The 122,508-nt window shown below is 45.3% G+C and overlaps 4 protein-coding genes across 5 annotated transcripts in view; 2 read left to right on the forward strand and 2 right to left on the reverse strand.

The window, feature by feature from the left end:
- The window catches only part of robo3 (roundabout, axon guidance receptor, homolog 3), a gene marked incomplete at its 5' end in the record, with an annotated part of 152,871 nt that extends 145,403 nt beyond the window's left edge, over positions 1–7,468 (reverse strand). The window contains one exon of the mRNA XM_080014377.1: positions 7,315–7,468. Coding sequence (XP_079870503.1) covers positions 7,315–7,468 — 154 coding nt within the window. The remainder of the gene's footprint in view (positions 1–7,314) is intronic.
- Positions 7,469–31,482: 24,014 nt separating this feature from the next.
- Positions 31,483–38,000, forward strand: msantd2 (Myb/SANT DNA binding domain containing 2; the record flags this gene model as incomplete). Its single annotated transcript, XM_080014434.1, has 4 exons — positions 31,483–31,926; positions 33,539–33,794; positions 36,145–36,214; positions 36,437–38,000. The coding sequence occupies 4 exons, from the start codon at positions 31,483–31,485 to the stop codon at positions 37,266–37,268; spliced, it is 1,602 nt and encodes a 533-aa protein (XP_079870560.1). The 3' UTR covers positions 37,269–38,000.
- Positions 38,001–46,500: 8,500 nt separating this feature from the next.
- On the forward strand, positions 46,501–92,904 carry esama (endothelial cell adhesion molecule a). The gene is made up of 7 exons (XM_080013134.1): positions 46,501–46,729; positions 84,605–84,756; positions 86,972–87,173; positions 87,747–87,902; positions 88,717–88,839; positions 89,284–89,413; positions 90,015–92,904. Exons 1-7 carry the CDS (start codon positions 46,663–46,665, stop codon positions 90,580–90,582), a joined length of 1,398 nt encoding a protein of 465 aa, XP_079869260.1. The 5' UTR covers positions 46,501–46,662; the 3' UTR covers positions 90,583–92,904.
- Positions 92,905–95,738: 2,834 nt separating this feature from the next.
- Positions 95,739–111,097, reverse strand: fez1 (fasciculation and elongation protein zeta 1 (zygin I); the record flags this gene model as incomplete). Of its 2 annotated transcripts, XM_080014295.1 has the most annotated exons (10): positions 110,955–111,097; positions 107,949–108,317; positions 104,087–104,174; positions 102,506–102,586; positions 101,902–102,067; positions 99,942–100,228; positions 99,172–99,252; positions 97,888–97,963; positions 97,649–97,714; positions 95,739–96,856 (listed from the first exon to the last, which is right to left on the reverse strand). In XM_080014295.1, the coding sequence occupies exons 2-10, from the start codon at positions 108,278–108,280 to the stop codon at positions 96,840–96,842; spliced, it is 1,194 nt and encodes a 397-aa protein (XP_079870421.1). In that variant the 5' UTR covers positions 108,281–108,317; positions 110,955–111,097. The 2 variants fall into 2 exon arrangements, with proteins under 2 accessions (XP_079870421.1, XP_079870422.1); XM_080014296.1 differs by lacking the exons at positions 95,739–96,856; positions 97,649–97,714; positions 97,888–97,963; ... (3 more) ...; positions 102,506–102,586; positions 104,087–104,174 and having other exon boundaries at positions 107,945–108,317.
- Between the last annotated feature and the right edge of the window lie 11,411 nt (positions 111,098–122,508).

A 122,508-nucleotide genomic window follows, 5' to 3' on the forward strand; every position in this document is an offset into this window, starting at 1 on the left:
CGCTAATCGGCAGCAGAGCGTCCGCGGAGCTTCCGCCGAACCTCGAGGAAGTAGATCCGAGTGACGGTGAAAGAAATCTAGGAGCAGTGGGCAGCCACGTAGCGGCGTGGCTACAGACCTTGACCCTTGATGCCTTCCTCAGGGGCCGCGGCAGGAGGGTCTAGCCCTGACGTGGAGGTCTCTAGGAGGTGGGAGGAACATGGGGAGACATTCAGACGGTCTGGTTGGGACCTGACAGCCGAAGAAATGGTCTTCGATCCCGGGTCCCTTGGTGATCCCAGCCAAGTTCGTCTATTATGGAGTCACAGCATGGTGGTGGTAACCTGCTGCGACGCCCGTCCCTTCAGACTCAAATCACAACTCCAAAACATGATCAAAAGGGCTGGAAAAACAATTGGCATGCTGCACACATCTTCTGTCCGGGAGATGTTTGAGGAGACTGATGAGGCAGGGCTTTAAAATCAGCCGTGAACCAAACCACATCCTTTCGCAAACTGACGCCTTCGGGCAGAAGGTGCAGGATACCAAACTGTAACTTGAACAGCTCTAAATTCTCTTTGGTTCCACTGTCAATCACACTGCTGAACAGTGGGAGGTGGGGTAGTATGTGAGCTGCGTGTATGTGTGTGTGTGTGTGTGTGTGTGTGTGTGTGTGTGTGTGTGTGTGTGTGTGTGTGTGTGTGTGTGTGTGTGTGCGTGCGTGTGTCTGTGTGTCTGTGTGTGTGTATACTGGTCAACTATAAATGCTTTATTTTCGTGCAATAGAGCAATCTGCAATTAATATACACACGTGCGCACACACACGCGCACACACACACACACACACACACACACACACACACACAGAGCTTAATTACCTCTGCTGTGAAGAGCAACAGCCTGGAGCAACACGGCAATTTATTCAAAATGTGAAAATATATTATATTTTTGCAAATAAATTTTGTTTTTACTTTTTTACTACCTTTTATCTGACCTCAAATGGTTTTATTTTCATACAAGTTTGGCAATAGTTGGTAAAACCAAAAAAAACTAAACTGGGACTCCTTATCATGATGTTGAAAAAGTATTTTTTTGTTATTAATAATAATTATTATTAGAAATTATATTCATGATTTTTAAATATAATAAATTGATTAAATTAATTAATTATTAATCATTCCCATATATTAAGATATATATGTATTTGATTATTTATAGTACTATTTAAGGATATCAGCACTAAATCTTACTGGAGTGACGGAACCATAATGCAGAGTTTTTAAAGTATACCAACACAATCCTAAATATTCAAAATACAAAAATCCATAGCGCTGAATCTTCGAATCTGCCACTTTTTCTAGAAAAAAACAAAAAATCAATGATGGATTCGTGGGACCAATTCAAATCTTGTGGAATAATCTACGATGCAAAGAGGGGAATGACGGAACCCGTTACCTTTTCAAAGACCTCCCCTTGTTTTTGCTCTAGACTGGCACCGGGTGGGGGTGAGGGCGAGGGTGGGTGGGGGGGAGGTTGGGGGTTGTGTTTTATTCCTCTCTCCCATAGTTCATCTGGCCGTCGCCCTCCCACTCATCAGACATTCTCTTTCTAGCCCACTACAAAGCCCCCAGCGGACCGCCAGAAAAAAGGTCACATTTAATGATCCCCGAATCACACCAGGCCAAAAAGATGGCGACCGATCTGTTATTTGCAGGGCGGACACCTTCTTTTTGCATGCGTGCGTGCGTGTGTGTGTCTGTGCGTATGTACCCTCCATTCATTCCTTATGTTGACGCTGCCAGGCAGGTTCCCGAGTCCTTAGCCGCCCTAATGACGGGACATTTTTGGGCACAGCATGGAGTCAAGCAGCGGGGGGAGGGGGACACAACCGGTGGTTCCCAAAGTGCTCGGGCGTGCGCTATGAATAAAGATGTTTGGCTTCCTAAACGCTCCCTGGAATCCCATCAATAATGCATCCCGGTGCCATCTAGTCACACGGCGTTTCAATGCTAAATAAATGAGAAACTCTCTCTCTCTGTCTCTCTCTCTCTCCCTCTCTGGGTCTCATTCACACGCCGAGCAGATTTGTGTTAAATCCTACGTCCGCGCGGTTTGAGCAGAAATTCAGGATCAGACGTACAATATCTTCGTACGTTCATCTGTTCTTACTTTAGAAGGAAATATAGAACTGAGTCCTGGAAAGTGATATTGCCAGACTTGAACTAAATGTAAGTGCCATAGAAGAACCACAAAAAAATTTTAATATTCTATATTATACAATATACAATGTAAAAAAGATTTACTACCAATAACATTTCGACACCTATTATTTATCTTCTCTACATCTATAGAGAAGATCTATGATCTTTGTCTATGATCCTTAAATTTACTCTGAAGTATGTAAAGTTGTTTAACTTTACCCACACAGGACATTAAGCAGTCATATTCATCTGCAAGCAGGTTTGACAATGGCATATCTCTTCACGGATACATTTATGGATTTTGATATGCATCTTGGGAAGAGAACGCATCTTCACTGACGTGCAGTAGAGTCGGCTCCTCCTCTCTCTTTACCTCTGAGGCTCACCAGGAAGTTCTTTATATGGAGAAATCTGGACGTGGATCAAGCCAATTCGCAATCTCAAGCACGCGTCAACACTGTCAGTTTAGAATGTTTCGGATTGAATGAATGAGACCCTCTGTCTTTTTACCTCTCTCTCTCTCTCTCTCTCTCTCTCTCTCTCTCTCTCTCTCCCTCTCTCTCTCTCCCTCTCTGTTTTCCATCCTTCTCCGGTAGGAACAGGGCTCTTGCTGGTGGATTTTCCCCGTCTCCAAAATGACTCTGCAAGTCCCGCTCCGGCACAGGAACCGAGTCGTTCCTTCTTGCCGGAGTTCCTTGTGGTTATCGCTGTGGTTCGAAAAAAAAAGACGTTTTTAATGAAGTCAGTTTGCTAATTGAGCAGCGCTGTATAAAGCGGTCTGTGGGAAATTCTCGACTTTCCCCGGGCTGGTATGCAGCCTGACGCCTTCCACGTGTTCGAAAAATCTCTCTGGGATGCTTTGGGCGGATTACACGCTCGCTGGATTTGCATATTAGAATATTTGAGGTAATTAGCGCGGAAATGCAAGCGAGCAGGCACATACAAGTATACAAACCTGGATACACAAGCACACACACACACACACACACACACACACACACACACAATATTCAGTGTACAATGTTTTCTCGTCATAGGGTCTGCTAATATTGATATCTAACATGTTTGACATTTATTTTATAGATGTAATGCACAGGGGAGCAAGGATTGTTGTATTTTTAGGAGCATTGTTTATTGCTTTTTTTTTTGCCAATTTTTATGTAAATGTTTGACAATTATTATTTGGTTTATTTGTTCATCATCAAATCGTCTTTATTTTCATTTATCTATTGTATTATCTATCGTTCTTAGGTTTATTGCACATTGCAAATGTTAGTACATTGTCAATTTGTCTCACTTATTGATTTGGTCAATTTTAATGTTTTTGTTACTTTTAGGTTGATTTTTATTGTTTATCAGTAGGTGACTAAAATAACTCCCTGTTTTTATTGTGCATTGCTTACATTGCTCACTTAATATCTAACATGAATCACATTTTCCCATTTTTTTAAAACCTCAAACCTGTGTTCATCCACGGCACCAGCGGTCACGGGAAAGTGACGGCAGGTCGACGACATTGTCAAACACTGACAATCGGGGGGGGGGGGCGGGTGGGTAGGACACAGAAAGAGATAAAGCGAGAGAAAGAGAGAGAGAACGTCAGATAAGGAATTAAGAGAAAGGAGCGGAAGAATGAATGGATAAAAGGCTGAGGCTGCGAGTCGTCCGCTGCGGCCGCTGCGTCTGACTTAAATTGGCCATTATTTCAAAGATTGGTTATTGGGCCGCATTGATTTTCCCATTGAGCCGCTGCGGCCTCCGCGGGGTGACCCATGCAGCTGTCCGCCCACTAACCCTGCGGTGAGCCCCTCGCTTGGGTACACACACACACACACACACACACACACACACACACACACACACACACACACACATTCACACACACACACTCACATACACACATCACCCCCCACTGATGAATTGACATATAATAGCTTAGAAAAGTATGTCTCAATTTTGGAGAAAGATGCAGACGATGTTATCTATTACCATCAAGGCACGAATTCCCAACGGAGCCCAATATTATTCAATATTAAATGTTATCGTACAGCGGGAGAGGGCAACGTAGCGAATGTCCACCTGCGTCGCTCAGAAATTCTGTTATCCAACTCCGACTCACCGTACGCCACGGTCATCGGATCAGAGCGTCGGCAGAGTTAGAGAACTTTCTCTCTTTTTCTCCCCGAATAACAAATGAACAAGAGTGGATCCAGAAACTGGGCCCTGAGAAACAAACTCATTGATGAGCTCGATTCCATCGAATCGACGCGAGGGTAAGTGGCGGAATCCCGACACAACGCCACATCGACAGGGGGCCGAAATGTCCCTCATTTGGACTCCTGTGAACATTATTGATGTCCACTATCAATTTAATCTGGGCGTGGGGGGTGAGGGGTGTGGGGGGGTTGTGGAGATTACTCCGGTGTTCTGAGCTGGCGGGAGACGCGGCGGAGAATATGAAGTCGAAGCCGCTAAGGGGCACGTGCGCGGACCAGATAACTCCGGAGAGATTTGTCTCAATAGATTCATTGGACCCCCGGCCCCCCGCTCGCGTGTCCCTCCCTCATCGGGCTCCTATAGATCCGAGGAGGGGAACATGCAATCTGCACTCCATTAGGGCCGATAAGAGACGGATAGAACAGGGAGAGATAGAGACAGAGGTGTGTGTGTGTGTGTGTGTGTGTGTGTGTGTGTGTTGTGTGTGTGAAAGAGAGGGTTATAAACAGATCCTTAGTGAAACAGCCGCTACCACCGTGATAAGACTGGGGGCGGGGGGCTTTAGATTTTTGGAAAACAGCCGTGTTTTTACACAAGGACAAAATACACAACACAAACACATACAGTATGTACACACACACACACACACACACACACACACACACACACACATACACAGGCCGACGTTGTAGATAGATTTGTACATGTTATTTCTTATCTCATTTTTAACTGTCCTGTCTGCAGGTTTTTTTTCCGTCAGTAACACCGGAATTCGCCTCCGGGTATTAATAAAGTGTCATCTTATCTTATTGTACCCTAACTTATTTACCCACACACACTCTTATGTAGCAAATAACACATTCTGACTGTCTGGCTTCCATTTAAAGGGGAAAGAAAATCATTGGAATCACACTTTGGAATGAAAAATGAACAGCGGAAAGAAGGAAAGAAAGAAAGAAAGAAAGAAAGAAAGAAAGAAAGAGAAATGAAGAGGTGTGGGTGGAGGAGAGAGGGGGGGAATATGGAAGGGGAACTATTCAGAGTGCCAGTGACCAGTGTAGGTAGCCTTCAAAATATGTCCTCCCCCGTCCCAGCTCATGTACATATTGACTGTCACAAAAACCTGATTATAGTGCCGTGTGTGTGTGTGTGTGTGTGTGTGTGTGTGTGTGTGTGTGTGTGTGTGTGTGTGTGTGTGCCGACAGGCGTGCACGCGGCCAAGTACAGCTTTCATTGGTATGCACTGACATGCAGACAAAGCTGAGGTGCTCATTAAAGAACACATCAAGGTGATCCCTTGCCTTAACTCCACCCCATAAAAACACACACACGCACACACACACACGCGCGCACACACACACACGCACACACACACACACACACACACACACACACACACACACACACATACAGTATATACACACATATATATATACAGACACACTATATACCATGTCATTGCTGCAGCCACTATAGCAAGGCACAGCAAGTATACCCCATTACAGCATGGTAATAAGCAGGGGAGGCACACACACACACACACACACACACACACACATAAACCTGAAAGTCATAGCTTGACAGAACCTACACTCATGCTCAACGTCCAACGGTACAAACTGCAGCTCACTTCATATACATAATACAAGACACCTCAGTATTATTCCAAAATGTGCAGCAAGCAAGGTGCCCCTCAGCAGCAGCAGACGGAGCTGCAGACCCAAGTGAAGGGACGGGAGAAGTTAAACAGATGTGACAGCGTTGGTCCGTCCTCTCTGACAGTAGACAGCTTCATTTAACCCAGTTAGCAGAGCAGCCGCACCCCAACACTCCCAAGACCCCAACACTCCTCGCATTCCCAAGACCCCAACACTCCAAAGACCCCAACACTCCAAAGACTCCAACACCCCAACACTCCAACACCACAACACTCCCAAGATTACAACACCCCCAACACATCCAACACCCCAACACTCCCAAGACCCCAACACTCCCAAGACTCCAACACTCCTCACATTCCTAAGACCCCAACACTACAAAGATTCCAACATCCCAACACTCCAACACCACAACACTCCCAAGACTCCAACACCCCAACACCCCAATACTCCCAAGACTCCAACACTATCAAGACCCCAATACCCCGACACTATCAAGACCCCAACATCTAAACACTCCAGCAATCCCAAGACCCCAACACTACCAAGACCCGGCTGGTAATTCTCACATCTCACATCTTACTCACAACCACGACTGAAAACACTTTGACAAGCTTGTGAGTGAAAAGAAAATTTACAAAAAGAATTCCTGTTGGCTGTAATCACAGAGGTTTTTTTTTTCCACTTTAGACAGATTCATTGTTTTTCATTTTCTTTTTTCATTTCATTCATTTCTCTTGTCTTATAAATGTTTTAAATGCTGTGGTATTATACAGACGGGTAATCAGGAGTCGCATCGCTCTGACGGTTGTAAGAGCGTTGCTTCGTCGGGTCGCAGAATGTCGCAACCTCGTACGATCAAACAAATACATTTCCACACAGTGCACAAATAAAGATAATAATAAAAGACGTCGGATCCGGTCCCGTGACGTGCCACGGAGATTTTCTTTCTCTTGACAGTTCTATTCCCTCGCTTCTCCGCTCTAAAAGTCCGTCTCCGGCACCCCTGCCACTGCACCGCTTACCATCACAAAAGGCAAACGCTCTCTTTTAAGAGACTCTCGCTGCTTTTCAAAGGAAAGAATCGCATCCATAGTCAGAGACAAGACAATTGCAAATGTGCGAGACAGAACCCAAAAGAGGTCTGTGGAGCCAGATGAAAGAATGAAGTTGATAGGGAGGGAGGGAGGGAGAGAGGGATGAGGTGAAAGTGGTCAATGGTCGGTAAGTCAAAGGAGCCCGTCACGGCAGTTGCCTACCATTGAAGCCGGTGAAGTTGCCCCAGTCCAGCAGAGTGGCGTTGAAGGAGGGCAGGGTGCCGTTGAGGAAGGGGTCGGTGCCGTTGGCCGGGTCCCTGATGGTGTCTGTGAACAGGTTCATCTGCAGCAGCGTCTTGATCAGGTAGCGAAGCATCTTCGGACTCTCCCTCTCCCGCAGTCCCACTGCCTCCAAATCTGACTCTCTCCGACTGCTTAAAAAACTGCGTGCGCGAGTTCACTGCTCACTGCATCTCTCCCAGTGGGACTCCTCTATTTGGTGCCCAGGTTGGCACCCAAAAACTTTTTGAGCGGAAAAAGTCTTTTCTCAAGAAAAAGGGGAAAAACTGCCCACGGCTTTGATGGTCAAACTCAGGAAAATCTGATGAAAAGTGATATAATCTTTATTGATTGATAGGGACGGGCATTGGCGCCGCTCTCATCTCCTCAAGCTCCCTTTTCCCCTCGGCATCCGATTGTTGCGTTCCTCTCCTCCCGCAGTTCTTTTGTTCTTGGATCACATAACTTCACAGGGGCCGACGAGCTGCCATGTCTGCCGGTGTGAAAGAATCCAGCTGTATGATGACCCCTTTCAGATTCGCTGCTCTCTTTTTTTCCAACCCCTCCTCTCTGGCTCCTCCTGCCCCCCACCCTTCCTCTCCCTCTCTCCCTCGCTCCCTCGCTCTCTGCAACGGGGTCCCAGAGGGGTCCGGAGAAGAGAGAGCGAGAGGCAGAGGGAGAGAGAGAGAGAGAGAGAGAGAGAGCAGGTGTTGTTGGCAATAAATGTTTAATTATTAGATTAATAAACATCCCGGGGGGATTGGAGCTGGGCATGGAAATGGGGAGAATACACTGACGGCGACTGTCTTAACCGTACGTGCACGTGCACACAAAGGCGGCCGCACATACGTGGCGCGCCGCGCCGACGAGCCGTTGTCAGACAAACACGCGAGGACAGTTTTGCCACGGTATCAAAGCTGTGGGTGAATTCATTGGGTCATTTTTGTTTGTTTGAAATTGTTTGTGTTCAAGGCATGGAGACTTCTTTGTGTGTTTTAAATGTGGTGTGGTTCAAATTCCGCCTCGAATCTTCCCTTTCTCCCGGCTATATGCGAGGTTGGGTCGTATTGGACCCTCTCGACACTATGTCCAACCACTGATCACGGTGGAGAGAACTTTTCACGCCTAAACGTCTGAAACCTCACGCGCTGGCGGCGACCCATTGCCCGCGTGTCGCGGCTGACAGGCGCATGCGCGGGCGGCGCACACGGTGGCGTGTGGCAGCACCGGGACTCCACCACTGACAGCCTCAGTGTGACTCCCATTAGCCGGGCCCGGCCCCCCCGGCCCACCCCGTCGGGGGTCCCGCCGTCCCGCCCCGACCGCCCCGACAATGGGAGCGGTCCTCCTTACAAAGTGGCCGTGACGACCCCCGCCGCAGCGCTCTCTCCCGCGGTTTCACTTTCCGTCCGCCCCCCTCTCATTTCGGGGGGTCTTCTATTCATGGGGCATTTGTGCCAGTTATATCCGCACATACGGCGGTAATGGACCCACAATATGGAAACGGTATGGATTGTGAGCGTGGGGGGTCCAGGGAAGGGGGAGTTCTGCCAGACAAAGATAATGTGCCCAGATGATGTATTAGTTTGGAGCTATTTTGCCACCTCTCCGTCTTTAAGCGAGAGCACTAAAAAAAGGGGCCGTTTCAAATGGATAGCCCTCGCAGCACCTCGGCAGCCGATGGGGTTGTGTTAGCCACACATGCTGCTTTTATAGATTACAGCCAGCGTGGTGCTTATACTGTCGATAGAATAAGAACTCATTCTAAGAGAGCCCACCGACTTCTTCACCGAATCATAAAGCCGCGGCCAAGGCAGTAGCACGAACAGAAAGACGCGCACACATACACGGTCACGCCGAAACAATTTCCCTTCAAGAGCAGACTCGTCGCCTCCGCCGCCAGAGTTCTCGTTGTGTTGAGAACCTCATTTTGAAAAGCTTTGTTTTTTGTGGAGGGGTTTGAAAAAACAGTCCATTTGCCGGCCAGAGGAGGATGAGGATGACTCATCCCAAGCATCTTCTGATGATGTTGCATTGCTGTATAACTAAACGTTCGCCGGGGTCTCGATCCTCATCCGGGAAGGTTGGCACAGGGCTCCGCGGATAAATAGGAAGTGATAAGGAAGGTGTGTGGTGGGAAATTGACTCGGTAACAGTTTGAGTACCTAAACGCCCCTTCCTGCCACAACATGCCGCCCAGGTAACTACTGGCAAGGTTGGTACCAGGACGTTGTTATTTCAAGATGTTGCACCGCTGATGCCATGTGCTGCTTCAAAGCGAAAACAAAGCCCTTTGGAAATAACGCCATTGTGGCATGTTTAGCCTCGGGGACTACATTCCACAGATAAACAAATCATTCTGCAGATGGTGCCAATGTTGTCACAAGTGCAGACAACAATCAAATGACTTGACTTTCTATGTTGGTCATAAAGCGGCCGTAATTAGGCGGCCTTGGAGTGCCACTACACAAGATGCGTGCAGTTCGCTGGGGATGATTGCGCGCCTCGCCTCCCTGCCCGCCTCCCTGCGAGGGTCATGTTCCAAGTGGATACGATTTCGACATTTCGGCAGGGAAAAAAAAGGTGCGTCTTCGTCTGCCGTTCAGGCGTTAAGTGACGATAATTCTGTGTTCCCCCATCCCAGTTGTGTTTAGGTTTAGTTTCTATGTTTTAAAGTTTTGTCCACATCCCTCTTGTTCTCGGGAATTCGAGTCCACTCAGAATTATTTTTATGAATTTCTATCGGGTTTCTATCAAGCCAGGGGTGAAAACCCAAAATAATTTTTTATTACAGTTAGTATCTGCAACGTAACGACTCGTGCGACAGGACTGTAGGAATCAACGGAGCCCAAGTCTCATCTCATGACAGCCGAGCCTTTGTATAAAGCGTGCAAACCAGATTTCATGCAAATCCATCACAGGGAGGCCTAATGAGTGGCACGCTCATTGTTGAGCCATTCATTATTATGTTGTAAATGATGCTAATGTTACAATGCAGCCATGAATGCTTATAGGTCATTAATGTCACTATGTCGCTATGAAATTTGTTATGACTTTCAAGCCTCAGGCTTTGAACATTCCCGTACATAGTTTGAAGTACGTATATTAGAAGTTAAACCTCAAATACTTTCCAGAATAAATACTTTAAACTTTATTAATTTGTGCTGTGCCCTATTTGAAAATCAAAGTTAACTTGGTAATACTTAGTTATTAACTGGTGTTAATATATATAATCACTGCTTAATGGGAAGGCATAAAATATAAGAGCGCCAGAGAAAATATTTAATCCTTGATAGTTATTAAGAAAACGTCCTCCATTTGAATTGTCATTTAGTGATGGTTGCAAATATTACACCTTTAATTTACAGCACTGTATCTTACAAATTATTCTTAGAGGAGAAAAAAATATAAAAGATTGCCATCATGGCATTTTATCAATGTTTTCCAGTAATTTGAATTTAACAAATAAATTACCACAATAAGTCCAAGCAGTAAGTGTGTGGGAAAATATGTTGCTCACTCAGAGTCCATTAAATGAGCATCAAACAGCACAATTGATGATATTGGTGTGACTTTGTGTGCTGGGAAAGCGCCAAAACAGCCTCATTTTCTACCCAAATTCCCATAAAATGTGACAACTTAATGGGGGAACAGCGGCATTAATCCACAGCACTGGGCAGCATTGATCAGTCCGACCCCTTTTCTTAAAAACCTTCATTATCCACGGAAAGCCTTGCTGTGACTTTGGAGTAGCTGCTTTACTTTCTGTTTATTCAGTAACACCCTCCACATTCACTTTTCCTCCACTGGCCGCAGAGTAGCTGAGGGCCATGAGACATTTTAAGCACTTTCCAAATGGAGTTCTCGACGTATCAACTTTGTGATAACCACGTATATTCATACATTAGGCCGTAATAAAAATGTCTCACACGGAGCACATTTCAGAAACTCGTGACATTTTTATTTTTCCTCCAATTAACGTATAAAATTGTGCGCAGTGGCGGTGTCAAAACAGGCTCTTTCGTTTAATTAATTCACAGATGAACATAATTTATTTATTTCCCTTGGATATTAATATTATGTTCAGTTCTAAAAAATCTCATCTTTGTAACTTACATAAAGGATCTAGGCCAGTGAAAGCTCAGGCTGTGGCCATTTAACATTCATTAAACTTGAGTCAGAGCAAATCCTAGGCTCCATGCATGTTTTATGAGTTTCATTGCTTCATGCTGATTTTTATTTTTTGTCTCAAACTATTTTCGTGCAATTAGGAATAAAAAATAAGGATGGAAAAAAAGCGCGTTCAGTGTCAAGTTTTCAAGTTCTCAAGTTATATCCTTTATTCTCCTCAATCCGGCAAAGCAGGGTCTCCGTGGCCATCCACACATGCTCTGTCTGTCTATTGAATTTCCAAAAGAATTGTGAGGCCTATGAACGGTCGGCCAATCTCACTTGTCAACCGCTTCCTCGGTCAGCGTAATGACAGTGTCGGGGGCCTATTCCCCTGGTCCTCCGTCAGCCTAGATGAGGCGTGGTTGATGTCTGAGTTCTCCTGAGCGGCGTTACGCTGGCACCACCTGCACTCAGATGGGCACCGGCAAAGGTGGAGATGTGCCACCAGACAGCCTTCCCCGCACCAGGGGGGGAACGTCTGTGGCCGTGTGACCTGCTGGGGTCTGCTGCTGCCTGTTTGCACCCCCACCCAGCCCCACCACCACCACCGCAGGAACCACTGGGCTGAGGGGCAAACGCAGAAGGTTTTACCCCCTCAGACACACAAGCGTTCTCCCATCTGGATTTGGGGCCAAGGCAGGCAGGCAGCCAGAGCCAGGGACTCAACCAGGCTGCAGGTGCATGATGCTTTCCCCCTAGTACCCCCCACTGATAGATCTACTACTTCCACTGGGGAAGCAAGTGCCAGTAATTGGGAGGTTTTTTTTGGCAATGCACAACATGTACCACTGACCCTGGAATGGCGAGCAGTTGGCATGGCCCGTCATTAGAGCCGGGGCGCGTACGGCTGCCCATATGCCAAAGTGGTATAATTGGTGCTTGCGTGCTATACATTTAGCGTGGTTGGCCAGGGAGACAAGCCCCCCGAGCAGAATGGCCGCTGTCTCCCTCTGGGGCGCTGTGTCCAATTACGACTCACAAACTTGCTCCCCTGAAATCCCTAGAGCTGATTTCCTCCAATTTCCTCCTGTTTCTTTCCAGCTTACTCAACTTGACAGCAACTTCAAAGCGTTTACAAAGCCAGCCTAAAATCTATCCGGCCAGCCGCATACAAGGGCTAGAGAGAGGCTCCAGGTATATATATATATATATATATATATATATATGCATACATATAAAGTACTCTCATCTCATCTGCAGTGGTATGGGCAGCAGGGTAAATGCCGCTGACAGAGCCAATATGCTTTTAGTCAGAGGATTAGCTGATCTCCAGAGGCCTAAGTTACACGCAATGGGAGGAAGTTAAACAAAGCGCCGTTCTCTGTCCCTCCACCCCCAACCCCACCCTAAACCCTGAGCAAACTCTGGCTGATTGCACAACAAGGACACAATTAGCCGCGACCCGTGGATATTAGGAGGCAGGAGACCCCCGTCACTCATCCCCCATTAGACATTTGCATTTCATGAATTCCCCCCAAAAACACACACATCCATATTAATTTCCCTCAATTTCCTATTTTCGCTTTGAGGTAAAGTTCATTTTCGGATGAATGCAGATAGATGCAAAGTACTCATTTAAATATGCATTTCAATAATAACCACACCAGGGCCACCGCTGCCTTCTCCTGCTACCCCCCGAAAGAAAGGGGGTAATTTTGTGAATCCCCGTGACGACGTCTGACTCCCTTGAGTGAGCGTCCTCCAATCCCGCGGCGCGGCTCTGCCATTTTCGAGTGCTTCTCCAAAACTGACCCCGCTGCACCCCGGTGGCTGCAAGGCTCTGATGTGAGCACGCTGCGTTCGGCGGGACGGCTTTGCCTTTTCACAATCAATGCACGGGGACCTTCGAGACACTGGAGTTGAATCCAATCAGCGCCTGAGAGTGAAAATATTGCAGAGCAGGAGTGAAGAGGTCTGTGTCATATTGATTGGACGAGAAGAAAAGAAAGTTATTTGTCAGGATTGATATTTGAGGGAACTTTGTAGTTTGATTGCTTTCAATCTGTGCGGCGTGTGGCATGCGGCGTGCGGCCAACTTCAAAGTGACCAACCCGTTCCAGGCGTGTGGTGTCTGGAGTTCAACAACAAAAAAAAATAAAAAATCAATGCCGAGCACCAATTACAGTGTAATAAATGGTTTAACCAATTCTCCTGATGGGATTTGGTGCCCTACCTTGCCAGTATATATACAGTATTTAAAAACCTCTCAAAATAAATGAATAAATAAACTTCCAAAATATGTATTTTAGATTCCAGATATGTTTCATTTCATTAAGAGTTTAAAGGAAAATTCCAGCCCGTATAGCTACCCTTTACATGATAAAGCTTGCGTCATTGCGTGTGTGTGTGTGTGTGTGTGTGTGTGTGTGTGTGTGTGTGTGTGTGTGTGTGTGTGTGTGTCTGTGTGTGTGTGTGGCTCTGTTTTATGCGCATGTCGGTGCCCTACAGCATGAAATGCACCGTGCTTGTGTATGTGCATAACTGCTGGAGTGTGTCATGCTTAAAACAAACTGCATCGCGCACCAGCGGCTCCAGCAGCCCCCCGCTCCCCCAGCCGCCCGTGCAGGCTGGCCAGCTGGCTCTACCGACGCTTCCATCTTCTTCATTTGGCTTCCAGCTCTGTGGGGCTGATGATCCGGGCAGCGCTAACAGGTAGTCTCGCCGGGTGCTGGGACCTCCTCCCTGCCCGCTAAGCTATCGCACACCGGCCCGACAAAGCAGCGCTTAATTAGCCTTGGGAGGGGGGTGCTTGGGTTGGGCATCGGCCAATAACAAGCCGTTGTTGAGAGTAATGCATTTTTTTGGGGTTGCTGAATTATGGATTTAACCATCTGGCCGTGCAGGAGGGGTGTGGAGAAGAAAATAATATGGCTGACGGATACGTTTAACAAAGATGTGGAGAGGGAGGGGCGTGTCCGGGATCACAAGCTGAATTACGGCAAGCGTGACTGAGGCATTGTGCGCCATGATGGGGTGGCTATTCACAGCTGGGGCAGCCCAAATTGTTCTTTTATTCTCCTTTATTCTCCCTTTATTGAAGCCAGAGGGGCTTCTGGAAATGATTAACCGACAGCACAACAAGACAGACTCATTGTCAACCTTTCCCTCTCAATTTAGCCCCCCGACCATTTATCTTCACCAGTGCGCCCCCCCCCCCCCCCCCCCCCACCCCAAAAAAAAAAACCAACGTTGCGGAGCTGGCTTGGTTAACTGTATCATCAGCGGTCAGGCCCCAGAAAATCTGTTGGAATAACACAGTGGGTGCAGGAAACTCCACATCCCCAGTCATAGCAGAAAAAGGGAGTTGTCCTCTTGGCTTTTTTGGACATAGTGTAAATCATCATATGATGTTTTTTGCCTTCTTACTTCCAAAAAACATTTCCAAATAGTTTTTCCCTCTGGAACGCACTTCCTACTTCCAGAACTTTCAATGGTGGTAGTCGAGAATTTTAAATCTCGCCTCACCCGCGGGGATCTGCGGTAGCGTTTTCGAACGTCCTCCCATATGACAAAGAGGAACAAGGCACCGACTTTGACAAGACACTCGCTCATTGACTTCCTTCCTCCATCTGGTGTCCATTTCGCAGCCCATCTCTGCTGCCCCTCGAGGGTTGGGGTGGTGGATGGGGGGCGGGTGGCACCGACCAGTCCCCAGCCCCCTGCCTGCTCCATAAACCCACTTGGACGGTCTTTTCATGGCAATTAGGGCCAACGAGAAGAGCGGCTGCCTCTCCACCTCCAGCCACCTCGCCGGCCCCTTTTTCCTCTGGCGAGACGCTGAGTTCCTGCTGCTCTTACACCCCATCTTAGATCTTTCACACCGGAGCCGCAAGCCTGTCTGGCCGGCCAGTCTGGGACTAATTATCAGACTCTCAGGAAATGATAGCGGCCTGTAATGAGGGATGAAGTTGTGTGAGATCAGAGACAGTAGTTTTACAGTTTGACAGGTGTTCAGGTGTGACCTGGCACCAGCCGCCAGACACACACACACACACACACGCACACACATACACACATACACACACACACACACACACGCGGGCGCGTTTTTAACCACCGACTTGAAAATGAACGTCACTGGATGTTTGGCCTCGTACACACGTTGGTCCTGTGGCTTTTGAGGCGGCGTGAATTGATTGTGCGTGACCCAAATGCAGGGCTTCACTGCCATCAAATGAACCAATGTCACCCATGAAATCCAAAAAGGTGGAGTCCAAACCGCGATCCCGCGCTTTCGCCGTCCCTCCGATGGAGACGCAGATGAGATGAACGCTGGGATGTCGGAACGTGTGCTACATGACATGTCCCACTTAAAAAGTCCTCCCTTTACACGCCGATGTTTTTTACGCCCCCGTTATCACAACAGGAGTTCTGCCCCGAAGAGCGGCAGAGAACTCTAACAAAGCGCTGGTTCTGCGCTGAAAATCACAGGAACTACACTCACACTACATGACAGTTCTTTCATCCATACATGGAACAGGAGCTTCCGGACCTCCTTTTGTCCTGTTGGACCTGGTCCCGTTGAGGGACTAAAACCGAAGATAATTAGATTGTGTTGGACGTGGTACTTCCGACTCCTCCACCCATAGAGGTCACTTTCAGAGATTGGAGATCTCTTGAATCCCCCGAACAATACAAGAAGCAGGAAGCTTGATTCCCAGAGCATCTGTGCCCACATGGGTAAAGGCATCTAAAATATATATGTGTATATATATATATATATATATATATATATATATATATAAAATATAAACAATGGATCATCTTGACTCTGCCCTAACAAGACCTGCTCCTGCTCCTCCCCAAACCCCTTACGACCCCCCCAACCCCCAAATCCCCAAGCAACACACATTTGCACACAAAACCAAGTCTCTAACCCGCATAATTCAGAGCTCATCATCTCATTACACCGCGGAGCTCTTCATTATGAGAGGTGTTGTAAAGATTTGATGCTCGATCAACTATCCAGCTTGAGCCTAGTGCCATCCCCAAAGTGCGTTTCGGCAGATTTGAATTGGTAGAAGTTAGAAAGTTAACTGTTTTGATGAGAATCCGTTGATTAAAAAACCTTTTGTCTGCCGGACAGTATTCTGCTAAGAAGTACTGAGAATACGTAACATGATGTGACTTCACCTCCACCGTCCGTCAACTGAAAACCGGGAGAAAACCAGAAGAAAAAACACTGAAGCTGCCGTAACTGAGGCTTCTGTCACAACCAAGCTCCGGTTTGAATATTAAAAACAAAAAGTGGTGGGTGCATGACGGTGTTCTGTTTCTTATAAGATATCTGCGGTACAGAGGGATATCATTTCCATGTCCCAAAGAATGTTACAACCCGGAATATTGTGTGTGGCATGGCAGGTTTCCAGCTTTTTTTGGAGTTTGCAAAAATCCACATCCGCATTCACAAAAGTCCACAGCACACGAGACATTCTTTATCACGTAAATTATCACGCGTGAGTAAATAAACAAAGGCCGGTACATTTCTGGTACAAAAAGACATTGGGAGGGCCGGCCCTTTAATTAGCTCTGGGGTCCCGTGGGGGCCATTACTGTGGGGCACCTTGCCCCTCTTTGTTATCCCATTTTAATATTAGGCTAAGGAGGACGTGGGGTGGGCTTATATTTGGTTTCCTCAGAAGGGGGATCACTTTTTTATATGACCACAGGGTCCAGCAGCCCTGGTGAATATGCATGGCGGGCTGCGGCGGGGGGCGGGGGCGAGGTGGGGTGGTCCCAGGGTGTGGGGGCATGTGACAGGGGAGTGATGGACGACCCGGGCAGGGCATCATCTGGGGTCCCTCGCACCGGAACAAAAGGGGGAAACACTGAGTTCCGTGAGGTTTAATGAAGGGGAAGCGGCGGTGGCGGCGGCGGTGGCGGCGGCGGTGGCGGCGGCGGCGGCGTGCGGAGAAACGAAAGGGTTACGCACAACACCCGCACGAAGTGGAAGGGATGAGAATATGGGAATCGGTCAGAATCAGAATCAGAATTTGAATCAGAATCAGTTTATTCCACCAGGTGCATTCACTTATACTGTTTTTTTTTTTCCTGGCTAGATTTGGTGCATTTCTCAGACGTTTAGCGTCTTGAAGTCGACAGTCAGAAAAGAATGGAGAATAAAAATAAAAAAGTTGAAAAAAATAGTAGAAATAAAATAATACATAAAATTAATTAAATAATAAATAAAAATTGTCAAATATATACAAATAGACCAAAAATGGACAAAAAAAATACAAAACAGAAATAGTCAGAAATATCGTTTTTTATATTATATTGTATATTAGTATATAATATACAAAATGCGATACAATGCAAAGCAAGAAAGAACATAGTGTGAAGAAACTATCACAGTGAGATTTGCTCCTGAAAGTTATTTGAGATTTTATTGTCAATGTCACTTTTTAACAGCGTGTACATGTACTTCTTATTAGAAACGGCCATTATCAATGAAGTTAAATGTCTAAATGGCTAGACATCCCACCCCCCCCGGGGTGTTCCTCGTCTCCCCCAAAAGCCAAATTTATTCCGATATCAAAGTCAATTTTCTTGTCCTTTGACAGAGTTGCAGTCAAATATGCTAATTCCAGGCAAGGACAAAGCGGATTTCCTCAAATCTCACTCACCTATTTGAAACCCACTTTAACTCAAAAATACATTTTAAAATGCATATTTTGGCTTGGGGACTCTTAACTTTCTGTTTTCTTTCCTTCCTCTCCTTGCCTCTCTCCTTGAGCTTGAACATACACCTCGGCAATTTTATTTTCTCAGAGTCACCGGCACGTTTGGAAACAATGTCAAGTCAAGAGGTGTCTGTGTATGTGTGTGTGTGTGTGTGTGTGTGTGTGTGTGTAAGGGAAAGTTGGCTAATTACTGTGGCCAGATAAATTGAATTTACATGAGTATGAACGAATTTGGGGCCGGAGTCCTCCCATGCTGAAGCGGAACGCTTTGAGCGCCACGTATGGGCCTCCGCCATACGTAGCGACACCTCTCAAGGGCAATTAGGGGTTAAAACCCCTTTTCACAACACTCAGATCATCCCAAAGAGGCCGCAGTGCAACAGTGTGTGTGTGTGTGTGTGTGTGTGTGTGTGTGTGTGTGTGTGTGTGTGTGTGTGTGTGTGTCTGTGTCTGTGTCTGTGTCTGTGCGTGTGTGTGTGTGTGTTTGCTCGCATGTGGAGTGGGAGGGTAGTTTGTTGGCCGCTATTCTCACCTCTTGAGGATCTCTGATTCAGGGACTGTGAATATCTGTTGTTGCCGACAGGGCTTTGGAAATTGACTTTTTTTAATGTACTAACTATTCAGGATCTATTCGATTTGGGCGCTCAAAATACAGTGTGTGTGTTAAATCAGAATGAAAGAAAATATACACCTTAATTACACCTAAATTCTGTCGAGTTATTTTTTTCCTAATTCTATGTTCGTATTCATATGTTCATATAACAAAACTTTTTTTTTCTTCAGTATTGTTTGTTGGTAAAACAAAGTTAAATATTCATAAACATGTTTTAACTAACTTTTCCAGAACCTTCCATTTGGAAAAAGGCATGCGGGCTGTGTAATGGGGCTATCCATGGGATAAAATGTGTACATGTAAACACATAGCAATTTGAGATTAAATGGGGTCAATTGAATCAAACCAAAAATAATGTTTTTTTTATTATTCACAAAAACATTAGCAGAGTGGGGAAAAATTCGATTGGATCCTTTATAAGGTCCTGATGGATAGACAGATAGATAGATAGATAGATAGATAGATAGATAGATAGATAGATAGATAGATAGATAGATAGATAGATAGATAGATAGATAGATAGATAGACAGATAGATAGATAGACAGATAGATAGATAGATAGATAGACAGATAGATAGATAGACGAGCAATGTGAGAAGTTAAACAGTTCAAAGTTGGAACTGTGAACCGCTGATGGTTCCTTAATGAAGGTCCCATAAGGAAAGGTACCCCCGCCCCTTCCACCCAAGCCCAGAAGGGCCACATGTGCGGCTGTCTTTGGGCTGAGGTTGAGGGGCATTAGTGCGCCTCACTAGTGCGCACGTTAATCAAAAGCAGAGGAGGGAGCCGGAGTGGAGGAGACATAAAGGAGCTCTGCTGGGTGCCGGGCAAGGCCCCCTCTGCTCCCTACACCTTTTAATTAGGCTCACAGCGAGGACCCGCCGTGCACACAACACACACACTCACACACGCACACACAAACACACACACACACTCATCACTCATCACTCATCACTCACACACAGATGCATGCACATGCACAAGGCAATTGACAGTCGCCCTCGTTTTCTACTTCATTATTCCGCCGAACGAGTCGTCTTCATTTTCCAATCATGGCTTCAGCAGTTCTGTTGTTGTCGTCAGGTGGAGTAACGTGCTCAGGGTGAGACGCTCCGTGACCCTCTGTGACTTTTCCCGAATAATCCTGCCAGGCAAGCTCAGGTTTAATCACAAAGGGATTATAGGTTGCCATTTCTCCGCCAGACATGAGAGCGCAAAAAAACAAAGAGGTTCCGGTAGAAGTTCCCTCAGTCGAACAAAAAACGATATGAAACGACATGAAAGGAGGGTTCCCGCTTTACAGCAGTTTTATTAGTGAATTGAAGGAAAAGTCTGGTGTTTTTTAACGTAAACCGTATTGCTGAGTGGCATCAGAACCTTTTATAAATTGATCCAGTGCTGAGAGAATATTTACAGCCGACTGCTGAGCACCAGCCACTGTGCAGCTTGGTGCATGTTAAAAAAAACCACAGTTTTCCTTTATGGTTAAACTCATGTTGGAGATCTAATTGTAGTATCTTAGAGGCTGAGATTCATCCACATTGCCCAAAAAAAAGCAGTTTGCCATCTGCCCCAGGAGCCAGTAACTAACTGGCGGTGGGTCAACAACCTTTCACCTTGCTGTTAACTGTCATGACACTGATAGTCTCCCTGACAGACCACCCGAAAAAAAACAAAAAAAAAAAACGGTTAAAAACTCAGTGGCGGATCGAAACAGCAAATCTGATATCACAGAGACAGATTTGCATGTATGGTTCTATCTGCAGAACTCGGAACATGATAAATAACTCAACTCAAGGTAAATAGGTTTTAAACGAATCAAGTCATTGCATTGCTGCAGTGAAACTCACCACTAAGTGCCAAACACGCTTCAGGTCGTGAGGACACTGGCTTTGCATTGAATGGCTTCCAATTTGAATCTTTGAAAATAAACTTCTTCAAATTGGTTACCAATTGAACATGTCATCAAATGGTTCTTTATAATTCTCTGGATAACTTAAAGAGGACCTGTTATTTTCCTTTTTACACAAGTTAATATCGGTCTCTGAGGTCCCCCAAAAAAATGTTTTTGTTTTGTTCTTTGCTGAAAATACCACCATTATGCATTGAAGCCATTCTAACACGCGACCAATCCAACCAGTCTGAAAACGGGCTGTTTGAGTGGGTGGAGCCACCCTCCTGAGGCCACGAGTTCTGTGAGCCAATGGAGTTCGAGCATGGCTCCCGGGTTTTGTTGTATTTACTCTGCAACATTCACTGATTTCACCTCATCCGTCCACCAAAATCTGTTTCTGAACAAATTTGAGGCGAGAAGTAAGCAGTACAGTTGCTGAATCTCCACACATATTAGATCTACGAGGCCTCTGTGGAGGTGTGTTCTGGCCCAGGGCCAGGGAATGAGCGAGAGGAGGCAGGTGGAGGCAAAACAGCGCCGGTGGCAAACAGGGAAAGAGTCCTGAAGGTCGGCGCTTAGGTGCGCTGCCGCCGCGACGTCTCCGGCTCATTATGCTCAGTGCTCGTCTTGCCAGGTCCGAACACGTGTCCTGCAAGCACACACTTCCCTCACTGCGGGGAAAAAGAAAACCTAAATGACTTTCTGGTGCGGGATCGGATGAATCAGTAAAGAGGATTCGCATGATCTGCAGCGGCGGCTCGACCACGCCCCCTTGTCCCGCCACAGCCTCATTTAAAAGTTTGTTCCGGTTTTATTGCCGTTCTCCGAGCTTGTTGGAGGCACGGACACTGCGCTGGGAACCACCAGGACTCTTGCGTGAGGACTTTTTTGTTTCATGCAAACATCGGAAGCTAAAATAAAATAAATACATCTCCAGTAAAAACACACTGTTTTTATTGGTTTTGTTTGGAGGAACACACAACAGATCGGATGCAGCAGATGACCATATAAATAAAATCCATAACGAGCTGACGTCAGCTCATGCAGAGAGTAGAAAAAAACGTTGGAACCCGGCGTTCAGAGCGGTTGGAAGCCTGAGCGTTTTGTGCACAGCGATTCCTTTGTCATTAGTGTACCTCATTATTTTACACTTTGGCCACGTCTAATATGAACATCCCACATTGTAACATTATATATATATGACAGAAAATAATTAAAAGCAAAATAAACTAAACTCTCTTTAAAGACAGTTGTGAACAAATATTCCCGTTACCCCTTTGCATATAACCTGGCGTGTCTGTTTGTTGGGTGCGTTGGGTTTCAATCCCTCTCTGCATCCAGGGTCCTCTGGATTCCTTGCAGGGTGGTTTCAACCGGATTTAAAAGTTGCTGCTCTGTCCCTGTCATTGCTGCAGTTCCAGCAGATTTTATTTGTTGTGCCTGTGTAACTGTTGTTTTTCTGTCTTTATAGAGCCTTCAGTCTTTCTTTTGCTAATCAATCAATGCTGCGAAAGTGAAAAGGCGGCGAGACGTGCGTGCGCGACCGGTACGACACCGCTGAAGAGCACTGACAGCAAATGACCACGCAAGAGGACAGATTTCCATGGGAACTGGATGAGGATTGAAATTGGCACATCTCTTATCCATCTCATTTTTGTCCGATTAGGGGCAGGATCCAATCTGAATTAATTTGGTGTCAAGATCACTTTTACATGGGGAATAAAATACTTTGACAGCTCGGAAAATTGATAGGAATACTCTGAGATGGTTTCCCCTCCTTGTGGCCGCTATGTCCATAATGTTCTTAATTGTTGATGGAAAAATCACCACAAACCTGTACCAAAACCATAACCATAGTCGCGAATTGATGCTCGTTGGGAGATTATGTGTTAATCACAAAGAGGAGTTCAGAGTATTGACTGGTGGATGATTTAAGAAAGACAAAAAAAAAATCCTTCAACTAGGGAGCTTTGTTGTTTTTGTTGCTGTTTTGGATCAACCGCAGGAATGTCAGTACAATGAAGACATTCTTTTACAAAGTCACGATTTTGGGCAAACCTAAGCTCAAAACTCAGGCTTTATTCAAGGCCAGTTCCTCCTGCCAATTACCTTGTTCTTCCACAGTGGAACATGAGAACGTGGACGGGTCAGATGTGGGGGGCTAATGGTGTATTGAGCTGTGGACAGGCCTGTGGTCAAGAGGGCCCGGACGGTTCAGCTGCTCTGCACCTGGGGTCCGATGGTTTGACGGCGGGGGAGGTTTTGGGGGGAGGAAGACATCTCCATACCTCCCCAATAATTCACGCCGTAGAGATCACATCATCCTCTCCCGATACCTCCCACACCTCATGAATCACCGCGAACACTCCCCGATCATCAAAAGACGGCGACGCATTAGGTCAACCGCTCCATTGTGCTGCTTTTGCGTGGGGGGGGGGGTGGAGGGGAGATGGACATGTGCAAAACTGATGCAATCTATCACGAATTAGAGAAATTGCTGATCGCGGAAGCACCTTCTATGGAGGTTTTATTTGAAAAAATGGTCCAGCTAAGACCCCTGCGTTGATGAATGAAATTGGATTAACCTTTTGTAATAACTCTCCATAAAATGTCACAATATGATAACAAACTCAACCCTCACATGAAATATCATTGCGTGGCCTTTATGGAATAATCCTGAAAAACATACGGATGAACTGACTTTTTATTTTTATTTTTACAGTGATACAGCAAACTAAATCGTTGAAGCCCGTTATTTGCGTCTTAATTTAACATTCATGAGATGTTAATGAACTGGGAAATATCCCTAACTCAAAAAGCTGTCTGTGATATTTAGATGTAATTGGGTAATGGTACGCAGCTGGGGACTATTTCGGGTGGCATGGAAATTTGCAGCTGCGGGATGACTGGTACAAAAAAAACAACCCACAAATAACGCTGGTCACTCACTTTCATCCCGAAAAATCCCATAGGCACATCAGCCTGATGGTGAAAGGAGAAAGTCGGAGAAAATAAGTACTTAAAAGTCACTAAATGGCCTTAAATGTGAATTCTCGAGCCATTCATTTCAACATTAAAAACCTTGTCTGATTTGTCCAGATATTTCCTTTGGTCAACATTTAGTCAAAATGAGCAGGATGTTATGAAACCGCAAGCCTTCCACGACCGAGTTCTTCTTGATGAACCTAAATCACTTCATACATAACCTTCATACTTTCCTGTGGAATTAAATACAAGAAAACTCACCCGTCTGAGGTTGTGCGGAAAAGTAATGTTTCCATTTTTTTTGTAGTTCTTCATCTCGTACCTCGCTATCTGAGGAAACAGTTATGTTTTAGTAACAGTTCATAACCTTCGTGTTTCTACCTACTACGGGCCTCTACCCTGTACCACAAATAAACCTGGAATACTTTAGAATTAGAGATGCTTTGTCCAAAAACATCTGTGCTTAATTTCATCCGAATCAATCCATCTATTGACCCTACTACCAGGTAAACAAAGAGCCTCCCTTTGAGCCCTTGCATCCCAAAGCTCCCACTCTTTCCGTCGCCGGTACTTGACCTTGGATTCCCTCACTCCGTCCCTTTCCGGCCCCTTTTTCCATTCAGAGGCAGGGAGGTGTGAAATGGCTTTGGCCCTGACCCTTTTCGGGCCCCGATACCTGGATGTTTGCTTTGGGAGCGGGTGGCGATCAGATGTTTTCACTCATTACAACGCCTCTCATTAGGTCGCCCGGCGCATCAGAACAAAGCTAATGAGACAGTGTTTAATGTCCAAAGCCCCGGCTCAGCCCGTGTTGTGGGGAGAGCGCGTGTGTGTGTGTGTGTGTGCGTGCGTGCGTGTGTGTGTGTCGGGGCGCGGTGCGGCGGGCCAAATTACTCTGGTGTCTTGCTCCGGGATGGCACCTGGGCCCCCCTATCGCTTTGGGGAGGTTGGCCCCCAGGGGGATGGAGGAGGAGTAAGGACCCAGCTGGAGAAAGTTAAGGAGCTAAATGTTGATTGGGAGGGCGTGGATGTGAGGATATGAAAGGTTGGAGCCCCGAACGGATGGGGAGTTCACAGGATATTGGCGAGGGCTCTTTTGTTTGTGCACATGAAAGAGTATCAAGTGTGAACGTCTCGTGTCAACACCCCAATGCCGGGATGAAAAGATTGACTTGATTTATTCGGGTATTTGGGTCTTTGCTCGGCTTGTTGTTTATGCCCGCTGCTGAGCTCTTCATACAGCACAGAATACCCGTGATGCGAGATGGGTGGACGAGTCGTTCCCAGCGAACAAGTCATCGAAATGAATGTTTGTTTTGTACATTGACGAAGTCTCGACCTCCCATACACGAACGAAAAGAGACATCCGCCCGAGTCACACACCAACAGGAGTAGTCCAGTAATGTGCCGTACAAGCTGAGGTGAAGTTAAGTTGTGATTCAGTGAGTGGGCGAGAGAGAGAGAGGGAGAGAGAGAGAGAGAGAGAGTGAGTCAGTGAAACCTCGCAAACTGAAAAACAATTACTGATGATAAGATTCATGTGGAATAAAGGTCAAGACATTTGTCATAATTCCTATTGAATGGAACTGATTTACAACTTCAACTTCTACAACTTTCATCACTACTCCTCCACTGACCCTCTAAAAGATCAACTATGGATAATTTCTGGGATGATAAACTATCACTGATCAGCCACAACATTAAAACCACCACTAATAACCACTAATACTGTGTAGCTCTCCCTCTTGCCGCCAAAGCAGCTCTGACCCGTGGAGGCATGGACTCCACAAGACCTCTGAAGGTGTCCTGTGGTATCTGCCACTAAGACGTTAGCAGCAGAGCCTTTAAGTCCTGGAAGTTGCGAGGTGGGGCCCCCAGAGATCTGGTTTGTTGTTCCAGCACATCCCACAGATGCTCCATTGAATCGGACCCCCATCCCGGCCATCCACATGATGTAGAAGAAAAACTGATTCATCAGACCAGGCCACCTTCTTCCATTGCTCCATGGTCCAGTTCTCACGCTCACGTGCCCATTGTAGGTGGTTTCAGTGGTGGACAGGGGTCAGCATGGACACTCCCACTATGGGCACTACCCCATACGCAGCAAGCTGCGATGCACTGTGTGTTCTGACACCTTTCTATCATAGTAGCACTAACTTTTTCTGCAATTTGTGCTGCAGTAGCTCTTCTGTGGGATCAGACCAGATGCACATGTCTCCGCTCCCCACGTGCATCAATGAGCCATGGATGTCCATGACCCTGTCGCCGGTTCACCGGTTGTCCTTCCTTGGACCACTTTTGGTCGGTACTAACCACTGCGTACCAGGAACACCCCACAGGACCTGTCGTTTTGGAGATGCTCTGACCCAGTCGTCTAGCCATCACAATTTGGCCCTTGTCAAAGTGGCTCAGATCCTTACGCTTGGCCATTTTTCCTGCCTCCAACACATCAACTTCAACAACTGACTGTTCACTTGCTGCCTCATATATCCCACCTCTTGACAGGTGCCTAGGAACGAGATCAGCAATGTTTTTCACTTCACCTGTCAGTGGTTTTAATGTTGTGGCTGATTGGTGTATACAGTCCAGTATGTCTCATAGGTGTACAGCTTTATTTGATTCTCGATAATGTTTATTGAGGTAAATATTAAGGAAAATCTATCTTAAGTAAAGTTTTAAGGGTTTCGACCAAATTTTACCCTGGCTTTTTCAGGTGTTTTTCTGATATGATATGTAGCCTTGTACCACTTTACGATCGGAGAAGAACTAGACACTCTCCAATTTGGTGTCCAGCTTCTCCCCACCAAGCCTTAGCGGTCATTTTTAGGTCATTTTTAACACCTGGCTGGGATGGATTCCATCTGAGCACTTAGTGGTGGGGAGCGTGATGACACTGAATTTTGAATTTGTAACGTGGATGTGAAATAGGATGTTTATAGGTTAGTTGGTGTAAGTGTACTAGGTTTGCTGGTTTATTTGGGGGATTTTCTTCACGAAAGTTATATGGTTGTGTGCCAAAGAGTCTAAACAATTGAAATATGCATGTGGGGTTTTTGCTTTTCCTGTTTAAGATATTGGTGATGAATCTTTAATCTCAACTCTGCCTCAAATTTGTCCTCCGGTGTGACATGAAAGTCTTTGGAAAAAATGAGAAAACAATAACATCTATTTCCATATAAATGGTGATTCTTTATGTTTCAGAAAAAAAATCGGATAATTCGGGGATAAAAACTTGCCGTCTTTCCACAGCATGTGCCTTTCAGACGTCTTCTGTTTTTCCTGGTAAAACTTTTAATCAAAAAGGCTGTTCAAGTAAATGCATGTTTTTAAATAACAATATTATGTCAGACCAGAGGACGACATTAAAATAATCAGTTCTTTTTTGTTGTTATTTTCATTATCTTCTGGAGTTTCGGAATTTACATTAATAAATTGATGGAAAATCTAGAATGTTGGTCAGACCGAAGCATTTCAGAGCCTTTTAAACAAGAAGAAATTGACAATGAAATTTCGAGTTCGAGTACGTTTTTATTCACGTCCTTTGCTTATTAAACATGTCTCATTAAGCAAGTGTTTGCAGTCTTTGGTCTTTGAAAATGTACTCATTGAGCCTAGATTTCTCAGTCAACACTCCCCCCCAAAAGGTCAAATCGTTCCATGGAATCATTTGTATTTGAATATTTTAGAATGTAGATCCTGACAAAATTGTGGGGATCTGTGCTAAGTTACGTATCATCAAGAGGGCAGTCCATTATACTCTGTGAACATGTACGGACATAACTTAAAATTAATGAGACGGGTCTTTATTTACGCAAACCCCTCTTCTATGCAAGGTTTGAAGCCGAGCATGTGAAGCTGCTTTTGCAAAAAATAATAGATTTAAAACCCAGCATTTGGAGATGAATCATGCCACGTTTGTGAATGAGCATCATTTTCCGGGTGTCACATCGGATTTGACAAAATATCATTGTCATCAAAGTTACCAATAATTTAAGAAAAAACACACATTTTCTAAAATAATTTTGGGAATTTTTACTAATTAATTCCATTAATTTGCTCATTAGGTGTTAAGTGTGCCACTGGTGACATTTGAGTGCATGGTTCTTTGATTCATTAGGTGCCACCTTACATTTTAATAAAATAATCATGTGTAAGTCCTTCACAACGGCTGTTTTCTAAATCAATTTTTTTTAAATGCATTTCTGGAATTATCATTTACTTTTGAATTTTGTTTGTTGTTCGTTCAATTTCCTGCACTTTGTAATTTTTTAAAGTGTGAATTTATTTATTTACTTTTGGGGAAGCACTTTGATTTACATTTCCTTTATGTTTTGTCCTATACAAATTAAGTTGATTAAATATTATCCCTAATAATAATATTAATAATAATAATAATAATAATAATAATAAAAATAATAATAAATTCAGCTAAATTCACATAATGAAGAGTGCTCGTTTTGCCTCTCATGGACAGTGCCCCTTATGACATTGACAGCTTATTGACAGCCGTGGTTTTTAAAGGTTAAGATGCTCAGGTTTTGGGTTTTCTTTTGTGTGACCTGGCCCCAGACTGGACAGTCCGGGTGTGGACCTTGTCATGGACACACAAAGAAGGTCTGACTCGGCGCGGCGGACCCCATCGACCACTGGTCCCCGACGGCGGCCGATCAAACCATGTACAAGATGAGCTGACAGTGACATCATCCATCAGTCGCTCCATCAGGTGACCAATTAGAACATCTTCATGAAATCCCCCCGTTTTGCTTTCCTTTGTTGGCCTCCTCCATCCGGTAAAAGGAAATTACATTTAGGTTTGGGGATATAGTGTATGCACCCTTTTCATGGAGTAAGGCCAATCTGAGTTTTTAATTTAGTTAACCTTCAGGGAACAGCAGCATTGGATTTAAACCATGTTACATTTTAAAGGCATATTATTATATTGTATTATAATGGACTCTGTGCATCAACTCGAACTGGAAGGATGTGTGGGATCCAACCATTTCGGACTCACGGCCCACTCGAAAATCTCAAAAGTGTTGGCGGCCCACATCCGACCAGAAGTAATACAGGAGCCAAACAGTGCGTTCTCAGAGGACATATATTTTAACAATCATATGCATTCTCATACATGAAGTGCAGTAGTGGGAAAACAAAAAAAAGAGGTGGGTTAAAAACAACCTGATATCTATGGAACTTTCGCGTAACAGCCTCCGGCACAGAGACACAGACGACGGGGTTTCAGACGCAGTTTATTGTAGAGAGTGGGCCAGTTGGAATAAGCCCAGGAGCAGATGAACAGCATGTCATGACAGGGCTCCTCTCCTGAGTGTGTGTGGGGATGGGGGTTTTACCTGTTATTTGTTAGACCAACCAACGAGCAACAGGTATGCAGCCAATCTGAGCCTGGGCCCCCAATTACCTAGACCCAGGACAGGTGTGGCTGCTCAAACCACACCATCCCCACACAGCAACCGCACATATTTCACATATTTTAATTTACAGCTCAAAAAAACGGGTTCTAGTGTGCGGTTACCTCTTCAAATCAGGAGCAATACGCGTTGGAGGGTACAGTGCCGCAACGGAGCGGACGGCTCAGTGAGGTCTCCAGCAACACACCCAGCCGGCACAAGCCGCGGAGAGGTGAGAGGAGGGGTTTGAAGAGGTTGAAATAAGACACTCGAGAGAAAACTCAAAGCAAAGCAGAACAGTCCAAAGCAGATATAGTACACACTCACTGAGAAATGTAATTTGCCATCAGGAAAGAAATATGCAAGGGAACGGAGCAGGAGAGTATACTCTCTTCTGCTACTGGGATGAAAAGGATTCAGTTGGGAGAAAAGATAAAAAAAAAAATGAAAAAAATAAAGTCCTCTGGGAGATCTTCAGTGATATGATAGGTACATCACAGGTTTCTATCAAGAACAATGTGTGCACATCATCAGCAGCAGAACATGAGTCTTCCCATTCAGTCTCCAAAAACCAAACGTGAACCCGGCGAGAAGGCTCTGGGCATATTCTGCTACGGGAACTGTGTTAAAAGATTTGAAACATAAATATTGGAAGAGTCCGACATTTTAAAGTGGTCATCCGTAAGATTGTATTGTTCTAAAAAAAAAAAAAAATCACATATTTGATCCTTTTTGTTTTTTCTAGCAGGAACCTTTTAAGAAACAGACATTTAATGTGTTTACAGCATGTGCTCTTCTACGTGCTGCCTCCAACGTCGGCGGCGGGGTCCGCCATTCCCAGCAGTCGAGCGTAAACCCGGATGCTGAAAAAAAATCGATGCCATTTAATGGAGCTATGGGACTTGCAGCGCAATCCAGGCAGCACAGAAGAACTTTTGTAACTCCACTTTGAAGATAGTCCCCGCAACAGTTAAATGTACCACAAGTTGATCTGTCTTTCAGAGCATGATGTTTCCCAGCTGATCATCGCTCTCTGTGTCAGAGGCGATAAGCAGCGAGCTGCAGCGTTACTTACTCAGTAAATAAGACATGATGAAACTGCGTGCTGGGATTATTGTGAAAGGCTTCAGGGCCAAACATAAACACCAAAATGACGCCTGGAGTGGCCAGAGCGATGGCGTAGCTGCTCAGTCTCGCAATTGCATCACGGTACTTGCTTTCTCATCAACAGTGGAGAGACAGGCACAGGCAACAGTGGAGAGGCTGACAGGCACGTCCATAGTAATGGAGACCTTCAAGCCGCAAAATGGTGTCTACAACTATGTACAACAGTTCTCAAATGACTGTGAAATGACTGTGAAACGCAAAGCTGTCAACCCTCCCGTTTTCACTGGGATTCTCCCGTATTTTACCCTTCTCTCCCGCTGTCCTCCCCTTTGTTATTTCCCAGTTAATATACTGTATTTCTTGAACCTTTCAAAAAAGGGGGCGGTGACAGTGTGTTTTTATAGTTTGGTATTTAATTAAATTAATTTTTTAGGTTTATGGCACGTTGACGAACGTTTATATTTTATATTTTTCGCACTTTTACTTATTTTTTTGTTACTTTTGATTTTGAGCTGCACCAGGAATAAAGTTCCTATCTTTATTTTCTGAAAGTCAGTATCATAAAGACTAAATTAATTAACCAATCTTTTTTTTTTTCGTGTGGCCCTAATCCTCTTACGTATAATCGATAAAAGGTCTGTTTGACTAATTCAGGATTTACTTTTTTTTTTTTTTTTACTAAAAAACACACAAATGGATATTTATGGATCATATCGTCCCGGTAGCGATGAAGCGTTCGATCAGTTTTTGAGATTTGGTGCCTGGCGAGTCACTCCCTAAAAAGAGTCATCCGATGTATCCTCGAACTATTGGCTCGTTTGATTCAATTTACAGGTTCAGTTCTGTGCCGGCATCATTCTCTCAAAATGAATTGTGCGTGAGTCACGAAAGTAATTTACTTCTATCTATCGAAATATTTGATTGTGGTGGAATGCAAAGTCTATATCAGTCACATTGGACATTAATTATGCCAAATTATGACAAAGTATTTTTCCCCGCATTATTTTAGGCCCGAGTAATTATTTGACGTTTGCAAGTCGCTGCGACGTGTTGCTTTTCCTCCTCCGCGAATCAAGCTTCTCGGTGAATGCCAGTGTGCCTGTCTGCCTCCAGTCGCGAACGAAACGAACGATCCGACCCCTTTTGTCGGAGTGACTCCGGATTCCCGAGTCATTTTTAAGGAGTTATTCGCTACGCACGAATCGTACGCGAGTCTCGCATACCTACTCCCTAGCAACAGATCCAAGATGGCGGCGTCCAGTAACACTGAGCACTCGCTCCAGCTATCGACGTCGCTGAAGATCCCCAAAACGGAGGCTCCGTCGCCGGAGTCCGAGGAGCTGAGCGACGGGGGGAACCACTACCACTCGGGGCCCTCCACCCCGAACCGCTTCTCCCCGCTCAACGTGGGCTCCGGGGCCGCGGGCCGCGGCGTGGCCCCCTTGGCCTCGTCCTCCTCCAGCAGCTTCACTGCGTGCCGGGGGATGTCGTGGACGCCGTCCGAGACGAACGCCCTGATCGCGGTGTGGGGCAACGAGCGGCTCGCCGAGGCGCGGATGCAGCAGCTGGAGGTGGCCGGCACCGTGTTCTCGGGCAAGGCGCCCGGGCCCGCCATGTACGAGCGGGTCTCCCGGGCCCTGGCGGAGCTGGGCTACGAGAGGACCCCGTCCCAGTGCCGGGAGAGAATGAAGGTAAGGTGGAGATGGGGAGGATCCCTCCATCGGCCTGGTGGAGGGAGGCTTTTCTACCTCTTTTCTCACCGACAGCCGCGCCCCATCTAGCCGTCCATCCAGCCGTCCGTCCAGGGTGAACAGAAGCCGGTGCGCCTCACTGCTGTCCTTTGCACACGCTCACCTTTTCATCCATATATTCATCCCAAAATGGTTAATTCACTGACTGAGACCCACCAAGCACCGAATAATCATAATGAAAATAATAATAATAATAATAATAATAATAATAATAATAATAATCTTCTTCTCCTGACCCGACCTGCTGATCTCAGGTAATGCAGGTGTCACTTCACCTATGATGCGCTGCAGTTGCATCGAGTCTTTCAAATGTTGATCCTCAACTCTCGTATGTTGCCAAAACAGTAAACCAACCTGAACAACAACCTCCACGTGGTAGATCCCACGTTCACCGGATCCATGGAAGCCGGGATCACATGTAGTGACGGTGATGGTGATGGTGTAGTCCCCCCCCCCTCCCGTTTCTGCTGCTCCATCAACAGGTTTCAAAGAGCGCTCCCGTTCCTCCGCCTGTACCAATGTCCTGAAAGCACCTGCGAAATCGAATCTTCCGCCTCCGATACGAGGCCTAAATGCAACATTAACTGTCGTCTGCTCCAAGAGTAAATACTCATTCATTGCTGTTGGTAATACGCCTTTGTTTAGACGGTGGGCGTTGACTGCAAGTTTAGATAGAAGTGCACCGCCTTAGCCCTGGACTGATTTTATTGAATTATTTTTAAGAAATGGGAGCCAGGTGCAGGAGCAAAGTGGTTGTGTTTGATTCACCCCCTGATGCCTTGGTTGTTTTTTCGTATAGTATGATCAAAGGAGAAAACTGTCAGATAGACATTCCAAAATGTAACAACGAAACACTGACTGCATGTAGTAAACAAAGAAGTTGCTCTGATTTGGTAAGTGATTGATCATCTTTTTCCGTGTGGGGCACTTTGGGCGGCAGAAGTTGAGTAGAAAAGGCCTCTGTAGCAAGGTAGAATGTGCAGCCAGCCGCCCGTTATCGGCAAAATAACCCCGACATGGTCAGGACCCTGACACAAAGCATCACCCTGCGGGGTTTTATTTTGCTATAATGACGTATGGCTGCACATTATACCAGTTATTACATGGCTACTTAGTAAATAAAAGAATACATTGAGAAGGACTAATAAGAATAAATCATTTTATAACTAGTATTCCTAGTTTTATTACTGGTTGTAACAAGTAATCAGTCCACCGCGACGAAGCTAACTCTAAAACAACAATGTGAACTATTTGCCCTACGTATCACCGATCTATTTACTGAACATTGCTTCAAGCCTTCCGTTGTAGTTTCCATGTAGCCTCACATGGTGGCGCCACTCGCCAGTGTTAGCGTTAGCATGTAGGCGACGTGATGCGAGGGACGTGGAACCGGGCGGAGAAGTGGTTGCCCGCGACAACGATCATTATTAACAGACAGCGGCCGTCATTCAGAAATAACCGACCGCTGGTATCGACCAGTCCGAAATCGAGAATCCCACTGAGCCCCGGCGTGTTAATAGACGGCTCGTCGTCCTCATCCTCGCCCCCCCAGACGCTGCGTCGCTGCTACAGCCGCGTGAAGGAGCACGGCATCGGCAAGAGGAAGAGCAGCTACTCCATCGAGCAGCTGGAGAAGGTGTTTGGCCAGGGCGGCTGGGACTCCCAGGGCTGCGCCCCCGTGCTGATCAACAGCAGCGGCCTGTACCAGGACATGGAGTCGGACGGCAGCACTCTGGAGGACTTCTCCCAGGAGGACTGGTGCAACCAGGTGCTGGCCTCCGCCTTCCAGGAGGGAGACATGGAGGCAGGTGAGCGGGCGGATACGTATGGGCCTCAGCTGCCGTAACGCGAGCAACGCCAATCCGTGCGTAAACGGCTCTTTATTTCTCGTCCAACTTCTACTGCGATTTCTCCTGATAAGGTGTGCCCCTGTTCAAGACCATGTGTAATAGTGACAAACCATTGAATATAATTACCTTTTTTAGAATAACAACAAATCCTATTTTATGTTATTTCAGAAACGACGTGCTATAATAGAACTGTATTTTTTCCCCATCATCTCCTAACTGAGTTTTTTTTTTAATTATTATTATTATTTTTTTTTTGGGCTTCTATTTCTGCTGGGTGACATTTTCTATCCTGTCATTTCTTAACCCATCGTATCGAACAGATAAATATATGGAATTCAGTATATGTAAACGGGGCTCCAATGGTTACCCGGTTGCCCTCGGTAACCAGATTGTGTGAATTGCCAACCATTTCGTGGCTTCTGCTTGCACACTTTCTTACATTAAAAAAAAAAAAATAGGGACCGCAAAACGTGCAAGACAACCCATTTAAGCAGTTTTTATCCATCCATGAGAACGACGCCATTAATTAACTCGTGGACTCGTTCTGATATTACGGCAGCCACCGTCCAGGTCCACTCCGGTTGGAAGTGCTCCAAAGCGATGCCGTGTGTCCCGGGCTCTGAGAACTCTAATGTGTGTCGGAAGTACTGCGTTCATGGAACCTGGAAAACCGTGGGCTACCCCCACAAGTATATTTCAGACCCTTTTTCACCATGCATGTCTTTGCATCCCTGTACAGTTAACTAAAACTAAATTGTGTGGGAGGGGGGAAAAAAACATTTTAGTTAAAACTAGCCAAAAAAAGGAAAACAAACAAACTATATTTTCTACTTAGAAAACGAAAAATAAAAATATACAAGGAAATGTCTTTCATTTTAGTCGTTTTACTACAAAAATTTGTCTACATATAGCTGTTAGAATACAATAAGCTGTTCTTATCTTTGTAGACCGACAGGATTAATATCGAGCATGGCTCACACCTCATCTGGTGGAGCGCTACTTTTAAATGGAAAGATGCAGTCACTTAATTACTCCAAATATAAGGTGACTAAAAATGGCAACCATTTTTCAGTTTCGGCAACGACTTTTAAAAGTTTTGTGTTGAACCCCGGAAAATCCCAAGTTACATGCCTTTCATAACTGAATGGTTATGAATACACTATCTTGCGGGAAGAGAGTGACACATTTGTGGAAGTCTTGCTGAATAGTTTGTTTTCAGTACAGCTGAATTTTCCACACAAATAAGAGACATACAGATAAAAAAACAATATATAAATAAAATTCAGACCTAAGTGAGAAGTATTGATAAAGTCATAATAAATGGGATATAATAATAATAAAAAGTAATAATTAAAAAAGATACGACTACAACGTGGTTCACGCCAAAGGGATTGTGGCTGTTTCGCCTGGCATTGGGTTAGGGTTAGTAACCCTAACGCCACTCGGGTGGTGTTTTCAGTTCCCTTTGACGGAGACAGATGATGGGGTTAAAACACACCAGTTTATTGTAGAGAGTGGGCTAGGTGGAACAAGCCAGGAGCAGGTGGACATGTCCTGACAAGGGCTCGTGTGTGTGTGTGTGTGTGTGTGTGTGTGTGTGTGTGTGTGTGTGTGTGTGTGTGTGTGTGTGTGTGTGTGTGTGTGTGTGTGTGTGTGTGTGTGTGTGTGTGTGTGTGTGTGTGTGTGTGGAGGTTTTACCTGTTGCTCATTGATTAGTGTAAGGAACAACAGGTATGCATCCACCCTGATCCTGGGCCCCCGATCGCCTAGATCCAGAACAGGTGTAGCTGCTCAAACCACACCATCCCCACACCACATACCCGACACCAAACTGCGGCCAGAGGAGAGTCCCTGTTCAGGTGCAACTGTCACCGTTTCGCCTGCCACACGCAACCCGAGTGGCGTTTTCAGTGCCCTCCGACACAGAGACACAGGCCACGGGGTTGAAACGCGCCAGTCAGTTTGTAGCGGGTGGGTTAGGTGGAACAAGCCCCGGAGCAGATGGACAGCATGTCACGTAAGGGCTGGGGGTGGGGTTTTTAGGTTTTTTTTAACCTGTTGATTAGTGTAACAAGAAACGGGTATACATCCGCCCTGATCCTGTGCCCCAATTACCCAGACCCAGGATAGGCGTGGCTGCTCAAACCACACCATCCCCACACCCCAGGGATTTTCACCATTATGTAATCACGCTAATCTGAAATGTTATCCTCACATTTTGGTGCATAGCAGTAATGTGAGGAACTATGGAACAAAACTCTTGGTGCTTTTTTTTTTTTTTTTTTTTTTTCCCCCTTTTCCCCTCCAGAAGAAATCCAGGTGCCTAAAAACAGAGTTCTCCAGATGAAAGAAGTTCAGGAAATTGCACAAAAAGCACAGTAAGTCCCCTCGCATCCGAGATCTTCTTTGTTAGGTATATGGGTTTAAAATGATCAATCAACATTCTCTGAAGTAGAGAATGTTCAATGTTCTCTGAAGTAGGCAATTGGTGTCGTTACTGCAGAGGGTCATTGAAATGCCCCGCCAAATGCTGCTCTCGATGTGTGTGATTTTTAGTATTTGTCTCACATTTTCTCGTTTTTATCAAACTTCCGCCGCAGGAAGCGGGACGCCATGCAGAACGTGGTGCGCATCCTGGAGTCCGTGCAGCTCAAGTGGGAGCACTTCCAGACGTGGACAGAGTTCTCGCGGCTGCACCTCTCCAACAAACTGGCCATCTTTGGCGTGGGCTACAACACGCGTTGGCGCGAGGACATCCGCTACCACTACGCCGAGATCAGCTCGCAGGTGCCGCTGGGCAAGCGGCTCCGCGAGTACTTCAACCCAGAGAAGCCGGAGGGCCGCGTCATCATGACCAAAGTGCAGAAGATGAACTGGAAGAACATCTACTACAAGTTCCTGGACATCACCATCAGCGAGGCGCGCTGCCTGGAGCTGCACATGGAGGTGGACTGGATCCCCGTCAACCAGTCCAGGGCGGCGAGCTCGGCGACGGGCGCTTCACATTACCTGCTCCCGGGCGACGTCCCCAAGACCCACGGACTGTACGCCATCGGCTACGAGACGGCGGAGGCGGAGTCGCTCTGGGGCGGCGGCTCGCCGTCGGGGGCCGGAGGCGCGACCGGGGCTCAGATCACCTACTGCTTCCTGGGCATAGCAGAGGACAGGACCCTGCAGCAGAGTCTGCTGCTCCACTTCCAGGGCCCCGGCAAGCACCTCGCGCACGGCAAGCCCTCGGCCGTGACGCGTTTCCTGCAGGAGAACTGCCAGGCGGGGGGCGGGGACATGGACGAAAGCCCTCCCCAGCGTTTGGCTGTTTACGTTAAGTTCATAGACGTGGAGCTGGACTTCCTCTCGGCAGGCTCCCTGGTGGAGTGTCTAGAAATTGCCGTCGGCTACTCTTTAAAGTACAACAGCAAAGAGACCTTGTAACCGCTGCTCAGTACTCGATTAGATCATAAGTTGGTAAAGCGACGGCCGCCACTGGAACATGAACGGTGACCAATCTAGTCTGTTACATGGCAATCGAGATATGCCAAACTGTCCTATTTGCGGTCTTTTCAGCCTTTCACCACCCTTTTTCATACTCTGTCGATCAGAACCTTGTCAAGACGGAAAAATAAGAAATGCACAACGCAGTGAATCCATTCTAGAAACACATGAGGACACTGGCTTCAAGTCTCACGGCGACGGCGGCTCACATTCGAGAATGTGTACAGAGTTCCGCGTTATCTCAGACGATATGTGCACTAAGGGTTTGGCACGGACAAACATGGCCTCATCGGGGCGGGTGGGATGGATCAGGTGACCAGTGTGAGAAAAGCATCTGTCTACCTCTTTAGGATGTAGCAAGCCGCAGCGTGTGTTCCTTTTTAAAACTGCCTTTACTTTTGACTCACAAGGTCAGGGTCTATACTCACAAAGCATCTTTTACAATTGACTAATTATTGCGTTTTGCACGTTAGAACTAATCTGCCTAAGGCTGCCCGATGGGATTGTAGGGGCCAGAGAGGCGCCACTCATCGATTCCATCCATCATTGGACTTAGAGCTACACTAGGAAAGTAAAAAAAAAAACATGAAAACGACTCAAATTCTGACATACACACCAGTGATTGACAGCGTCAGGTGTGCTTCTTCACATTGCCACCATGTGATCGGTCGTCTTACCTCCCCCAATTATGGTCTCCCAACATTGGGATCACTTTTGCTGAATTTACAGAAAAAAGATCCAAACCTTTTGGGGGGGGGGGGGGGGGGCGCGCCCAATAAAGCTTTAATGACTTTAGTGTCTCGGATGAATATTAAAGACATTAAGGGGGCGGCCTGCTGCTGCCTGGTCCAAAAAAAAACCAAACAAACAAACAAAAAACCTCTCTGAAATCTGATTGTTCGTCACGTATTCTTCATAACACAAAGCATTTCTAAATGTTCCCAATTGGCCGGTTGCGTCAGTAACGATGTGGGTTGCGTGCTGTGATCAGCAAGGCCTTAGATCACCGATCCAGGGTCTGGAAACTTGTGACATCACAGACTCCCACTCTTTAACTCAAGAGCTAAACCGGCTGGTATTCCAACCTGGTACCTTAAGAAGACAAATTCTGAGATTATGTGCAATGTGCCAGGAAAAAGGAATGTGTGGCTGAGTTATTTAAGAACCTTGAATGAGTCCATATTCAATCTATGTATAAGAAATCTACATTATATATCTATATAATATATATTTAAGAATATTGATGTTATCAAGCATTCCAGCTTTTGCAAACTTACAGCATTAGTGTGTGTGTGTGTGTGTGTGTGTGTGTGTGTGTGTGTGTGTGTGTGTGTGTGTGTGTGTGTGTGTGTGTGTGTGTGTGTGTGTGTGTGTGTGTGTGTGTGTGTGTGTGTGCGCGCGCGCGTGTATATACATTTATTTTATTGATTGACACCATGTCTTGTAGGTAACTGTTACAAGGTCACAGTCTTTCTTGTATGTTTACATGTTTTGAAAAACAATAAATGGGGCGATCGCTCTCATTTGCAGCTCACGGATAACTGCTTCACTGTGTTCATTCCGGAGACGTGGACTTTGAGGGTGGGGCGGTTTGAATCGCAGATGGTGTGGTACTACTGCTGGGATGAGCGTGCTATTATCAACAGGTTACACACACACACACACACACTTCCCTTCACATGTTTATGCTTCCCATATTGAATGGATATTAGGTTTGTAGGTGAGCTGTGTGTTTACACTCGTTCCGGCCATCGCTAAGGCCGAGGAATGCGACACACACACACACACACACACAATTACAGTTGTATTCTTTAAATAGATAAGATAGATTAATAAAAATGCCGAAAGGAAAGATGTAATTCACAGTGCGGCCACAAGATAGCGGTAGATTACTATTGCTGAGCATAGTCCAGAAGAAATGATGTGCTTTTGGGGTTCTGCAAGCATGGCTTGACTAAGAGCATTGGGTAATAATAATAATAATAATAATAATAATAACACTGGACTGATGTGTTCAAACCCCAATAATAACATCTTGACAAAAAATATCTGATAAGGAAGGAGAAATACAGAATGTGTGCATTGATAACTCCGAACATGGACAATCTCATTAAAAGATCTCCACGCTGTCGTAGCTTGTACGATACGCAAAACTTTAAATGTTGAGCCGAACGACCGAAATGCACTCGCCACCAATGCTTCGAAATATTAAAAAATATTGCCGTTCAGTGTACGTGCTACATTTATTACGTTGACCTTGTGGCATGGGTTTTTTTGATTATTTTATCATAAATATTCATATATTCCACACACCATTTCCAAAGGGTTTTTATTTCCTTTATTTTGTCGAAGGCAGTGCCTGCTGTTTTGAATGCTTCCCGGTGTGGAGCCAGCGCAACGAACGCTTGTTACATGGATTTGATTCACATGCAACGATGTAAAGGAGGAGCAGTATCCTTTGAAACCTCACGTAAAGGTGAGTAAATCCACAACACTTCCCCCGAACTTCACTTCTGTCTTCCAGGAGTCCTAAATGTATAAACCGACGTCGGAGACGCAATTACATTGTGTCATGTGAATGAAATCCATTGATCTGGCCTTAAAGACTGAGTCGGCGCTAACTTGGTTAAGGAAAAACAAATGAGGTGAATGTGTCATAGTGTGTGGAAAACGCATTCATGAATGAAGATCTAATAAGCTTCTTACAAAATTGCTTATTAATATAAAGGAACCAAAGAACATGTGTAGCTTAAAATAAAGCGGTAAACAACCCGCAAAAGACAATATAATATAATATATATATATATACACACACACACATACAATATGAGGTTATGTTTCCGGCTGCTTGGGACTGGACCTTAAATGTACAAATAAATCATATTTATCCATTCAAAAATACGGAGGAACCTTTGAAATTCCAGAATCGGCTGAATGTAACCACGGAAACAGTTTCCGCTTGTGCCAGCTTCCCTTGGTTTTAGGAAAAACCCTGACCTCTGTGGACCGTGATGTCACATTTTTGTTGCTGCGATTGAGCTTGAACGGAATGACGTCGCTTTTCGTTGACCCCGCTCCTTCGGAATCAACCGGGCACGTTGTCAAGGATGGAAATGAGCTCTCGTGTTGCAAGATCCAAATTGCGAGGCCGACACAAACTCCGTTCATCAGAATAGCAGCTCCGTGTTCATCGTTCTGAAAATGACGACTACACTAGTGATTTAGTGATTTACACGAGTGACTAGTTTGGGTTTTTTTTTTTGGTGGAACTTAAAGAGTAAACCGGTCGCATTCAATATGAAATGTGCCAAATTCCTTGACCTTCATTTTTTATTTTTTTTTCCTCGTGGATTTTTTAAATTTAGTTCAGTAGTTATTTACCTGCCTGGCACTCAGGCCCCCCCAGCCGAGTTCGATCAAAGTACATTTTGTTACAGAAAATATGAAAAATGATGGAAGAAAATAAATAAATAAAAAAAACAGATTTTACGCTGCTTGTGTGTGTTTGATTTGTCTTCCGATTAAAACCGCACTGTTAAAAACAAGTTGTAGGAAGTCTGACACGGGTTCTTCCGCCGATAAGCACCGACGGGGTGGTCCGGACCCCCCCCCCCCCTTGCTAGGAAAAACAGAGTTGTCCCCCTCAATATATCATCTTAAACATAACTATATCATTTCAAAGAATTGCGGCTCGCCCCGATGGCTCTGATGGTATCGACCCTGCCCCGGGCACTACTATTTTGGAGGTAGGTTATTTTATTTTACTCCGTTTCCTTATGGTACAAAAAAGGCCCAGCGCGTTCTCGACAGTACAGTACGTCGTACGTTCCCCGTCCCTCTCTTACCCCCGCCCAAGTACAACTTCTGCCGCCGCCGCCGCCGTTTCGTGAGTCGAAGATTCACTCTTTTGCCGGAGAGACTCCCAGCCGCCCGAGTCGATTTGTAGAACGATGTGAAGAACGTACCGTTCGCGTGTCCGCGGGGGGCCATGATGATAATAATAAGCACACTTCCACATGTTTCTGACGTCTCCGGTGTTCAAAACCGCAGCGGTGTCGCCGTGGGATTATTTCGTTGTAAGAATTATGAAAAAAAAAAAAGGTTGGGGGGGGGGGAAACACCGCCTCCGAGTGTACGCGGTGATGATGATAAAAAAACAACCAACAACGGAACGGGCCGCGCGTTCTGCGGCCGGGGCGCCCGATGTTGTTGGCGGCCGAGCGCTCACGCGCCTCTGCGTCGCGGCTCTGCGGGGGGAGAGAGGCGAGGCGAGTTGACAGCTCCCCGCTCGCCTCCTCCCGACGCGGCGGACGCCCGCTCGCTGAAGGGCCCCCCCCGGCTGCGATCCGCAGCGGCGCGGCAGGAAGCTCCGGCCCGGCAAGGGTCGGGCCTCGCTCCCCTCCGACGTAATCACAGTAACAACCTCGGTTCGTCCCCCCGTGAGGGAAAGGGAGCCTCGCCTCTGTTGCTGCGGCAACCTGGGAGACATGACATGGTGGGGTGGGGTGGGGTGGGGGGCTTCCCATAAGGCTGAAATACATTCAATTGGTGCAGAACTGAGAAGTTCTAAGAGCAGGAATCTGTTTTCTTCTCCCACTCGGATTGTGCATAAAACGCAGCTTTGCTTTGCTCTCTTTTTCTCTCCCCCTCTCTCTCCCTCGTCCTCCCCCCCTCTCCCCTTCTCTCTACTATTCACTACCTTTCCCCCCTTGTCCCCTCTCTCTCTCTCTCTCTCTCTCTCTCTCTCTCTCTCTCTCTGTCCCCCTCTCCCCTTCTCTCTCTCTCTCTCTCTCTCTCTACTATTTACTACCTGTCCCCCCTCGCCCTCTCTCTCTTTGTCCCCCTCTCTCCCCCCCTCTATTCCCTCTCTACTCTTTCCCACCTGTCCTCTCTCTCCCTCCCCCCCTCCCTTTCCTTCTACTCTCCCTCCCGCTCTCTCGCTCTACTCTCTCTCCCCCCTCCCTCTATCTCTTGCCCCCCCCCCTCCCTCTCTCCCTGTCTCTCTCTTTCTCTTCCTCTCCCCTTCTCCCTCTCTACTATTTACCACCTCCCCCCCCTTCCTCTCTCTCTCCGATCCCTCTCCACTGTTTACTACCTGCCCTCTCTCTCTCTCTCTCTCTCTCTTTGCCCCCCTCTCTTCCTCCCCCCTCTCACCCATTTTCTCTCTCTACAGTGTAAACTACCTGTCCTCTCTCTCTCTTCCTCCCCCTCGCTCCCCTTTCCTCTCTACTGTTTACTATCTGTCCTCTCTCTCTCTCTCCCTCCCCCCTCCCCCTCTGTCCCTCTCTCCCTCCCTTCCCTCCCCCTTTCTCTCTCTCTCCCTCTTCCTCTCCCCTTCTACCTCTCTACTGTTTCCTATCTGTCCTCTCCCTCCCCCTCTGTCCCTCCCTCCGCTCCCCCTTTCTCTCTCTCTCCCCGTCTCTCCCCCTCTTCCTCTCCCCTTCTCCACCTCCCCCCCGTTCCTCTCTCTCTCCGATCCCTCTCCATCGTATACTACCTGCCCTCTCTCTCTCTCTCTCTCTTTGCCCCCCTCTCTTCCTCCCCCCTCTCACCCATTTTCTCTCTCTATAGTGTAAACTACCTCTCCTCTCTCTCCCTCCCCTCTCTCTCCCCTCACCTCTCTACTGTTTCCTATCTCTCCTCTTCCTCCCCCTCTGTCCCTCCCTCCGCTCCCCCTTTCTCTCTCTCTCCCTGTCGCTCTCCCTCTTCCTCTCCCCTTCTCCCGCTCTACTATTTACCACCTCCCCCCCTCTTCCTCTCTCTCTCCGATCCCTCTCCACCGTATACTACCTGCCCTCTCTCTCTCTCTCTCTGCCCCCCTCTCTTCCTCCCCCCTCTCGCCCACTTTCTGTCTCTATATTGTAAACTACCTGTCCTCTCTCTCTTCCTCCCCCTCTCTCCCCTTACCTCTCTACTGTTTACTATCTGTCCCTCCCTCCGCTCTCCGCCGTTTACTACCTGCCCTCTCTCTCTCTCTCTCTCTCTCTTTGCCCCCCTCTCTTTCTCCCCCCCCCACCCACTTTCTGTCTCTATATTGTAAGCTACCTGTCCTTTCTCTCTTCCTCCCCCTCTCTCCCCTTACCTCTCTACTGTTTCCTACTGTTTACTGTCCTCTCCCTCCCCCTCTGTCCCTCCCTCCGCTCCCCCTTTCTCTCTCTCTCTCCCTGTCTCTCTCTCTCTCTCCTTCTTCCTCTCCCCTTCTCCCTCTCTACTATTTACCATCCCCCTCTTCCTCTCTCCCGTCCCCTCTCTCTCTCCGATCGCTCTCCGCCGTTTACTACCTGCCCTCTCTCTCTCTCTCTCTCTCTCTCTCTCTGCCCCCCTCTCTTCCTCCCCCCTCTCACCCACTTTCTGTCTCTATATTGTAAGCTACCTGTCCTCTCTCTCTTCCTCCCCCTCTCTACCATTTCCTCTCTACTGTTTCCTATCTGTCCTCTCCCTCCCCCTCTGTCCCTCCCTCCGCTACCCCTTTCTCTCTCTCTCTCCCTCTGCCTCTCCCCTTCTCCCTCTCTACTATTTACCGCCTCCCCCCTCTCTCCCCTCACCTCTCTGCTGTTTCCTATCTGTCCTCTCTCTCCCTCTCCTGTCCTCCCCTCACCCTTTCTCCCTCCCCCCCTCCCCCTCTGTCCCTCTCTCCCTCCCTCCCCTCCCCCTTTCTCTCTCTCTCCCTCTTCCTCTCCCCTTCTCCCTCTCTACTATTTACCACCCCCCTCTTCCTCTCTCTCCCCGTCCCCTCTCTCTCTCCGATCGCTCTCCACCGTTTACTACCTGCCTTCTCTCTCTCTCTCTCTCTTTCTCTCTCTCTCTCTGCCCCCTCCCTTCCTCCCCCCTCTCACCCACTTTCTGTCTCTATATTGTAAGCTACCTGTCCTCTCTCTCTTCCTCCCCCTCTCTCCCCTTACCTCTCTACTGTTTCCTACTGTTTACTGTCCTCTCCCTCCCCCTCTGTCCCTCCCTCCGCTCCCCCTTTCTCTCTCTCTCTCCCTGTCTCTCTCTCTCTCTCTCCTTCTTCCTCTCCCCCTCTCCCTCTCTACTATTTACCACCTCCCCCCCTCTTCCTCTGTCTCTCCGATCCCTCTCTCCCCTTACCTCTCTACTGTTTACTATCTGTCCCCCCCCCCCTGTCCCTCTCTCCCTCCCTCCCCTCTCCCTTTCTCTCTCTCTCTCCCTCTTCCTCTCTACTATTTACCACCCCCCTCTTCCTCTCTCCCCCCGTCCCCTCTCTCTCTCCGATCACTCTCCGCCGTTTACTACCTGCCCTCTCTCTCTCTCTCTCTCTTTGCCCCCCTCTCTTCCTCCCCCTCTCTCCCCTTACCTCTCTACTGTTTCCTACTGTTTACTGTCCTCTCCCTCCCCCTCTGTCCCTCCCTCCGCTCCCCCTTTCTCTCTCTCTCTCCCTGTCTCTCTCTCTCTCTCTCCTTCTTCCTCTCCCCCTCTCCCTCTCTACTATTTACCACCTCCCCCCCTCTTCCTCTGTCTCTCCGATCCCTCTCTCCCCTTACCTCTCTACTGTTTACTATCTGTCCCCCCCCCCTGTCCCTCTCTCCCTCCCTCCCCTCTCCCTTTCTCTCTCTCTCTCCCTCTTCCTCTCTACTATTTACCACCCCCCTCTTCCTCTCTCCCCCCGTCCCCTCTCTCTCTCCGATCGCTCTCCGCCGTTTACTACCTGCCCTCTCTCTCTCTCTCTCTCTTTGCCCCCCTCTCTTCCTCCCCCCTCTCACCCACTTTCTGTCTCTATATTGTAAACTACCTGCCCTCTCTCTCTCTCTCTCTCTGCCCCCCTCTCTTCCTCCCCCCTCTCACCCACTTTCTGTCTCTATATTGTAAACTACCTGTCCTCTCTCTCTTCCTCCCCCCTCTCTCCCCTTACCTCTCTACTGTTTACTATCTGTCCTCCCCCCCCCCTGTCCCTCTCTCCCTCCCTCCCCTCTCCCTTTCTCTCTCTCTTTCCCTCTTCCTCTCCCCTTCTCCCTCTCTGCTATTTACCACCCCCCTCTTCCTCTCTCCCCCCGTCCCCTCTCTCTCTCCGATCGCTCTCCGCCGTTTACTACCTGCCCTCTCTCTCTCTCTCTCTTTGCCCCCCTCTCTTCCTCCCCCCTCTCACCCACTTTCTGTCTCTATATTGTAAACTACCTGCCCTCTCTCTCTCTCTCTCTCTCTCTCTGCCCCCCTCTCTTCCTCCCCCCTCTCACCCACTTTCTGTCTCTATATTGTAAACTACCTGCCCTCTCTCTCTCTCTCTCTTTGCCCCCCTCTCTTCCTCCCCCCTCTCACCCACTCTCTGTCTCTATATTGTAAACTACCTGCCCTCTCTCTCTCTCTCTTTGCCCCCCTCTCTTCCTCCCCCCTCTCACCCACTTTCTGTCTCTATATTGTAAACTACCTGTCCTCTCTCTCTTCCTCCCCCCTCTCTCCCCTTACCTCTCTGCTGTTTACTATCTGTCCCCCCCCCCCCCTCTGTCCCTCTCTCCCTCCCTCCCCTCTCCCTTTCTCTCTCCCTTTCCCTCTTCCTCTCCCCTTCTCCCTCTCTATTTACCACCCCCCTCTTCCTCTCTCCCCCCGTCCCCTCTCTCTCTCCGATCGCTCTCCGCCGTTTACTACCTGCCCTCTCTCTCTCTCTCTCTCTCTCTCTCTCTTTGCCCCCCCTCTCTTCCTCCCCCCTCTCACCCACTTTCTGTCTCTATATTGTAAACTACCTGTCCTCTCTCTCTTCCTCCCCCCTCTCTCCCCTTACCTCTCTGCTGTTTCCTATCTGTCCTCTCTCTCCCCCTCCCCCTTTCTCCCTCCCTCCCCCTTTCTCCCCCCCCCCCCCCCCCCCCCCTCCCTCTCCGTGAAAAGGATACGGGGCGACAACTGGCGGTCGGCGCGCGGAGCCTCCGACGCGGCGGGGCCGGGGCGGGCGCGCGAGGAACCGCGGGGGGCGCGCGCGGGAGCCCCGGTCGGTGTCCGAGGCGCCGGAGGGCACGCGGAGCCGCACGCGCGCCGGGGCGGCGGTCCGGTCAACTTCACAGGAAACAAGAACAACAAACCAACCGAAGGAAACGAAGAAGAAGAGGAGGAGGAGGAGGATTAGAGATTAGAGATAACAGACTTGCCTTACCTTACCTTCAGGCACGGGGGGGGGGATTCAACAGATAAATAATAATAATAATAATAATAATAATAATAATAATAATAATAATAATAATAATAATAATAATAATAATAATAATAATTAATATTAATAATAAAGACTGAGTTGGAAAGACTCCCGGGAGCGCGCACCAGTGGCGGCCACCTCGCACCTATAAAAGCGCGTCGTCAGTGCGCGCGGCCAGGCAGTGCGGAGCGGACCATGGAGGTGGACACTTCAGTGAGGGTGACCGCGGCGCTGTCCCTCGGCTTGCTCTGGGGGCTGTCAGGTCAGTGCCGGACGCCCTTTCTTTCTCCTTTGCTTTTGTTTCGTGCTGTTTGTTTTTGGCAAATATTTGATTTTTTTTCCCCCCCCAACAACGTATCCATTGGTGTGTGTGTGTGTGTGTGTGTGTGTGTGTGTGTGTGTGGCTCCTGACCCGCGCCCCTGTAGCTTTGAGGAGGAGGGGGGGGGGGGGGGCGGTAAGATGTGACACCTGTTTTGTTTTTCGCGTTGTTTCGAAACAAGTGTGTTGCGCACGATTATGTCTTCGAGGGAAGAATAATCCCTTTACTGCTGCTATACCGCGGGATCAACTCTCACTCGCCGCCGATGCATTAAGCACCTACAGTATATGGCAGCTTTGCAGCACAAGCGGAATATTTTTTAGGTGTAATCTCTTTTTTTTTTTTATATATATATATATATATAAATAGTGTCGCAATACTTATCACTGTGTTTTTTTTTTGTTTTGTTTTACAGTTACACACAATGGTTATACACAATTCACTGAATTCTATAGTACTGAATAGTAAAATAATCCAACCACACCATGTCGGGTTGCTTTACAGTAAAAAAACATGCCATAATTATTACTATTTATTATTATTGTTATTATTATTATTAGTAGTAGTAGTAGTAGTTATATTTGAAGTGTCTTGACACATTTTTTTTCGACTTGTCTTTTCATCAGCTTCTAAGATGGGCTGTTTGGCTCCGGAAAAAAAGTGAATCCCGTTCTAAATGTCATTCGGGTTAAATGTGGGCTATTGCAGTTGATATTTCACCAATGAGTTCAATTCCGTGCTTGTTATTTGTCTTGCACATTGTGTCCTTGAATGAAGTGGACTCACCAAACAAGGCAAGATGGAGTTTTTCTTACGACGATCGAATTTGAAGCGAGCGATTTCCCATGGCGGCACACGGTGGGAAAACAAGTGGGAAGTCCACTTGTTGGCCTTTCTTTAGCCCAGGCTCCCTCATTTCAGCTCTGTTGCCTAAACAAGTCACATGTGCTGACAGACTGCCACCTCACTCTGGTTCTTTTCGCATGAGCAGCTCGGTCTTGCGCCTCGGAGGGAGTATTTCCATGAAGCACACTCACCCGTTCTTACCTCAAGCTGCTCAAAATGATCAATAGGAGTGTTGGAGGCCAGCGGGCGGTTATAGTTTTAAACAATGCAATGCACTAAACAGCGGTCGACGGTGACCTCAGCGTTTGACTCAGGCTCAGGCTCCTGCAGGTGTGTCCTGGAGCACGGGGTGGTCAGGGCTCGGGGAGGAAACGGCCGTGAATAGCAATCTGGGCCCACAGGAAAACTGGACATTCTTTGGGCTTCCGCGTTGTGTTGGGTTACATCAACAAGCGAGCCAAGGCCTCGTGACAAACATGTTCGCGGTCTAATTCCTAAGTTCCAAAAGTAATGGATGAAGCCTAACGTCGTTGTTAGGGACGGCGCTTTCTTTTCTTCCGAGAACTTACAGACAAAATGTGTTTGCACCATTCCCGGCTAATGCGAGGATGTGCGACGTTTGCTGTTGGCCACTTCAATCTGCCATTGTGAAGGCACCAGCAACGTTATTGTGCATCTGAGCACCTGCTCCCAAACATGTTATTACAATCCCCAAAAAGTTGGGAGAATAATCCCAATACAAATTGAAGACCAGTAATTCGATTTTTTTCTGTATAACCTTCTGTGCAACAGGGACAATGAAGGTTTGGTTAGAATGTCGTCAGCTTTTCACAGTTTTACTTTAAGGATTGGGATGGATAGAGGCAGGTCACCCAACACAAATGTTATCTCGTTTTAAGTTTGACATTTGGGATTTGAACGTGGACATGAACCTCTGCGTTTTACTGATTGTACTTTATTTTGCTAATACTAGATGATTGTTTTGAATAAGTCATCGTTTGCATTGGCAATAGACATTGCGCCTCACACTTGAAAACCTAATTAAGGTTGTCTAAGTAAATTCTCCTGTTCCAACTCATTTGATTGCATTAAGCTCGACTCAGTGAGCTAAGCAGATAATTATGGAACGTATTCTCATTTCTTAAGTGAATTCCTTCCCTCTCACTTGTCCTTTGGAAGTGGCTTTTCTAGAATCTCATTAGTGAGTTGCTGTGATTATTAACTGGGTTATTTCACTCGCGCCTCTCCCCTCGTTGAAGCTCGTCCATCTTCGAGTGCTCATATTGGATTTAGTTTGTTTGCTTTTTTTTCCCTCATTTTTGATCATTTCTCCTGAACAGGAAAACAATTAGTTTTGGTGCACATGTACGTGTGTACACCTGATAAGCTTGAAGCTGCAGGACCTTTATCAAAGCCCGTTGTTCATGCCAGAGCTGTGTAAGCCTCATCTTTCCAGCCACCATACAATTGCACTTCCCTTCTGGACATACCATCTGACAAAACGAACATCTTCATTTGTTTTCCACGTGAGCCCTACAATGGGCTTTACTTATTTAACAAGGTCAATCCATTCAGGCTTCAAAGGCTCCATTGGGACGAAGGAGGAGAGAGCTTTACTGCCACCACTGATTTTCCCGGCTGAATTCTTAGTGATTTAGAATAGTGACTGAGGAAGGGCTATTAGCTTTTTTAGACTCTTGTATTATTTTAACACTGCCACTACAATCTGTTTACAGTATATACACTGTATGTATATATATATATATATATATATATATATATTCAAGATTCAAGAGGTTTATTTGTCACATACGTATACATATGTTCATACATATTATGCCGTTAAATGTCTTTGCAAGGCACCCGGAGATTATGCACTAGTTATGCAATAGTTACTAAACCGAACATAATAGCTAACCTAATTCCTACCTAGCTAACTAACTGAAACTAACTGATACCTTAAACGTAATGCAGTTAGTGAATAGAATAATATAAATAAAATAAGAATAAAATAAGACTCAAAGAAAATACAAGGTGGGGGGTACAAAATAAAAGTGAAGGGAATAGAGTGTTGGGATATGGGATATATACAGATATGTGCAATAAAGTGCATGTGAATAAAGTGACTATGGAGATATACAGTACTATATATATATATATAGTTATTGTTATTCCCTGTTCCCCCCCTCCTTTATTCCCCTGTCTACCCAAAATATCACCCACCTAACCATGCCAAAGGGAGGACCAGCAACTGCAACAGCAACTCTGGCCTCATCTCTAATTGCCTATTCCTTAGAATAATACCAACTGGATGTGCGGCCAAAGCCTCTCATTGCTCTGAGCCAGGATTACAGCGGCTTGAAGTCAACGGTCTCATGCATCTGTCCCTGGCAACTGGTGCAGTTTTGATTTGAGATTGAGGGATTTATCAGTGTATGTGTAATGATGCAGAAATACAACAGCTCACTTTTTTCTCTGCGGGCGAGCCAGTTTGCCGTCCAATCGCTGGCCCACGCAAGTACACTGTCGCCTTCCGTAATCCCATGCGTTGCCACCTACGGGCATTCTGTTCTGCCAAGAAACAACCTAGCTTTAACCTCATGGTGGGGGGAAGACAGAGAGAGGAAATAGCTTTAGATTTTCGTGTGTCGTCCTGTAGGGAATGAAATGGTTTTTCGTTTGATGTAGTCACCTCCGTTATACCAAAACCTGAAACTGACAGACCTGAACCGTAGCTCCCCGTGTCGTTGTGTTATCAGCCTAATAAAGTCTAGTTTACAGCCCTCAATCATGCAGGGTGCCGAGTTCTTGTCGGCTCGCTTTTCCATCAATCAAAGAGTAATTCTGACTTTGGTAGATCGGAGATTGAAGATTGAAGTTTGAACCCAACAACGATCAGTGTAAGGCTGTCAACTACAGTATTCCTTCATTAAAGACTGGAATAACATATTTCTGGAATAACATATTTGGTGTAACATTCTGCTGAGAGAAAGAGAAAATATGGTCTGTGCCAGTCGTGGCGTGCTCTGAGGAGTTTTGTAGATGTCTTCTCTGGGTTTCCTGGGATGTCCGGTTCCTATCCGTGGTCCCAGAATGAGCAGGCCCCCTGAGGGGTCATGAGAAAGGCACCAGTGGACTTTCCCAACGCTCGGCCCGGGCCTATGGACTCTCTTAAAGGCACAGGCACACAGTTTCCCTCCTTTTCTCTTACCTAGTCCACCTTTCTCTTCATCTTCATTTTCTCTCTCCCTTCCTCTTCGGTCTCTCTTTCCCAGTCTTCATCTTGCTCTTTCTCTCCCCCACTCACAACCCCAATGTTTCAGCCCAAATGACGGATTGACGTCTGCATGCCATGATAAGAACCTCTCGATGGCGAGCGGTTTGGTTAATTGTTTAGCGTAAGTGTCGCGTCAACGGAGTTATTTCCAATTGAAGTTTACTTTTGGTGTTTCAAGGCCAACAATGGTTACACGAGGCATTATATCTACTCCCTGGAGCACCCAAATAAAACCCAGAGTTCTTTGGGATGGGACGGCCCCGAATCACAATAACGGCATTTCCTGCTAAATTTGGGCCAAAGTTCCCAGCAGAATCACACCCAGCCACTAATTTTAGGTTGCTTGTTTGGCTTGCGTTCATTAAGGCATTGACAATAGGCTGTGTAATGACTATTTACAGCCAGCGGAGCCTGCAGAGGTTTATCGAGTGGCATGTCTGGACAGTCGGTCGGCTCTGCTCGCCGCGCTTCCTCTTCTGTTGAACTCATGCGTTTCTGCAGCCTGCTGATGTTGAAACCTCTCCCTGCTCTCTTTTGCCCCGGACAGAAGACTCGGCTTGATCGACCTACACAAGCCGCGCAACAGCAATTCCAATCATACACAATCCACGGCGAAGCACGGCGACGCCACGCACGACCCTGCATCGTGATTAGCCGTAACAAGTGTTGCCCACGCTATCAGCTCCCACAGCTTGATTCTAGTCCCGTCGACAGATGTCGCTCGCAGAATTAAAAAAAAAAAAAATTTTTAAATGACAACCCGTAACCGTCCTCCAGACAAAAACAAACAAAGAAAACCACAAAAAAAATTAAAAGCAATAAAGCTGAGGACAGACGGGAATTGAGGGCATGGGCTTAGACGTATAAGTATTAAATCATTCTTACTTAGAAGTACTTAGTGGGGGCGGGGCGAGGAGCTGATGCACTTGAGAAGTCAGTACCATTGACGTAATCCCTGGCCCCTTCTTAAAGTGTTTGGGGAGCTCACACTCAGGCAACGGCAAAAATATTTTCTGTATTTAGTTGTATACATTCAACATGAATAAATGCAATATCCATACCACAAAGGGTATTTGTTTCATAAAAAATAAACACTTTTTTTTTGCAATACAATGAACGCATGAAATTGTGGCTGTGAATTGTGAGTGTTTCCTTCAAACACAAAAATACAAACCTAAAAGCAAGTATGTCAACGTGGTAATTACAGAAATGGGGCTTTTAAGACACACTTAAAATCTGCACTATCTAACCATATCAATTAAACGGAGCACATTCTTCTTCGGCCTCAGACGTTTGGGGAACAGAATCATTTGGTTTGGGTGTGACTGGTGACAGGAAACCTTGGGCGGGCCGGAAGTGATATCTCAAACACATCAGAAAATCAAGCTGCAGAAGATACACAGCGAACGAACCAAAGACATTTTGACTGCACGGTGCTTTAACTTAGCGCAAGTGGAAAACGCATTGTAAATAAAATGTATTATTAACTTTAAGGGCGCTACCCCATGCTGGTTATCTTTTGTTTCATACTTTTCTTTTCACCATTTCAAGAGCTAAATAAGGAAGTATAATGTTACCAAAAAAAATAAAATAAAATAAAAAATGAGTTGAGGCCAGTAAGTAAACTTCAAAATCCCAATATCTATCAAAGTAATGACAACATTACTAAGGGCCTGAGTAATGCTGCTATATTTACTAAAAAAACAATGGAATAACTAGAAGCAAACTGAAGGCCCTTCTAATGGCCCTTCTAGGGCCTACTATCCCTTCAAATAAGGGTCTTTACTCTCTGTCTACTAACAGTTCATCGGCCAATGATATAAGCTTCACATATTCACATAAAAATACTCTACAATAAAACAAAAGACATAACTGACTTATAACACAGCATATCATTCGATTAGTGTGAATATGAACTACAGATGCACATGAGCAAACGCATACACTTGTCAGTAACAGCAGCACCTCACTACCCCTACATGGAAGGAAGATATTATATTTACTCAGACAGATTAAACGCAGATGCAGAAGTGGTGTATGGGGTGGCATCGGCAACAAGCAGCCTTGTGGAAAAAGTCATTACCTCCACACCGTTAAGCCGAGGGCTTCGGGGCATCGGCATTGTATCGGCGTCGGAGCAGAGCTCGTGATGGAGCTCCTCCGTTAGGGAGACGGTGGGAGGCTCTGTGCCGCAGGAGTCACTGTCAACTGGTGCTACCATGCGCGGCAGCCATCAGAGACACGCTCCACACCAACCTGTCGATATTATCATCAACCAGTGCACACACAAACATACACGCACACATGTGTTTTCCATTCCTTTCGGCAATCTTTTAGCAAAAACATTTTTAAAAAGCCCCCAAGTTGCAATTTTTTTTAAATTTGTGTGGTGGACGGAGACTGTTGAAACCAGTTTGTTTCCTTTCTCTTTACAGCAGGAATCTGACATTACAGACACGATGGACAGAGGCGGTATTGATGAAGATTAAATGAAGAGAGTAGAGCTCCCAGTGTGATGCGATTACATTTTGTGGGTGCCAATTCAAAGTGTTGTGTTTTTGCATTCATTTGGAATCGACAGAGAGATGCATTTTACATTTGTGTTACCAAGTAATATAACAAAGAAATGTAAGCAAACACCTACAATGTCAACCTGGTTATATTCCAGGGTTAAAATATGATCGAAACCAATACTTTTTTTGACCTCTTGAGACAGATCAAAAATGCATTTCACTCCTTTGTCTAAGTTGAATTTAACTCTTCAAATCACTATAAAATAAGACCCTAAAGTCCTGCTACACTAGGTATCGTGATGAAAAACAGATAAAGTGATTCTCTGTGGATGAGATGATAGTCAGGGGTCACATTCCCCAAGGCAGGAACCCCCTGCCCCCTCTCTATATACATCCAACCCCCATCACCATCATCACCCCCACCACCACCATCCTTTCCACAACTCTTTCTCCCCCCTCTGGCTTTCAAACCGCCATCATGATCTGCTGACATCTTTTCGTCGTCTCCACCCCTTCCGCCACCGCACCGACTTCTTCATCTCACTGCCCTCACTCGCCCTCCTCCTCCTCCACCCAACCCCACCCCCAGGCTTCTCCCCGCTGATCCACGCCTCTTTCCCAAGGGCTGCGGCTCGAGTGTCTCATCAGAGCGTCTCAGGTCAGCTCAGAGTCTCAGGAAGGGCTCTTGTTACACACACACACACACACACACACACACACACACACACACACACACACACACACACACACACACGCGCGCGCGCGCACACACATACACACACACACACACGTGGATGCGTTATATGTGTGTGGGTGTGTGTGGTCATCAAAGCTGTCTGTGTGTGTGTGTGTGTGTGTGTGTGTGTGTGTGTGTGTGTGTGTGTGTGTGTGTGTGTGTGTGTGTGTGTGTGTGTGTGCGTGTGTGTGTGCGCTCTCTCCAACGATTCAACTATCTTCCTCTTCCTCCTCCTCCTCTTCCTCTCTCTGATCCACCACACCCTGGGTGGTGTGTGTAATTATAGGTCCCCATCCACGGGGTGGCTGCATCACGCTTAACTGAGCTCGGGAGAGCGCTCAGATGATGTCATTATCTCAGATAATGGCTCAGAGGTTCAGCACCCCCCTCACCGTAATTGCTGTTTATTGAAAAGATCCCCCACTCGGCCTGCCCCGTGTTTTATTCTCCTCATGCACCCCTTCACACAATGAGCATCGTGAAAGAGGATATGTATTTTATATGATGCTAATATGCCACTTTCGCAATACGCCGTGATAAGACGGCGCACTAATTGGATTTCTCTTTGTTGGTTTTCGGTTCCAAGTGATAAAATCGCCGGGAGGAAATGTGTTTGTCGTCATCAGATTAGGAACAACTGCGTTTAAAATTACACTGTCTCGCAAATGTCACATTGGGAAGAGAGCTGAGAGAGTTTCATTTGGCACAAATAGCTGCGACTCTGTCATCAGTTTGCACACATCTCTTGCCGTAGTCAGCCCTGGAAATAGGGAAAGTTGCAGCTGACCCACACCCCAATATATGATCAGATCAGCTGGCGGTGAACCTTTATTGGCTGGCTGTGAACCGTTGAAAATTTTGCAGTTCTTTATAAATGGTAAATGGACTGAATTTATAGTCCTGTGACCACTCAAGGCGCTTTACAGTACATGACTCACATTCACCCATTTACACATCAATGGCAACCGTGCAAGGTGCACACCAGCTCATCGAGAGCGCTTAAGGCTTCAGTGTCTTGCTCAACGACACTTCGACGGGCTGCCAGGAGGAACCGGGGATCAAACCAGGAACCCTCTGATTACTGGACGACCCGCTTTACCTCCTGCGCCACATATAAGAACAATGGCATGGCACAAGGTAGAACAAAAGTAGGACTGGGCTATATTGACAAAACCATAATTAAGTATCTTTGATGAATATCTTTGATGAATGAGGATGTGGATAGTTTGACAATTTTCACAGCATTTGACAGAATCATTGATTGGAGCAGCCAGAACAGCCTCCCTTACTTTGCTGTAACGGTCCTTAAAGACAACATTTAACAATATCACATTATTAAGATATCAAATCCCAGATGATATCTAGTCTCATGATATCTCACAGTATCGGTAGTAAATTGATTTGTTGCCCAGCTCTATTAAACAGTATTTTTGTCAATGCCCTAGTAAATAGTACAGCATAGTATGTCACATTATGAGAGAGAGAGAGAAGAGAGAGAGAGAGAGAGAGAGAGAGAGAGACCCTAATCCCTCTTGCACATGACTTTGAAGAGGTGGAAGTTTTCTAAACTGAATGCTAAACAGGATCTATCAGGATTAGGTCTGGATATGAAGCAGCCTCGCTTACTGCTGACTCCACCGGGGAATATGGAAATGCTCACAACTCGAACCGGGCTGTGATTCGTTTCTCTCTGGCAGGAAGCGACATTTTGCTCAACCAATTCGAGCAAATCTGCGTCTTTTCAGCAACCATTAACTGCCCCGGAGAGCTTTCAGCCCAGTGTCATCATTGACGTTTTGAACATTCATTAGAGACTGTTCATTACACTCTCTGATTTTCCCAATACCACCCATCCGTGGCAGCCATACCCATTAACCTAGACGTTGAGAGCGATTAGGCAAACCGCTCTGTTTTTTAATGTTCTGTTACTTTTGGTGAAAGTGCAGGAGGTGACGTGAACGTGTATCTACAGTGTGTGTGCATGGCATCCTGAAGGCAGTTGCCCTCAAAATGCAATATTCCCCATCCACTGCTATTCCCACGTGCGTAGATGTGGATGTGGATGCAGGCTAAAGATGTTGGAGCTTGGAGGCAGATTGTCTGTGATACGTACATGGACGTACATAAATACGCAACCACAAACACAGCTTATTAAATGCCTTCATCACATGTGACACGTGATGAAAATCTTCATTGAGACGCGACCTTTCCTCCCCTCACAGAGAGCGTGCGTTGCGATCAATTCGCCCTCCCTCCCCCCCGCGCGTTCCCGCCCAGCCATCCCACCTCGCTCCCGAGCTGTAGCAGCTCCCTGAGGGGGAGCGTTTTAATCACCGTGGGGGACTAATATATTTCCACCGCTCTCATTTCAACAGGGATCCTCGCGGACGACACAAGATGAGCCTTGTCTGATCCATAATCACTCTCTGGAGTCGTCCCCTCCCGGCCCCCCCCCTCCGTGCCACGGATCCTCACACGTTTATGAAATAAAACGGGGACAAGCGCACGCACACACACACACACACACACACACACACACACACACACACACACACACACACACACACACACACACACACACACATTGGCATAGAACTCACAGAGGAATATAGGAGCCTCTGCCTCGCCTCCCCTCTTGACATGAGCTGTCACTGAGCGAGGCATCACATGGTGAGGTGTGGGAGAAAATGATCGGCCGTAACCACGTTTCACGATGGCAACTTGTCGCTCAGCTGTCTTTCGCTGCCCCGGGGTTGTAAAAATAGACCTGGAGCTGTCAGGTAGGGGAAACCCTTGGCTTTCTCCTCTCGGCTCATTTGCTTTCACAGAGACTTTGGTAATTAGCTGAAAGTGGCGGGAATTAGCTGACCCCTTCCTAACAAACCACACGGCCAGACCAGGGTGCGAGTCGTCACTGTAAACTCCTGCCCACGCTTTTCTTCCACTAATGACTCCAGCTTAACACGTGGACGTTTTTACCTATTACATTTGGTCTACGGGTTCTTTAGCAGGGATAAATAATAATAACAATAATAACTTGGATTAATATAGCGCCTTTCACAAACCCAAGGACACTTTACAATGGAAAAAAAAAAAAAGACAAAACAAGACAGGGTAGATAAATCGAAATAAATAAAGAACAGGAAAAAAAAGAAACCAAAAAAGGGTCAGGGGCAGTAGGCCTCGTCGAACAGGTAGGTTTTGAGGAGGCTTTTGAAGATGGCCAGCATTCGAATGTCAGCGGGGAGGGAGTTCCAGAGGGTGGGGGCCGCCTCACTGAAGCCTCTGTCCCCGAAGCTTCGTAGCCTCGTGCGGGGGGTGGAGAGCAGACCCGTGTCCGAGGACCGCAGCTTCCGGGACGGGGCGAAGGGGTGGAGGAGGTCAGCTAGGTACTGCGGGACAAGGGCGGGGAGGGATTTGTAGGTTAGTAGTAGGGTTTTGTCGGAAATACAGGTTTTGACAGGGAGCCAGTGGAGATGGATGAGGGTGGGGGTGATGTGCTGCCAGGGCTTGGTGCGGGTGAGAACTCTAAGCAGCAGAGTTTTGAACACACTGGAGCCCGTCCAGGGCTCTGCTCCGAACCCCGGACAGGACTCCATTGCAGGAGTCCGGACGGGAGGTGATGAAAGCGAGGATAGGAAGATTGGCGTGGTGGAGTGTATGTAGTTTAATTGAGGAATGGACAGGTTGTCTCTCGATGGGTTGTCCAACAATAATGCCTTGTGGTGTTTATCTGTGTTTCGTGTTTACAGCATTGGCAAATGTTTCTGTCAATATTTGGTGGAAATGCACCCACGCGTCACAAATGATGTGAATCGTCTCGTTTGTGTAATTAACTTCATGTATTTAACACTTAGCTGGATGTGAAAGTACTTTTCAAGAAGAAAATACATGAATGAATGAAGTAAGTTAAAAAGAATATGCCTCTTACCCAAATTTCCTATGGCGTGTGTGTGTGTGTGTGTGTGTGTGTGTGTGTGTGTGTGTGTGTGTGTGTGTGTGTGTTTGTATGTGTGTATGTGTGTGTTTGTGCATATGACCACTAATAGACTGGCCACCCAACAGTGTCCCTCACCAGTCAGTCTAACCAGTTTGGGGGTGATATGGTATCTGTGACTGGTCCCCGTTCGGAAGCAGGTTTTCTGAACCAGTTATAGCAGGCATACTGCACATTATTCCCAATGCCACATAATTGTGTTACGTTCATTCTATTTGGTGGCGAGCAGCTGTTAAGCAATCATCCTCACCGGACAAATTGTTAAGTAATTAGCTTAAACTGACCGGTATAGCTGCGGATCTTAATTTTAGCAACGATAGGACAGGACGGTTTGTGTGTGCATGGGGAAGCATATTAACAGAACTTGTCTGCATCAATGCCTCTGTTGCCATGATACCACCATGCTTCCTAGTTGCCAGTATAGACTCACCTGCCCAAGAAGCTCTGTTCGCTGTTATTTTAATCACAGATCCATTACTTTTGATTCACTGTCTTTTTATTCCTCAGTCTAGCTCGTAGTTTTCACTATCCTTTCTCTGTTTTTCGGTTGTTTCTGACATGCTAATCTGCCCACTCGGTACCTACTGTCCTCCCCTACCAATCTATTTCTCGTGTCCTCAAGAGAAGAAAAATTCCCTTGAGGAGAAGAAGAGGAGGAAAAATAACATTTTCCTGCCAATCTGAGGGCTTCTGGTCAACCTATCCTTTCAACGTGGGACTGAAATCACCCTGACAGTAATATAGGGCAACACATATGTATTTGACTTGACTTCGCTCAAACAGGTGGAGACCCAATATTGAGCCCTGAGGGTCCCCAGACAGCAATGAAGCAGAGAAAAATGGCCAGTAATGGCAATGCCGTTTTTGATGGTGAACTTGTAAGGACCTATTTGAATTAGTTGTACACACACTTATATACACACACACGCACGCACGCACGCACATACAAACAGAATGTAATCACTGATCGTTATCACTCCCGGAGCTCCAGTTTATCTTCCTTCAGTGGGTGATGAATGGGTTATGTAAATGGTCAGCAAAGGCGAACGTATGTGTCTACAGATACTTATCCTGCGAACATGAACGTCGCCGCCGAACTCACAAATATCTCAATCTTCTCCCACTTAAAAAGGCTTTTATTGAACCCAAACACAAACCAAGAGGTTGCCCTCCGTGACCTTGAGATAAGACGGTGAACGAAGCTCGTCTCCCGTTCGCAAGCTCTTGCCCCGCGAGAGTCGCGCTTGTTATTTCTCGAACAAAGGCTTTGGATGAAGTCTGGAGTAATGAAAACACTTACGATAGGATGCGCCGCCTGTTGACCCCGGTGCTGCAAAGACGATTAAAATACTTCTGTTGTCCGTTGGAATAAGCTTCTTGTTCTGGCATCACACCGTAACGCATCATCCTACTGTATAATATTAGGATTCCTTACAGAAAGCTAACAGCGTTGACTAAGCCTGAAGGAGTCATTTTAGTGGAGGAGAGGGTTATAAACCCACTGTCGCCCATTAGTCTGGATACCCACAGTCCTCTACCTCCGATGGAACAGAGGTTACCTCAAGGCTGAACCACTTTATGGCAGCCATACCCACATTTATACCTATGCAAATTTCAAAGGCCCAGATGGGCATTTCGGGGGATTTGGATAGAGAGAGTTGGGGAAGGAGTGGGGAAAAAAGAAAGACAATCCAAAAGAGCAGAATCGAAAACGAGAAGGAGGCTGATAGGGCCGAGCAGATGATGAAGAAGATGTTTGGACATCACGGGGAGGTGGGGGTTGCAGAGATACAACAGGGGTCGAGGGAGACCGGAGGAGGGAGCACAAATGGAGAGTGCGCCAGATAGAGTCAGATACTGAGCCGGAGATTTGGCTTTTTAATCGAGTCGTGAGGATTAGGGCCGGATTATGCAGGAATTGCGACATAGCAGCAAATTAGCCTGGTAGCTTTAATCTGAGAGGCGGACAAAGCCAGAGTACTTGACCGGAGAGCAGTGTGTGTGTGTGTGTGTGTGTGTGTGTGTGTGTGTGTGTGTGTGTGTGTGCGCCTGTGAGTAATGAGTTGAAGTGGTTTATGGCTTTTGTTGTTTACACACACAATTTTCAGAGGGCATACTCCAACAGACACCTCACACTGAGTGTCTCAGTGTAGTATTTTTAGATCACCCTTTACACCAAAACACTGGTAGTATACTACAATATCATTGGTAGCAGCGTTTTGTTTTGTTTTTCCACTTCTTTTTGGCCTTTTTTTTTTTTTACACCAAAATCAAAATAATGATAAATCATGTAAATAAAAAAAAAAGCCTCTACAAAGATATTATTTCCGCTTTCTTTCCAAATGTTTCCAGTAGAGCTGTCACAATAATTACGTGAGCACCTGCAATTATTTGAACTCATTGCAATCATGTATTTTACAACAGCAGCATCACGTTTTCACAATCACATCTTTCCATGTTTCCATGTTCCATTTTTTTCAGCGATTAAATTGTAGATGGAGCCAGGCAGGCACAGTAGGTGCATTTCCATCTGTTGGTTTGAGGAGAATAAAACTTCTACCCAATTTTTGTTGCAATAGTTATTATGACACTATGATCAGCTCATACTATGGTAGTGGCATAAAATAAATAAAAAAACACGATTACATTGTTAATCACAATTATTTGTGTGAAAAGTAACCTGCAACAAAATGCCTTCTTTCTGCCTTCTTTTTTTTTTTTGCCACGACAAAATGTGAGTGGAGTAACAAATGAATGCTCTTTTGATTGACTACCTATGGTTTGTAGAGCACATCGAACTTTTAAGTGGACGGCAGAGCGGCAGAGACCCATTGGACGAACAGCCGCCCCACCTGACGCTGTGAAACCCCGTTCAGACCTTGTGGGTCAAACGCATGAAGGCAGAAACGGCCCAGCGAGCTCGCAAAGCGTGCGCTGTAATCTGCACTGACATGCACACGCTCGTCTGTGTACACTCGCTTCACGTGTGTACTCGGCAAACTCACACGCACACACGCACGCATGCGCGCGCACACACACACACACACACACACACACACACACACACACACACACTACTCTTATCTGTGATTATTTGTGGTAGTAGAAAAAAAGGTGACTCTCCTATCATCACCCACCTGAGTAAGTGACTGACTGACTCTGCACCTCTGTAAATAGGTTAGGCCGGGGTGGCAGAGAGCGAATCATCTCAACTATGACATATTAATGCTTGAGGCCGGGTGGGTGTGTGTGTGTGTGTGCGTGTGTGTATGTGTGTGTGAGAGGGGTAGGGAGACGGTGGGGGCGAGTTAGGATGGAGTTGCTTATGTAAGAGTTCAGTTCCAACCGACAGCACCACCTAGGAGGTCCCGCTCGGGCCTTAACCCCCTTTGTTCTGTCCACCCACAAACCCCCGGAGTAGCTTGCGCCGACGTGTCCGCTCGAATCATTTGGTCCATTCACTAAGGATAAGGAAAGCCCTGGCGCGTGCACTTTATTATTTGATTTTTTTTTTTTTCTTCCCTCCTCCCCGGCCCGGCCAGGGCGCCCGGCAGAACAAGTTAACAGGCTGCGGACATCGCCTCCCATTTGCACACGGCAGGCCGCGCACGCTGCACCAGAGGGGACTCCTGGGCAGCCGTGGTTGTAGGAGACGCCAGGGCCAGTGCGCCCTGGCGGGACAACACGCTGCCTCAACAAGAACAGTTACTCTGCAGAAGCTCACGTAGCCCTAAACACTCCTTACACCGCAGACGCACTGGAGTCGTTGCCGTCCACAGGCCATACACGCTAGCGAGCTCTCTTCAAATCTGCAATATGAATAAATAACGTCCCTCTTGTCAACACTGAGGACACGCGGTACATCTCGACAATCAAACAGACATAGATTTGTTGTGACTTCCGTTCAAGACTTCTGAAACCCGTTTCTGTTATCATCTCGATTTATGAGCACGTCCCAATATAGGCCTGATTTATGTTGTGCATTTTGGGTGTAATGATCAGAAAACCCAAGGCTCAATTGAAATGAGAAATGTATTCTGAGGAACGCTTATTCTTACCCTGTTTTAATTGAATTCATAATTTTCATTATTTTATTATTCTACTTTGTAAAAGCATTTTGCTTTGCTCGCTTTGTTTTTATTGCCGCTATCTGACGGCCTTCTTTTAATGTAAAGCACTTTGAGTTACATGTTCTGTTCGAGAGGTGCTGTACAAATAAAGGTTTTTATTTTTATTATTATTATTATTATTATTATTATTATTATTATTATTATTATTATTATACTTGTTATTATAATTGTTGTTGTTGTTATTATTATTATCACTCATAAATCGTTAATCTAGACAGATAAACAAAACAATGGGATGGACATTAGTTGCCATTGGGTCTAATTGAAGAGCGTACTAATGGATGTAATTTGAAGTATCTCCCCGTTCAGGCAGTGGATTCCACCTGAAGTGCACTCACAAGTGACCTTTTCAATGGAAGACACAAACAAACACATATGCAATAGGACAGGGCTGCGGGCCCCCACCGACAAAGGAATGGAGTCCCACTGAGATCTAACTATGTTAAAGCAGTACGCACACAAGCCTTTTGCTCGCTGGCGTCCTTTGTTTACAGTCTCAACAACACACCTTGAGTTGTTTGACGTGGAGAGCTTCTTATTACCAATTAGAAGGGACCCATTGAATTGTTATTTCTTACCGCTGAACAAATTCCCCGAGAGGTACTGTTCTTTTTCGCGCAGGTTTTGCTACGCACACTGTAGTTGCTTGGTACATTTCAACCTGCCACCTTTTTTTTTCAACAATTTGTTTACTGATTTTTGAGACTTTAAATCCAACAACATAGAGGCATTAACAACAATGATATACATTCCCATCCCTACCTCCCCCTTTTCCCACTCTATCTATGTATCCAGTGTCCATATATTCAATTATTCAGTTCAGTTGGGACAAATGCAATTAAAAAAAACAAAACAGGTCAAGTCTGGGTAGAGTAGGAATAAAACAAAGATAAATAAATAAAACACACAGAACTAAATGCACTTTTTTGCAACTGGCCATTACGTTTCACATGTTCAATGTATCTATATACAAAAAAATGGTTACAATTTTAGTACACAGAAATATATACACACCTATCCTATTCTTATATTAAGAGCAAAACAAACAATAGTCGTAACAGGACACAGTTCCTCTTTAATTACTTGTCTTTTCCGACATTTGTAGCATCTGTACTTTTTAAGAAATCAATAAAAGGATTCCATATGACCTAAAAAATATTTTTTTCCTTTGACAATGTAAGAAACTTTCTCCAAGTCCGAGCAGTTGGACATTTTCATGCGCCGTTGTTTTTCCCATGGTCTCCATTTTTCCATGACACGGAGATGAATCGCTTCGCTTAACTGCTTTTTTAAGTGAGAATTATGTTTTTGATACTTGGTTTGCAAAAGCAATACAACTAAAATGGGGAAATAAAGCTTTTTTTACCAGTGCGCTGTAAAGGCCACATTGGTACCAATTTAGTACAAGTGGCCATGCCAAGGGTACAATTTGTGTATCTTTGAGGGTAAGGCTCGTGGTACAAGCCATTTATGCTGTACTTAATTTTCTATAATGTAGCACCCACTATGGTTTCTAGCATAACAAATGACAAGAAGGTGAAGGGAAAATTATTTTATTGAGGCAGCTCTGATTTTATCCACACACCTTAACCTCCTCACAGTGGATCTCCCAGTTGTCACTTACAGGGCAGGGGTTAAGTTCCATAAGTACCCACCATTGCACACTATAATAATTGCTGAACAAATGTACACATGTAAGTATTCGCACTACAACCAAGGGACCACAACACCTCTTCAGCTTGCCCTGATCGCCTGACTGGGATTCAAGAGGGATAATTAGTGGGGGAAGCCAGCAGATTTGCTAAAAACAAATCAAACAAAATAAATGAAATGGAAAAAAAGTCCGCCTCAAGGGCAATACCCATGTTTTGGCAGACTAGAAAGAAAAATAAACCCAAACAAACCAGAAAAAAACAACAAAAATTTGTCCACGGCAAGTGCGGCTAATGGACCACTGATGCTCTACTGGCACGTCAATATAGTTCCTACCGACTACTAGCCGTCGTCAACCTAGAAGAGAAGCAGGTCTGTAATACATGAAACCTTTAATTTAACACACATTAAAACCTGCGTATAAAAACACATACACAAACAAAACCAGCCGTAAGCCTACCGCTGCACGCTCCTGCATGCGAGCATGGAATGAGCTGTGCACCTGGCTCACCGGCCAGAAACAACAGCTGCAACCTTACCTTCCTTCTGCAGGTAGCCCTATATCTGCAACTTTACTGATGGTCGCATCTACCCTTTTTTACTTGGTGCCACCTGCCACATATCACCTCCTCAAAATGCATCGGCGCCCCGACAATGTAGCAGTTCAAAAGACAAATAAAGCAACTTGCTTCCGATCAGTAACCCCTGAGAACACTTCCCGATACTGAAGCCTCATGATTCGGTCTTGCAGATCGAGGCAGTTGATAACCACTACCACTTGGGGCTCTTCTGTTTCCATGTCCTCCTCTTCTTCTCCCACAACCCCCTCATCCTTTGGGCCAAGTTCGGATTCTGACATTGACATCTCCCCACGGAATTCCACTTCCAGAGCTGCGAATTCCGACTTTATTCTCAAAACTTAATTTTGACTTCAAAGTCGGACTTCCGAGTTTAAAGACGGAATTCTGAATTCATTCTGGTCATTTTGTCCAGAAAGGTTTGTTGCATATCCATGGGAAGAGACACAGACACAGCAGTTGGTATATATGCCTCTTCAGGGAAGTAAGGGGTTGAAAGAGGTTTTTATAAAGTGGTGCAAACAACAGAAAGGAATGCTGAGATATACAGCAGCAAGACAGCACAGAGGTCATGGGTCACAAAACAAATCGGAGGACAAACTACATTCTTCCACAGCTTTTATCTCCGCCGCTCGTCGTTAAACTTCACTCCTTTACCTCCTTGCGGCTGAAAGTTTACTCTCCGCACGGGAAGACACGGTGGCTGAGAGGGCCGCTTGGTGCGAGGGGCTTTGTAGGTGGGACAGCGATGGCTCAGGCGGTCCAGAGTGCCTGGCTCGGGCGGAGTGTCCTGCATTATGCATGGAGGTTGTTATTTTCATCACATGGCACTGTCAGCCGTCATTGTCGTCCCTGCCCAGTCAGCACAAAACCGTGTTGTGTTCACAGATTGTTGTTTTGGTGTCTACTTTAACGCTCTCTCTTGCTCGCTCTCGCTCTCTCTCTCTCTCTCTTTCTCCAGATGTGTTTTTTTCTTGCTACTTTCTCGCACTGGGCTATGGAAATGGAGTTAGGCGACCCAGTGGGTTCCATTAAGTGGGCCCAGGTTTCAGAGCAATATGGACCCTGCCGTCCGAGGAGGGCCTTAAGTTGTGGCTGTTGTGACAAAGCCCTGGCGCTCACTGTCAGGTCACTCCTGGAGAGCCAGGGAGAGAGAGGAGGCCTTATGCATTATTTCACACGCTGAGTGACAGCCCTGCACACGAGCACAAATCCCATCTGACGCTACCATGTCAGGGAGAGGCGGGCAGCGTGCGTGTGTGCGTGTGTGTGTGTGTGTGTGTGTGTGTGTGTGTGTGTGTGTGTGTGTGTGTGTGTGTGTGTGTGTGTGTGTGCGCTTCACTTTGAATAATTGCGGTCGGTCGCGAGAAGACAGGCTTTGCGCCTGTGCCACAGAGAAAGCTGTTCAGTGTTACAGTACAGCATCCTTCTCAGCCAAATAACCCAGATTAGGAGTGTTCGTTAGGCGGGTCAGAAGTGTACTTAAGGCAATAATGATTTAATTCATTTGTTAATGGAAATACACTGATCAGCTGCAACATTAAAACCACCACTAATAACCACTAATATTGTGTAGTTCCCCCTCGTGCCGCCAAAGAAGCTCTGACCCAGTGAGGCATGGAGTCCACAAGACCTCTGAAGGTGTCCTCTGGTATCTGGCACCAACCTAAACCTCCTAAACCTAAACCATAAACCTCTTGAAAACGTAAGCAGCAGAAGCTGCATACCAGGAACGCCCCACAAGACCTGTCGTTTTGGAGATGCTCTGACCCAGTCATCTAGCCATCACAATTTGGCAAAGTTGCTCAGATCCTTACGCTTGCCCATTTTTCCTGCTTCCAACACATCAACTTCAATAACTGACTGTTCACTTGCTGCCTTATATATCCCACCTCTGGACAGGTGCCATTGGAACAAGATGATCAATGTTATTCACTTCACCTGTCGGTGGTTTAATGTTGTGGCTGATCACTGTATAATTTAACTATCCCCACAGGGATCAATGCAGTGTTATCTTATTTAAAAGCATGCAAAATCAAATAAAAAAGAAAAACTGGTATTATTTTACCAACAGCAATTCCTAAGAATCTAAGCCAAGTAAAAGCAAAATAAATAAAAAGTAAATAAATAAATACATTTTAGAGAAAGGCCTGATTTTTTTTTTTCATCCACCCTTTTTTGTTCACTCGTGACTTTTTCAAGAAATTATTGATCAAAACCCATTGATCAATAATTTTCTGGCGTTTACGGACCGTTTCGGAATTCGGTTTTTAGCTTTTCGTGCTTCTTACCACTGACTCAGTGTTGTTGTTGCTGTGTGACTAAGTGGAATTACTCTGAAGTGCATCATGCTTATGAAATAACAATTTTGTATTAGCATTGTGTTTTGTCATAGGAATTGTACTTCACAGCTCATCTCTTGACTACCCTCGTTTTAAAAACCCCCTTTGCATCTTTTTTTTTTTTTTTTTCGGGGAGCAGCTTGTGGCAAACCACCAACCTGTTTTATAAAAGCTCTCTATAAATACACCTGATTTGAAATCTTCCGCTGTCTCTGCCTCTTGAGGTGGGAGCGTCTGTGTTGATCTCCACATAAGCATTCATTTCAAATGAGGAGATGAAGCTTCGCTTAGTGGCAGCTGCGCTTGCTACTGACATTAGAATGGAAAAACACAGTCGTGCCCTGGTCTGTTAAGTGTAAGCCTCTCTGACTATGTTTTTTACTTTATTTCAGAAATTCATATCTCTCAGAAATGAGATTCCAGATTTCCTCTGGTGCAAGCCTGGTGTTTGGAGTAATTCCTGCATAAAAGCATCATTTAAACCCCTTATAAGTGTGATAGGGCTGTCACAATCATGACGTTTTGGAGGATGAACAGTTCATTCGAAAAAATCATAGGAATAATTGCATTCAACAATTTAATTGTCATTTTTGTTGATTTGTAATTCACATCCACCTCATGAAGAAGCGCCATTTTTTGACATTGGAACATTGGAACACAAAAATGATCGGGAAGAGAGTTCATTTTCCTCAGCTCAACTGATGAAACGCGCCACATTTGCATTTTATTTGTTGCAAAATTTCACACATTTTTGCCTTAAAATGCCCCTTAAATTTGGATGGAAACACGCGATTATATAATAATTATATATATATATATATATAATTATATATATAATAACGCTTCTAAAGCCCTATGGTTTTTCTTATGAGATGATTTGAATGAGTCAAATAAAATAATTTCAGGTATGAGTTATTTCTAAAAAATAAAAGTGAAAGAAGGCTCTTATTTGTAATAAGAACAGAGTTTCTCGGATGTAAATCCAGACATGCATGTAATACCCGCTCGCAGTGCATTTACAATACTGTCTTTAAAACCCAAAGCCGACCAATCACACAGCTGCATCTTTTAAAACGTGGCAGGAAGGAAACGGCTCCCAAATCCCCTACAAGGCAGTTTTCCGGCAGTCGGGAGGATTTAAAGATTTATATACGTCGTGTTTTCATCACCCTATTGAAAAAGAACACACACACACACACACACACACACACACACACACACACACACACACACGTATTGGCTTCCGTTTGTCATTCAAAATAACCTTCCACCGTTCTTCCGTGTTCCATATTCACCAGGACCGGGACTCTGCATCTTTCCAATTTGATTTCTCATTCGAATAGTTCCAATAGTAATAACAAAAAAATAATCTAGCTGAAGATAGCGGGAAATGGGAACGTGAGAGAGTGAGAGAGAGTCGGGGGGGGGTGAAGAAAAGAAGCTCTATAGAGACAGACGGCGCAGAGGATGACGATCCGATGTTTACGTATAGAGGTGTGTGTCTGTGTGTGTGTGTGTGTGTGTGTGTATGTGTGTGTGTGTGTGTGTGTGTGTGTGTGTGTGTGTGTGTGTGTGTGTGTGTGTGTGTGTGTGTGTGTCACAGGACCCGCTTCCTCTTCTGATACCCCGCTTCCCGTCACACCGGTAGCCTGGCACTCCCAGATAAGGCCATTACAAAACATTCCTCCTTCCTGTACACACACACGCACACACACACACACCCCCCTGATCAATCACACCCGATAACGGAACAACCAGAGTAAATAAATAAATACATTTTCCCTTTATCTCAATATCCTTATTTTCCATCAAAGCAGCAGCATCATGTTGTGTTTGGGGGATTTCAGATGAGATCATATTTCCACTTTTCATCGATCAGAAGTATTTGCCGTCGTGAACATTCAAAATTAAGACACTGTACACGCATATCTCGATTCCATAGAGCTGGGTATCGGACCTCAGGATCTCAAGAATCGATTCGCTTTCAATGCAAGGTACAGGGTCACAAGTCCATTCAATATCAATATATAGACATTTCATACACAATGACAATTATGAGCAGCTTTTCAGTTTCAACGTGTAACGTGCGTTTCCAAAATATTTCGCAGTCGGATACCGAGATTATTATGTTTGAATTCATTTGTGACTATGGGCGTATTTCTTTTATGCGAAAAAATGGTCAAGTTTATTCAGATATTCTATCGTAAATTAATCTTTCCGGTTCACTGTTTAATTCATAAGTTATCGTATCGGACCATATCTGAATGTTTGGCATGACATAACTTATTTTTACTTTTTATCTTTTATTTTTCATTGTTGCTACTTATTTTTGCTGTTACTATTACTTTTAGGTGATATTTGTTGTTTGTTATTAGGTTTATTGTATATTTTCACATTATTGAATATATTGACATTTTCTTTCAAAATTTTTTGTTCCATTGCTTTGATATTATTTCGCATTTTGTTTTGATTTGAGCTGTTGCCATTTCCCTCTGGGGACAGAAAACAATATCTATCTATCTATCTATCTATCTATCTATCTATCTATCTATCTATCTATCTATCTATCTATCTATCTATCTATCTATCTATCTATCTATCTATCTATCTATCTAAATTAATATTTTTTTCCTCAAGTCCTACTCAATATTTCAGTCAAAGTCAATGGCATGTAGTTATGGCTTAAAGTTTCTAGTGATATGAGAAACTTTAAGCTTGAGTGTGGCCAGACCTTAGTGTGTCGACTAATAATGGGCGGATCTGTGGCAGTGGCCGAATTTCACAGTAAGCGAGCTGCCTCTGCACAGCCATGTGAACAGGACAGGGGAGCAGGGGAGGGGAGCTCGGTGGCCACTGTCGCTGCTTCCCCTCCCATCCTTCTTGCAACCAGATCCCAGCTATGGTAGCTGGGGAAAGGGCTGGCCGCCTGAATGCTGTGTGTGTGTGTGTGTGCCTGCATATCTCTGTGTCTACGTACGTGCGCACATGCGTACAGGTGCTCGGTAACCCAAGTAGACCCCATTGTCTATAGTCCGGCTGGGCTCCGGGTAGCCAAACGGGCTGTGGCTCACACAATGGCTCGATTTAGGACAGGGCTCCTGCACTCCAGCCTCACTCTTTCCCAAAACTAGATCACACAGCCAACCTCAAGGAATGTCCTCAATGGAGGTCTGGAGGAAAGAAGAAAAAGAGGAACCACTGTGGAATAATGGTTCTTTAGGGAGAACCAGTTAAGAAGAGAAAAGCGTCGCTATCTGATACTTCACTGCAATATTTAGTCCTTTTTCCTTTTAGAGGGTGCCGACTAATTGCGTGACATTAATCCATATCGAATTGAGGGTGGCTTTTTTTTTTCATGACTGCTTGACTCAGTTTCCAAATACTATTTGTGAAGGGATTTGTAATGATGCCAAAACAGGACATCATTCCAATGTGTTTGACAGTAATTGGATCTCCCCGCTAACAAGCAGAAAGCCACGGGACCTAATTTGGATCAACTCGAAATTTCATGTCAATCCTCGCTTGCTGCTTGGCTGGAATTCGGCCAAGCCGAAAGTAAAAGCAGCACACATGTAGCAAGACATATTATATTCAATTACATAATTAAAATATATAAGAATATATAAGAAAATACATCAGCATTATAATAATGTGGCCAAAAATATTAACTCAACACCATAAATTGCATGATAGTGTAATGCAGGCCAGTGCAGAGACGTTAAGAGGGGCAGGTGCTCTAAAACAAAGAGGCGCATTGACTCCCAGCTCTGGTTTTAGGCATTTTGGGGGTGTTTCCATTAGCCGTTCTATAAGGAAACGGAGCAGCACAGCCGAGCACGATGATGCGCATCAGGGGCTCCTGTGATCTGCGCTCGGCTGTGCACACATCGCCTCACCTCGATGCCCGTTCATGCTTAAAAACAAACGTGCCTGATTCAAAAAAAAGGGCGCCATAGGGGAAAGGGGCAGGTGCTTGGGCACCCTCTGCCCCCGCCCACCTCTGCACGGGCCTGGTGTAATGGATACGTGTATCGCTACACCCCGAAATATTATGGCTAAAACAGAGGTCTATGCGTTTCTTCCTTCCTTCCACTGTGTGGGGTTTCACTCCCCCCCACCTCAGCACACAAACACTCCGCCCCGGTGCCCAAATTTAGAAAGGCCTGGCTGGTTTCCTGCTATTATTCCGGCAAGCACGAGCCCACACTCGAGGCTTCAAATCAAATAACGTCAGGCCATTTTTTTCTACAGTCCAAGCCTCCAACCCCCCGGTTGGAGGGAACTTGACTTTAGGATATGCTGTATATGCTCTTACTACTACGACCTAAATACTAATCTTAATTGACAATATCACCACCTGCTCTTTCCATGATGTTTATGATGTGATTCTTTTCCTTCTCAAGCCCATTTCAGACAGACTTTCATTCCTGTGTTGTAAAAAAAAAAAAAAAAAGGCCTAAATGATTTCCTTGTTTTACGTTTAATTAGATGAGCCTCTAATTTTTGTGTTAGTTGCCAGGCGATGGGCCATTGTGTTTAAAGTATGAATAGATCTTGCTGTACCTTTATGATGATACATTGAAAAGATATGAATTGAGGGACGTTCTCTGGCATTGTTTTTGTTTTTCTGTATCAAAAATGTACCGAACTGTGACACCACGGTGTCATACTGAAGTGAACCGTGTATCCTGTGAACCATTACGCCGACACCTCTTTAATATTCTTCATGGAATATTCTAAATCACAGCCCATCAACAACCCCTTATAAAAAGCGAAGCTAGATATTAAGACTCTGACGTTCCTGTGGAAATCATTTGTTGAGTTTGTATTTTCTAAGCAAGATGTTTCTTCTTTTTCCGTTGACTTCCATGCATTTGGAGGTTTTGTGAAGTACTCCCTGGTGGCCATTGGCTGAACTGCAGTTTAAAGTACTTCCCCCCCCCCCCCCACGGTTGGAGCTTGCTTGGAATCACACGGCTCTTAAATCTTGTCGAATCCAAATTTTAAGGCACGATTTCCACCGGTGAGGAACTCCCGCTAAACTCACTCACTCTCACTTTTATGTTAACGACTAACTGCAGGATCCAGCACTCGCGTGTGCGCAAGCGCGTCCTTGTTCATTTCTACAGATGTCAGTGTCCCCTTCCGTCTGCCAGCGGCAGCGTCCCCCCACCTCCTGCCACATGTCACTGTCTTCGGGGACCCCTACCTATAGCACCGCCTTTGAACACTGACAGGATTTGGAGCGTAGAGAGGAGGCTTCAACATCCAACCCAATCATCTCTGAGTGCACCACAGATGGGATGAGGCCCGGAAAACTCTCTTTCCACACAGCCTGAAATTACACACACACACACACACACACACACACGCACATACAAGCACGCACACGCTCGCATGCACACACACACGCTCACACACACGCTCACACACACGCACACACGCACACACACACACACACACACACACACACACACACACACACACACACACACACACACACACACACACGCACAGGTAGGGAGTGACATAATGCTCTGCACTCCGGGTTCCCATTTCGGTTTGTGAAAAAGGAAAAACGCGCTTTCAACGTTGTGCGTCTTGCCGCCGGTGGCGTCGGTGTCGGTTTCTTGAACGTCCCCGCTGCTTCGCCAAACTTGCCGGCGCGGGGCTTTTCGCTTGGTTCCCGTGACTCAGAACTGGGCCCGCATCGAATCGGCACAAACAGATGCAATCAAAAACGGCTTCCCGCCGCTTGTGTCTCAGCGCGCTTTCAAGTGTCGTTGGCAGCGGCGACGGTCGTCATTCCCACCGCCGCCATGTGCAGTCAGTCGGCTCGGTCTGTCAACCTGCTGGGTCCGTAGCTCAGTGAGGGCTATTGTTGTCTACTCTTTGGAGGTGTGTGTGTGTGTGTGTGTGTGTGTGTGTGTGTGTATGTGTGTGTGTGTGTGTGTGTGTCGTCAATGTTCGGGGCTGTAGCCGTATAATTTCCAACACTAACAATTTTGCATAAATATAGGCTCATCCCTTGGGATTAAGTAGAGTATGCTGCCTACACAGTCCCACACACACACACACACACACACATTAGCACTCCAATTACACTGTAATTACATGACAGAAAAAGGTTATTATTATTATATTGGAACTATACTTTCGTCACCACACTTCTTCATACAGTACCGTCTTCACTAGCTGATGTGTCTATACTGTGCTGTACCATAAAGTCAAATATCATCAACATATAAAGTTACAGAATCATCTCCAACTTCCTCCTGACGACTCTTTGACACGTCAAAGACATCTTTGGCCTCTGGCGGCCGTCGCTGGCCCATCGCCCACAGAGCACTGACACCGAGGAAATTGGTGTTTTTTCCATAAACAATTTCTCAGAGTTGAGAGTTTGGTGCACTGTGGGAATCCCCCCCCCCCCCCACACACACACACACCCCACCACCACCACCACCCTCAAAAATATGTCCGTCCAAAAATGGATCTGTGAGGACATGCCATGTCTTGGCGGGGAACTATTTCTCCAGTGTTTTGTGTAGTTCTGTTTTTAGTCACTGTTTGACCATCTAATGAGTAAAAAAAAACAAACAAAAAAAACCTTTTAAATATTCCGGTGAGGGTCTTTTTTTTTTTTTTTCCCCTCCCCAAGTACAGTGTGTTCAGTCCGGGAGGAACAGCAGGCATCCGAGCAGAAAAAACGGACGTCTCCTCTGGGGACAGTAAACTCCGCTTGTCATCCCCCCCGCCTCTGGGGAGCCCTGTGTTTGTTTTTTCACTCTCTGACGGATCCTGGGGGCGTTTTAATTAGGATAAGCTCGGCCTTCAAACAAGCAGGACGGGGGGGGATGCAATTGCCATCGTTATCACACGGAACACGCCCTTATATGGTGACGTGGACGTTATCATCACGGAAGTGAAGCATTAGTTTTATCTATGTATGCATTTCTGCAGAAGGGTCGAGGGGTACGTATGCCAAGGTTGTAGTGCCGTAATCTGTAAAAACGACATATCGCATATCAAGCAGCCGTCGACGCATCCCGGATTCACTGTTTGTGTTTATTTTCAAATGATGGTAAGGAAATGGGACGTACTTAAACTGACATTAATGCTAAACTGATTGAGGGCAAACTGTGCAGGAAGGCCTTAGAAGTGGTCCCGTGTGCTGATACATTATCAGCTGACATTTTTGGAAAAGTACATTTTAAAAATCAATAAAGTGTTAAAATATTACAATTTTCTACCGAAGAATAATCAAAGAAGGCCCTTCCAAAAAATAGTTCTCTGCTGTACTCTTCTGGGAGGTGTTCTCTTCAAAGAACCTGTCGAAGAACCTCTTTACTTCTAAAAACACAGATAGATCGACAGACAGACAGACAGACAGACAGACAGACAGACAGACAGACAGACAGATAGACAGATAGACAGACGGATGGATGGACGGATGGATGGATGGATGGATGGATGGATGGATAGATAGACAGATAGATAGATACCCAAACCTAGACCCAGTTCATCCGACAGCCACTAGGGGGATGATTCGACTGGATGCGTTTTTCGGGTTCGCTGTGAAGCCGGCTTAAGTGTGTATGGTATTGGTTTAACATCAGATATTCAGTAGCAGGACAAGTTCCAACGACGACTCACTAAAAATACATTACAGAATTCCTTACCCAACAGAAAAACAATGCAGACTTGTGAGATTGCTCATCTGTGTGTGTGGTTGTGTGTGTGTGTGTGTGTGTGTGTGTGTGTGTGTGTGCGCGCGCGCGCGTGCGCGCGTGCGTGTGTTATGTTTGGTGACAGTGTGTATGACGGCAGCGCAGCTGAAGTGTTGTGACACAGTGTGGGAAAGCCACAGAGTCCTCTGAGAGGGTAATATAATACGGCCAAAACCGCGCGCTCAGCCTGTCTCCTTTCGTGTCGTCGTCACTGCGAGGCCGGCTCTGTTCTGCTTAGAGTGAAAACATCCACAGCGGGGCTCAGGCGGAGGCACACGTATCTCCAGGAAGTCCGTCATCACTCATTTCCATCACAGAGGGGAATGGTGATAAGCTACGCCCGTCACTGGCCCGAGCCTCGGCGTCGCTCGACATGGCGGGGTATCAAACCCAACACCAACAGCAACACCACTAAATAACTGTGAATTAAAGAATTTGCACTTTGACTGCGCACTTTTCTTCCTCACCGAGCGCTGCTCACCTCCTGGCCCTCGCCGTGCCTCCTCCACATTATCAGCCCTCCCGTCCAAACAAGACGAATGCCTCGCCTCCAGCACTTATCTTCGATTACTGAGGCTCGTTGTGGCGCGCCTTCCCAAGGGTGTGCCAGGCGGGGCTCTTCGTTGCGGAAGGCCCCCGGGTGTGTCGACAAATGGGGGAAAGGGCTCCGTCTCGAGAGGTAGTCGTGGGTAAAATGCATTAACGGGACGATACGGAAGCCTAAAGTCACCCGACGAGGAAACTACAGTCACTAGCAGCGCCTTTAATTCACAAAGTCCAGACTGCTGAGCACAAAACTTTGTAAAATTGAGCCAGATATATGATGTGATATTTGGGACTTCATCAGCCCTTGAAAGAGGATTACAGACTTTCATATATGTTGAATGGGTTCTTTCAAAATACATGTTAGGAAGGATACTGGGATACTGTTTTCAACGTTTAAGGTATAAGGTCTTCCAATTGATTCAAAGCAGACACTGTCATGATGTATGAGAATCTTTCCACGTCTTACCATCCCAGATGTTATATTGTACTAATAAGAAATAATGGTAAAATAATGGTTCCTCTTTCAAGAACAGATTCTGTCTCTATCTCGCTATTGCAAGATAAGGTCAAAATGTTCATTTGATGTTTTTGCATTTCCCTCCCCTCTAATGTGGAAAGCATCCATCAAAGTTACTTCTATACTTATGGAAGTGAAAAGAGAACTGCAAAATACTATTACAACCAGCCTACAAGGGGAAAAAGGGGGACCTTGGGTCCTTCACTGGACCTTTTTCAGGGGCCCAGTCATTTCTGTGGGCGGGTCTGATTACAGCTACACCACGAATGCAAGGGACAGATACTGATACTTGTGCTTCTCTCATACATTCCTATTTTTTCTCAGATTAACCATTTTTCCTAGTGGCATCAAATTGCATTACAATCACATTTTGAAAACAAATGGCTAATTACTGATGATTTTTGCATGACCTTTTGACTGTCACTCCTTTATGCTTAAAGCTGCAGGTGTCTAAAGGGGGTACGCGCCACAAGATAAGGAAGGCAATTTTTGCCCCGATTTCCCCGCTTCCGACAATCGCGAGCAAAGTCCAGATTTTTGTTGACGATTCTAAAGATTATCGTGCCAGATTATCCTGTGGTGTGAGGGCTGTTTTTTACTGTGTTTTTTTTTTTTTTTACTTCCCCAATGTGCTCCGAAGTCCGTCCCGGTGGCGTGATCGCAAATCGCAAATAATTCAATATTTACGCTCCGATATCCTGTAGTGGCGAGGACGGCTGAGGACGCAGGCTGTGGATTGTCACGTGGGAAAGTCCGAGAGTCAATTGGAAGCCAAGCTGACTGAAACGGAAACAGACACAGACACACACACACACACACACACGGTTTTGAGAGTCGGGACTCTGGTTATCTGGACTCTGGTTGTTGGTCCATCTGCCGCTTGGGCCGAAACTGGAGGAACAAAACTGTTAAATGTATCATGGTCTGTTGTTACGTGTGGAGTCTCTAACATTTTCAACATTTTCATTTTGTGGATTTAATTATATTTCTTTGTGGATTGTGACAGGGTTCCTTACATACTCTCCGCCTCCCTCGCTTCCTACTGTAAGACAGGTTCGGGGTCCCTACCCAGAGTCAAGCAACCCTCATCATCTGCTCTGACTTGGAGAGGGAGAGGGAGGGAGAGAGGGGGAGAGAGAGAGGGAGAGAATCATGGGATGGCATCTCTGTGAACCTGTTCATCCACTCGGTCACGCCAAATGGATGGCTTTTATCGCTCTAAAACATACAACAAACTAAAATAAATCTCTGTAGCGTCCCATCTCATGGTTTACAGTACCTCAATGCTCTCTCTCTCTCCCTCTCTCCGCCTCTTTATTTTTTCATATACCCATCTCTTAAGTTTTTGTATCTTCCTCTGTATCTACCTATCTACCTATCCATCCATCCATCCCACGTCATGAATTAAGCTGTGTTAGATAAAGATCATCAATCGTTTGGTTTGTTTTTTTTAAACATGAATTAAATCTTCAGCTATTATTATCTGTATGCGCACGCGTGACTCGCGACTTACGGCTCTTTTCGCTCCGGACTCAAGTCTCAGCTCAGCCTGGGTATCTGGCTGCAGCTACGAACGACTCTTTTGTCGGAGTGACTCACGACTCCCGACTCATTTAAAAGATTTGTTTCACGACGAAGGAAGCGTCGGCGAGTCTTGACCTACTCGTGTAGATTCCGGCCCTCAATCTGATTTGATGTCGTCGTCCGTCGCACTCAGTTTAAAGGCGGCTGTAGATCACGATGTGACAACGAATGATCAGAGGCCAAAGAGGCGTTGTCAGATTTGAAGTGAAGTGTCCAATCAGAGACAACCAAAAGATAGCTTTTTGAAGGCTGTTTACGGCGAGGGGACTACTTCCTGTCTGACCGCCAACCACCAATCCTGAAGAGGCTGATGAGGCCCCAACGCTGCTTTATCAGCAGACCCAGCTTTTTCCTCCCTGCCGCCATACACACAATGCAGAGGAAGTGTGTGTGTGTGTGTGTGTGTGTGTGTGTGTGTGTGTGTGTGTGTGTGTGTGTGTGTGTGTGTGTGTGTGTGTGTGTGTGTGTGTGTGTGTGTGTGTGTGTTGTGGGACTTTTTCACAGAGGATGCAGATCCTGTGACCCCCCCCCCCCTCCCCCAATGCTGTCGGAGCCAAAGTTTTCTCCGAAATACAAAAAATATTCTGTGAACCTGTAACTGGACAGGTCCTAACGGCTCGGCCGCGGGAACAGTTTGCCCCTCGAGCCAGATCGTAATTCCAGGGCGCCATTGTGTCCCGACACCGCCACATATATCCGATGGCGGCACACGACTTGCTTTGGCGTTTCTTTTGTACGGCTCTTCAAAAACCCTCAAGCGCAAATTTTCCCTTATTTCTTTCCTGATCTCCACCAGTTCCGGCGGTTCCCATTGGTCTGTCAATCTGATGGAAAAGCAGTTCCAATTAAGTTGGAACTGCGCCTGAGCCCTCTTCCTAGAGGGCTCAGCTGCTATCGCAATCCCACGTTCAACCCCCCTCCCACCAACACGCACACCCACACCCACACACACACACACACACACACACACACACACACACACACACACACACACACACAGCATAAACCAGAGGGGGTTGGACTGGACTCTGGAAGTGGAGTCGTTCAGGAGGTAAGCCTCACTCTCGCCCCCTCCTGGCTGGCTGCAGAACAACTCTAAACGCAGCTTTTTTTTTACATGTAGGTCAATGGGACCAGAGAGTCAATACCTCCCTGTTTTTTTTTGTATGGTGCTAATTTAGAAAGCTTCTGTTGCTCATAATTTAAGCTGGCACTTCACCTTAATATTTGCATAAAGAAGAATAAGAAAAACCTGAAATCCTCCCCCTCATGTGTCATACCGTTAGGAAGCAGCATTAGTGTATACAGTACGTGTAATAATAGTGATTTTGTTTGTTTTTATTTTTACTTCACTTTTTATTCTATTAAATTTTATTGTTCCTTTTATTCTCCTTTTTCAGACTGTTAGTCTTTGTCGATTATGCTAATCGGGTGGGGGTCCAGCATTTAGACAGGATACAGGATACAGGCTGTCAACATGTCATCGTGTTTTGGAAAAGTGGGAATATCCACAAACTGACGGAGCATGGGCTCGCACCTGACAGGAGGACGGTTATCTGTTTCACATCAAACAACGGACTGAGTTCAGTTCAAAACTCAGGAAAAAACACACACAAACACACACACACACACACACACACACACACATTCTCTCTCTGCCCCCCACCCCACCCCCGTTAATTATACTGGAAAGCCTGCAATCACAGTTATCAGATGATGAGCTCTGCCTTTGTCTCTTGTCCTGAACTCTATTAGTGGTGTGGGAGGAGATGTAAGAGTGTGTGTGTGTGTGTGTGTGTGTGTGTGTGTGCGTGTGCGCGTGCGTGGGTACGTGCATGCGTGTGTTTTCACAGAATGTGGTTTTCAGTGTGAGCTATTGCCTTCTACCGTTAGAACACAGGAAGATGGGAGGGGAATTATACCTTTCAGGTAACTTTTACATAGACTTTTTCAAATTAGTAGTCCAAGTACTTCTAATACGGCTTCAAAACAAAAGCACGGCTCAACTTTGTGGCAGACTTGTCAGGAAGTCCTTCATATGACCCCTGATAAACCCCACATACAGTATCTGCGCTGTATATTCTAATAGTGAGTTCAACCTTGACTGGGGTTGCTGAATTTCCGCCCAGGGATTAGTGCGGTGTTATCATTATCTTTATCTCGTCTCATCCTATGAGGACCTTACCAGATCGCTCGAGTCGAAAATGCTGTCTAATCTCAAATAGTGATCTTAATTCAAGAGAATGTGTAGCCAGTTACTCACGGCAAAACACCCCACTATACTGCGATCCGCTGTCAAAAGTTTCAAGGTAAGTGTGATGAGTTGAGCAGTCGCATAGCCTACGTGACTTTAACCTGCCGTCACAACATACACATATTATCATATTAATGTTCGACATAAGGAAAGAACATTTTTGGTGTTTCTAAACTGTTTTTTTTGCTCATCTGCCAACATTTGACTGTCGCTCTGAGAGCAAATAATTCATAGTTTGCTGTTGATATGGTGTGTGGTGCACATTTGGGTGGAGGTCGTAGCTGTTTCGTCTTTGTATCCGACGGTCAAATATTTGCTCTTTTTTTTTTTTTTTTTAACACGTATCAACATTTTCAGAAGCTTTTTTTGTGTTCATCAGAAAACAGTGTCCGTCAAAACTACTCGGCGCGAGGGCGGTGTTCAATGTGGAAGTTGAATTTGCCCAAACGCTGAAGGTCAGTAATGTGCAAAGCGGAGGCTTTGCACTGATTTCCTCACATGTGCAGAGATTTGCAGTTTGTGTGACTTGCTCCTCGGTGACGACAAATGACAAATGACAAACGTCAAACGTCCCCACGAGGCGTTTTGGGGAGTTTTTTTTTTTTTTTATCTGGATGGGAACAGCATGGGCGGCGACGATCCACCCGCCCTCACGAGGAGGGCGGGTGTTTGGTTCGGGACACGTTTCCTTGTAGTTCTGGGTAGACTCTGATCAACTCTGCGACCTATCTTCCGCCGGCATCGCTCCCGTCTCTCTCCCTCTCTCTGCTTGTTCATTGCGTACTTTTATTCCACACGCCAAACGATGAGAACGACCTTCTGCCGCGACCCCTCCGCTGCCCCCTTCTTATCGTCGTCCCCGAGGCGCTTGATAAGAAGGTTGTGGGAGGAAGCGAGCGATCCACTCCACCCGCCTTTGAGTGTTAGAAAAATGTTTGTGATGGCCGTCCCTCATCAAAGCCGCCACGGCCTCTTGCTTTATCTCGAAAAGAAGGAGTTTCACATAAACAGAGCGCCGTCTGAAGCGCTTCCTGAAATTTAAAAGTATTGCAGGAATGCTCTTGCATGCACATGACCGTCCCCACGACGTGCACAGTGCCATCGCATGCAAATCCTCTGAGCATCAAACGGCGCAAAGAGCCGCGGCGCTCTGCGGCGCCCGGTGTCTGTGTCTGCTCGAGGTCCGACGCGACGGCCAGAAGCCGTTGTTGCTAAGTAACTGCTAAGCGGCGTAATGAAAACTGCAAGTTACATGCAGTACATATGAGTCATATGTGTATACAGTGTACACTGTCGGATGCGTTTTTGGATTCAGTGTAAAGCCGCCTTCAGACGCTCGAAACGCCGACATAGTATTCTGAGGCGCGCTCACCTTTCTGAGCGCTGCTGACAGCTTACGAAAGCCTCGCTGCTGCGTGTCGGGTTCGGCACATGCAAAGTGTAACACCGGGCATGAACGCGGACCTGCCGCCATTCTCCACTCGAGACTGGAATCCATGGAACCCGGAAACTTGAATATGTAGAGACGGTGGAAGACGTGGTATCAGGGCATTTCAGTGTTGCCTTCTTCTGATCTTCATTGCTTTTATGGGTTACTTCAGGTGGTGGGTGTATTTTTTTTAAATCGCGAATGTTCACCCGTCATCGACAGTTACATCCATGCGTCAGGTCTTCCATTTACAGTTCGGTTTGACATATGACGTTATTCTGCCGTTGTGATTTTGAGTCTTGTAAAACAATGTAAACAATATAATCCGGTTTTGATCCATTTTTTAAATTCTAAACGATAAAAAGAGAGGCCCGTCTATCGCCTTCTAACTGTGGAATGTGATGATCTCCTGTATTTTCCGAGGCTCTCTGTTTGAGTTGCCTGCGATGTTACGTCACCTGGATCACCTGTTATTTTATAAAATGGGACAAAACACCAAATGGTTTGAAATTTTTACAATAATAATTGTAGTTCACTATCGATGGTCTTGGATTTGAATCTGCCGTCCTCACCGTAAGTCGACACCTCTGCAGACGAGAGGTCTGGGCTCATCGCTGCGGCTAATCGTCTTATCTCCGAGGAGCCACGGACACTGGATTTCTTATCGTCTTACTACGGCCTCCTGCTCTTCTTTTCCATACCTCCATCCAACCTTACATCCATCCATCCATCCGCCCATGCAACCTTACATCCATCCACCCATCCATCCAACCTTACATCCATCCATCCATCCACCCACCCATCCATCCAACCTTACATCCACCCATCCATCCAACCTTACATCCATCCATCCATCCACCCACCCATCCATCCATCCAACCTTACATCCATCCACCCCTCCATCCATCCATCCATCCAACCTTACATCCATCCATCTATCCATCGTTTATTCTTTATTCAGCACCAACGGCTTATTTGTCTTGTTTAATTATTTTCCAGCCTCAACTTGCTCTCTCTCTTTCGCTCTCTCCCTTGCTCTCGCTCTCTTTCTCTCTCTCTCTCTCTCTCTTGCTCTCGATCTCTCTTTCTCTCTCTATCTCTCTCTCTCTCTCTCTTGCTCTCTTTCTCTTTCTTTCTCTCTCTCTCTCTCTCTCTCTCTATCTCTCTCTCTCTCTTGCTCTCTTTCTCTCTCTCTTGCTCTCTTTCTCTCTCTCTCTCTCTCTCTCTCTCTCTCTCTTGCTCTGTCTTTCTCTCTCTCTCGCTCTCTCTCTCTACAAAGACAACTCTTTAAATGTTTGCTGCACTCATCTTTATAAATCGAATAATCAAATAAATCTATTTTTTTTTTAATTCTATGGGAGTAAGAAATGGAGTCAGTTGCATGTTGTCTATGAAAGATGCAGCTTATTATTATTATTATTATTATTATTATTATTATTATTATTATTGGGCACATTGTAGGATGAATGGTGACTTATGGATCTTCCACAAACTCAATGTTGACAAGATGAACACAGACACACACACACACACACATACATTTGCTCTACAAACACAATCCAAAGATGGCACCGGTACCTTTGCTTGACTACTCTCTGCAGCATTAATCTCAGACCTGCGCCAGCGGGGGACATTATCCCCTGAGAGAGGGAGGACGAGAGGGAGAGTTGTTTTGAAATCACAAAAACACAAACAGGACTCTCCCAATTCCTTTCTGGAGATATTTTCACCAAAAACATGTTAAAAGGAAACCACGCATCGCCACACTTGAAGCAAAGAGGTATGTAATAAACAGGAGGTGGTTGAGTTGCTTGTTTGTTAAACATTCACCGATATGCTTGAAGAAATATTTTTAGAACTTACCTCATTAGTATTGAGCTTATTGTCTCACTTTTCATAGTGATTAATGTGCTTTTAATCTTTTGATTATTGTTCGACTCCGTGCTGCCCCCTTCTGGTGGTAGAGCCATATTGCACGTCTCCTGCTTGTTCATATTGAAATGAAAAGCTTAGAGCAAAATGCTTTCACAGCTGGACACGGCGACAACTATGAGGATTGAACTTTACCTCTGAGAACTGCAGCCATCACGATTATTAAATAACTGCCTGGCGACGACTTCAACTAAATTTGCTTATTACTCAAACATATTTCCATCCAAATGTCCGGAATTTCAATTCAGTGTTTGAAATTCTGCACTAAACAGAATGTTGAATTTGCTGTGTTTCCATCAATTGGGATCAGGAAAATGACCGTTTTTTTTTTATGTTCAACGTCAATAGATGGCTCTCCTACAATAGATAGATATTATTCAGAGTCAGAATGAGAATATACAAATCAATGAGATATACAGAAATACAATCAGAATATACACCAATCTTCTTCTTCTTCTTTTGGCTGCATATGCCAATATACAAGAATAATACAAAAGAGATATGGTTGATGGCATAAGACAAATAATAAGATAAGATATCTGCACCGAGATGGTTGCAGTATGAATATTACACCATTATGTTAGACAATACATTACATGACATATTACATTACACTATTACTCATACAAGCTTATAGTGGCATAAGATTGACAACAAAAAGACTATTTAATTTAATTGATTATTTGTCAGTTATTTGACAGGGTCGACTAAAAACATGAAACTGAGAACCTATATAATTATATATAGTATAAGGCCTAATCTGCTTTTTCCCTGCTCCTGTGGACCGTGCTGTGTGTTTGGGATGATACAGCCCAAAGCCAAACCAACAGATCCAAACATTTTTTTATTTTTTATTTTTTTTTTACTCTTATCCCTGGACCAGTCCAAACGTAATTCTCTTATCTCAATAGTGTCTTTAAAAAAAAAAAAAAAAAAAAAAAAGAAGATGACAAAGCGCCAGCAGATGAAGGCATTATCCACTGGATTATGTCTGTGCGGATGTGTGTCGTGAGGGAGTCGGTGCGATCCTCCAGTCGGCAGATTGACTTGGATGAAACAGCGAGGACTTGAAAGGATATAGATAGACATCAGATAGACATCAGATAGACATCAGATCGGGATTTCCGGATATATTTGCCTAAAAGCGTGGCGGTGGAAGAAGAAGATGTTGTTGGTGTGATTCGATGAAGAGCTCGTCTCCACATGTGCTCGCCTGCATGGACATCTTCCAGGCTTTAGTTGGTAGGAGCGCCGATTTGACTCTGGAGTTTTTTGCGGGGGTCAGGGGAGTCGGGGGCTGCACCTCCTCCTTGTGGAATTAACATGATTCCGTCTCTGTGTTTCAAGAGATTTCATTTCAGCAAATGCTGTCTAATACTTGACGGAGAGAATAGAAATACGGGAGGAGTTCTGTGTGGTTTTTCTTCCATTCAAAATGTGTAATCGTGGACTGTGATTTTAAAGATTCGCGGTGCAGCCTTTTTCATTAGAATACATATTCAAGGGCGGAGTGCATTCAAATCTGTTCTCCTGCCATGCTGTTTGCTGTGACGCTGAATGACTCCATACAATATTTGCAATGAGCGGTGGGGTAGGGATCACAAGTGAATCTTTTATTTTCATATTCATTGGACACAATCATAACTCTCTTCTACCCTAAATCTCTCTCTCTCTCTCTCTCTCTCTCTCCCCCGCTCTCTCCCCCTCTCTCTCCCTCTCGGCCAATCCCCTCATCTTCCTTCCCTCCGTCCAGGCGTGTGGGCTCAGCTCCAGGTGCCGCAGAGCAGCATGGAGGTGATCCGGGGTCAGATGGTGGTGCTGCGGGCCTGGTACACCCCCTCACAGGGCACCGGCCCCGAGACCAACATCGCCCTGTGGAACTTCCTCACCAACAACGCCACACAGGTACTGAGATGGATAGATAGACAGAGAGATAGACAGACAGACAGACAGACAGACAGATACTTTCTTCATCCGGAGAAATTGAAATTGTAGTGTCATCGATTGCAGTTAAAAAAACAAAGTTGGCCATAATAATAATAACAATAATGAAGCAGTGGAATAAAAAAAATGGCAATACATGCAAAAATGTGAAAATATACAATTAACTTAACTGTGCACAGTAAAATAAATATGGCAATATTCAATAAACCTAATGATAAACACAACAGATATGACCTAAAAAGTAACAGGAAAAACAATAAAATAAATAAATGAAAATGACAAAAAAATATTTAAAAAAATGCTAATGTACAATAAAACTAATAATAAACATAATATAAGGCAAAAAATATAAACGGTAAACAAAATGTTGGCGAGATAAACCTCAGAACTCGTGTGTGTGTGTGTGTGTGTGTGTGTGTGTGTGTGTGTGTGTGTGTGTGTGTGTGTGTGTGTGTGTGTGTTGGGGGGTTGTGCTAATGTCAGACTAATACCGATTAATTTTACGACACCAAGACGGATCCCCTCCCCACTCGAGAAGGATGGTGATATATGCGTTTACATACATTACATATTTATTACACATTATTACATATTTATTACAAATCTATCTTACCGAAAAGTGTAGATTTTGAATTTATGTGTGCGTGAGATTTGTTTGAGATTTCTCCATTGACCCATTAGGTTGATGGTGCCGCAAGCCGGTGTCGAAATCTTTATACGTTTACCATCTGTGCCTATAATATCTGGGATTATAGTTTGAAGAGATGTTTGCCCGTTCTCATAATGTTAATCTGGCAAAGCCCATCCTTTCGAAAACCTTAGAAATTAATCCAAGAACGAAAAATAAAAACCCTACACTTAATCCTTTCATGTATGAACGATATTATATTTTTCTGGCTGGTTGAAGTCTCTTCTCTGTCCTTATAGGACGCAGCAGCACTTTGTGGCTAAACCGCTCTCCAGTAAATACAATGTAGGTGGCCGGCTTCAGCGCTTGCCGGGTTCAGATTATCGCGCCGTGCAGGTGGGCTTCCCAAAAGTAGAACAAAATTCTGAAGGAGAAGAGGGAAAATCTTTCTGCATCTTTGTGCACGCTGACTCTAAAACACTCGAAAAGGGAGTTTGTGTAGCGGGGGCGTCCGTTCAGCCTCAGCTTCTCCTGAGAGTAGTTTGCGGTGGGACAGAAGGGAAGAGAGCATCCCAACCAAACCCTGGAAGTGTCAATGTGCGGCGGAATAAAAATTTTGGTCAGGGCGCGTTTACATTTTATATGGACAGATTAGCTGCAGCGAGCGCTAAACCAGTTCTTGGATTCAGTTGTTTCATCAAGGTTGAAACAGACGCTGCTTCCATCGATACTCTATCACACATTTAAAGGGTTCTTTCCATCCCAGATTTAGATCACAAGGGCCCACACATCTTGGGATTCTGGCGCACACTTACAGGAGCTGAGATTTAAGACTAAGGATAATGTAAAAGAAACCTGATATTCTCTCAAGATCTTGAAAAAATGGTCTGGTACTCGAAAATCTTGGCCCACGTCCTCTGGGGTGTGCTGCGGTCAGTTTCCATAATGTACAGTTTCATTATTATTATTATTATTATTATTATTATTATTATTATTATTATTATTGTTATTATTATTATTATTATTATTATTATTATTATTATTATTATTATTTTTATTATTATTATTATTATTACTACTATTATTATTATTATTATTGTTATTATAAATATCATAAGTATTATTAGTACTATTGTTGTTATTATTATTATTATTATTATTACTGTTAATAATATCATATTATTAATGTTGTTGTTTTTTATTGTTATTATTATTATTATTATTATTATTAATGTTATTATACTCATTGTTATTTTTGTTACTATTATTATAATTGTTATTATAATCATTATTATTAGTTATTATTATTACTATTATTGTTGTTGTTATTATTATTATTATTATTATTGTAGTCCTAATTATTATTGTTGTTATTTTTATTGTTTTTGTTATTATTATTATTATTACTATTATTGTTGTTGCTATTATTATTACTGTTACTCTTAATATTATCATCATCGTAATTGTTGTTTTTGTTGTTATTATTATTATTATTATTATTATTATTGTTATTATTATCATTATTATTATTATTTTCCCGGAGTTCAGATCATCTCCTACACCAAGGACTCCATCAGCGTGAGCAGCTCGCAGTTCAAAGGGCGCGTGGGCTTCACGGCGGCCATGCCCTCGGCCAACCTGTCCCTGTACATCAACAACACCCGGGAGTCGGACTCGGGCCGCTACCTGTGCCAGGTCGTCATTCCCGGCGCCTCGGGCTCCACCGCCGAGATCAAACTCAACGTCATCGGTGAGCGACGCGAGGAACAAGACAAAAAGGAAGAATCTCTTTCTCCGTCCTGGCGGATGCTGCGTTGACTTCCATTTGCTGTCTGTATTATTATTGGCCCCCGACTAAGCCCAAAGGAAGCCGCTCCACCGCTCTGGAACGCTCTCCTTCAATCTACTAGATCAGCCCAAAATCCTTTTTATAGGTTAGCCTTTTTATAAAGCGTCATTGCTTTATACGATGATACTTTGTTTTATGGCCAATCTGTTTTGAATTATCTTCAATTGTGTTTCTTTCTTTTTATGCCACCTGACTGTTCATAAAGCCATTTGTAATAGATAAATTAAACATGAGGACGATCTGTGGGAGCAGACGCCGCAGTTTCTGCTGCCGAAGCCGAAAGGGAACGTGCAGATTTAAACAGATAGTGATGGATGCTGCTGCTGTGGGGGTGACTTGTGATGAGAATTGGAACGATTGTGCCTGAAACACGCAGGTAGTCGATGGAAGAAATCACCTCGAAATGATTCCGTCCATCGTTTCCCTTCCCGTCCTCTCTCTCGCTCTCGCCTCTCCCTCCCTCTCTCCTCCCAGTGCCACCTGCCTTGCCCAAGTGCTCCATGTCGGGGAAGCCGGTGCTGAAGGGGAACGTGACCCTGAGCTGCAAGTCCGCCGCGGGGAAACCCCTCCCCATCTACAAGTGGAAGAAGACCAACCCCACCTCGGAGGTGTTCTTCTCCCCCATGCTCAGTGAGTCCACACCGCCGGAAAGTCCAAAATCCATCCATTTTATATCAGGACGTGTTTCACACTATCTTTTAAAATTCCCACATAGACTACTAAGATAATAACTAAGTCATGTACATGGGAGGTAAAGTTGTTGTAATGTCAGTATTTCATGTTGTTTCGGGTTCGAAACTAGAGGTTTTTTCGAAAGTTTGGTACTCAGCTTTGAAATGACATAGTTGCGTTTTTTGGGGGGTTTTTTGTCGTTTGTTTTCTTTTGTTTGTTTTTTTTTTGGTCGTGACATCGACGTTCAGGGACACGAAAGCTAATCTGAGGAGATTAAAGCGCGGAACGAGGCTCAAGGCCAGATTTGTCATTTTCAGCATCCGTAATCCAGCGTCCTCTTCCCTCTGATTGTTTCGGCGTTTCTCCTTGTTCTACCTTCGAAGTTAAGGGAACGCTATCCGCAAAAGCCATTTTTAGCGGGAGTGCAGCGTCGTTGAAACACAACCAGGGGGTCCAGGGGGAAATGACCGCAAGCGATAGGGAGTGTTTTTTTCCCCCACGTTGTTGCCAAAAATGACGAGAGACCAGGGACAGATGAGGAGCACATACTGTACTGTATCTGAAACCACTTACCAGTGATCACAGCTGACCACCCAAATTCCAGAACACCTTGACGATAGGCTACTTCCTGTACCCTACAATACAGGGTGTACAATAAGTGCACATTGAGGTGCTGCTACTGCTGCGTGAACTCTCGGTTTGAAACCTTCATTTATGATCCGCACAGCGTCTACCAGCCCGTACCACGTGCATGTTCCCGTGTGCTTTCAGATGAGAAGATGGGCACGCTGAAGCTCAGCAACCTGAGCAGCAACATGTCGGGGAAGTACGAGTGCACCGCCAGCAACACGGCCGGCTCCGAGAGCTGCTACATCAACCTGGAGATCGTCACGAGTACGTAGGGGCGCACGGTGGGGCGTCTTAACCCCCCCCCCGTCCCAAAAAAATCCGAGGTCAAACAGAAAGAAGAATTTACCTTCGTTTCGACTTTGCTGCAATGGTAGCGCCTCCCACGTCAGCCTTTTCTGGTAGTTGTGGATTTTGGTAACGACCGACGCCTTGGGTACTAAGGACCTTAGGACCTGGTCAAATAATCAAATAATAGGCCTTCACACTATTCGGGAACTAGAACTAGAACTAATGATGGTTCAAAGTGTCAACCTATGATACATTTTGCATTAATGGTGTCAGAGTGGGAACTATACGGGGGGGGGGGGGTTGGAAACACCTTATCCACACACACACACACACACACATACACACACATTCAAGTTGTAATCGTTGCACCTACGCCTCCACGTGATGCTGATGTTTTGCACACGCGTGTCCGTCCGTCAGCTACCAACGCCGGGGTGATCGCCGGGGCCACGGTGGGCGCGGTCGTGGGCGTGATCCTCCTCCTCGCCTTCCTCATCTTCCTCCTCAAGCGGGCCAGAGACAATGAGGACGACATGGCCAACGACATCAAGTGAGATCCCCCACGTGCTTTAAAAGCAAAAAAAAAAAAAAAAAAAAACCCTCGACGCTCTGAACTCGCCCTAGATTTCACTTTGAAGGACCGTAGAGAGGGTTGACGCTGTGGATTCGGAACATCTCGTGTGGGTGGAGTGGGCGGAGGTGCAGGCGAAAGGGCGACAACTTGGGCTGCCCGGTGCATGGTTACAGCATCGATATCGATGTCGAGACTGGATATCGTCTGGGATTTTGGCTATTCTAATATCGTCACCTAGCGCCGTATCTTTAATGCCTTTAAGGTGTTACATCAGAGTATTGGAGGTTTCTGAACAACATCCCATTTTACCGATCATTGTTTGTCAGGTATTTTTTCTGTGTAAATATCTGAAGAAATAAATATCGTCAAATTATCAGTATCGTTTTTGTCCCCAAAAAAAAAAAAAAAAAAAAGCTTGCAGCTGATGAAGGCTGCAGAGTAACGTACTCAAACTGTGAGCGGGTATTTCACTTTACTCTTGTGTTTTAATGAACTAGACAATATGAGGTCCCGTAGCTTCTATTGAGGGTGGGGTGATTTTAGGCGGAGCCTGACACTCTCCCCTCTCTCCCTCCAGGGAGGACGCCCAGGCTCCAAAGCGCGTGTCCTGGGCCAAGAGCGGCATGGGCTCCGACATCATCTCCAAGAACGGCACGCTGTCATCCATCAGCTCCAGCCCGCACCACAAGGAGCCCTCCTCCAACCACAACCACCACCAGCACCACCCGCCCATGAACAACCACAACCACCACCTGCAGCAGTACCCCCAGCACCCGCCCTCCGACACTGCCTCCATCCTCACCGCCGGGGGCAGCACGGCAGGCTACCGCCCGTCGCGCCAGCACGGAGCCTCTACCCCCACCCACTACAACAGCTACCACAGCGGCGCCACCCTGCCGCGGGTGCAGCCCGCCTCCTCGGAGCCCGACGCCAACGGCAGCCCGCCGCCCTGGGCGGAGCGCCCTACCCAACTGCCCCAGGCCCAGCTGGCGCAGACCTACAGCCAACCGCAGCCCAAGCCGCACCACCCCGCCACCTACCCGCCGCCCCTGCCCACCTCTGCAGTCTCCGCCGCCAACATCACCCGCATGGGAGGGGTGCCCATCATGGTGCCCGCCCAGAACCAGGCCGGATCGCTGGTCTGACAAAGAAAACAAAAAACTGTGCTATCTCATGGAACGTATGCACTTCCAAACAATTGCATATTTTTTACACTCTCAGAAAAGGGCCAAACTTTCACTTTATTTTATTCCTCAAACAAAGCTCTTCAGCTCCTATTTAGCTCTTAATTAGACGAGCAGCGGCTCACTTTCCATACAACCGGCGAGTGCTTCGGAGACGGACTGTTTAATGGCTTGAAATGTAGTCTTTTTTATATTCATATTGTATCTGGAGTATGTATAGACTTTCATATTTGTGCAGTATGTTCTTTTATATCACATTGTAATTCACATGTTTTGGGTTTGTTTTTCTTAAGTCATGTTTTCCTCCAAAAAAGCAATTATTTGCTCCTTTAAACCCTTGTGTCGGTAAATTACCATGAAGGTGGTGGCGGGGCTGCAGCAAAGTGTGTCATTGACCGATGGAAAGAATTTAGTGGCTGAGGTCTGTTATTCCTTTGTCCTTTGTTTTGTTTTTTGATAAATTCTATGCAAATAAATATAGAAAAAATTCTAAAAATGTGGGAAACGATCCCAGATTTTCCCTCTGCTAAAATAAATATATATTTATACAGTATATTCTACTGTAGCAGTGTATTGACCACGGGCCCATAACAACCTCCATATCTTCATTTGCAAGATTTAAGTGTGATAAATCTTCTTTGACTTATTTAAGGTTTTCATATTATTGCTTCACATAGTCTCTCTCACGCAGGCCAGACAGGAACTAACACTCTATTTACACTGACGATATAACAACTGTTGGAGGGCTTTGTATTAAATATCTGGTCATTGTCGCTGAACCACAATTGTAAATATAATATTTATTAATGAGTTCTGTGTAAACGATCGCTCATTCCATACATTTCGGCAGAATATGTATAGAAGAGAGGATACAGGTTAATGCCTTTATTTACTGAACTGGACCAAACCAGAATCTCCTGCAGTTCTGCGCTCCGGCGTCAATATTCCATTCGATTGCTTTGATTCACTCAACCAAAATGCTTTGTCGAGACCAGTCGGCCTTTCTTATTATCTTCACGCGCAGTCGGCATTTCCTTGGAGGACGAGGGACACGCCGCCCTGGGATCCACGTCCCTCACGGTGATCCTTTCTTTTCACCTTTTAGTTGCATTCCTGAAGGAAGGTGGCACTCAACAGCCAGATAATACAGATGACTACTATTATGACTATTTTGAAGAGTTGTTTTATGTCCCTGTGCAGCCGATGATGCGCAACTATTTACATTCCTGCTCAGACCTTATAGATTCATGTTTATATGTAAGTTGAACTTTAAATTATAATTGGTGACTTACCAGACCAACAAATGATCGATGTAAGACTTGTGTATTTATGTGGCTGTTGGCTGCGACCCTTAATAATTGTGACTGAACATACATATTGTACCTTATATGATGCATCAATTGCATTACACATTGAGTTTGCAAGGTTCCCTGCTCCTCTCACCCTGCAAATCCTCTGATATTTTGTATAATCATAGATTCATTATTGAAAACGAGTGAGGGGAGAATGTATGAAGGCTGCTTTACAAAATAAGTGCCGCGGTTTGGGTTCAAGGTGTGAATAGAGCTGCAACTGACGTTCATTTTCATTATGGATTCATCTTTCGAGCCGTTTCTCGATCAATCGATTAGTTGTTTTGTCCATAAAATGTCATAAAGGACTAAAGAAAACAGAAAATGTCCACGTTAAAGAAGCTGGAATCAGAGAATTTGTAAATTTTGTTCTTAAAAAATGACTCGAGGGATTAATGGATTAGTTGGCGATTAATTTAATAGTTGGCAACTAATCGATGAATCGACTAATCGTTGCAGCTCTAGTCGTAAAGGTTGACTGATATTTGGAGTTACAGAGCAGGTGCTTTTTTACCCTTTTTGTTTTGCTTTATCATCCCTGTATATTCCGACACTCCCAACACTTTTTGTTTCTCTAACCCAAACATTTCGACATTCACATGAACGCACAGAATGTTTGTTTCATAACCGCATCCAAAATGTCATGACTTTGGTGGTAAAAGGAAAGAAAACACAACCGTCCGGATGATATTAACACGGCTGAATTTACTCAAAACCGTGCCATACATTGCAATTCAGAAAATGTGTATATTTAAGTAGCCGTCTTTATTTTATATATTTACCTGCGTTTCAATCTGCTGTATTGTTGTTACACTGGAGTCTATTATTTTTGACGTTATGCTTTAAAGGAAGTTGTGCTGCTGAAACATCACCAGGTCTGAGAGGCTCACTTTCCCTGGGCCCAGAACGTTAATTATATATTTTATAGTTATGGCGGTTCGTATGGATTATTTTTCACATACACTGGAGCAAAGATGTCTTGTAATGTAAGATCTGACATGGTCGTAAACCACTTGAAAAGTTTAGAGGAGCTTTTTCCATTGATAAGGCTGGATGTATTCCAGAATATTTTGTGCACAACCATAATTGATATATTCATTCTTACAACTAAACTGAACCTCTGGAAAATATCTTTATATATATATATATATATATATATATATATATATATATATATATATATATATATATATATATATATATATATATATATATACACGACACACTTATGTATATATATATTTAAAAAATAAAATAAATTCAACAGAAGCCTTTAATTTTTTTAACCGCAATCTTTGGTAAATAGAGTATTTGCGTCTTAAAGATGTTTAATGTTGAAATGTTTCTATAGTCTATAAGTCTATAAATAAGGGAAGTACTCATTAAGACTTTTTTGTCAAGTTAGAACCATAACTCCTAGACAGCAATGTGCAATGTCCACACATAAATTCATGAAAAATTATTTGTATAATATTTTCAAATAAAAAGAGAAATGCTTGTTGACATCGGGGAGAGGGTTTCTTCTTTTTTGATCACAACAATTTGGAATAGCTCATAGAATAATGAATACTCTACTCCTTGATAGATTTTTTTTTCTTTTAATTTAATTGTGTATGTATATATATATATATATGTGTGTGTGTGTGTGTGTGTGTGAGATTCATGCATTTCCATTTGTTAATTGGCAAATGCTTTGCTCAAATTAAGCCCACGTTGCATATTAATCTGACATGTGAAAATATAATATCTGAAATTCATTGATAGAAAATGAACTGATGATCCACCAGAGAGAGCTAGAGGACACATTGTCTTAGTTCTTACTTTGACGTCAAAGAAAAAGTCCAGTGAATGAAAGCAGGCCAGCCCGCGAGAACAATGGTTCTCAAGGTGCGGTCCGGGGACCCCCAGGGGCCCTTCAAGATGTTCCAGATGGACATGGACAGAATAGTTAGGTAAACTATAAATACATTCATAAGCTCTTCAATAATAGGTCTATTCATGTATCTTTATTTAATTACATATATCGCTTTATATTCAGTGAAAATGTGATTTATCGATGCTTTTCTCGTTTAAAACTAAAATAATTTAGTCTCATACCTGAATTTGGATAATCTGAGGCTATTTGGGGGATTGTACATCACATGACGTTTCATGATGTCATTGCTCAGACGCTGTTGTCCAAAGCAACTCGCAACTGTAGTTGCTTTGGACTGTATCAACAGTCACAACTAAACCTTCTCCAGGAACAAGCAGCACGAGCACGGAAGAGGGAGAGCTTTTAATTCTCTTGTTTTAACAAGAAGTGAGTAAGACAGTAAAGGGGAAGGTCCACAAGTCAGTGCAGTCGCTCCAAGTTGACTTTGAAGAGATGGCTCGGAAGCAATCATTAGTTATGTGGATATTGTGAATATTCTGTATCTCGTGGACCTGAGGGTTTGATTCTCTTGAAAGTGTGGGTGAGCTTTTGAAAGCTGGCAGTCCTAGGGCACGTTTCAAAGCGCCCGGGGAGCTTCTGCCACAAATAAAACAGATAGAACAATTAAAACATATAAACGTATATATGCTTTTTTTTACAGTGAGTTGTCTTGCAACAGTCTGTGTCACTCACATGAAAGCAAAACTAGAATATTATTCATATTATTACAATACAGTGTGTAATTCAAACTGTTTTTAAATCAAAACATCAGAAACAATCAAGTTTAAATATGAATATTGAAAATAAATCGTTTGACACCATGTACGTGGCGCATTTGGGTTAAGGGGGAAACATTTCAACCAGTTTTAGCCTTTTTTTAGAACAGACTGTTTAAACATGATCCCTCACTTTCCTGTGGGTGAGAGACAGAGAGAGAGAGAGAGAGGAGCCAAGCCGCCCGACAATGAACCAGGACCAAACTTTTTACAGTGTCTGTGTGTCACAGCTGTCAGAAGTCGCTTTTATCTCTATTTCTATGTGTCTGTCTGTGTTGATCCCCCACCGACCAGCCAGCCAAAATGAAGTTCCATCATTTTTTACAGCGGATGAGAAAAAAAAAAAAATCCCCCCCTGCTGAACTCTTCGAGCCACCGAGTCTTAATGTCTCCTTTGGACTTGAATCTGTGACGGCAGCGTCTGAGCCTGTCATGCCACCAGGCCGCCTTCACGCTCGGCCCTGTTTCCCGGACGCTTTGAAACACGGCCTCCGGCTGCCGGCTTTGCAAAGCCCACTCGGGAACAGAAGCCTCGAGTCCACGAGCCTGGAGCGCTCACCCAGTGGCTTAACGCACCGAGCCTTAGAGTACTCCTGTTACTCTGAGGGAACATTTGTGTAATAAGGTTGAGTTTCTCCACAGAACACTGTGGCGAGCTACACGTAGACGCAGGAGCTCCAAGAAATATTTTGCCAGAGGAGGTTCTAGGGGGTCCCCAGCAAAGTGATACTAGTTTAAATGATTACCCTGGATCCCAGGGAAATGTCTCAGGAAAAAAAAGAAGACAGCTCTATGTTTAATTAAAAATAAATAAACAAACAAACAAACAAACAAACAAACAAATAAATAAATAAATATATATATTAAGAATCTATAGACATACATCGCATCATCAAACAAAAAAGCTAGAACTGTTGTCCAAAGACTCTTTTGAACTGTGAGCACCTGCCCCTCTGAAGGCCCCCGCGCCGCCCTGATGCTGAATATGAGACGTGTGTTTTATATATTCTGAGAATGGCTCAACTCTGTAGGCGTATTGTGTTGTATGACAGAAGAGGCCACGCCCACACGCAGTAAGGGTACACTGTTTATTAGAATTAGCAACGAGACATTCACCTACGTGGCTCAAAGGAGGTCAAAGATATGCTCAATACGTCGGCCTTTTTCTCTTCCCTTTTCTCTTCTTGTCAAACGAGCTCATCTCATCAGGAAAAATGACAATCAAGGAAAACTCGGGGACGCAAGTCTACATGGCTGAATGGGGCAAAAATGCATTTGTTTCATTGTGAATATTACTGAAAATCAAAGTATAAAAATCAGCAACAGAGCAAGTATCAAATATTAAATACAAAGGAAAAGAAATTACAAAAAAGTCAGAATAAAACTGGATATTCAGATATTAGTAAAAAAAAAAAAAAAGAAGAATCTCAGTAACACACACACTTATATATATATATACTGCACCCGTAGTAGTTTTGTTTCACTTTTCGCTTGGAACTACAGTACTTAATTGGCAGGGAGAGGTGCATGGCTTCTGTATTCAAATGATTCAGGTTGACCCTTTGTTTTCATGAACGACACGAGGACGGAAAGATGCAGCACGCGTTAAATGGCATTTCCTTTTTTTTTTTTAATGAATTATCTGTACACGCCTGTCGGTACTATGCTTGAGGACCAACAGAATCATAACCCCCAAATGAACAGCACGAGGTATCAGGAAGAAAGAAAGAAAGAAAGAAAGAAAGAAAGAAAGAAAGAAGAAAAAAAAAAAAAAAACAAAGAAAGAAAAGGAAAGATAAGAAATGGAGAGGTCCCGGTGGGGTGGCTTGTTTGTTCTGGTGGCTCTCGCAAAGAAACAATAGTCGTTAGTAACGTCCTTTAAAAGGTGTGGGGCGCGGTTGCCCCATTCAGTAGGATGCAGACAGCGGCCATCTTGGGGGTGTGGCCTGAGCTTATTGTGCAAGACAGGGGGGGCGAGGTGAGCTCAGCAGAAGGCAGTCGTAATAGTCGTGTGAGTAAGGACGGACGCGGTAATGTCGATGGTGAGGGATCCACGGCTGAGGATGGTACGAGGGGGAGCTCATGCAGCTTGGGCCGAGAGGCGTAGGAGCGGCGGGCGCTGTGGAAAGCGCCCCCCCGGAACTGACTCCTCCGTCACTGTGGGCAGGCGGCGCTTTAGGTGGGGCACAAGACTGGAGGACATTGGATGGGAGATGAAAAAAAAAAATAAAAAAAATAAAAAGAAGTTAAGTTTGAGCGCAGTGAGATGAGGTCACGGGCCAACCCTTCTCCCTTCACGTCCCTCGTCTCGCTCAACTCCGCGCTAATGCTAACACTAGCTAGTGGCGCCACCTGCCGACGCCACGGAGAAACGAGAACGGAAAACGTGAAGAGATGGATGTGGATATATCCAATTTCACATTAATAACAGTAAATTGGTTTGTCATGTGGAGAGAGAAGTTGTTTTGGCCGTTGTTTTGGACAATTTTTTAACGTTTTACTGAACATAAGATAAAACAACATCACACTTTATTAATCCCCGGAGGGAAATTCAGGCATCACCAGTGCTGAGAGATCAAAATGAGATGAGAAATAACACATACAGTACGTACACATCTATCTATCTGTCAATTCCATCAATATTCTGTCTCAATGTGTTCTTTTATTTGGCAAGCGGCCGTGTAATAAGCGGGATAATGTACAGCCTGTCGTCATTGTCACAAAATAACCCCTGGTCCTGATCCCCGTGTCCGGGGTCAGTTTACGATAACGACCGGTTTGCTGCACATTATATCTTTTCTAACCCCAGTGATTCGCTTTTCAATCGGTAGTGACCTCTTGTGAAGCACCTCCGTCCAGTCCATCCATCACTCTTCCCATTCACTGTGACTGGACTGATTTCTGCCTCATAGCACTGGATGCAACTCATCATTCTACACATCTTTTGGGAAAGAGAGCAATAACATGGTTTCTTGTCTTGGTACCTTTCAATATGTAGTCAGTCAGCAGCGTGGGCACCTTGTCGCTGTCCTCCTTCATGGCATAAAGAACTGCAAGACAACGACCAGCTGGGTTAGATCTTTTGGGGGAGGTTGGTTGCACACGATCTGTTACCGTCTCGCCGCGATGCATCCAAACAATCCCTATGCGCCAAACCCCAAAGAGCTCCATGGAAGGTAGTGACAGATCGCGGCCTGGCTACGCCGTAAAAGAGCCAACTTACTCTTCGTGAGCATCTGCAGGTCTTCCACGGTCGGAGGGGTTCCTTTCTTCTCGTATGGAATCACTGTGTTGAGATACTGGAATCAGAGAAGCCACGGTGAAACCAAAAACAAACACGGTACCAGCCGGAGTACACACGCCGCTCTCCGGCTAAAACCAGCTCTGACTGCTTGGAGCTACCGCACCCACATATGAACCTACAGCAGGGGCTCTCTGGGCTCCTCTGAAGAATCTTAAACAAAGTTAGAGGTCCAGAACGACACACGCACGCACGCACACGCACACACGCACACACACACACACACACACACACACGATGATGATTTTTTATCATCATCATGTATCTCGTTGGTGTGTGTGTGAGTGCGATAGAGAGAGACGGAGATCTGAGGCTCTCGCAGAGTCCACAATATCAACACTGACCGCCACATATTGATTTTCTATTTATTATTATTATTTTTTTACTATTTAAAATGGGTCAACTCTTATTTCACTGTAGAACTGTCCAGCACCACTGTGCCACCGGTTCCTATGGAAAAGTAGATGAAAAGTAATTAAGGCCAAATGGATTAAGTTCATAAAACATCTCTAAAATAGCACCAATCTATTTTTTTTTTTATTACTTAATGATTTCTTTCTGTTCAATCATGCACTTTGTCAGTCTTTCCTTTAAAATGAAACAGCACGTTGTTATTTCTGCAAAATGTAAACGTTTTGCCAAAGCATTTATCAGTAATACTGTTAAGATGGGAAAAAATATGAATGTGTTGCGTCGCATGTCGATTTCAGTGGTGCTCCTACATTTTGTGCTGGTGCTCCTAAAACGTTCAGTATGGAGCACCAGCGCCACGAGCGGAAAAAGTTGGTCCGGGGCCCCGGCACGTGGAGTAAAGGGACTCTGGCAATTCCAGTACAGCACCATACACATCATCACTGATGAGACGAACAATTAAGGAAGTCTGATGGTAAAAGAGCAATTCTTCTCACAAATGATTAAAAATGTGAGTTTCCGGACGTCACGTTTCTCTGCAAGCGGCAAACCATGTCACAGCACCCGGCTAGAAGCGGCATCGCCTGCTGTGACCGCACAGCTCTGCACGCCGCGAGATACCAGAAGGAAACTACTTACTACATTTAACAAACGTCTCATTCGAGCTGGGTCCGGGTCCATTTCGGCCCCGGATCCGGACTTGGAGCACCCGAAGCTAAATATGCGGCTGCGCGGGTAAAACTCAGAGGTGGAAAGGAGTGATTCTCCGGGCCCATTGGTAAAGTTGAGTCGTACCTGTTTCTCACCGCCTGCGCTGCCAAAGGTCTGTCTGATGCCGGTCTGCAGGATGTTGGAAAGGCCCTCCATGCTGAAACGCTGCAGGGCCACACGGACAGGAATGACACACACACACACAGACACACACACACACGCACAGACACACACTTAGATTTTTGAAGAAAGCCTGACGTATAGGACCCAGTTTTTGGAGATAAGTCCAGCACTGCTTTTTGAAATCTTGCTGCCAATTTGAGAGGTTTTCTGCGTGCGACAGCAGGTCACATGCAGATGAGAATCAACTAATGAAAGCACAGGTTATGACTAAACCGTCAGACAAACACCTGTTATGGGAAAAAACTCTGATTTCTTCTACCTGGAAACCAGATAGAAAGACCTACATTTGCTTGACGCAAACTCTGGTACAATACCTTTGAAATTGTGCATTGTTCGTGTGAAAATAAACAATAAGAGAAACGAATGAACAAATCAATGGATAAATAAATAAACAAACAGATTTATGAGTGTTAATTAATGTGGTTGTGGAAAGGGGTGTATTTAGCGTGAAAATGCTGTTTTTAAATGGGAATATGGGAAGTCGACAGTGTGTTTTTCCAATTTCTTGTAGATGAGGCCCAATGCACCAAGTGGCTTCCAGAGAAGTTCCTGCTCTGGAATAAGGGAGGTGCTCTGGGGATTGGGTGGTAAAATCTGTCTGCGTTGAAATCAAATGCGCCACCCAAAACATCTTTGACCCTTCCCTCTCGACGCCCTCTTGTGTACGTCACCTTGACGGGCATGCCCGGCGCGTTGGTAGAGGCCGCGTACCCCCCGCCGCCCTGCAGGCTCAGGGCCTTGTCCCGCCGCCGGCGCCGGCTGCCGTCGCGCTGCTGCTCCTTCTGCTGGTTCTGCACCTCCATCAGCGCCGTGATGAAGGTGTTCTTCACCTCCTTCTCGAACTCCAGCTCCTCGCGCCGCGCCAGCTGGCTCACCAGCTCCTCCGAGTACAGGAGGATGGCGGCCTCCACCCGCTGCAGCAGCGCCACCAGGGCCGAGCTGGGCATCAGGCTCAGCCCTGACGGAGAGGGCACAGGGAGGAGACCCAACGTTAGCTGCCAGACGCTGCAGGCGGAAGGCTGCACGTCGAGTAGGCTGCCACTTGGCAGAACAGAATACAGCGGGACAACAACAAGTACACGAGGGGAGGCTGGCGTTGGCTTCAGATGACACCTGGACCCTACTGCACTGACCCGTCCATTGCATGAGGATCTCTTGCCCCTTTACTTTCTAACCTACTTCTCTAAATCCTCTGACTACTTGTGCTGCTTGGTCCTGGAGAAGCTTCGGCTGTGACTGTGGCATACAGTTGATTTGATACTATGACAAAATGCACTTGTTGTAAGCTTATTGTAAGTCACTTTGGACAAAAGTAATCAGGGAACGTAATGTGACGATTACACTTGATTATTCACTGCAGGTTTCCCAACATTAGGAGGTTCTGTAAAAGCCTGATAGATGTAACACAAATGAAGTCATCATTATAATGCAGTTCCAGTTTTTTTTACACTCACACACAAGTGAGACAGATATTAATATGCATACCCATACAGTACGTGTCAGCCAAATGACACTTGGCTTTATCCATGTTTCTCTGGCAGCCATTCCAGAATGCACACCTAGTGCGCGCACACGCACGCACGCACGCACGCACGAACACGCACACACACACACACACACACACACACACACACACACACACACACACACACACACACACACACACACACACACACACACACACACACACACAATGAATGACACAGGCGTCCAGCAGAGAAGCCACATGGACTTGCAATATCCCCAGGGACAGGAAATGTGATGGCATGTGATGAATCGTGTTTTGGAATTCAACTAAAATGACGAAAATGCATTTTCTCAAAGGTTCCATTAAAGCACGAGGCTATAAATTAGACTAAATTGAAGAGGAGGGTTTTGCGTGCAGCCGCATACCCTGTACGGTAAAGATATCCATTGAACCCCGCATCCATTGAACAGTGTAGCTGTCGTCCTTGAACAAGATATCCATAAAGTCCATCTGCGGGTTACTCAATAAAAGCCCACGTGTCAACAATCCCCATATTGGATCCGCTGTAGAATATCTTATGTTTAGTCCTAGGCACTTCCTGTTTCAACGGGATCATTCCTGCTTTGGCGTGAGGAGCCCCATTAGGTGCGTCCTGAGAGGAGTCGCGTCCCCACCGTTAACAAGACTGACAATCCTCCCACCGCAGTTGGCTTTTGCAGCTTTTTACAATGAAGCCCCCCAGAGCGGATAATGTTATATAAAATAGATAATAAAATAGTTAGTTCCAAGCTGTTAACATGCTAAAGTGAGGTTCATGCTGATTTAGTATGTGGGAAGGAGGCAGGATGGAAGGGTGGTTTGGAGTGACAGTGGCCCAAATGAAAAAGGATTTTGACAGAGTTGACAGTGGTTAAATCTTACACCGGCTTAGAAAAATGTCAATAATTACATTTTGAAACATCATTTGTTAGCTATGATCCGTGTGCTCCATATCGCACATTCCTAGCTTCAAATGCTCGGGCTTTACCTCAGAAGACACAAGAGGAAACTCAAGCCTTCGCTGCTCCGTTGGAGATATTCAAAGAAGCCCGCAGCGCTCGAAAGCTTCTTCAGCTTGAGGAGTTGAGGATGTTTCAAGAAAACGAAACAAAACGTCTGCCTACCCTCGTAGGAGCAGTTGTTGTTGGAGGCCTGGGAAAGCTGCCTGATCTCCTCCAGGAGGGAAGGGTTGGCCCTGGGCGAGCAGTCGCTGCTCTCCTCGTCGTCCTCCTCCTCCGTCTCCCCGGGGTCCGGAGAGTTCTCCATCATCTCCACAATCTCCTCAATGACCTTGGGTGGAGCAGGATTAGTTTAGATGGATGGATAATAGGGATGCCACGGTACACGGTATATTATGGCACCGTTCGGTCTGCCCCCTACGGTTCAATACGCTCATATGAACTGCGGTATTACGGTATCACGGCAAGTCCACCGGACGCGTTGGCGCAGTGTATAGGCTCGGCGCAGCAAGTGCTGCTTCCTTTTGAATCCATTTTTCTTTTTTTTTTTTTAAAGATACCGAAACCATACCGTTACCGTGGCCCAAAAACCGTGATACACACCGAACCGTGAGCCCACTGTACCGTTACATCCCTGATGGATAGACAATAAAAGAGTGATAGATAGAGATCATAGGTTGGAGGATCCCAGAAAGTAAAACCTCCACCCCAGGATTTTGATCCAACCGTGTGGATTTGCTCATTAGCATCAACAGATTAGAGAGCAAACCTGGTCAGCTGAGATGAGAGGATCCTCGCTCAGGCAGTTGGCGTTCTTCTCGTTCATTTCCTCCTCCTCTTTCTCGTGGATCTGGAGAGGAGGGGAAGGACATTAGGGAAACAGTTCTCATGGCTGGAAGTGTCTCCTGGCGTCGGACCAAGCACCGGCTCTGGATCAATGTCCGCGAAGGGCCGGACGACGCTAACTGACAATTCCAGAAACTGGAACTCATCTGGAAATTGTGTACATAAATATTTGAGGGTTTTGCTTCCAAAACACTACACTTCCATTTCAGGGAATAAAGTCCATTGCACAACATAAGGAGGACCAGTGGACTGTCTTCTCCCAGATGTTGGCAGTCTATGGGGACTAAATGTCCGTTTACTGGTCCTGACTAATCCAAATGTGGCGCAGACTGCTAATTTCCCACCAGAGGTACGTCGACTTATTAAATGCCAAGCTTATGTACTGTATGTACTGAAGCATTTGAGTGAAAGTCCTTCTGCCGGCTGGCTGCAGCTTGATGTATTAGTGGAGAAATGGAGGAGGGGCGGACGGGGAACCAGGGGCCCCGTCAAGGTTGGCCAGGTTTATCTCTCACTGTCAGCATTTCAGCTCAGCCTCGGAATACATTGACGATGTTTTTTCTTCGTTACTGTAGTTTTGGATAGTTTGAGTTGACTGCATTTGATATTCTTGTAGAATCCATTTCAACCGTCATCTCATGAGAAATAGTTAAAGCAATGAGCAATTGAGATAATATATTTTTATGAAAAATATAAATAAATAAATAAATAAATGTTGCTTTATCTTTTATACAATATATTCTACATAATTTGGTATCCCACTTCCTCCTACCTTCTTCTTATTCTTCTTCTCCATCTGATTATTCTGAGGATATTGGACAGCCCATTTTTCAGCAAATAGATAAATGTTTAGTTTTGTTTGTTTTCGCTGTCATTTCCCTATTAGTAGAGAACATTTTAAATGCCCATAACTGATAAGCACAGTTTGCATTAGGGAGCGTTTACGGCCATCTGCCGCAGCCGGAGGCAAAGAGAATCAAGAGCGTCCAACCCACTAATCTGTGTTTTCTTCTAAAAAGCGAAGCGGAAAATTTGGAAGATGTTACCGAAAAGCAATTTCCCCCGGGGGGAACAAATGTGCCATTATGCGCTGCTGAGAAAACAGTCGCACTTCTTTTTAAACGAAACTCACCCGGCCATCAAATGTGGAAACAAACATTAAAATCACTACCTTAAAATCCCTCAGTCGTCTAAAATCCTCCCATTCACATAAGCCGCTGTCTGACACCATATGCTGCGGTGAACACCAGCAGTTCACTGTGTTCCTAATTCCTGAGCAACATCCTGCGTAGGTGTAATAAAGGCAGAGCAACTGGTCACCTCAGGGACGACAAGCAACTCCCTTTCAAAAAAATGGACTATAAACCAGGCTATAAATAACAGGGGGAAAAAAAAATAAAAACGAGGAATGAACTCAAGTCACCGTCCTGTCAATATTGAAAGTAAAGAGTGAAGCAAAGGAGAATAAACATATTGAGAAGCTCAGCGTGGAGTAGGGACCCACCTCCTGATCGGAGAGGTTCCCGTTCAGTCCCTCGGAGGTGGGGTTGTCCCAGGTGGAGATGTAGTTGTCTGTCAGAGCATCCCACACACTGCAACCCAAGACAAAACACAGCGTTTCTTAACTGCGATAGGAAGTAAAATCACACTTACAATCTATTTTAGCAGAGAAAAAAACAAGTGGCATATTGTGCATCCAACGGATAGAATACTGAACATGGCTGTTACATAAGAGCAGTAAACAACAGTATTCAATTTGTTTTCGTTTTTTTCTCCTCGCTCTCTGTTGCCACGTTGAGGACCGTCCTGTTTTGTTCCCTTCACCCAGAAGCGTGCGAACGCAACTCAATTATATCGCGAGGAAAGTCAATAGCACTCATCAATAAGAAGAGCAGAACACTGCGGTAACGGCGACCGGTGCACGATGCTGCGATACGACTCCTTTCAAAGGTAATCCCGAGAAAAGACCTCAAAATAAAGGCCCTCACATCATGGTGGAGAAGCTCTGCCCACGGCCAGTCCGTCCAAGTGCTGCTGAGAAGGAACAGCACAAAGCTGGAGGAGAAGTCGGCCTTTGTTTCCCTGGGACACGGGGCCCTGTGTCCCCTTCCCCAGTGCTGCTGCCCGCACCGGTTGGCGCAAACCAAACAAACGGCCATTCATCACCATGACCCTTACCTCACTGGACACAGGACAAACATGTGCTCCGCCAACACACACAGTTGTGGACCCTGACGCAGGACACATGGGACCATAAGGGAAACAGGGGTCAGTTGGCTTGCAGCCACCGTGCTGGTCAACGTCCTGCTTAATATTCTGCAGCCAAACCCGCTCCCTGCCATCCTAATCGGTCAGAGAGGAGGAGGAGGAGGAGGAGGGAAGGAGTAGGGCAGAAACCGTAGCCAGGGATTACGTCAGCGGAGGGTTGTGATGTTTGAGCTGGTCGGTAGACATCTCTAGATTACATAACATTCAAATGAGTCCTAACTAATGGTGATGAAGTGACTTGACTTATTCCAAAATGTTTTTTTCTGACCCGCGTTCCTCTGTTGTTTGCTTAATCAGTGCCAAAATAGTAAGAAGCTGCTCTGACAACAACCTTCAACCTGTAAAAGCACACTGGCATTACAGCCCGGGTTTTTCTTTTGATCACTACAGGTAGAGCTGTCACTGCTGTCATTACCTGATCGCGTTTATTAAAACTGATTCGATTAGCATAGTCAAGTCAGGTCACATTTTATTTATAGGGCGCATTTCATACCAGGGCAACACAATGCGCTTTGCAGAGAAATACAATCAAAGAGAATATATAAAATGTCTGTGCAATCATGAGAACAGTCAGTGCAAAATAAACAGCTCTCACAGCCCACACTCAAATCTCACAATATTCAACACACACACACACACACACACACACACACACACACACACACACACACACACACACACACACACACACACACACACACACACACACACACACACACACACACACACACACACACACTGTAGTGAACAGCAAGGTTATAAACCTGCTTTTAAAAGTGTTGAGTGTGGGGGCCTCTCTCAGGTCCTCAGGCAGGGTGTTCCATTTACTTGGGGCATAGATACAGAAGGCAGCCTCCCCCTAAAAAGACCACTGTCTGTTGACCTGAGAGTTCCTGCTGGTTTGTGTATAATGAGCATTTATTTTAAATACTGAGGTGCAAGGCCATTTAGAGCTTTATATACAAGTCTTAAAACCAATCCTAGTTTTAACAGGAAGCCAATGTAGAGATCTAAGAACAGGTGTGAGGTGTACAAACTTTTTTGTCCCAGTGAGATCGCGTGCAGCCGCATTTTGGATTAACTGTGGCCACTGCACAGCTGATTTCGGGAGGCGCGTGAATAGGCCATAACAGTCCTCAAATCTACTCGTTATAAATGCATTGATTTATTTCTGTCTGCTTTTGACAGGAAGCCTCTTCATTTTGAAATATTTTATAGATGGTAGAAAGCTGATTTTGTGATGTGATTGATATGGCTCTTCAAATTTAGATCGCTGTCTATGATCACACCCAGACTTCTGGCTCCATTATTGCTCTCCAGAAACAGAGAACTGAGATGAGCTGCAATTTTCTGTCTCTGAGCCTTTGCACCGAAGATGAGTATTTCTGTTTTATCTTTGCTCAGTTGTAAAAATTTCTGTGACATCCATGCATTAATATCATTAATACACTGAGTGAGGGAGTGTATGGGGTGTAGGTCCTCAGGAGATATGTGCGAGGTGGCATATGTGCAAGTGGGAGCATATAGAGGTTAAACAATAATGGTCCAAGAATCGAACCTTGGGGCACTCCACATATAATATCCACTTTGTTCAAGACAAAATCTCGAATGGACACAAATAACTGCCTGTCCTGTAGGTAGGTTGTGAACCAGTCTGAACCAGGATAATTCCATAATCATGTTTCAATCCAAATTTCAGGATAATTTCAAACCAGTGTTGCAATAAAAATGAATGTGACTTCACATTTGCGTTTCCATTAGTAAATTACCTGAAGTTATGTTATCTTTCAATGTCAATAGAAAGCTCTTCTGCAATAGGTCGACATGTTATTATACTCTGATCAGCATATACTGTGGTAATGGCATAAAATGAACAAAAAAGACACAAAAATTCCATGATTCTACTACCTAACTACAGCAAATGAACCCGGGTGTTGTGCACGTGAGGTACATAGCATTAAGAGACGCGATGATGGGAATTATCTGCTAAATGCAGGATAAATGGAAAAGGAAGAGGAGGGGGAGTGGCTTTATCCGTTCAAAGATGGCTTACTCCGTCTGAGCTGGATGCTCCATCTGTGCCAAAACAATGTGAATGCCCCAAATTGAGCTCAAGTATGACTCCAGTGGTCAGTCAGCTCAAACCTGTTATTCACCAATATCAACATTTGAATCATTTAAATGTTAGTGAGAAACCAATGATGGACAACACTGTTTTGGTTGATGTCCTGGCGGTTTGCGTGGTTCCCGGTCCCCCAAATTCCTCCTTTACGCTGCACAGTGCTAGACAGACTGAGGAGTAAGAATGTACATGTTGAATAATTCAACGTGCAGCCCGCCTGGGTGGGCTGGGGCCCGCCACATGACTGACCGACTGACTGACTGACTGACTGACCGACTGACTGGCTGGCTGGCTTACTGACTGAAGGGCTGACTGACTGACAGAGTGACTCACCGATGGATGAACGGACTGACTGGCTGGATGACTGACTGACTGGCTAGCTTGCTGGCTGACGTTCTGACTATCTGACTGAACGACTGCATGTGCGTGTGGTTGAAGCTTTGGTCATGATGTGCGTGTGGTTGAAGCTTTGGTCATGTCACATTTTTTGGTTTAGGTCCAAATCTGCTGGTACTGTTTGTCCATTTTATGGGTCTGACTTGTAAGGCGTGTGTGCGTGTGTGATTTAGTCACATTTCCTTGATCGTTTGGTTTCATGACCCTGTGTGAGTCCATCACAAAGTCTTCATGGCAAAAGCAAGGTTATGAGAAGAGAAGGACATTTCAGCACCTGCATTGGGACGTTGGGACACACGGAAAGCAATTGTCTGGCTAAAGGATCAAATGTTTGAAAGGTGTCAGCGGTTGTTAACAGGCTAAATGTTCATTTTGGCCACAAGAACCACAACTGCGCCCACGTGGTACCAAATGCTAATGACAAGTAATATAAGTAATATATTAAGTAGATACCTATTCATCATAATCAGCTCAGGTTTATTGTTTTGAACAACTGTCTTGTTTAACAATTCCTAATGTCTTTGAGAAAAACAAACCCATAGAAATACAAGCCGCCAAAGGTATGATGAAGACCACTCACTCTTCGTCCTGCAGCCGCTCCTCATCCTCCTGGTTTTGCGCTTGGTTGCGTATGGGCGCCAGGCATTCCGTCTTGGTGTTGTAGTTGTGGAAGCAGACGTTGAGCTTCTCGTCAAACTCGTTGACCAGGTCCTCCATGGACTTGAAGCTCATCATCTCTGAGAAGTTCTCCAGCTCGGAGAAGTCCTCGCGGCTGATGGGAGCCAGGGGCACGATGGTGGGTGCGTTGGATGAGTAAGGGCAGCCGCTGAGGGACGGGCGGTCCAGGTCGTCTATCCGACAGGGCCGCAGGTCCTCGAACTCCTCATCCAAGCAGACAAGAGGGGCTTCCATGGTGCCACTGGGCGCTGTGACCACTGAAATGGGAGCCCTGGAAAAACAAAGGTGCCACAGGAAAAGAAGATGAGGATGGAAACATTTCTTGCACGAGTCCATAGCGATTTTGGATTTGAGGAATTTACAGGATCATTTCTGTAAAATAAATTCCTTAAAATGAAACCCTCCATTGCTACAGTGGTTGTCAAGGCCGGAATAAATAGATAGACTGCAAGTTGGTGTTTTCAATCTTATGTCTGGGTCGGGATCCACAAGTAACGATTGGACAGCTGCCTGGTTCACCAACACCTAAATCTAGGAGTAGCGGTTGTATTAAAATGAAAGACCAAAAATAACTCTACTTTCTTCTATCTCAAGTCCAGACCTCATCTGCGAGATTTGCCAGCATCCCTTAAGTGGATCCGGCATCTCCTCAATCACTGCTGGGCTACCTGACTGGGGGCAGGTGGCACCGTGCCGTCTAGACAAAGAGGCGATGGAGCTGGATGTCCCAGAATGGGACCGGGTCCCACGGGGAGCGCGGCCAGTTGGGCAAACTGGTAAACCACAGTTAATTAAACAGCGCCGCTGGGATTTCGCTTAATGAGGTTGCCGAGACTGTAGGAAATTGAGAATGGCCCCGGAACAGAGCGGCAGAGCCTTCGATTTCAGAATTCAAATTTTCCCAGGAAACCTAATTCTGTCACAATCACAGACGCGGCTGATCTGCATTGCGTCTCATTTGGTCCATTTGGGATTTTTTTTTATACTCGGTTTCCATCAATCCAGTCCTTTCAGAAGAATACATTCTGCCACACCAGCTGCCTGGCGAGATGGAATAAAGGGAAACTGAAAGCAGCTCAGAGTCAATATAGGACAATTATAACACAAATCTTATAATACAAATATGAATGACCTTCCAAAAAGCACATGGTGCATTTATTTCACTTGAAAACTGCCATATACGTAGAATACCACGCACCATTTGGCCAAATGGCAATGTGATTAGATATAAAAGTAAAAAAGTATTTTTTTTTAAGTCTAATTCTCTGAGTAATGTGTCCCAGAGAGTTTTTTTTTGGCCGACTACTGATGCAGTGTAACTTCAGTAGTGAGGCCAGAACTTCCCTCCTAAATGCTTTCCTGGGCCGCGGCCTGGTGTGGTGGCCGAGCACCAGGAGTCCATTTGAAAGCGTCCTGAGTAAGCCTCTTCCTGCACATTGCAGCACTCAGCAAAGTGCTGCTCCATCCAAACACACATTACCTTCCAGCAGCTCTCTCTCTCTCTCTCTCTCTCTCCTATTGACATTTTTTAACTATCAGCAATTTGTCTTTCCTCTGCGCCCCCCCGCCCCCAGCCCAGTTTGTTTTGATTGTTCCTGCTGAGCCTTGGGCTTTGTTCTCAGTATCTCCCACCGACGCTCAACACAAGCTTTCCAATCAACCTGGCAACTACGGTCTGGAGAATAACTCTGTGCGCTCATCATTCCTGATGACGTGGCGAATGCATCACTTACCATCTGCGTTTTTGTGAAGGCCCACTGACATCTCGCCTCTGAAACAACGACAAACTCGGAGGCCATTCAGTCAGTCTGTCTTTTCTGTTCCCCTCTCAAGTGATTGATGATGAGCTTTAAATGACCCATTAACGTAATAACCTCTCCAGTCCCACCTCGTTAAAAGGCTTTCTCTGCAGGTACCAGGGGGCAAAATAAGGAAATTGTCCTTAAAGATTTTAGGAACATTTCTGTTACGGATCTGCAAAAAACTTTGTGGATGTTGAATAATCTTTTGTGCAAGTAACATTCGGACCGAGTGATGTGGTGCGTTGGTTTGGGGTGTTCAGCTGCAGTACATCGAATGGCATGTGCATGATGTGGCCAGTGTGTGTGTGTGTGTGTGTGTGTCAGCCTTTTTGTGTGACCTTCACTGGGACCAAACTGTTAAAGCAGCTCACATCAAAATAATAATAACAATGGGCAATAATATATTTAAAATAGATCATATGCAATAATAGAACGTAACTAAAAATGGAAATAATTGGCCATGTACAATAAAATTAAACCTCTTGTATCAACAATTCACACTCTGCAAACCGTGCATGTTTGCATACATATACATGTACAAGAATACATAAATATATGTATGCATCCATCTCACCTATTTTTAAATTGTAGTTATTATATTTCTGCGCTGACTTAGTGCATTCCTAATTCCAAGGCGCTTCCCTAAGCAAGAAATGTCCCCAGAATAAAATAATATTTTAATATCATATTTTGTTACGTGTCGTTTGCGCACACCGAGAATGAATCCCGAATATTGAAAAAAAAAAAAAAGGGCGACATGAATGACTCATGGCCACGATACGTCGAAAGGAGAAAAGAAAGAGAGCGCCAGTCGGTCTCAGCTGCCGTGACCGAGAAATTAGCTCCATTTTGTCAAAGCGCCATCGCGTTGATCTACCGGAGCGTCCATTCACATGTTCACGCACACCGTCAGCTGACGGAGGGAAGGAAATAACTAAATGAGAGCGGGGGAGGGAGCAGGGGGGGGGGGACGAGCAGGAGGAGAGATGGCGGAAACCATGGTTACAGCGGCAGGGTGGAGGGGGAGGTGGAGGAGAGATGGCGTGGGTGGTGGGGGGGGAGCACAACAATGGACAGATTAACAAATAAACAGATCAATAAATCACCTGCTGTGGGTGCGGGGGCTCTGGACTCCTTCCTTCCTTCCTTCCTTCCTTCCTTCCTTTCCTTCCTTCTCAGACGAGGCGGATCTCCAGTGAGCCGCTCCTCGGTGCAAAACCCCGCTCGGCAGCCACGACCACGACCATTCCACACCCAACGGACCGCGGGAGAGACCGGGAAGTGGAAGAGCAGAGGGAGGGAGAGACGGATGGAGGGAGAGAGACGGGTGGAGGGAGAGAGACGGGTGGAGGGGGTCTGTTTCTCCTCTCGCGAGACCGGCGAACGACTCGTCCGCGGCGAACGGATCTTTTCTCAAAGAACTCCGGTGAGTCTGAGCACCGGTGAGTCCGGTGCACCCCGGTGGTCCCTCTGCTCAGGCACCGGGGTGCACCGGGGTGCATATTCACACATTCCACTGTGAATATTAAAAAGGAAAAGAATTAATGGGGACTCGGTCCATGTGTGTGTCAACCAATTATGTTGAGATGGTGAAATGGTTTCGTTCCGTTTCGTTGTGAGGGGCTTCCGTGTCCAACGTATCTGAGCCTCGGTCAGCGTTCCCCACAAGTCCCTCCGTCGCCCCCCACCCGTGCATTGCACCGACTGAGGAAGAGTCGTATAATCGATTTTTTTTTTTAATCGGGTCACTCGCCGAGAACCGGATCGCGCAAAAGAGTCGAACCTCCCATCCCTCCCTCCCTCCCTCCCCGCTGCCCCCTCGCAGTGCGTCGTTTCCGGAGCATGCGCACTGCCGGGCTGCTGATGGAATCAAACCCCCCCCCCCCCCCCTTCTCCCCCCCGACTCCCCGCCTCGCCCATCCCACCTCCATCCTCTCCCTCCTCCACCTCCATCCTCTCCCTCCTCCACCTCCACCCTCTCCCTCCTCCACATCCACGCTCTCCCACCTGCCTCCTCTCACCCTCCCCCCTTGCCCCCTCTCACTCTGTCCCTTTGTCCACACCTTCCTCCATCCCTCCTCCCTTCATGTCCTAATCACCCAATACTCACTACAAAAGGGGTCGGTGGGGCAGAGACATACATACGTATATATATATATACGTGTATACATATATATATATATATATATACATATATATATATATATAGATACAGTATATTACATATTTATGTATATGTATAATTCATACATTTTTTACCAGCAATATTCACATTTTTCTATTTTTATTTTATGTTATCTTCACAAATGGTGAAGTGTATATATATAGATAAGCACACACACACCTAATGAAAACTGAAAAATAGCGTTGTTGAAAAAACTTTCTTGAGTGAACTAAAAACAGAAATGTTTAACATTGCTACAGGTAGGTATAGATAACCTAAAATATGTACTCATATATTTATACTTATTTTATATTTACAATATATAAAATATAGATCATAGATATATTAGATCATAGGTCCTGTATATACAGTGTGTGTGTGTATATATATATATATATATATATATATATATATATATATATATATATATATATATATACTGTCTGTTATTTTTTATTTTTTTTGTCATTTGATGTGGCAATGTCAACGTAATGATTCCCATGTTAATAAAACCTTTTTTGAATTTGAGCAAGAGAGAGAAATTAGGTGTAGGGCTGGTGGGGGCTGATGGCTGTTGGAGAATTCTCACTGCGTGGTTGGTGAGGTTAATCTGCCTGCGACAGCAAAACAAACTGAGAGTATTAAAGATATTTATTCTCCAGAATAAAGAGAAAGATACAGATGTACTTCAAAACAGAGATCTGATCAGTCTGCCCCTGCTTCTACCGAAGAGGGCTTTATACTGATGAGAGGTTGTGTGCCATTGGTCGGGTGCCCCCAATCATATGGCCCCCAATCATATCCTCGGGTGTTCTTTTCATACAATGACTTCACAGTCAAACTCTGGTCACAGATACAATCTTACTGTGCTGTTAAACAAACCACAATACTCTGTCAAGCTCCCTGGGGTTATCCTTATCCCCACACAAGGTTCAGTGAAAATGGAATGTGATCTGGTCTTTACAATACAGTATGGCATTATCTGAAAGAACAGTGTCTCTTCATTTGAGCTCTAGGAGACTCATTTAAACCCCAAGACAATGTGTTTAAAGAGCTATGCAACAAACAAAAAGACTATCGTCTTACATAAAACATATGAAACATCACACAATTGACCATCTGCATTTTTCTCTCACATGTCTCAGTGTGTACAAACACTCGTGGGCCTAAGTAGCAATAACAAAAAATAAACAATAATTCAGGATGTCATCTCCTCCACCTTTTACACCCACCCCCCAACATCTACAGTAGATGTTTAGCAGGAATACAACATAATCTTAATAGTAATAATAATAAATAACCACGACTCCCCTGTGCTCCTCCTAATCCCCTTCCCTAATCTGCGGCCGGTGCTCGTCGCGCAGCGCCAGGAGATCACATGTTCTTATGACACCCAGAGCATCAGCCTCCGTCATAAGGCGGAATTAGTCAAAGGTCACATTCTGTTTCAGTAGCAGAAGGCTGACTAGGTCTGGACTATGTTGTGATAAGAGGGGCAACTGTGTATATCTTCCATTTCATGACATACACCAACATTGCATTGGTCACACCAAATGAACACCTCTTTTTACAGAGTGACTGCTCAAGAACTGAATCTGAAAAGAGTCTAACCTTCCATCCCAATTGAAAAGACAGACAGACAGACCGACAGACAGGAGGATTGAGAGATAGATAGACAGATAGATAGACAGAGAGACAGGGGGATTGATAGACAGATAGATTGACAGACAGACAGATAGATAGACATAGACAGACGGACAGAAAGACAGATGGACAGACAGATAGACGGATAGGTGGACAGACAGACAGACAGATAGATATAGACAGACGGACAGGTAGATAGATAGACAGGCGGATAGACAGACAGACAAATTCATAGACAGATAGATAGATAGACAGACAGACAGATAGACAGGCAGACGGACAGATAGATAGACAGACAGGCAGATAGATAGACAGACAGACGGATATATAGATAGACAGGCAGATAGATAGATAGATAGATAGATAGATAGATAGATAGATAGATAGACAGACAGATAATCAGATGGATAGATACAGACAGACAGACAGGGTCTGTGTCAATCACCACAATTCCGAGGTGTTATTTATTAATAATTATAATATTAATAATAATCGGTTAATAGCCCCTAATAACAGTTATTATCATCAGCATCATTTTAGCTGTAATGAAATGTTTTTTCCTTTATTTTGATTTGTGAGTTCAGTGAGAGGCAGCGGACTCACCAACAAGGTAATTACATATACACCCAGCCCCCTCCCTCCCTCCCCCATCACGCCCTCACACAGATCTAAGAAAAGAAGGGAAATGAAGGAGAAAGAAATTTCCTCCTCCTCCCTCCTCCCCGAGTAGAGGCCTCCCATCGCTGGTGACGCCGGTTGCCATGGAGACGGCTGTCAGAGGAGGAAAATTTACTCCAGCACACACACCCCAACACACGCCACACACATACACACACCCTAATACACCACGCACACACCCAAACACACCACACACACACACACGCGGACACGCACACACACACACACACTCACACACACTCACACACAGAAACACACACACACACACACACACAGACACACACACACACACACACACACAAACACTTATCACGAATCATAGACTCACTAAACAGACGTTAATAACCGGCACAATAATTGTGTTTGAGGTCTAGACAAAAAAAAAACAAAAAAAAAAACACTCATCTAGACGAGCGGCCAAATACATAAAACATTTTTTTCTGACATATTTAATATATATATTTTTAATGCTTTATTTCAACATTTGTATAAACTTTTTTTTTTTTTACCTGAATTATTAACAGATTCTGCTGTTGGCTATGAGCTGTGCCCAGAGGAGTTGTTTAGTTTTTACTGCTATCTAGTGGCGATAATACACCAATACAGAATGTAACCACCATGCTGTATGCTGGTGTAGCTCTCTATACAGCACACCCAATTAAACCATTAATGTACAGTAGTAGTGATGTTACATGTTAAAGTAGTAATCCATCCATCCAGCCATCCATTTTCCACCGCTTATCCGGGGCCGGGTCGCGGTGGCAGCAGGCTGAGCAAGGAGCTCCATGCCCCCTTTTCCCCGGCAACGTTTTATAGTTCCTCCCGGGGGATCCGTTGGCGTTCCCAGGCCAGCTGGGATATATAATCCCTCCAGCGCGTTCTGGGTCTACCCCGTGGTCTCCTAACCAGTTGGACGTGCCCGGAAAACCTCCAAGGGAAGGCACGCAGGAGGCATCCTGATCAGATGCCGAACCACCTCAACTGGCTCCTTTCGACGCAAAGGAGCAGTGGATCTACTCCGAGCTCCCTCCGGATGTCCGAGCTCCTCACCCTATGTCTAAGGCTGAGCCCAGCCACCCTACGGAGAAAACTCATTCTCGGCTGCAAACCGCCCTAGTGCGTGCTGGAGGTCCCGGTCTGATGAAGCCAACAAAACCACATCATCTGCAAAAAGCAGAGATGCAATTCTGAGGTTCCCAAACCGGACACTCTCCTCACCTCAGCTGCGCCTTGAGATCCTGTCCATGAATATCACAAACAGAATCCGGGGACAAGGGGCAACCTTGGCGGAGTCCAACACCCACCGAGAACGTGTTTGACTTTGTGCCGAGAATGCGAACACAGCTTTCACCATGGTTGTACAAGGCCCGGATGGCTCGTACCCCATACTCCCTCAGAACCCCCCCCAGGATCCCCCGAGGGACACGGTCGAAAGCCTTCTCCAGGTCCACAAAACACATGTAGACTGGATGGGCAAAGCCCCACGACCCCCTCAGCAACCCTGCAAGGGTAAAGAGCTGGTCCACTGTTCCAGGTCCAGGACGGAATCCGCATTGCTCCTCCTGAATCTGAGGTTCGACAATCGGCCGGAGCCTCCTTTCCAGCACCCTGGAGTAAAGTTTCCTGGGGAGGCTGAGCAGTGTGATACCCCTATGATTGGAGCACACCCTGCGGTCCCCCCTTTTTAAAAATGGGAACCACCACCCTGGTCTGCCACTCCACAGGTACTGTACCCGACATTATAATAATATTATAATATAACAGCCATTCAATGTATGTGTGTTATGCATGTGCTCCTCTATATGCCGTTTCACACAGCTGATCTTATGGATTTGCACTTTAAGTATGACTATTCATTTTGAATTTGATTTTATTTTACGGAATATTTTAGTAGCAAGTTCTTCAAATGTGTGCTGCTTCAACAAGGTGTGCACGTGTCTGCAATGAAGAACTGCTCGCACGAATTCCAGGTGCACCGAACACAACTGATGCTCTGCAGAATAAAACGGGAGAATTCATTTTAGAAAATTTAAACATTTTTTAATAAATACAATTTGATGTAATATACACCATTATGAATATACAACTACAAGCATACCAAGACATTGGAAATACAAAAGTGGAGCGTTCGATTTTGTCGCTTTAAAAGCTTCCATTTCCAGGGATTTGTGGGGGTGAAAGGGGAATTACAGTAGCCATACATTCCTGCTAGTGTTTGTGCCGACAAATATATATATATATATATATATATATATATATATATAAAAAAAGCATGATCACAAGCTCTGACTCGCTCAAGAGATGGCGAAAGTAAAAAGTCGGGGGGGTGGAGTTTGGAAATTTAAAAGATGATAAAATTCTGAGGTACTGAGTTGTCTACGCAGCTAACTATCAATGAACAGAAACAAATTGTATTGTTTCATTTATTTTTTTTTTATATATATAGTTTCTTTTTTTCAGCGCTCATGAAAACAACTCATTCGAAAATAATTTCTGTGACTCGCACTGGTCGAAATAAAAAACAAAAAACAGCAACGACAAAAAACCCACAGGAAGACACATAGCATGAGACACACAGGAGACACATTTCATTCTACAATTGTATTGCATTTAGTGTGAATTTGAAAAAAAGATTAAAATAAATAAATTCATAAATAAATCAAAAAAAAGAAGGTTTGCACCGATGCTCCAAAAGTTTCCATCCCTGCATTGAGGTGGAACAATCTGGGTTCAGAAAGTAATTGCGTGGATTGTTTTTTTTTTTTAGTTTTTTTTTTTTTACTAATAACCACAGTGTGAAGGGTGGGAACGGTTGGAGCAAAAACATGGCATGGATTCCCTCCTTTCTGAACCAGGGATTTTCCCACCGCACGCGACGCCGACGATCGCAAATTCCTCTCAATTGATTGTTTTTGGGACACTTGAAATGTTTTCCTTTTTTTTTCTTTTATTCTCTCCCCTCATTCATTTATTCCCTGAAGCGTCAGCGGATCAAAAAAAAAACCCAAAAACCCCTTCAACACGTCCATCGACACGAGAGCTTGACAGTTGGATTAGCACCGGGGATGTCGGAAAAAAAAAAAGCCGCACGAGGCAGAGCTTTGCGTTCAAACTCCGAGTTGGAATCATCCGTGTGTTTACAGTACTGGCGGAGCGTTCAAACTTAACAGTACAGTACGAGATCGTGTAGCTACATTTTGTCTGACAGCGAGGACATCAGCGCAAAAAGGAAAAGCACCACGGATGTATTCGAAATAGCACCAGTTGGTCAGGATGAACGCGACGCGGTGGCGATGTCCGGGTTCGGCCGCATCTCACGAGCCGTCGCCAACGAACGGAAGGAACTTTGGCAGCCGCCGCGTTAGCCCCACCCGACAGATCAGCACCACCCGGAGGATCAGCCCCACCCGACAGAGCAGCACCACCCGACAGATCAGCCCCAACCGACAGATCAGCACCGGCCGACAGATAAGCCCCACCCGATAGATCAGCTGAGCGCAGGCAAGAGAATTCGGAGTCGCGTTTTTACTCGCACGTGCTTCGACCAAAAAAACGAAAGGAACAGACAAACCAATCAATGGGTACTTTTTGCATGGAAGTGGAGTCGGCTCAAAGCCGCGTCACAAAGCACCGTGTCCGGCACATACAATGCGTTGGCTAGAGCAGTGTTTCCCAACCTCCCTTGTTTTTTACAATGAGATAATCCCACGGCGACACCGCCATTCTGTTAGCCACTGTTGACATGTAGAACTGCGCTTGATGTTATTTTGGCCTCCTGATAGTGATGCAGGAGTCGTGAACGATTTGTTCGTAGCGAACAACTCTGTGAAATGACTTGGGAGTCGGGAGTCACTTATTTCCTCACCAGCCCTCGTTCGGCGTCCCGGAAGCCCTCCCAGCTAAACTAAAATGAACAAAAAAGGCGGTAAATCGAACGACGACACCTTTCATCACGACGAATGGTCGTCACTTTCAGTGTGAGACTCGTGATGAACGCAGAGCGGCTGTCCCGTCTGGAACCGAGCAATCAAAGGAATTAGTGCAGCCTCGCCATTTCGATCTCGCAACACAAACGCTAAACTTCCATCATTACATTTTTTTTAAGTCGAATTTGAACCATTTTGGGACTGGTGCGGTTGGAAAACACTGCGCTACTGGAGGTCAAAGGCTGGTTCCGTTCATGGGTCACAGCCTTGAAGAGAAGAGAACTCAAATGTGACGTCCTCAAAGTCCAAATCTCCGATTAACCGGGGGACGGCGCAGGACGACGGCGCTGAGTGAGGCCGAGCTGGAGACGGGTTCGACTTCGACCAAAGTGACCCCAAACATCAGACGTTAGAGGAAGGGTACGACCCCCGCGCTCCACTCCGTTGAACTGGCTGAGATCATGACCATGAATCCTATCAAATCCATTTTTCCCATCCAGACGGACTTGAGACGTGCGTCGGTACCAAAACCCCTTTGGGTTCTCTCTCGGAGTCCCTTGGAATTCGATGACGCGGGTACTTTTGGGGTTGTTTTTTTTTGATCACTTTTCTTCCCTTTTTCTTTTGTACAGAACTGAAACGTCAAGCCTCAAAAGTATCACTCAAACCGACTTTTATATTTCTCTATTTGGTGCAGGATTCGGACTTTTGCTACATTATAAAGCGATGGATATAAAAATAATAGAACATAGATTAATACATTCTTGAAAACAATTACTGTCTGCAAATATAGATACTATCAACCGTTTTGGTTTCATAATGTTATATATATATATATATATATATATCTTTTTCTATATTTTCTTGTCTCTATGATAATTTGATTCTGAAAACTAGTTTCTAGCATTTAGAAGAATTCCATTACTCACATTTAGACATTAGTCTGCTATATGTTAATAATGTGTCGCTGAAGCGGACCCTACGCTACTCAAACCCCACTCTGTCTTCAGTATACTTTGTGTGCGTCTTATTTTCTCGTACAAAAAAATATACACATTACAAGGTATGCCTATTTAGAATTGTATTTACACTGTTTGTCGCAAAACGTCTTCTTCCCCCCGCGGGTGCCGTTGCCTCGTGTCCGCTCCGGCGTCTGGACGCCGGGCGACACCATTTTTAGAATCTCCCTCACCTGCACTTTCCCCATTTTGATGCAGTGACCATACCAGCAAAGCCAAGAAGCTCAACTTCCTCCACACATTCAGGATGTCAAATAAGTGGTATAACTTCTTTCTTACCTCCTTTCCAGTTCTTATTGTTAGTATTTATCTATTTGCTGCGTTGGTTTCGTTGAACCATCACGACCCCGTCAACGACACGCGGGGAAGGCCCGGACGGGACAAAGCTTTGCATCAGGAGCCGCTGAAACCGAGGCCCCCGAGAGTTTGTTTTTCAGGAGTTTTGGGGACAACAGAAGTTTCTATAATGTCGTCAAATGATATATATATATACTGTATATAACCTGGCTGACGTAACAATATCTACAATATGGACGAAACACAGGAAATGCGGCCGTTCTGCGTTGTCACTCTGACTCATCTGGAAGGGGCAGGGCTTTACATCATGCTTGAAAAAAAGAACTACAGCGCTCAAAAAAAAAAAAGTAGTCAAACTGGAGTCGAGTCTTGAGGCTTTCTGCTTTCTCCTATTCAGGACCGTGTTGTGAGCGCTACTGTGATTGTGATCACCAACCCAGATACCGATATACGTATCTATGTATTTACAGAAGAAAACCGCATGTGGTTAAAATATATATCGCGATATAGCATAGAGGAAATGTATTTGTGTGTTACACGGCTTTTTAGGGCTCATTTTGTCTCAAAGTACACGGCACCATGACATTGAAATAACATCCTGGTTCTGTGTTGTTGTTGTTTTTGATTTTGTTCTGTTCAGGGCGGAAAATTAAGTATTTGTGATTTTTTTGTTGTTGTTATTTTAGATTAGCTGCACGTCACAGAACAACTAAGAGTGCTGTACATTAGGAGGACAAAAATGTACTTGTGCGTATTATTATTATTATTATTATTATTATTTATGTATTAGCACCAAAACACTATCAACTCTGTGTATTTAAGAAAACCGATGCGACGTGGTGAGAATACCCCCCCGCCTCGATGAAGTTGTGTATAAAACATGCCACACACATCTAAAGCCACAACTCTGGCTTCTGTAGCTCGAGCAATGACAATAAGTGCAGTACCAAGACTTTCTTTTCATCTTATAGATTTCTGGCAAATAAATAGCTGATATCAGGCGCAACACAAAAAGAAGTACAGGAAAATGTGCAGCCAGCCGGTTGTTATCGCAAAATAACCGCAAAATCACTCTGAAGGACGTTATTTTGCGATAATGAGCATCCGGCTAGACATTATCCCACTTATTACACGGCAACTTACGAAATAACACAATACATTGAGATGGAAAATTGATTTGAAATTATTCCATTTCCTTCTATGCCTAGTTCAAGAGACATTATATTCATGTGAAGTCTTTCATTGTGTTTTCAATGTACCGTCACAGGGTGGCGCCACTGGCTAGTATTATCATTAGCATGTAGGCAGAGCGATACGAGAGTGTATCCGTGACAACCGTCACTGATCACCAGTCGTTATTCAGAAATAATTGATTGCTGATCGCAGCTATCGACCAATCAGAATCGAGGATTCCACGGGGCCACAGTGTAATGACATTGGGAACAATGTTGAGCCGCTCTCTACATTCTCTGAATCCAGAAGGTGACATTCTGCCTGCTCACACCTCACAATGCACTTTTTTTTAACGCAAGAAAAGTAGCTTTCAACTAATGTAGACTATAGAAATAGAATTCGCGAAATACCGGGAATAATAACAAAAGGCTCTGATTGCACAAGAAAATAAAAAAAATAAAAGGAACGATTCTCAACCAGCACAGTTCAAAATATAGATACTTTATACCATATTATGTGTGCTTTATTTGTATTTTAAGGGTACTTTTACCAGCTAAATGATCTTATTCTTGGTATACATCACTTGAAGATGGAAAAAAGGTTATAAAGAATATTGATTATTTTGGGATTTTAATCTCTCATTTATGGATTTCTAATTGTCAATTTCAGCAACACTGGGACAAATGTTTCGAAGAGAATCTTCTTCACGTTTTCGCGCTTTAATCATGGTTTTTGTTTTGTTTGGGATCCAAACAGCGATGGATTTTCATAGCTTCAATTATCGGCCCTCATCGAATGTGCAAAGCTATTTCATTTTCGCAAAATATTTCCGGTGAAGACCAATATTGGTGGCTCGTCACATTTGCCCGTTTCACACATTAAACCTAGGTTCATCTTTTGGCTTTTCTCAGGAGCATTCAAATGTTTTAACCATGCAAATATGTTTCTTCCACTATACACTATGTACAAACACACATTTCTCGGTGGTACGTTGGGAGGTATAAAGTACTTCTCTGTGGCTCGACCCTCATCCTGAAGCCTCGCGTTCCACCTGCAACCGTGTCCATTTCCAAATGCCTTCACATAGGAAAATCGAGTCCCTAAAAGCCCTTGAGCACGACGCGGTTGGGGTCGGAGGGGGGCGGAGCTGCACGTTATTAACTTCGGTTTAATGAACCGTCGTGCGACTTCAGCCGGCTTCACACCAAATCTGACGAACGACAACAACAAAGCGGGCGTCCATTCGTTCCTATGGAGACTCGAGAGATGACGACCCATTTTCCATGTTTTGTGACGGGAAAAACCCGTCTGACGACCACAAGGTGGGAAGATCCGACGGTCGGATGCGTTTTCGGATTGGGTGTGAAGCTTTTGTCGGTGCTCGGGTTTTGGGTTTCTAATGGTTCAGAGGATTTCAGCGTATTGTTTGGCATTTTTTTTTTTACATTCGGCTAAAATGTCAAATTGAACGTATCACCCAGTGAAGCCGAGCGCGGTTAAGGGGTTAAACTAATGAAGACCTTAGACCTTCCTCTTGGAATTTTCCCTACTCAAAAACCACGTTTGCCGCTGAGGAGGTTGACCCCATTTTTATAAATTGGATCTTTTTCTCATTTCCATACGGGATGTGGGTCTTTTGACTTATGCTCTGAGGGCGGATCGCTTGGAAACTCATAAAAATGTATTTCTTAAACTTCTCTTGAAATAAATTGTACATGGTGATATATTCCATATGAATCTATGTAACTGCATGCATATA

Source organism: Zeus faber (assembly GCF_960531495.2).
Source record: "Zeus faber genome assembly, chromosome: 14".
NCBI lineage: Eukaryota > Metazoa > Chordata > Actinopteri > Zeiformes > Zeidae > Zeus > Zeus faber.

Excerpts from the sequence above, each read along its gene's own strand:
- esama (XM_080013134.1), top strand. The coding sequence starts at position 46,663 with ATGGAGGTGGACACTTCAGTGAGGGTGACCGCGGCGCTGTCCCTCGGC. Across the intron at positions 87,903-88,716 it reads GTTCTTCTCCCCCATGCTCA|ATGAGAAGATGGGCACGCTG; the intron begins GTGAGTCCACAC and ends GTGTGCTTTCAG. Across the intron at positions 89,414-90,014 it reads GACATGGCCAACGACATCAA|GGAGGACGCCCAGGCTCCAA; the intron begins GTGAGATCCCCC and ends CTCTCCCTCCAG.